At 38.8% G+C, this 144,179-nt stretch overlaps 3 protein-coding genes across 4 annotated transcripts; 1 reads left to right on the top strand and 2 right to left on the bottom strand.

Annotated features, from left to right (window-relative positions):
- Positions 1–34: 34 nt before the first annotated feature.
- Positions 35–12,582, bottom strand: LOC111577695 (melanin-concentrating hormone receptor 2). The gene is made up of 2 exons (XM_023284087.3): positions 11,962–12,582; positions 35–9,757 (listed from the first exon to the last, which is right to left on the bottom strand). The coding sequence occupies exons 1-2, from the start codon at positions 12,363–12,365 to the stop codon at positions 9,118–9,120; spliced, it is 1,044 nt and encodes a 347-aa protein (XP_023139855.1). The 5' UTR covers positions 12,366–12,582; the 3' UTR covers positions 35–9,117.
- A 43,145-nt stretch (positions 12,583–55,727) lies between these two features.
- Positions 55,728–141,917, top strand: ctnna1 (catenin (cadherin-associated protein), alpha 1). Of its 2 annotated transcripts, none has more exons than XM_023284092.3 (18): positions 55,728–55,908; positions 57,712–57,821; positions 58,191–58,386; positions 70,040–70,206; positions 70,682–70,801; positions 72,350–72,619; positions 79,651–79,854; positions 102,071–102,151; positions 102,453–102,605; positions 111,359–111,451; positions 112,145–112,301; positions 113,057–113,257; positions 115,672–115,823; positions 119,305–119,415; positions 122,685–122,866; positions 128,063–128,168; positions 138,636–138,770; positions 140,018–141,917. In XM_023284092.3, the coding sequence occupies exons 2-18, from the start codon at positions 57,717–57,719 to the stop codon at positions 140,306–140,308; spliced, it is 2,724 nt and encodes a 907-aa protein (XP_023139860.1). In that variant the 5' UTR covers positions 55,728–55,908; positions 57,712–57,716; the 3' UTR covers positions 140,309–141,917. The 2 variants fall into 2 exon arrangements, with proteins under 2 accessions (XP_023139860.1, XP_023139859.1); XM_023284091.3 differs by having other exon boundaries at positions 55,728–56,009.
- lrrtm2 (leucine rich repeat transmembrane neuronal 2) lies at positions 92,020–98,066 on the bottom strand. Its single transcript, XM_023284093.3, has 2 exons — positions 97,397–98,066; positions 92,020–96,762 (listed from the first exon to the last, which is right to left on the bottom strand). Exons 1-2 carry the CDS (start codon positions 97,398–97,400, stop codon positions 95,126–95,128), a joined length of 1,641 nt encoding a protein of 546 aa, XP_023139861.2. The 5' UTR covers positions 97,401–98,066; the 3' UTR covers positions 92,020–95,125.
- Positions 141,918–144,179: the final 2,262 nt, after the last annotated feature.

The raw sequence follows: 144,179 nt of genomic DNA, 5'->3' as shown, positions 1-144,179 counted from the left end.
GAGGAGAGAGGAAAGGAGCGACACAACACACCAGTTAACCACCTTTGCTATTTGTGTTCTTTTAATGTGAATGTTGGTGAACAAATGCCAGGTTGACCTGCATCTTATCTCGCCTCAAGCCTCCTGTTTTATCCAACTGTAAAACAGTCATCCTAACACTGGGGTGTGATGGGGAAGCAGTCTGAGTGAGGATTTACAGAACTGGAGGTAATAGCAGGGCTACAAGCAGAAAGAAACACACGAGGAAAAGAAACTGAACAGATAGCATGAGTGGATTTACAATAAACTGGTGGAGAGCGGAGGGAGAGATTGGTCTTTAAACTGCAGGTGTTGGGAGTGGCAGTTAGTGAGGATGAGCTGCAGGTGTGTCAGGAGCATGTTAGCAGGCACTGTCAGCTGAAGATCAGGCATTAGACAGGAGAACAGGCTTAGAAATAGACATCACTCATGTCAACTGATATAGGAACATGAGAGATGTTGGCCATAAACTGACATAAATAGCATTTTTGTGAGACAGTGTTCTGTTGTTGACCTTTAATCTTTCAGACATTTGTGTGTTTTGTCATCATTAACAAATTAATTTGACGTGATCTCATAAAACAAAGCCAAAAACATGTTTTGTTAGGTCACAGTGACCTTGACCTTTGACCATCAAAATCTACTCAGTTCATCCTTGAGTCTATGTCAACATTTATGCCAAATTTGAAAGAATTCTCTCAAGCCTTTCTTGAAATATCTGACTATTAGGAATGAGCCTGACCTTTGACCTTCAGTGTTATACCTTGGATACATGTCATCACTTAATAATTTTATCTCAGTTGGTTTTGTTTGACGCTTTGTCATAATTAATGTGAATTCTTGAGTCATAGACAAAAACATGTTTTGACATCATTTGACCTTTGACCTTCAAAATCGAATCAGTTAATGTCCAAGTCTAAGTGGATGTTTAAATTCTTGAGGTGTGGCATAAATGTGAAGAAATTCCCTCAGGACTTTCTTGAGGTATGACATTCACAGTTTGCCTTTAACTAGTACATTCATTATATTTGTAAAAAGGATTCATTGCAGTTCTTGTGAGCCAGGTTGCATCCTCTCTCCCATGTGAGTGACATGCTCACCCCTCATGTCACCTCAGCCAACAGCCAATAGGATGTTACGGCTATTGGTAGTGTATCTGACTGTAGTGGAGAGGAGACTGAAGCTGTGGGAGATACAGAGCTGCACAGAATATGCATGGAATGTGTTATATGTGAGGCAGTGCTCAATAAAGACGTCAAACTACAGTGGCATCTCCTCGTGTTTCTGACCGAACACATTGCAGTGGAACAGCACAACAACCATCCTAACATTGGATAGTGAGAAGATCCTAAAATCACTATGACAATATTTATATGAAAATATGTATTTATATTTACATATACATACTGCAAATAAAACAAATTGACTGCTTTGACAGGATGCTATAGTGATTAAATTGATTCCTGAATTGATTTTAGGCAAAGTAATTCAATAACATTCGAGTTTAATCACTTGAAAATGCATAAATCTGTATGAAATATGAATTTTTTTGTCACACACACTTACACACACTCTCCGTTAATGGACCCCACGGATGCAAATTTACACACTGCAGTACCCACCAATGACCACTGGGGACGCTGTCCGACACACACTTTGTGTGAAGTCAGACTCCATGGGGTCCATTTTTTTTTTTCAAGAAAATCGCACCAGGCATGTCAGGAGGCCATTTTCTATTGATTGCAATGCTTGTGCCTGTGGGGCCCCGGTTTTGGGCCCCACGGGAAAAATTGGACCCCACGGCGTGAGTGATTTGTCAGGTTGTGGACCCCATCGAGATATAAATACAAACGCACACACACACACACACACACACACACACACACACACACACACACACACACACACACACACACACATATACATACACACACACACAAATGTTTTTTCTGGTCTAATTTCCTCCCTGTAATTCAGCATGTATGTGTGTTGTTTTCCTCAAAGGGAAAGATATCATCACATATTTCTGTGCCATCCTCATTCAGTCTGTAAAGATTTACTCAAGGCAATTTCCTTTAATAGGGGGGAAAAAGAAATTTTGCAGAACTACTGTTTTGGCATCTGTGATGATTTTTGTTCAACCATCAAAGCCACCAAACCATAGGTGATTCCTAAAAAAAACAACAAAAAATTGTCCATAATAATTGCTGCAGTGAGTATAATTCAGCTTACCAAATCTTCTGCAGCTTGACTGTGCAATTAGTAATATAGGAATCAAACTAGAAACAAGACAAAGGTCTCATGCAAGATCACCTCAGTGGATTGTTTATGACTCTGAAACTGTTTTTCCTGTCAAACTCCTGCCTCCAAAAAGGTCACACAGACTGACATTTACCACAGTGTCACAAAACCAAGACATTCACAATACATGACTGTACTCCTTATTCTAAAGCAACCCACTTTGATGCCACACTTGGTGACAGCCTGCTGGAGTCCTAAAGCTTAAAGAAACACTGTAAAATCACAGTAAAAAAGCCAATTCATGTTTTTGTTTGATGTTATCTGAGTACATTATCTGCATCTGATATCTAACCACTGCACCTATAACTGATTAAAAGCCTAAATCTCCTCCAGATTTTCTTAATGGTTCTAAAAGTACGAAATAAGAGCACTGATGTGTTAAATGAAACTGGCAACAGTCTCTGGACAACAGTTTGTGTGGCACTGCTTACATTTATCCCCCGTCGACACTATCGCAATGGAGGGGTTTGAGTGTATCTATGATCCTGGGAGCTACGTTGTCCAGGGCAATCACCCCTGGTAGGGTCTCCCAAAGCAAATTGGTCTTGTGGAGGGAGAGACCAGACAAAGAGTGATTCAGAAAACTCTGATGACAGCACAAAAAGGAGAAGCCGCCACCTCGCCTGGGTTATGGGTTATGGCTGAGGGAGTTGTGGAAGCAAAAACTTAAGTGTGGAAGGAGTTGGGAGAGGCTATGGAGAAGGACTTTTGGTTGTCCTCGAGGAAGTTCTGGCAAACTGTTCGGCGCCTCAGGAAGGGGAGGCAGGGCACACACTGGAGCGGTTTGCAGCCGAGTGTGAAGCAGTGGGGATGCAGATCAGCACCTCCAAGTCTGAAACCATGGTTCTCTGCCGGAAACCATTGCATTGTTCCCTCCGGGATGGGGGGAGTTGCTTCCCCAAGTGAAGAAGTTGAAGTATCTCGGGATCTTGTTCAGGAGTGATATAAAAATGGAGTGAGAGATGGACAGGCGGCTTGATCATCAGAGCACTCTGGTCTGTCCTGTCGAAGGAGTGTAAATAATTGATGTTATAGAGACACTAATCCCACTGGAAGAGCAGGTCGGGGTAGATGAATGGGTCCACAAAGCATCAGACTTTAGAGGACAGCTCTCAAATTTCCTACAGTCAGTCAACACCGGTTTCTTTTACCCTTAAAAGCAGTTGTCAGGGGCGCCCGTATAGCTCAATGGGTTAAATGGGCGAACCATGTACAGGGGCTGGTCCCCAATGCAGTGGCCTGGGTTTGATTCCCGCTTGCGGTCCTTTGCTGCATGTCTTCCCCCCACTCCTCTTCCTACTTTCTTGTCTGTCTCTCCAACTGTACCTATAAATAAAGCCGAAAAAGGCCACGAAAAAAAGCAGTTGTTGATTTTGCTGTAATTATCACAATGAAAGTCCTCAATGAGGCAGCAATTTTGATCCAAACCATACTCTTCCCTACTCAAGTTGTTCTGTATCTCAAGTCAAGGTGCCAAATCATGAAAAAGATGTTTTGCAAGGTACAGAAAAACATGTCACTTTGCCAAAAGTGGTGTCAGATCAGAAAATTCTTCCTTCTGGAGAGCAATGACAAAAGACACACTTTGTTGTTCAAGGTGGAACATTACAGGCAAAAGCATCTTTTTTCAGGCTCTGTTCGATTTTGAGTCTCTTTGCTTCTTTCTTGTTTGTCCTCTGTTGACTGCTTGAAAGAAAATAGAAAAAAAATGCACATTTAGGTGTTTGCTTTTTACTAGACTTTGTCTGTTGTGCACACTGCACAGTACACACCAGTAAGTAATCAGCTGGGAGATGTCTCTTGGTTTCCAATAAGTATGCAGAGTTTTACAAAGAAAGTTTTCTGAGGAACTCTGAGGAAGAAGTCTCCTTTCTGAAGAACATACATTCACCAAACTTTCCAATTAAATTTCAATCAATGCTCTGAAGGTTTTTATTGAAGGGTTTCTTATATATCGTCCATAGCCTGCCTTTCATCTCTAAAAACATGGTGAAGATGGATTTTTTTCTGGCTTTGACAGTATTTTCATATTGATGGAATAATAAAAAAGAGGTATCCAAATCTCCTCTGTGAAAATATTTGACTCAAAGATGTAAAACAAAAAGTTACAGTCAGGCTTTATCCAATGTTCAAGTACCTGTTCTGGAAATTTATTGAAGTTTTTGCAGACTATACCCCATTTGCACATCTAAGCATAACATTTTAGAAATCATGTAATGCAAAAAAAATAACAAATGATTGTCTTAATGTCAGTAATTAACTGGGAAAGTTTCATGGTGATATCTATTAATTTAAAATGCTACCTTTTTCACCTGTAGTATTGAAAGTTGGTGAAAACTACAGTGTGATGTTCTATGTGACTCGGGAGGAGCTTGAAATTAGTTCACCATCATGCCTGTCAGGGCTTTTGTTGGATTAGGTTTTAAATTTAGATGAAAAAACCTGCAATGTAAAGTAAAGGTGTGGAGTCTGAATGATGTGAGAGTTTAACAGGCATGGAACATCTAACAAAAAGATATGAAAAGTTATAATACAAGAAATATACGATCCACAGGTTTTAAGCTTAGAGGACTAAAAGTCAGGATGTCTGGAGCCGTGTTTCCATAAAAGAATTTATGTGCATTTTCATCCAGAAATAAAATGTCTCCAACTGATTTAAAAAGTTTTTATATTTGCATGAGTTGGTTTTTGCCCTTTTCAAAAATAGAGTTAAGTACATTACGAGATGAAAGGCCCTTCTCCAAGTAAGTTCTGACGTAGCAAATATTTAACTCACATGACTGACCAGCTGTTTTTGCCTCTTTTGTCATCTTCGTGTCCAGTTGCATGAAACATCTCCAACACATGGAAACTGACATGGAAAAATAATTATAAGTTGCCAAATTGAAAACAAATCCTCAAGACTTCTTTGCATTTTTCTCCAATGGACAAAATTTGATTTATTTCTTCTTTTTCGTTAAGGTTTGTTTTTCAGTTGGTTTAAAACAGGATGCATTCCAATATCCATACTTCAAAACTATAATGTATGCAAAAATGATTTAGTATGTCTCAATACATGGCATGTTTAATGCAATGTGCCAAAAATACGCCTACTGGATCTGGTCATATTTGACAGCATGCAAGCCAGCTGGTTTCTCCTTGCAATTTTCTCACATACATCCCGGTTTCTTTCTCGAGTATAAACAAGCTGGACTGCACAGACAGATGACCTCTTTTTGCACTACAGTCTGTAACAGTCAAAGTTTTAGGTGCATTCATATGAGGAAGTAGTCTGTCCCCGTCGTTTGCATACTGAAGAAAAACTGTGTGATCTAAAACGCGCCGCTAGTTTTGCTTGCAGCTTCTACTACTCTGTTTGTTACAACCATGTAAAATGTAGCCTATAGCACCACCTTCTTACCTCAGTGCCCCGGCTAGTCAGCTTGCTCCAAAGCAGTTAATGCAAACAAGTGTACTTTGCTTACACGTTTTCAAATCTTTTGTGAAAATTTTCTTCAAATTCGCTACAGAGTTACGAAGATACTTCAAAACGTTCACTTGGACACAGGGGCCATAACACCCAATGTTGTCCTCTGCCCAAGTCTGTGAGTCCACAAGGACCCTGAATGGACCACTGGCCAAAACGTGTGTTAAAAATTTGTGCCAAAATTTGGAAGAAGTGTGTTTGCTCAGCCGTAGTGTAAATGTACATACATACAAGGGGATTTCAAAAAGTTCTTGATCTTACCCGGAAACAAGAGAAACACTTTTATTGTGTTGGGGTATAAATGAGTACTATAAAGGCTTATAACTCTGCCCACAACCACTTAAACACTTGTAAGCATTTCTTTGCAAGGAGAGGAAGGTTTTGCCCTGGCATGAATAGAGGTAGCCAAATGTGGCTTTTAACTGTTGCCTTTGGAACCTCACTCATCTAACTTCTACCTGTTTCCTGAACTGAAAATCTCGCTTGTGTGGTCGCCATTTTTAGAATGATGATGAGGTCATGAATGCAATTGAAGCATGTCTGGAAACTCAAGATGTGACTTTCTGTGAAGCTGCAACATTGGTGGACCAGGTGCAGTGAAGTGAAAGGAGACTGTTTTGAAAAATAATGCAAGAACAGTCTTTCTCCTGTGGTGTTTTCTTGTTAGACCATAGACTTTTTCAAAAACTCTCGTACATGGAAACATGGCCACAATCTGAGTCCTGTTGTGAGTCTGTGCAGGCCCATTAAAAGGTGACACATGCTCCCTTTTAGAATCTGGGACTTCAAATCTGAGTCAAACTGCTGAAACCACTGAAAAACCCTTTCCAGGTCAGCTTAAATGAGTTACCGATAAGTACCAAAGAAATGTTCACATTATCAAATTACCACAAACTAATTTCCACAGAACATACGGCCCCGGGGCCCAGCTAGTAATTGATCGAAGAAACACAACACTGAAGAACCGTACGTGACAAAGTGATGCAGTAGTGATCCGTGTCACATTTAGTGCTCTAGTGCCATTGAAAATACAAGACTTTACAATAGAGTGCACAAATATGTGATTAGCTGCTCAGGAATGAGTGAGGAGGAAACAGGGCCGACTTAATAATTAAAGAATGTACTCTGTCTGGCTTGTTCTTGTGGAATGAACTGTTCACTCAGTTGAACCATGTTCTTGTTATTTTTTATTTTTATTTTTTTTTACCACGAAGCTCTACGTTACTCCAGCTGCTACAAAAATGCCAATTGATGGTCAGATAATACAAAATAATGAGGAAACAGTTAATCAGGATGATATATTGCTATGTCATGAGTTGCTAATGATTTAAGTAGTTAGTAATGAATAACTAGTAATTTGTGCTGTTTAGCTGCTGGTTTAGAGTAACCAGAAGCATGAAGAAAGTGATGTTTCACCTAATCTTGACTCATTACTGCTGTATCTTCCAGTCTGATTTCTACTCATTCATTATTATCTACCATACAGACCTAAGTTCAATTCAGAAACTCCTCATTGACAGTTCATTAATTATCATGTCGATCCAGATCCGAACCTCTCTAACTCCTCTGTGTCACCACAGACATTCCAATAAGCCAATCATAATTTTTCTGTACATTTCCTCTCATTTTTTCATTTTGCACAATCAGACAAATAACACTGGTGCGAGAAAATTACCTTCATGCTGTGTTTGTCCCACAATATCACTGCATGTGACCTCTGAGTGCTTCAAAAACAAACTCATTATCACACAAATGCACTTTACAGCCACAATCTGACTGAGATAATACATATACATACAGAAGGACAGAAGAACATCTCAAATTACAACAATCATCACCTCATAAATCAATATATAGCATCAACATCATTAAGTAGTTTCACCAAGTTTCCTGCCAAGTAAAAAGTCTGTTAAATTTCTGAGTGTTTTCGTGCCTTTTCAAAGCTCTTTCAGTTGACCTCCAGCTGATAACAGGACGGTGGTGGTGAGGCGTGTAGCTCAATTATGGTTATAGCAGCTCAGCAGGCTTAAGGACGAGGATAAATAAGAGGAAATGAAGCAATGAATGCTGATGAGTAACATCCAGGAAAACACCCATAAAGACTGTAACCACAGCAGGCCTGCTTATGATGTATTGAAAGATTGTTTGTGGTGAGACATTTTGAGTTTTATCACTGTCATGTATGTTGCCTTTTCCAGCATTCTCATTGGCTGTTCATGCAGAGTCCAGGAACAGCAAAATATCATACCTGGAATCCATGACAAACAAATGGCATTCAAACACTACATCTACAACAAACATATCTTATCAAATTGTGTACTGTTCACTACCATTATTAGCTGCATGCTATAGTTCATTATGGAATACTCATGAGATACAGTACTTTGTACAGCAATCAGACATTTGCAATTATATTAACAGACTTTAAACAGGCCAACTGAGAACTACAAAGCCAAGAAAAACAAACAACTGTGCAGTTTCTTTTGTGATTAACAACCACTAAATTGCCGTAAAATATTACATTTACTGGTCACATTTCACAGTCATATAACACAATTGTTTATCATTTGTGACTAATGCTTCATAAAAGGTTAATAAACGATCTACTCGTGCTTTATACCACAACCAAAAATAACTATATTACTAATACTAATAATAATTTGGGTTGCCAGAGTGTGAAAACTACCACTGACTGGTGCAACCTCTAATTAACTTCAATAACTGCAACCTCAAAGTGGGAAATATAATGGACTACACACATTTATAACTGCTTTATAACTGCTTTACAAAACACAAAAGAAAAAATGCAATTAGTCATAACTGCTCTATGAAGAAAACTATGGATAAACCACTATTACAGCAATTGTTTTTAAATCACACACCTTTGTGAAATCTGACTTATCAGAAAGTGATACTTGTCTTGTTGCAGTTAATCTGTTCAGTCCATCAAGAAACTCACAAAACGCTGTAATGGAATCTAATTTCATCATGAGCCCTCTGGAAGCTGGCAAACGCTCCCTCTCCCACCTACAGTGAAGGGATCGCAACATTTCACGCACTCAACGTGCTAATGTTTGCCTGCGATAGATCTCACAAGTCGCGCCTCGGTGTAGTCGCAGAGCAGCATGACACTGGATGTAGCCGGCGCTTGATAAAGGTTAATGAAAGCAGTCACATCACCTGCATTTAATTGAGTTTTCTTCAGTAGTGCTGCTCATGTTTCAGGCTCTTTTTTTTTTGTGTGTGGTATCAACGTCGAAGCCACCATCATGAGCATCACCGTTCATTCAAGCTGCGTCAGTTTGCTTGTGCTGTGTACAAAAAGCTTCCAATTAGATGACAGTACAGCGATAGTTGGGGTCATTTGTCGTACTGGAACCGTCCGTTTTGACCACCGTGACCTTGGACGAGTGCTGGGAGCTGTGCAGGGCGTTTCTGTGGCAAAGACGCTCGCGGTAGTTCTGGGCGAAGATGAGCAACATGAGCGGGTTGATGCAGCTGTGGGAGTAGCTGAGGCAGATGCTGATGTTGTAGGCGTAGACGAAAGCGATGGTCGGCGTGTTGATGCTCAGGTTGATGACTTGGATGACGTGGTAGGGCGACCAGCAGATCAGGAACAAGGTGATGACCATCAGGACCATCTTGGTGGCTCTCCTGGCCCACACCGACTGCTTCCGTTTGACCCGGCGGATGGAGCTGAAGACATGGTAGAGGGTAAGCGAGTAGAAGGTGCTGATGATGATGAGGGGTATGATGAAACCCAGGATGGACTGGTAGAGGGTGTACCAGTACATGTCTCCAGGCCCGTCCAGGCACATCATGCAAACCTCCAAACGCTGCCTGCGGACAACTTTGGCGTACATCATGACCGGCACGGTGAGAATGAAGCTGCCCAGCCACACCAGCATGTTGATGATGATGGTCCACTGCACGGTCCTCTTCTCTGAGCTTGGATGGACAATGGCTATGTACCTAGAAGGAAGAGTTCACCTTTTTAAAGCTTCAGAGCACAAATAATCAAAGGAACTTTGCTAAAGAGGTCATTTTCATCCTTGACAAGCTCAGAATCCAATCAGGCAAGAAGGAGATGATGAACCCAAGAGCCATGTCAGAGATACGCTCTCAATATATTACGTGCTTGGTAAAGTGATGAATGCACTGACAAATTAGTATAATTTGGTCAGATTGGTTTAGCAGAAGAATGTAGACACATTTCCCTTTGGATTTTGTTTTTAATTGTGCTTCAGTTTGAGGAGCTGGAAAAAAAAAATCACTCTGCCATTGTTTACCTCTAAGTGCCCCTTAAGTGGAGCAAATTATATATTTTCAGTCTGTTTCATGTTACTCTGTTTGTCCCCGACCTGTCTGCTGACATTTAAGAGCCGTGAACGTACCAGCATGCTTGTAATTTTCTCCTGGACTTCCTGCAAAATTGTAACTATCTCTTCTATCAATAGTTGAGCATTCAGACTTCTGAGAACAAGACTGGCTGTTCTCAACTGAAGCAAGATAAATTTGTTATAAGTCTGTCTTCTATTAGTAATCAGTGTGTGGAGATCCAGAGTTGGCCTCCGACTTCAGTTAAATATTGATACGGTGAAAAACGTACAACTTCATCCGTCAAAACACTAAATGTTTCATACTCTGTTTTTATTACACCACAGTGAGTTGAGCTGTCTGATTCAAGGATGTAGACAAATACCATGTTACAACCACAGAATGCATTTGTTTCTAGCACTTAGATATTTCCTCTACTAGTCTGGACTTTATAAAATTCAGTATACCCTCCAGCATGTACTAATAGATGCTGATGTGTTTAAAGTTTCTCTTCAGCAAATGTTTTTTTCTCTTGTATTTAGCTCTGTTGTGACTTGGAAACAGGATCGCGTTGATCTCCAAAAAACTCCCATGAAATGAAATTCCACGGCACACTGAGATAAACTGGTGGAAGCACAAACTAGTTTTCCTTTATTTAAAAAAAAATATACAACTGTGTCTTTGTTGGCACAAACAAGCAAACACAGACAGAGAAAAACCCCTCTAACCTTAGAGTGGGATGTTCCTAATGACAGATTAGGGAAAAATAGAAATTTTTTAACAAGTGCAACTTGGCAACACTTGATGTTAGAAATTAACTCTATCACTATGACTTCATTCTGTGATCCTAAACAAATAATTAGAAAGAAATATGATTTAGATTTCACAGCATTCAGGGGTGAGAGATGTCACTGGAGCTATTAAATGGAAAACTCAAATCCCAATAATTTGATTTATTAAAGGTGATATATAATGTTGTATTAAAAATGTATTCAGCCCCGTGAAAGGCATTTACCACTCAAATTATCTAGCTTTTTGTGTTTGTTGAAACCTTTTATTGTGAGGTTTTTTTTCATTTGTTAGTCATTGCTTTGTTAGTTTTATCTTTTTTCAACGTCACATTGCAGTTTTTTATGGGGCTGCTCTGTATTCTTTTACTATTTGCCACAGAAAACCTTTGTAACTTATAAACAAAGAAAAAAGATTGAACTGAGATGATAGATGGTGAATTGTTACAGTGTCAAGGCCAGATACTCCAAATGACAAAATAAAAGTACCAAGGCCACTGCTGATTGTTATGGAGCCTATAAAGGATCATTTTCTGCACATGTAGCTCTGCAATTAGCAGGTCTAATGACCTTATAGAAATGTATGATGTGCTTTGTGGTACAGATATATGACATTATAGCCCTCCTATCCAGATATTACATTGAAATGGAGATGTTTGTCAGCTCAACCTGTGGCATAAAGACTCCATTAATTGTCTTGAATGCATTCAGATCATAAACAGGACACGAGTAACATTTACACCAGGGAACATTGTGTCTTCATGGATTGTTACACAAATGATTAGCACACTCAAGTGACACGTTTTCAGATGGATTGTAATTACCTCCTTTTGTAGGGTGGCAACTTTAGTACACATCTATAGAGGCTGGTAATTTATGAATTGTGCACATATGATAATGGATTTATTTTTTTAAACTCAAAAATCTCTGATTAACGTTCAAAGCTTGATTCAAATAATGTAAAGAATCTGTGAAACTGGGAAAACCAGCACTTGTACCTAACTTCTGGTACCCCTCCTGCACTAAAAAAGCATTAAATGTGTATGTGTAATAAATGGATTTAAGACTTACCTGTCAATGCACAACACAGTGACTATCCCCACAGTGGTGAACTGGTTGCTGACATCCACCACCACAACTGCCTTGCACATAAAGTTTCCGAAAGCCCACTGCCTGTCTCTGACCAGCTGGTGGATGTTGAAGGGCATCACGAGCAAGAACAGCATGTCTGCAATCGCCAAGTTGAGCACGTAGATGTCCGAGACCATCTTTTTCTTGCACGCTGCCACCGCGTAGATCACCAGCCCGTTGGCTATAACTCCAACCGAGCACAGGATGCCATAAATCGAAGGGAAAATGTGCATGAAAGTGGTGATGTCGATGTGACTGTAAGGCGGTGCAGTGGAGTTCTGGCATGACTGATCGGTAAAGTTGTATGTCTGGTTGTTTTTGCACAGCACGCCGGTGTGGTTCATCTTCAGATCCTCTTTAAAATCACCTCTGTGTGGTTGGAATCGAAGCGCGCAAACCGTGCGCTCTGCAGTCGGCGTCTCCTCTCCAAACTTCGGGCGGCCAAACTTGCGCTCTCTCCAAACACACGAATCTCGTTCCTTGACTTGGAGCAGACCTGGACTTCCCCCTTTTTTTATGTGATTTATCCACAATCCAATCAAGGCTGACTAGACGAGCAGTGACGCCCCTCCCCTGTTTATCTTTAGGAGCAAAACTATGATCTGACTCTTTAACGTGCGCATCTGCAGTGGCCCGAGCAGACACTGTTCCCTCCCTACAAAGAACATCTGAGGTGTTGTGTAAGAAGAAAAGCAAATGGATTCAGAGCTCTTTGACTGACAGCAGCAGGTCTTGGCATGGAATGGAAATCAGGGAGGAGAGTAAACAAACATTTGGTGATGCGTCCTGATGCCGTTTTCCTTATATTTACACTTTGCTTTCATTATGTCGTCTGAAAAATACAAAGATGACAAAGACTTCAATGTCCAAATTTGAAGACAGCAAATCTGTAGAATCAATAAGGCTTCTGATACATCTATCAGTTTAGTTCAAATGCTTTAAGGCACCAAGATGATGAAAAATAACAAATCTGAGGAAAAGAGAAACACACGCACCACTGAGCCACTTCTTGTTTCAGTTGCACACAAAAAAACCGTTATTCCTTTTCTCATTTCACTTAAAAAAGTAATTTCCAGAGGCTCTTTGAATAACCTCCTTTGTTGTTCTAGCTAAATTATGATTGGTTTCAGCTTTAATAAATGAATCAACAAGTCTTTACCAATGAATTTTTGTCATGTGCCTTAAAGGCTTCGGTCTAACCCTGGTATCAAAGATGTGATTTTCTTTGGAGCTTTGTTCTGACATCTCCGGGAGCAGCTTTAAAGGACAGCAGCTGATCTAGAGTTTGAAGCAGCTCAGCAGACAGAGCTCTGCAGGGATCTCACCACAGGTCAGCAGCAATACATTTAAGCTTTCCACATGCTGGCTACAAGTGCTGTTTGTTCATTCCCTGCACGCCTCCTTTCTCTTCCAACAAATGTTCAGAGTGCACCATGATATAATTATTTTTACACGCTGGCCTTGTTATAAAATATACATTCACACTGTTCTTTCTGGTCGACACCTGCCTCAATGAGCGCTGCTCTGAAAATGAAATCCACATGAATAATTTGTATTTTATTATCTTGATCCTCCCTCTCGCCCTTCCTTTTCTCCAGAGATTGGTCTCATCACGACTGATTCTATCTACAAGTCAAAAACATGTTGAGTGACTATTACTGGTGAGTCCAACGTGTTTTGACTTCGTACTTTCAGACACCGATAAGAGATCTGACCAGTTCTCAAAAGGAAGATTTAATTAAGTTGCTTATATCAAAAGTCATTTGCTTTGCTTTAATGTGCTTGCGCTCACTTTTTTTTTATGTGTATGTGTTTATTTATTTTATATTCTCCAGCTATTAGAAGGATTACAATGAAACTTTATACAGAAATTCATGTTTGCCTCAGGAGAAATTCACATTTTCCTCTCCTCTCTTTCCTTTTCTAGTTTACTCTGTGAAATATCTGCTTGATGGATCACCTCACATTTTGTAGAAATAATCATGTAGCCTGTGGGATGAATTCTAATAACTTTTGTGATCCCTGGAGTTTTTTTTTCCACCGCCGTCATCATGTCAGAATTTCAATTTGTCCAACACTTTGTTTTGTGGCAAAATACCTGCAAGATAAATGACACATCAATGAGCCAACTTCAACCTGTTCAAGAACAGCGTATTAGTGTTTTTATTGTGTATGTTCATATCAGTGCTGTGACTCAGTACAGAGCAACACTGTGATTACTGACATACGCCGATTGGCCACTAAAACTGACAGTGTCTGTAAATTACACTGATTATCTCATTGCAGTGGCACCTGTCAAGACAGGAGATGTATTTAGCAGCAGCTCAGCAGTCAGTTCTTGAAGTTGATGTGTTGGAAGCAGGGTGGATGGGGAGCAGAAGCATCTGAGTGACTTTGACAAGGACCAGATTGCGATCGCTGGGTCAGAGCATCTCCAAGACAACATATCTGGTGAGGTTCTCCCAATATGCTGTGGTTAGTATGCAGCAAAAGCGGTCAAAGGAAGGACAAACGGTGAACTGACGACTGGGTTGAGGGTAGCTAAGGGGCATTAATGTGTCCGGGGAGTGAAGGTTTCCAAAGAAGAGCAACAGTAGCACAAATTGCTAAAAAAGATAATGCTGCTATGATTGAAATGTACCTTTGTGTAGCCGCAGACCCGTCATAGTGAATGTGCTGACTCCTGTCCACCAACGATGGCTCCAACAATCAGCACGAGAGCAGCAGAAGTCGACCATGAAGCAATGAAAGAAAGTGGTCTGGTCTGATGAAACACATTCTCTTTAACATCATATGGACAGACAGCACCAATGGCAACAGTTAAAGAAGCAACTCTGAGGAGTCGCCCTGTCTTGGAAATTAAAAATGAATCTAGACTTCAGTCGCTTACTCGTTAGTGTGACTCACAGGATGTATAAGCCACCGCTCATTTCACTTTTCTTTGTGATGGTTTCAACAACAACCTTCAAGCAGCAACCTCCCATCTTGAAAATTGAAAAGCAACCCTGCTAGCTTTTTTTTTTTTAGATGGATTAGACTAATAATAACAGTGCTTGTCTCCCTGTGAGCAAATGTTCCACAATAATTCAACCCTTCACTATTTTGAAAGAAAACCAAGGCCACATCCTTTGTTTTCCCCCATTTGCAATGACTGCGATTGGTTTAAAGAAATACAAACAAGCCAGAGCGTTTTTTTTTCTTCTCCCTACACCAAAATATAGAGTGGTGCATGCAGACCATTGTGTTCCACAGAATGGGCTGGCAAAGCGAGGATACTTCTGTGTAGGCACTGGAGACCATGTTCATCTTTTATATACAGTCTATGGTAGTTACCAGTGAAAGATACACATGCCCACTTGTGCCACCTACAGGTAAAGAAAGCCAAATCTGTTGCGGCTTTTACTGTTGCCCCCCCTGCAGGCAAAAAGTGGTACAGCTGCTGTTTTTCTTCTTCTCTAGTCTCCATGGAACTGACAAAACCTTTTTTTAAAAATACATATTTTTATATTTATTGCTGTAAATCTACATTTTGAATAAAAACACACACTGATCAGTCACGGCATGATAACCACAGACCAGTAAAATGTATGATCATATTACAGTGCAGTTTTCTGCTGGTAAACTTTGGGTCCTGGCATTCATGTGGATGGAATTTTGATATGGATATTGTTGCAGGCTAAATGAACACATTTTTGTTAACAGTATTCCTTGTCCTAGTTGAAATAATATGGTAATAAAAAGTAGTTTAGATAAATATAATATGGAGGAAGTTCAATGCTTTTCCAAAGCAGCAGCTGTCTTTTCAGTTAGAAAAGAAGAACTAATGAGAGCTGAACAAGACATGATTTTGTTCAGTTACATCTGCGACAGGTTCATGCTGATTTCTCAGTGACAGAGAACAGAGATAATGAAGGAATAATGACTTGAAATTCTACTATGAAGGGACTCATCGGGTTGCCGAAGTGAAATGTTGAATTCTACTGTCGGCAGTCAGATTCACACTTAGTAAAAATGTTACATGCTTTGGAAAATGTTGGCTTATTGCAGTAGGTAAGTAACGTATCCTGTTAATGTCAAGTTTTAGATACTAAAATTAGTGAGGATGGTAATGATAATGACTAAAAGTTTCTGTTTATCACTGAAGTTTGAACAGCTGCAGTATAAATTATGCTTTCCTTTTAGAACAGCACTCATCTTCTGTGAACACATTTTCTCAGGGTGCTTGGTAGCTATGCTGTTTCAGGCACTTTGGAGAACTTGTCCCAGTTCTTCTGTGAATTTAGTCTCTCTTATTTTCTTCTGTGTCTAAATTTAAACCCAGACTGACTCCATGATGCTGAGATGAGTACTCCTTCTTCTTCTCTTTGCTAAAGAGAGTCCTTTATGACTTCAGCTCTATGTGCAGGCTCGTTGTCATGCTGCAGATTGAATGTGGAACCAATCAGGCACCCTGAAGGTGCTGCATGATGGATTGAGCATCTAACACATTTGCATAGAGCTGTATGCCTCATGTATTTTATTTCAACGGGTAGCCCTTCTTCAGAAAAATGTGGATATGCACAAGCATTATGTGAATGAGGTGTTTCTTAGAAACTAAGCTACAGTTGAAAAATGACACTAAAAAGATGCATGGTTGGCAGAAGCCAGCTCAGATGGACTCACAAACTTCCCCACATTATACTCCTGGGATCAATATGAACTCCTGTGGGCTGACGTTGCCCAAATCTTGAAGCTTTGGCCTTGTGGCTACTACAAATCTCCAAACCTGAGCTGTGCTCTTGTCTTTCCTTCAGCAGCTGCCACTGTGAGTGCTGATGCCAGACGGGGTTAGTAGGGTCTTACCTCCCATCTGCTCAGGGGCCGACAGCAGAGGACAGTGCTTGCCCCGGTCAGATCCTAAGTGTGAAGGTCTGTAGCTGTGTGAATGTGAAGAAACTCACTACTGAAAGAAGAGCAAAAGAGATCAATAAAACTCAGAGTTGGATGAAGAGAGGAATAAATGGCAGCTTGCTAACATGTACAGGCATTTATGGCAAACTCCAAGGTGTGAATGACACCAGGAGGGGGTCCTGATCAAGAAAACTGGATCCCAACATTTTAAATATAGTATAATTTATAGATTAACTCTTAATAATAGAGTTCTGGACTACTTCACTGTAACCACCTACAACACACTGTAATTTTTTTTAAAAGTAATTTTATTGAATCTTTCCTTTTTATTTCTGTATTTTTTAAATATCAAAAAATTCCAAAACACACTGCGACTTCTAATATTAAATAAAACTATTACTGTTAGTAACCATAACATTTTTAGACAACTAACACTTCATAACATCAAAAGACTGTTCAGCTGCATTTGCAAACACAGTATTATTACACAAATATTCCCTTTCTATTTAAGAGATTAAACTATTAAAAGTTAATAGAAATTTATTTCTAAGATTAGATTTGATATAATTGATGAAAATTAATAGTAAGATAACTATATAACCAAATAGTTTTACATAGATTTGTTTGTTGAATGAGAGATATTTTGTGTAGGAGTATAAATGCATTTAAGTCAATGTGTAACAGTTAAAGTGAGGTAAATTCAATTATGGGAAAAGTGGGTGTGGTTAAGTAGTGAGCTGTCAGACACAGAGAGGAGAGCCACACAGTTTTTGACCCCTCTATTGACCTCTGTTTTTCTTATTTTTTGGATTGCCTTGAAATATTGTCTGGATTTAAGAAATAGAAGAATTATTTTGTACACTGTATTTTTGTTGTTTGGAGATTTCTGTAAACGGTGCAACTTTTACGAGTGGTCCAGTGGATTTTTTCTGGAATGTGGTACGTGGAGAGAGGAATGTTCAGAGTGTCAAGCTGTCACCTTCTTTAACTGGAACCTACATTGTGCATAATTATAAAAAAATATACAACAAAAATTTTGAATAATTGTGTTTTCATCAGTGAATATTATATTATATTATATTATATTATATTATATTATATTATATTATATTATATTATATTATATTATATTATATTATATTATATTATATTATATTATATTATATTATATTATATTAATATAGATTAGGTCATTGTTTTGACACAAACACACATATATCCCTCACTAGAGTCCTTAAACCACTATAGGAAACAGCCATCATATGAATTGTTTTATCATTTAACGCAATAATTGAATCGTAATTTATTTTTTCTCAAAACATTATTAGTCAAAATAATAACATCAGGAAAGTTACAGTCAATTTGCATTTCATGTGGAATGAAAATAACCTACTTTTAACTTTTAAATTTGATCCCAGGTACAATCCACATTAGATTGTAAAAGCTTGTTTACTGTCCTTTGATTCTACTGTTATTTAATTTTCACTCATTTCAAATAAATCTTATTTAGATCATATTTTCTGTGTCTCAAAATTTCATCAACACCAAATCTAGCCATCATTGGCTGAAAAATCAACACCTATGTCATCTAAAACTAGATTTAACAGATACATTCTATGTCTTTTGTATTATATTATTCCATTGTTTGTGCTTTTCCCCACATTTACACCATCATACGAACATTTTATCATGATATTTTGTATTATGTCTCTGACCTTAAACATCTTTGTACTCTAAGAAGTCTAAGAAGAAGTCGTCTTTGGTGTCTTTAAGTGAACACATGAGGGAATCTGTATCTATCCCCCTCAAAATGAACGACACAATGACAATGTGTGATGCTTTGAAATAGTTCCCATGAACTACAAAAGCAGCTTCAGCCATTAACAAACAAATGACATGAGATGAGTTGAGCAAATTACTTGCCTGAAGAGGATTGTAAAGACTGGAACAGATCATATGAAGTGTGAAATATGGTTTGAGGAAGAGTAAACATCAGACATCCAGTCAGCAGTGATCAGAGTGTAAAGAGGCGATATCTGCGGTGCTTTCTGGTTGTTCCTGTCAGAAATAACTTGTCTTGTTGGGTTTCACTGACATTGAAGAGTTATTAGCATGCCATCCATGTAACAAACACTCTTTATCTAGTTAATTCAAGCCTGGAGAGAGCGTGTTTGAATGAATTTGCTCATACATTCTATTTATAACAGATTTAAAAGACATCACATCTGTCTTCTATTTGAAGACTGAACCACATTATATTTTCTTAAAAGATGCTTCCTTCCCACACTACTCTGAATTTTCAATGCAGGTCACAAGGCCTGGCTTCCTCTAAGGTCTCATAGCTCAACAACCTCCTCATCTCATATTCCTCTCATCAGTCTTGATGAGAAGTCATTATGGTGGAGGGCATAATTGCCTGTGACGTTAAATTATTTTACAGAAGCACTTAGGAGCAAGCTCTGATTTCTAGTGGGATCATCACTTTATCCTTTGCAAGAGAATTGATCTACTTGATGTTGCTCTGCGCAGGTAAAAAGGAAAAGGCAGTTTTTAATTGTGGTATTTAGCATTTGGGTACAAGTGTTTTCATGGTAGCAGGTGTTCAGTCAGGGAGGATGTAGAAAAATAACACAAAATGCCCCACGCCAGGGTATCTTCAGTTTGACAGATTTTTTTAAACTAGCGATTATTGATTAAGCTGACTGTGTAGAATCTGCTGTCAGAGGTAACAGTAGTTTTTGAGTTAAAAATTCCTGAAAAGATGAGGTGATGTTGATTTTTGCACCGTTTTCTCCTCGCTAATCTGTGGATCAAGTACCATAACTTGAGAAATTGTTTATAGCACCACTTTTCCGAGAATTACTTGAAGCACTATGAGTTGGAAAATTATGATTTTTCTTTAGTCCATAACAATATGATGTAACTCTTCCAGTTAGGATCACTATTGGAACAGTTTCATCTATCATACCTGCTAAATGCATGTTCAAATATTACGCATAAACACAAAAAACACACTTTTAATATTTTTTTCTCAAAAATTATGGCTATGATTGACACCATGGTCTGCATTTTTAAAGCTCCTATTGTTGCCAATCCCATAATAATAGTAAAAAATATATATATAATTTGCCTCTAAAGGTGAAAAATAAAGGTTCTATGGTTGGGGAAATATCAGAATAGACAGAAACATTGCCACTCATATCAATGAGTCTACCAAACTTCAGGACTCTAGCCACATTATTTCTCAATTTATGTACTTCAAATATTGCTCAGCAGATTGGCTGATTGAAGAACGCGATGCAAAAATCAACATGACAACCCCTTTTTAAGAATTCAAAAAGTAATGTTACCAGTAACCCCAGATTTGACACGTTTTGCTTAATAACATAAGTGTGCACAGAAAACAAATCTGACAGTTATTAAAATGGATGAAAAAAAAAGTAATGAACTGAGGTGGAATGACTCAACACTATATTTTGGATGCCAAAAATATGACTTCCAACTACAGTTCAATGTGCAGGATATACATTAAAAAACAGCATGGATGTGTATTCACGGAGCATCATGCTACATGAGAAATAAACACATGAATGAAACAGAAATGTATGTAAGTCAACGTGCAACACCGCTTTTCGACTCAGCAGACAGACACTTACATGATCTATAACTTGCCACAACAAGTCCTTTTCTATCACATCAAGAGATCTGTGAACATCCTGAACTTTGTGTCCACTCCACAGACATGGGACTGAACTCTGTGACTGGCAAGTGCTGCTTGCAGTAAGTGTTAAAACATTACAGAGTGCCTAAATACTTTTATGTTGGGTGTATTAGAGAAAAATTACACCCATAACACTAATATGTCAAGATTATATATCTGAGTTTCTGAAGATGCCGCATGCCATGTTGGTATTCATTGTGCAGAGGAAGCTAACTTGTAGGCCTTAGATCCACATAAGCTGTTCTGCATGTTCAGCTGAACCAGTCTGAAAGTGTCTGTTGTTGTCACAGCAGATCTCAAAACCAGTGAGAAACACCAAAAATGAAACAGTAGCCTGCACTATCTGGTTCAAAGTTAATAACATCACATGTCTCAGATGTCATATGATTTTCTGCAGTGATAAGATAAAGATCTCAATCTAAGCTCTGGGCCTTTGCTTATGCTTGTTTTTTTTTTGTATTATGACAAGATACATTCAAGCAGGTGAGACAAGGCTGAGCGTAACACAATGGGTGACTTGACAAGGTTGAAACAAAAGGGCAGATGAGGGTTTGATTATATACAGCGGCAACAAAAAATGTCTTGTTGATGGCTGTGTACTGAAGGAGTGGCTGTAAATGTGAGTGTGTAGAGGAAGAAGAAGAAAACACACTAGATGAATGGTGGGGCCAACCTATGCATTTATTTTTATTAACAGGAAGCTTTATGTTCAGTCTTTCATATAAATATAAATATGTAGTATTATACCTGAGGTTCTTGTATTTTTCTGAAAAGAACCAACCTATCAAAATGTGTTAAAATGACAAATTTCAACCATTCCTTTATATGACTCAAACATCAGGATAACATTTTCTATTGCTACATTATTACTACTGCTGATTGTCATACTCCCTGCAAAGCATGTAGATTAAAACACCTCCAGCTCCCGGTTTTCTCCTGAACTTTCTATGGCCATAAGTAATAAAAATAAGCTTTGGTCAATTGCCAGAACAATTGGTGCAATCTCTGACTGGCAGGACCAAGAAATGAGCCCTTCCCTCTGCTCCCACCACTAATTAAATGTGACATGGTTGAAGCTTAGAATAATTTCACTGCATCATGTGATATGTTTGACAGTGAATTCATACCTACTTTCTTTCTACTCCAGCAAAATAAAACTGTCCCCTCTCCAGGGCCTCCCGTCAGAGATAATTTTCATTCAGACCTGTCGCATATTTGGACATATATAATATACAGATAAAATGAAGCATCAGAAAGTCTCCTGGTGAGGATCATTTTGATGTGTGCAACCCTCACCGCAGGGCTCCTGTTATTACTGCATCACTTCAATGCATATTTCCTGACATCAATATCCCCTTAACATGGGAAATGTTTTCCATTACTTAGAGGTGGAGGATCATAATGTCCATGAGCCACAGAAGTCACGCTTTGGAAGAACTCCATGCACACTAACTGCATGTGCTGTTGTGGATGACACTGTTAAAGGGTGTTGAATCAGTTCTTCTGACTGTGACTACACCATGAAAGCAAATGAACATGCAACTTTGTGGAAAAAAGTTGTTAAAAACACATACATTAACAGTAGGACACAAGAAAATCTCCAAGTCACTGAATATCCATTGGAATACAATTAAATCCATCATTAAGAAATGGAAGGAATATGGTACATGCAGAAACTTGCCTAGAACAGATTGTCCTCAAAAACCGAATGATTGTGCAAGAAAGAGACCAATGAGGGGGGCACCAAGACAACTATGACTTCACTGAAGTAATTACAAGCTTCAGCAACTGAGATGGGAGAGACTACTATACAACAGCTGACAACTGAGTTCTTCAACATTCAAAGCTTTATGGGAGAGAGGCAAAGAGATAATCACTGTTGAAAAGCTGGAGTTCATAAGAAGGCATGTGAACGTTCTTTAGTCTGACAGCGCCAAACTTGAGTGTTTTGGCCATCAGACTAGATGTTTTGTTTGGCAGACATGAAACATCACAAAAACACCATCCTCACCACAAAGCATGCTGGGGGCAGCATCATAATGTGAAGCATGGTGGTGGCAGTATAATGTAAAGTATGGGGGCGGCAGCATCATAATGTGAAGCATGGTGGTGGCAGCATCATAATGTGAAGCATGGTGGTGGCAGTATAATGTAAAGTATGGTGGCAGCAGCATCATGGTGTGGGGATGCTTTTCGCCAGTAGGACCCGAAGCTTTGAAAAGGCAGAGGGTAAAATAAATACAGCAAACTCTATGGAAATCCTGGAGTCCTGATTGACACAGTGTGCAAGAGAACTGTACCTCTGGAGAAAGTCTGGTTTTCCAGCAAGGCAGATCTAAATCTAATTGAAAATATATGTGCAGACTTGAAAAGGGCTCTTTACTTGCAACTTCAATGAAACAGTTTTGTGAAGAAAATTAGGGTGAAGCTGCAGTATCTAGATGTGCATGGCTGACTGAGACCTATCCACACAGGCTGGATGCAGTAATTGTAATCAAAGGTGCATCTGCCAACTACTGACTTAAAGGGGGGTAAATACTTATGCAATCACTTTTTTTTTTTTAAATAAATGAATTACTTTGTAGAAATCTGTTTTCATTTTGACATGAAAGAGTCTTTTTTTTTTGTAAATTCATGTCAAAAAAGCATGACTGACCATGATTCAACGTTGAAAAGCTTCCAGGAGCTGGTTAATATTTTCCATCGGCACTGATATATATAGGGGTAAAAATCAAACACTACAACGGCAGTTCTTAGCAGTTGCGTCAGAGGCAGTGAAATCATGATGAGAAGAAGATGCACCTTTTACTAGAAAGCTCTCCAGCACAAAGTGACACAAAGATGTCATTTATGCTTTATCTAGAATAATGTGCTCATGTGGATAATGTTTTTTTCCTGTCCATATCCTGCATACACAGGAATGACCACTACAGCAGCAATGTTTCACAGGATGATGCCAGGCCACCAGTTAAAGGTTATGTTGTCATCTTTTTGAGTTTTTGTTCTGTTTTCAACACACATCCATACTTGTCAAGCTTAAAAAGAGAAATATTTGTCTTGAATTTGGGAGAAGGTTAGTGTGTAGTTCTTAGAGTATGACTTGTAGAAACACTGCTTTGAATTTGAGTATTCCACAAAATGCCTTCCTTGATGCCACAAAATGAACAGTTGGGGTTCATGGAACAGTATAATTGCATTTTAGAGGAGTGTCTGGGTTTAACCTTCAGGTAGCTTTTTTTTGCTGTTGTTGTTGTTTTTCTCTGTGTTAATGAAAATGCATTTGTTTGTGATGCAGTTTGCTTTAAATGAGATAGCAGACATGTAAATGAATCTCATGGGCTCCTGATGTTGTTTTACCCTTGATTTAGAATAACTCCCTCTAAGCTCTGGTCATGTATTCAAGACAATGTGAGTGGAGATATTGCAAGAAACAAAATGCATGTTTTTCCACAGCTTTATTTTATTTCTCCACTAAGGAATGAGTTATGTGACGATCGGCGTACGTTTGTCCTTCTGTAAATCCGTCTGTCTGTTAGCAACATTACTCAAAAACGGAATAATGGATTTGGATGAAATTTCCAGGGAAGGTCAGAAATGACACAAGGACCTCCTCAATAGATTTTAACAGTGATGCAGCTTATAATCTGGATCTATGGATTTGTTAAGGGCTTCTGTATCATTGTGATATAGCGGCACAGCATTACTGTAACTATGACAACAGCTGCCTGCTGACGATCACATCATTATGATCCTACTACAAATCCACCGCTGAGGACTTATCAGGACTTACTCGTCGGAAATCATACAAGGAACAACTGATTAAATTGTGGGGGTGTTTCTGAGTCCCATCAATTCTTGCCACCCGCTACACATTTAGGTCACATGATTCGGTATCCGTTCATAACGTACACAGGTATAACACACACCTGTGCTCAGTGTAAGGTCATTTTTCATGAAAGATTTCATCTGTCAGAAACGATACAAAGACTGAGCAGCATTGGTGGACTACTGCGTTCTCTGAGTACTTTTCTTGTACATTTTGTTTTCTCTGTAGTCCAACGCATTTAATCTGAACTGACTGATGACTTCAAGTAAACTCTGACTGTTGTACACAACCACTCAAAAGTTTGGACACACTTTCTCATTCAAATGAATGAGAAAATATGCCCAAATGTTTGACTGGTAGTGTATATTGAACATTATCTCCAGTTATTGAATGCTGCAAAATGATAGCAGAAACCAAAAGTTAAAAATCATTGATCGAGTTTAGCTTGCTAAAATGCAGAGCCAAACAATGAATGTCATTACTTCAGCATTTACATATTGTAATACCTTTTTCATGCTCTATGCTTGTTGTCAATTTATTTTATACCGTTTTACTACTGTTAGAGTACTAAAAGAGAGAACCAAAAATGCACGTTCTCAAGTACATTTTTGTTATTGTTACTGTATTTTTGAATCTTGTATAAACGTTCCTTTTGTATCTTGCAGGTTTTCATATTCAATTTAATATTTTTTGTTCTAAATATTAATAATAATGCGATGGAAGCACTGCACTCCAAAACTGTAGTTATTAAATTGTGACACTGTAAACCTATAAAGGCCTTGAAGTGTGAAAGACAGGACAGCATGTTCAGAAGTTTTAAACATGTGCCGAATACAATTAGAAAGCTGAAGATGAGCTGATCTGGTGGCGTACATTTCCGCAGTGTTGTTGATTTATTTTTATTTTTTTTATCTTTTTTTTTTTCTGGGAGATTCCAAGTCATGTACAACCTTATTAAAATGTCTCCTCTGGCTATTCACAGCGAGTGGAAGTTGTGTTTCTTTCTCATGGTCTGTTCATCAACAGAAGTTCTTCACTTACACAGTACAGCCATTATAGTAGCTGCGGAACACTACTGGCTCTTTATTCCGAGTCTTTTCAGGCTAAACCGGATAAAACATTCATTAAACTTTCACACAGAATGAAGAAACAATCACAATTTATCTATTAAAATAACAACTAATCTCAAAACCATTGCAAAACAAACATCCACAACAACACAGCAGCTTTGAGGTTGTTTTCTTCTGTCATAACGTACGGAAATAGCTTTTCCAGTATGAGTCGTCCCACGCAAGTTGTCATTATAATGTACAATTTATTCTGATAAAGCAGTCGATCAGATTATGACTCACTCCCAGCAGGACAGTGCTGTCAATACAAACGGCCAATAGGTCAACACTTGTCAGAAAAACTTTTCATCCAGCCATGCGTATTATCATACTGTTATGCAACTCGTGCTCGGCTCAAGATATTCTCCTCCATGTTTGTTTGGTTTGGAAAGCGAATGCACTTGACGGGCATTTTTCAGAAGTGAGTCTGACTTTAGCATTTTGTCCTGCCATGCTACTGTTGTTCTTCAATTCCTGCTGGATGACATAGATCTTGTGGAGGATCTCTGGACAATCATATGATCTCCATCTGCAGCTCCTTCAGGGCATCAGGCAGGATGACTTACACATATGTGGTGAACCTACTTCCTTAAAAAGGAACCACACAGACATTCTCCACATTCTTCACTTCACCAGAGGCATCTTTCTCTAAGAATTAGCAGTCGAAATAACATCATACTCTTCTACAAGCTGTTGACAAAGTATGGATTTGCTGATATTTTGCCTCGTGTTTCCATTTGTTTATTTCAAATAGTCTATCAGTTCAGAGAATCAATAGTCTTTGAAGACAAGAAGAAAACCAATATCGAACTACTTGAAAGAAAATTCGTTTTCATTATACTTTTGATGTAAAAATGTTCAAGAATATAGATATATAGTTTGTCTCTGCGTATCCTCAGAGTGCATGGATTTGACAGCAGCCTGATGAGGCTTGTGTTTGATGTGTAATGCTTTTAAAAACGTTGGCTTGGAAAGATGAAAGCGTTCTCTCTGTGAGACCTATCTTGTTATAGATTTTATATAAAAAACAAGAACCAATTATTTTTGTAAAGCTCTAATTAGTGACAAACTGGTGTCTTTTAGCAATTCTCAGAATGCCAATTTTCTTGTCTTTTTTAAGGAAAACGTGAACACATTTCACATCATTATATATTATAATAATTAATATTTATAATCTCTTCTTTCAGTAGTTGTGTATGTTGCCTGTTTTGTGACAATGAAACACCAATGGCAGTGTTTTCTTTGCATCGATGACACTTTAAATCAAGCAGAGAGGGAAGATGTGCACTTTCTTCTACAACATCCATCCATCCATTATCTATACACCGCTTAATCCTCACTAGGGTCGCGGGGGGGGGCTGGAGTCTGTCCCAGCTGACTCAGGTGAAGGCAGGGGACACCCTAGACAGGTCACCAGTCTGTCACAGGGCTACATACAGAGACAAACAAGCACTCTCACATTCACACCTACGGGCAATTTAGAATGATCAATTAACCTCAGCATATTTTTGGACTGTGGGAGGAAGCCGGAGTACCCGGAGAGAACCCACGCATGCACAGGGAGAACATGCAAACTCCATGCAGAAAGATCCTGGGAAAGCCGGGACGCGAACCAGGGACCTTCTTGCTGCAAGGCGAAAGTGCTAACCACTACGCCACTGTGCAGCCCTACTTTCTTCTACAACATATAATAAAAAAAACAAGAAAAATAATGACATATATGAAACTTTGCATATTAAACTTTGATGGAACTCAACTGTAGTAGGGGGTTTAATTTTACTTTCTTCATACAAGATTCAACATATGAGCCTGCATAAATGTAAATTAAGTGTGTCAAATCACAATAACTGAGTTGCATTGTCTAAAACATGGGTCTCAAACATGTGGCCCGCAGTCCACAACCGGCCCTCCAGAGGGTCCAATACGGCCCTCGGGACGACTTTGCAAAGTGTAAAAATTACAGAAACCTGCAAATTATAAATTTGTAAAACTCTAAATTTAAAATTATTTCAAGACCATGACAAGTTGTTTTGATCATGAAGTAAAATATTAGATTGTTCACTGTTATTTTGTTGTTTTGTGTCTATTTTTGTAATATTTTGTCTTGTGTTTTGCTCTATTTGTTGTTTTTTGTATCATTTGTGTCATTTTGTGTTTTTTTGTTTCGCTTATGTCATTTGCTACCTGTTTGTTGTTTTCTCACTTCTGTCATTTTTGGTCTTGTTTGTGTCATTTGTGTAACTATTTGTCTCTTCTTTTTGTTTTGTGTCATTTGTCTCATTTTTTGTCGTCTTGTGTCTCATTTTTGTAACATTTTGTCTTGTTTTTGTCATTTAAATAAGTAATATATTCACAACAGTAGTAAAAATACTATATTGCTCAGTTCCAGCTACCTGTGACTGAATGTTGTGTTCCTTTGTAGACACTCTATGATCTGGAAGTTGTAATGTGGAAATGATAAACTGAGGCTGAATGTTGCTGAAATTGAATTTATTTATTTTTTTTAATTTCAGGTTATTCATAATGTTTTGTAAAAAGATAACTCCTTAAATATGAACATTTTCAGAATGTACTTTTTTGCACTAAAACAAAGGGGAAAATATGGAGTTTTCATTATTTGTAGGTTATTATGCTGTGATTTTTCTGGTCCGACCCAGACAGATTTGAGCTGAATGTGGCTCCTGGACTAAAATCAGTTGGACACTGCCGGTCTAAAAGAATAAACAATGGTTAACAAATCTGTCTGGAACAAATCCCCAAACTAACCTTCCAAAGTTGAGCTGCTTTTTGACTTTGACCTCTATCTATGATGGTACTAATGAATTTCCCTTCGGGGATAAATAAAGTTATTGTATTGCACTATACTATACTGAATCTCAGGATAAAGGCAAAACAAGTATAGATTTGCTTTTGTGTGTCGCACCTGGTGTTGCATTTTCAAAAATGAGTGCGTCATTGTGTTATTCTTCTGTCGAGGCGAGGGGAAGGTGTGTGATTGAGGCCATTTATTTGTCTGTCTGTCTATGCGTCAGCCTGTCTGTTTGTCTGCTAGATTACATGAAAAGCGACGGAGCCGAGTTTGGTGAAACCTGATGAGGTGAAGCGTGGGCACAGGAAGAGAGTGATAAATTTTGGTGCGAATCGGGACCACTTTTGATAAAACTGCAAGACAGGACATTGGCTTTGGCAGGATGTTCTCTCCGAGCGTCCTTCTGGTTCTATTTGTGATGCTTTTAGTACAACTGCTGCAAACAAATTAGAGGAAATGATTGTGAACCTTTAAAGAACTGCTAAACGAAACACAAAAGACAACTGGCAGACATCAGTCTTCATTGCTTGTGTGTTTTTAATATTTCTTTTGTCTCTTTATTTGTTTATGGGGAAGCACTCCATATTGTGTGTTTCCTCATAAATCCTGATGTAGCATGTTGCTCACATCCTCATTCTCCCTGTTGTGACCTTTCATTTGAAAAAGAAGACAAAGAGTCCAAAAATTCTCAGTAATTTTTTTCATCGATCTTTCATTTCTTCCACAATTCCACATTAACAACGGCATTGAAAGTTTCCCATTTCTGCAGAAAGAACAGTTCATGGCATAATATAGTTCACTCATCTAATGGTTCCTAAAATGAAAAATGTACAACAATCCAAATTAATTATCCCTTTAGCATCCACCTCTTTTTATTCATTTTTTTCTTTTTTTTTTTTTAACACCAGACAGTTTTAAAAGCTTAAGTGTTTTGATTTTTGGAATGTGACAGTAATGACAGTGTGAAGCACTTAGTGATTTAAAATGCATGTGCCCTATAGTTGACAGATGACGTTAGAAACTACCATTTTGCCACTCAGCTTATATTTGTTAAGTAAAGGTTAAAGACCGCCTCAAATGAAAGTTTTTTTTTAAATGCCAGATAACACATCATGAGCAAAATAAACAGTCAGCACCATGGCTGAGCATTTAGTGAAACACAGTCTCTAAAATATGGATTCAGACTTCTAGGGTTTCATATGTAGGAAGCAAGTTTGTCAATTTGCAGGATGAGACATTTTCTATTACTATTTTTCTTACAAATCGGTTTCCAACTCAAATATACATGACTGAATCACTCCAGTGCTTCAGGAATACTGATTGAATTGACAATGTGTCAAATCTGGGGTCATAGTTAACATTCGTCTTTGAATTCTTAAAGAGGGGTAGGTCATGCCAGTTTTTGCATTGTTTTCTTTGTACCAATCTGTGGAACAATGTGCCATAACTTGAGAAATAATGCAGCTAGATTCCTGGGATTTGGTAGAATCATTGATATGTGTGTATGGTCTTCAGTTGTACAAACCTGCTTTGATGGAATAATAATAAACAGTTTTATGATGGCAAATATGATCAAAAAATGTCAATGTTGCTGTCTGTTCTGATAGTCCACCAACCATTTTTCACCTTAACAGGCTGAATAGTTTATTCTGTGACTGGCACTAATAGGAGTTTTGAAAATGTATGCATACTTTATGAGAGAGAAAATATTAATATTAAGGATTTTTTTTTTCATTTATGGCCAATATTAGGACAATCATTGAGCAGGTATGATAGGTGAAACCATGAGTTATATAATATTCTTACTGGGTTAAAAGAAAAATCATGGTTTTCCAATTGAAAAGTGGTACCATAAGCAATCATGTCAATGTTTATTATCTAAATATTTGAGTTGGAATGATCTCAGTGTTACTAGCTGCCACCGTGTTGTGTAGAGTAGTTTTACACAGTGGCAGAGGGATGGGTTAAATTTACATAAATTTACTAAAAACTCATTTCTGATTGGAGTACTTCAGACATTCGTGTTTGAGTAATGATACAAAAAGCCTCATCCCGCATGTTGACAGGTCTGGTTACTTTGATTTAAATTGTTGGAAGTCTGAATTCATGTTATTTAGACTGTCATAAATACACTACAGTTTCAGCATTTTGTTGACTGCTTATTTTTTTCATGTCTTCCAGTATATAAAACACACCATATGGACACACTGAGAAGGTAAGAAAAGCTTTAATTTTCACTAGAGAAGGTCACATAGAGCTCTAGGATCTGGCTTATTAATGACAGAAACATCATCCTGTTTAAGCATTCACATGTTCGCGACACATTTCCATAATGATGTTTTTAATTTTACACAAAATGTTGCCTTCGTTTGATTCAATTACTCACTGAATAAACTAGAAGACCATGAAGAAAACTGAGTCATAAGCCAACCTGTTTCATGTGCAGATGAGCATAAAATTTTGTGTGGTCTTATGCTGGATACTCAAGATTTAATGAAGGAGCCACAATGGATCGCAGCTGCATAATCATGCTTTGATAGTGTGAGTCACTGAGATCAGGGACTGCAGGGGGGACACAGATCCTCCAGCCCCACGTGGCTGTATTACTATACAGACGCTCACACAATCCAGGGTTAACCAGGTGCTTATTATTGTAGCCACGAAGGCCCCCTGAACTTAATGAAATATTCATTTTAAATCAAACCGTGATCTTCTCAAACTTGAACTTGTTGTTGTGCCCAGACCAAGCTTTACGCATTGCATTTTTAAATAATAGAACTGTTGCTCCTTTTAAATTCTCTACAGCCACTAGAGCACTGTTAAGATAGACGAACAAACAAGACAAAAAACCCTGTAATATTCTTTCAGAAAAAGGTACAATGCAATGATTTTCCATAATTAAAATTCACCTAGACATAATTTCACATCAGATCATGTGTACTTTTTGACTTTTAAATGTATAATGAAGAGTAATTTCATGAGTAAAAACAATAAAATGACTTATAGCATATAATATTCATATAGATAGACGTGACTTGTATATTAAAAAAATAAATATTGTGATTATACACTGTCTAAAACACATTCATTCAACATTATTGTTGTGAAAACGTTCACTTTAATTCAATTTTATTTATATAGCGCAGAGTCACAACATGTATCATCTCCCAATGCTTAACAAAGTAAGATACAGACCTGATGAATTATAAACACAGAACAGAAAACCCAACAATCCAGAGATGCCTTTGGATTCCCTATGAGCGACGGTGGGAAGGAGCACCTGTAATTATATGAGAAAACACTGAATTAACAAATAAATCCACATAAAATTATAAAACCAACACATTTTCATATGCTAATTGTCACCAATTGTATCTAATTATACAAATATATTTACAATATTAAACTTGGATTTAATAGTAAATAAAATATTTGTGAAATTAAAATGGAAATTTTAGGGTTTTTCACAGTTAATTTTTTCATAATATTTTACAATATGTGTTTAAATTCATCGATGATTTTTATAATTTTGTTGATATTTTTGTGTATTTCAGAAATATGTAAAAACTCAAATAAAAGGGGAAAATTTCACTAACTTGCAGACTTTTTTTACAGTGTTGTTTTGGGGAAACTTGTTGCAATGACTTAAACCCTCTTGTCTCTTGGGAGGACGTTTATTTTCAGATTCTTTTGCAGATTTACAAATGTGAGTGCACAAATAGAATTTAAGAGATCAGGTCATAACTGTACTTAGGCATTAATATTAGCTCTTCCCTTCTTCCCACAGTGCATAAAGCAAAAGAAGAGCAACCTCTGAAAGGAAAACAGTAAGTCTCTGTGAACAAGACATTTTGTTCTGTACTCTGACGCTGAATTCTTGGAACTGTTTAACATATTATGACCACTTATGACTGGCTGGCAACCAGTAGATGCCACAGTAAATATATTATCTCTAATTAGATTTTAAAAAACAAACAAATGAACTAAACCAGATTGATTTATTATAGAAAAACTAAAAGAACTGTTGTTTGTTTACACTGTGTGTCAAAATTGCTTTTGTAGACGGAGTTAATGTAGTAAAAGGGCAAATTCAGTGATTTTACAGGACAGCATTTATCATTTAAAAGCGCAGCCCATGAATATCACAGGTCTTTTAGGCCAATTTTTGTTAGAGAGGATACATTTTATTGTTGCTCTGTCATGACATTTATCCCATTAAGGTCACTGATGGAGAGTTTTGATTTTTTTTTTTTTTTAAACCTTTGAACAAACCCAGTCTCTGTCTGGAATCCCTTTAACATCCTGAAGACAAATGAACGCCTCAGATAAAAATATTTCCACAACTGTTTCTATTCATATGTTTGGTAAATTTGCTAACCCGATGTGTTAAGTTGCAGAGCAGTTTGCACAACCTTTAGTTAGGCATTTTTCTAGCGACAAATCAAAGTGTCTTCCTGCCATGCCCATTACTGTTCCTTCATGCTGAGTGCCAAACTGCACCCCTGCATTCAAAAAGTATCATCAAAGTGTTTTTTATTTGCGGGCGTATAACGCTTGCATGCGGTTGATATTTAGAGGGTCTTATGATGATCGCGTGAAGAGCCTAAATGTACATCAGTCAGCTTTCCAGAAATAAACACAATTCAAACAGCTTATTTTCACCTCTGAATTGTGAAATAAATAAAAATAAAATAAGATTAATCTTTATGCTGTATTGATCCTGCTGGGCCCAGTGGGCTTTTGGAATTAGTGCTCACCACATCCACAAGGAGAGCGCTCACCTCTCAGTGGCATCTGAGGATTCATACAGTGTCTTTGGGGTTTCAGCATTATCAGTATGCAGCACACATGCCTGCAGGTCTGCAAATAACTCTGTGGCATGAACCCCCCACCCACCCCGCCACCCCACCCCTTTGTTGATCTATACTTTATTGCTATATTTATGAGTAATACACAGGCTCCAGCGCAGTCGTTCCAATCAACCAGGGGTTGTGCAGATTTTTTCCCCACTAGCTGTAAAATTTAATGAATAATTTGAATACATGCTGATGCAGATGGAATGAGGGGGTCAAGTGGGTCCATTTGATTAGTTTTTAAGTATACTGTGCTAAAGTTCCATCCTAACATATTCTACACTTATTTCTATATATTTAAAACTGTATAAATCTGAAATTTTCAAACTCACCTGTTCAAACATGAACATATGTCCATCATCTATACACCGCTTAATCCTCATTAGGGTTACGGAGGGGGCTGGAGTCTATCCCAGCTGGCTTAGGGTGAAGGCAGGGGACACCCTGGACAGGTCACCAGTCTGTCAAAGGACTACATATAGAGACAAACAAGCACTCTCACATTCACACCTACGGACAATTTAGAACCACCAATTAACCTCAGCATGTCTTTGGACTGTGGGAGGAAGCCTTAATATCCGGGGAAAACCTACACATACACAGGGACAACATGCAGACTTCATGAAGAAAGATCCCAGGCCCAGGTTCTTCTAGCTGGCAGCTGGCGACAGTGCTAACCACCGACCACTGTGCAGCCCTCAAACATGAACATGTGGAACACAGTGATTCAAGATAGCGTCTTTCTCAGCCACCTTCAAACATAATCCTCTGTGGACTTAGTTGATTTCATCATGGAGATATGGGCAAGCCCTAAGCTCAAAGACAAAGAGAAATCAATAACAATTTTTGACATCACAGGGGAATAGTTTGTACCTGACACATAACTATCTTTATTCAATTATGTCATTCATCCACCTTAAAATGTCCCTAAAATGAATGTCTCTGATACCAAGTCCACCAGATAGGATATAAGCACAGTATGGATACATTTTTTTTTAAAAACACCCAATGTGTTTAAACAACTGCATATCTCACATCCAGGGTTACTATCTTAGTATTCTTGTTGCTATCTGAGCTGAAATAGGAAAGAACAATAGGCAAAATTGTCAGTCTTTAACATTTCTGCGCCAGAAATTTATATTCTCTCCAGAAATATGTTTTCCATTTCTATTTAATTTGATTAGATATATAAAAACCGAACAGTAAACACTGACATACAAAACATTTCCGTGGCAACTGCACAAAATGTTAGCGTTTATTTATACTTCTTGGAGACATGATATGATGACCTAAAACTGTGTGTAACAGAAATATTATTTTGTGCTTCAGGGCAGAGTGAATATATTTTGTGCAGTAATAGTACATCTATATAAACACCAACCAGGCGCAACATTAACATTAATGGAGTGTGTAACATTGACCTTCTCATTAAAATGCAACGTTTTTCTTTGAAAGTTGCATTGGCGTTCATGTGGATGTTGCTTTGATATACCACCCACCTAAACAGCGTTGCAAATCAAACACAAACCACCATGGCATCGGCTTTTCCCGACAGTTCTAGTCAAGAATGTGGCTCTGTAATTGCTCGAGAAACATGACAAGAGCTCAAGGTGGCGACCCAACTCCCAAACCCCAATCTGATTGAGGGTCATGCTGAACAAGCCTGATCCACCCTCAGGATACAATGGATTTGCTGCCAAAATCCTGTTGCCAGACACCACAGGACACCCCCAGAGCTGCTGTGTTCATACCCTGACAGGTCAGAGCTGTTTTGGTGGCACAAGAGAACCTTGACAACGTAAAACTGGTGGTTTTTGTTCATCTGTGGATATAAATATGTATATAAACACTATACATATAAGCGTGTGTCTGTATATTTGCAGAGTACCAGTTAAAATGTGCATGTTTTCCATAATTAACATTGTTTGTAGTAAAAAGGAATCCATTTGAACATAAAAGGCTCCTCTTGCTGTTGGCACTGCAGTAAAAGCTGGCACTGACTCAGTCACTTAATATGCATGTATTTCCACCTACTGGTCAAGTGATAACACTGCACACCATCATCGTCCTTTCATGTTTCAGCCTATGATACAAATCTAAATTACTGCTGCAAAATAGAGATTTGGGCCGATAGTAGACACGCATGTAAAATTTGAGCATATTTATATAATAGATTGCAGCCAGTGGAGCATATCACAGGCGGCCTCTGGGGTTTATGATGGTTATAAAATCAGGCTGGTTCAGGCCTGAGTTGATTTGTGTCTCTGTTCTCAGGTGTTCCAGCGTGTGATTTGTCCAGGACATCCCTTTCTTGATCCGTGCTGCAAATTTTCGTCTCAAACAGGATGACACAGCATACGAGCCATTCTTGCAGTGCATTTTAAATTGAGCCTGTCATCTAAACCTGCTCTGATGTGCAGTTACTGGGAATAAAACAGGTGGTGCCTCCCCCTCTTGTGGTTTGATGCAAAATTACATTGGTTAGTTAGAGCTTCTAACTGTGTTCAGTTATTAGAGATAACCATCCTGAAGCTGAAGCTGAGCTGTGTGTCAGAATCTGCATTTCATGAGGAGGGAGGGAGAGTAACTGCGTGAATAGCAGCGATGTTTCATCTCGGCAAAACATCGGCGACACTCTCCCCTGTGAGTATAATGTAGAGTTATGTGACTAGCTGTGATCATGAAGACAATGTTTGAGAGGAAAGAGAAAGAAATCAATGTCAGGATTGAAGTGGTTGCCTTATTTCCTTTGGAGTGCAGTGTATTGCTGATTGAGCGTTCAGACCCATTCAGAACCAAGATTGCTTCTCCTCTTTATAGGCAGCTCCAGCTTGGATTGACTCTCAGTCTCACGATGCTGGTAAAAATAGCTTTATTCTCAACAGGCTAGGTTTAATTTAGCAGGCCTGTGTCTCCACAGTGGCAGCTGATGGGTGGAAGTGCATTCATACAGGAGGAGCAGACAGATCATAGATTTAGAGAACTGCAGGTACTGTACAAGTTTCATAAAGAAAACAGCAGTTTGCAACCGCTGTGATCACTATAGCAGAACAAAAGCCAGCATACAACTTTGCATTGTTTGCATTTGTGCGCATGTGAACAGTTTCCTCTACCTTTATAGGTTATTGTGTATGTGTTTTTCCAGTGACGGTGAAGACAAGTGTTCAGAGTAGCAAATGTTTCCCCATGCGTTCAGAATTTTCTTCTTTAATCTCCTCCAAGGAAGCTCCGGGGCTTGGCTGCAAAGCATGGGTGCCTGTGTGAGTTATGGCATGCCAGCTCTTCAGGAGGGTTTAGAAGAATGGCTGAAAGAAGATTTCACCCAAGAACACGCTAATAGTGAAAACTTATCACATCACTGTGCAGAGCAGGAGAAGTCCTACCTGGTATTAAAAAGCCATAATATAGGACAGACAGTATCGTGCACGGGGGAGCGTGAGTTCCCAGGGGTGACGGTAAAAATGCCACACAAAAGTATATTTTTCTCTGGTAATGAAATGATGAGCAAGGACACCTGGATTCATTCAGTTTTTTAAATCTCCCTGAAGGCATCAAATTCATGCATTTCTTTTTCTTTTCCACGTGTGTGTTTACACGATCGTGCACCCTGGTGTGTTTATGTGTGAGCAGGGTGTGTGTGCTGGTGCATCAGCGGGTTGAAGCTATGTGGAATCAAATTTATCAAAGTCACTGGAGCATTGTGATGAAAGCTTTGTGAGGGAATTTCAACCATGACTATAGCCAGGCTCCATGCAAAGTCACGAGTTTTCTGTCGCTTTTTAATGAAAATTCTCCCCAGCTATTTTGCTTCACAGAGTCTCAATATAGCTTTAACCTTTGGTGTTTATACTGTCAGCTGAATTGGCCGGTGCCATCCGCTGGGTGGGCTGTGAGAATTAGAATCATCCAAAAGTTGTTTAGCCCTGCTGAGAATCCGTCCAGGCGTCTATCTATCGCCGGAGTCCCAGGAGACAGATTCTCCATATTCAATTTGTATTTGTTTCGTCCAGTTTCCATTTGGAAGCTGATTGACTCAGTGCTTCCCCATCCACCATAATCACCAAATAATTTACCTTGTTGTTATCAAGAGGCAAATAATGGAAAAGAAAATAAATCTAAATCTCAGCTTTGTTAGGCCAGAACATTACAATCAAATGCTCGGATTGTTTGTTAAGGGATGAAAAAAGCAAAAGGGAAAAGAGAATACTCTGCATGTGTTACTCATTTGTGTGATTGGTTTCATGGTCTCCTCTCTGTGTTCTGTGTTTTCATGTCCAAATGGCTTCCAGTACCGACAGCCAGACATTTATTTACAATAGCTGAGCACATTACTGTAAATGGCATGACTGAGACTAGCTATGATGTCCTCTGCTACTTGCAGAATGATCACAGCCCATTGCCTATGCATTTACAACCTCCAGGTAGACATGATATACAATTGACATTAACTCACTGTAAATGGACCGCAGTAAACACATTCAATAGCCTTGCACAATAGCCTTGTGTCAGTTCATGATGGATGATTCGCCATCAAAATTATTTTTGATGAGATATTTGCTCTACCAGTTTTTATGGTGCAGGTCTGACCACGTTGGGAGTCAGATTGCAGCTTTGAATATTCCAAAAAAGAGTCTGCATCAGTAGTGTACTATGACTGATCATGTGTCATCTCATTTTGATTCATTTTTCTTCTGTCTACCTCTGACACACTGATGTATCCTGTGTAAACTGATGTGGAACTTCATTTTCAGCTGTGAAAAGTTTCAAACAGCCTGTAATTATTTTCAGAATGGTTAATCAGTGCAGAGATAATGCAATTTGGTGTATAACTGCAGTTCCATCAGGTGTGCGAGTCACCAAGCGGAGACAGAAAAACAGCTTCATGTCATACATGGCAGACGCACAACTGAGCGCAAACAGAAAAAGCATCACTTTCTCTCACCTTTTTCCAGGTTTAATATAGCACATTCATATCATTCTCCCGACAGATTTCACAACACATCATATTGCACTGATTGAAAACCCAGTGATATATTTTCACATTTATATAAGTCTTGCGTAACATGACGGTTCTTGGGTTAAAAATACTTCACCTCATCATTATGTTCTGTACAATGTTAAAAGTGCTAATCACTCACTAATCATTTTCTCCTACATTCTTGGATGTACCAGACTCCTTACATCTACCTTCATGCACACATGTTTGCTGCACTGCTATAGCACAAGTCCTGACAAAAGCATTGCTTTCTCCCACTCATACCCCTGGCTATCATATCTGTATTTGAACTCTGGTCCTCTGCTGCTCAACATTCCTGTCCACTCTGCCTTCACCAAATTTGCATTTCAGTGCAGTGCAGCAAGGAAGGTCAGAGGAAGAACATACTGTAAGCCTAGCAATGAGCAAAGCAGTGTCAAAGATATTCCTTCAGCTCCTCGTGGTCATCTGGCTCTAATTCAATTGGCCCAGGATTGTTTTTTTTTTTTCTTTTTAAATAGAGGATCAATGTATAAAATGCAAAAGACTGATCCAAAATTGGCAAACTTAAGTGTGCAGGTAAAGTAAAATGTTTGCAGCTACTTTCCACTGTTACATATATACACACACACACACACGAGTGAGTTTTATTAAAAGCCTGACTCTCTATTGCCTCAGTTTAGTCAATCACTACATGTATTATTAACTATGCCTTGTTTCCAACAGCGTTGGCCGAGTTAATAGCACTGCAACATAATTAATGCATGATGAGTTTTGTAGACAACCACACACACTGAGAAGGTGCATCTAGCTGAATGCTCTGCTCTCATTTACACTATCAGAGTGTATAAATTCTAATCAACAGAAACACACAAAATGGGAAAATAGAAAAGGCAAAATCAATTCCAATCAGCAGGATCCTGACCTAATGCTAACTACGAGGCACTGAGACTCTGGCGCTAACTGTGCCATCCCTGATTTCGAACAAAGTAAACAACATTTTCAGCTCAGGCTGTGAAGTCAATCTGAACAGAAAGACCAAAGAAAGGCCACATCATAAGAGTAAAGTCTGCTACCTGGTGGCATTGATTGATAGCAATCACCCTCCATTGCAGAGTATGTAGTACAACAGGCTATGATTAATAGGATGATGTTAAAGTAACATGTCTAGCTTGTAGCTGCACTTTGGAATCACCTCCCAGCACAGATTGAACATGACAGGTCTTTGGACTGCGAGAGAAAATCAAAGTATATTGAGAAAACCAACACAAACACTGAGGCAAGATGCAAACTCTGCAGGAAAATGAATTAGGGCAGAAACTAAAAACCATTTAGAGGCTTTCTTGATATGAGATGCTGATTCTAACAGATGACTGGCTAAGAGAAAATTGCTATTGTCAATTTGGACCTGGAATATGGGATTAAATTTGTGTCATAACAATTTAGGAACTCTCCCATGAAACAAACAAAAATAAACAAATTGAAAGTGACCAGAAATAAATTGAAAGCAAGAAAAACATCTGAAACTTATAACTTTGTGTATGACATTCTGCATTTTTCCGTTTCAGTTCTGACAAAAAGCAGACACCAGCCATTTCAAGCCCTCCACATGTTGCCATTTTCAAAATCACCTTTGCTTCAGGAAACAACAACAACCTGCAAGAAGCAACCTACATGCTGAAAATATAAAGTTTTGCTGAATGGAAGTCAGGAAGGCCTGCTTTGTTGTTTCAGTGAATTAGCCATTTCCCTGTGTGAAAATCTTCTGCCAAAACAAGTCCCTCCATTTTGCAGAGGCACCACCACTGCATCCTGGGCTTAGCACCGCCCAAGATGAACGTTATTGGTTTAAAGAAATACAAACACACTAGATATTTTTTCATATTTTATCCCACTATAGTGGAAAGGTAATGGGTTGCATTCAGACCACTCTCCAGCACTGATACACTGCTGTGGAGATAGATCTGGCTATGCAAGACTAGGGCAGGTATTAGCCCGCAGCACTGTGTCGGTATTGAGAGACCAGCCAATGGACTGGAAGGACAACTAATGATTTTCCCCATCTACTTTTTCTATTTCTCAGAACAAGCAATCATACTACAAGGTAAGAGTCTTCTTAATTTCCTTAGGTTATTATTAGTAATTGTAATTAACCATGTCAATGCATTGGCAGCTGAATACATTATGATAATGTGATGCCATAACATCATGTTTATTGTTTGTTTGCGGCTTGATCGACTGCATGCTTACTGAAGTCTATTACTATTAATCTGAGAATATGAGCCACAGCTGCTGATGCATCTGCCTCCTCAGGAGGAGGTGCTGTACAACAATCCTCATCCCGTCCTGTCGTCATGTTGTTCTGGGAAAACCAAAGAGGCAGATGCTGCATCAGCAACTGAGATTCACATTCTCAGATTAATAGTACATTAGCTTTAGTTAGCCTGTGGCTGATTAATGTAACAATACTAATAATCAATCAATCAATCAATCAATCAATCAATCAATCAATCAATCAATCAATCAACCAATCAATCAATCAATCAATCAATCAATCAATCAATCAATCAATCAATCAATCAACCAATCAATCAACCAATCAATCAATCAATCAATCAATCAATCAATCAATCAATCAATCAATCAATCAATCAATCAATCAATCAATCAATCGGAGTTTATTTGTATAGCCCTTTATAACAGCCCAAAGGGTGACCAAAGTGCTTCACAGTAAAAAAACAAGAAAATAACTTAAAAATGATACAGTAACTTAAAACAGGACAAACAATCACACTCGTACTCGTGACTACGGGCAAATTTAGAATGATCAATTAACCTCAGCATATTTTTGGACTGTGGGAGGAAACCAGAGTACCCAGAGGAAACCCACGCATGCACAGGGAGAACATGCAAACTCCATGCAGAAAGATCCCGGGAAAGCCGGGACGTGAACCAGGGGTCTTCTAGCCGCTAACCAACATGCCACTGTACAGCCCGTAAAATATATAATAAAACAATAAAATAAACAGCAATAAAACAACACTAAAATATAACATCTAAAAGAAATAAAAGTAATAAAATGTCACCATGCTGCTAGATATTGAAAGCCATTTAAAACAGGAAGGTTTTGAGTCGTGATTTAAAAAGATCTAGGTCAGGCATGGTGCACATGTCAAAATAAAAACAAATATAGGAAAAAAATATACTGTCAAAAAGATTAGGAGTTGCAAAACGGTCATTCTGTCCATTGTTTCAATAAATTTGATTGTCATCAGTGTAACAGCGTTAAGGAAAAAATAAAAGTACATTTATGATTGATACCTTACAGCAACAGATCGAGAATACCAATGGGCCCAGAGCATGGATGTTTTTGCACTTTTTTTTTTAACCTTTTTAGACTTGCATACTATATTTAATATCTCTAGGCTGTGCCTTTCTGTCTGAAAAATATCCCTCCACTTTCACTGTTCAACTCCAACTGCTTGTTATGACCTGAAAATCTTTTAGAAATACATGATGTTGTGTTCACTTACATGTTTAAAGTAGAGTTTGCAATTCTGGAACAAGATTGTTAATATTAAGCTCCACCTAGTGTCCAGTCCCTCAGCAGTACACCTAAAACCAGTGCAGAAAATGGTAAAACTGGTTTATGAACAAAAATTAACCAGAAAAAAATTTGTTGTCATGCAGTTGTTACTGTGGACTCCTTTCCGGATGATAAAAAGAATTAATGTGAGTGTGCAGCATATATTTTATATAAACCCTACATTTTGAACAACAAAACTTGGATTTGCAGCAGTTGAGGCTGATTTTGGATCAGCATTCACTAGCAGCCCCTTCCTCTGTGAAGATGATAAAAAATGAATCCGTTTTGGCGCGATTCCAGTATTGTGTTATATGTTTAAAAGTTTAGACAGTGTGGAAGGACAAAATTACTGAAATAATTAAATAGCTTGAGAATCTTTTGTCATTAAGAGATTAAGAAGTGGCTCATCTTTCTATACAGAATGACATCTGCTGACAATTGAAGGGCATTCCCTATGAAAAATATGATGAGTCACACTGTCAGCTTGTAAGATACACACATACACACACGCACGCACGCACGCACGCACGCACACACACACACACACACAGCATATTACAGGTGTTGCCACTGAAGCCGGTAGTCTTTGTTAAACAATAATTTATAACGCATCAGTATTTTCTTTACATATGCCACTTAAAATATGACAGCGAAATTAAAAATTAAATTGGAGGTACTTATGTGGCAAAGTCATAAATCAGTTCAAAGTGGCGATCCCGAAGATTTTCATTTAAATAAATGTCTGTTAAGTCATTGACCCACTGATGAAATCATATTAAACTCCTTGCATTTATAGTATTATTAGCTGGGTGTCTGTATCAGCATTGCTGTGCAAAAATCACAAGCCATGCACAGTTAGAGACACGTGTTCCATCACTCCACAGTTGTCTTTATACCAGAGAGGGTTGGTGGAGTTAATGCGACAGACTGTGGAATGGCCTACCGTTTGTTCTTCTGCGGTTTTTTTCCTCATCTCAGAGGACACTGTTTCCTTTTGGCTTTCATACGCTGTGGCCTCGAATTGAGAGGACGACAACCAACTGACAGACGATGTCACACCGGTGACAATGGCTGCGTTAAAAACGACATGCTTTTTTCACTTCCAGTACGTGCTTCAGCTGCCCTCAAAAAGTATTTACTGATGCACGCAGTCTGCATGCAACTGGGACATACTACTTTGTCATAATAATGTGCCTTAAACTTTGACCGTTGCAGTCTGTAAACTGAAATGAGCTGCCATCTGTTTGGGCTCTGACACCACCACATATGTGACGTAACTGCACAGTAGACTGTGGGTCAGAATAGCTAGAAAAGCATGCAGGCTTGTATACTTAATAAACCGAAGGGGGTATCTGGGTATTTCTGGTAGACATAGTATGTACTGAGGTATACAATTTTGTTTCAGGCATACTATATAGTACGGTACAATAGATGTCAGAGTGCAGTTACTGTTTGGATCACTGGGAACTGAGGTTCGAAATCACAGCAACAATTACTGCTAATTACCACAGGTTTCATCAAACAGAACAAAATGGAGATCTTTGATTTTACCCCTTTTAGGAGACATTTTTGGTAGGCATGGGCTGCAGAAAGTCATTAAAACAAGTCGACAGACACAAAGTAAAGCTTTGATGATACATACATTCGGACACACGTGGACCGCTGTGCAAATCACAGATGCATTGATGTGATTATAGTACTTTCTTGTATGTTCGCAATCTGTTGGCAGGACGCTGTTCAATACGTGCAGAGTAAGTGGTATATATAAGTATGAGGGTACTTCAAAAAGTTCTTGTAAAGACTTGAAAACCAGAAAACATTACAGGAGAAAGATTGTTCTTGCATTATTTTTCATCATAGTCTCCTTTAATGCACTTTTAATGCACTTGGTTCTCTGATGTTCAAGGGATAGTGAAGCGATTCTCCTCAACAGCATCCATGACTTGATCATCACTCTGAAAATGGTGACCATGTAAGTGGGATTTCAGTGGTAAAACAGAAGTCAGATGCTGCAGGTCAGCTGAATTAGGTTCATGAAACAACAGTTCAAAGCTGCTTTCATGCCACTGTTTGGTCGAAGGCATTCTCCTGAAGCAACAGCACGCCAGCTTGAAGTTTGCTCTCTTTGCAAGGCAATGAAGACAAACATTTGAGTTTTTATGGACTGTGCTGCTTCTGCCACTGCCCTCTGTGCTGTTTTGTTTTTTGTTTTGTTCCACCGTCCAGCTACTGATTTCCGAAGGGTGTCACCAGAAAAATTACAATAAACATAGTTTGAGTTTTAGGGGACAGTGATATAAGCCTTTATGGTACACAGTTATGCCCCAACATGGGAGTTATGTCCTTCGTTTTACATTACTGCTGAGCACACCTACGTCAAATTTTGGCACAAATTTTTGGCTGAATGCAAGGTTCCTCGTGGCAGACTTGTGGAGATGACAAAATTTATGTTGCATGGAACCTTGTGTACGTAGAGATGTACACAGTGTAACGCTGGCTTTGCTACTAATATGCTAGTCAGTGGTAATAGCATATAAACACCTCTGAGACACAGGGCAACATCAGAATTAATTTGGATTTTTTTTTTCTGCATATGATGTATTAAATATTAACTTTTCCCTTTAGGTGTGTTTTGGACTCTATCATCTTCTCATAAAAATATCCTAATGTTTGGCTGCTAGCACTTCAGTTTTATTCATCAGTTTGAAATTTGACCAGAAATGTCTTCATTCACTTGCAGTTGAATATATGCATAATTCCAGTCCAATTTGTGATTTTGCAAAGTACTAAAGGCCCTGAATAATTTTAATATTAATAGCTTGCAATTGTGGCAGAAATCATATTGTCAGAGTCAGTGTTATATGGCTGAAATGCAGCCTGAAGCAAGGCAGCATTTGAAGAATTTAAGTAGCAATGCTTTGTAATCAATTCTGTGTTGCTTTAAATGAGCATTAGGTGGCAAGGGAGGCAGACCTAGACATCTGTCGAGATAAATTTTTCATAAGGAAGCCCTCCTTATGGGCACACCCCCTCCAAAAGTGTATGAAACATTTACCACAATCAGTGAAATGAACCTGAGAAATCACTAAGAGATTGGTTGAAGGAGCAGACTGTGAGAAAAAGAGCTAAGTAAAGCTCTCTGACATACACGCAGTGGAAGACCTGATGCTGCAATACTGAGAATGGCTGCAGATTTTCTTACATATTCGTGTGCTTTGAACATGGTCTCCTCCTAACTAGGTCTGCTCCTCATTTTTTGTTTTCCTCTTATTCTTCCCCTCCAAACCCGTTTCCCATCTCAGATTCTGTAAAGACACAGCTGGGCCATTTTTCTCATCCCACTTGTTATTCTCATCTCTTCATGCTTCATGCTTAATGGTTTCATTATACTTAAGAGATGACACATTTTTGGATAAGCTGCATTGTATTTGTCACAGGCTTGCTGTATTTTTTCGGGCTTGTCTCCTGTCACTAGATAACCTTGGTATGTTAAATGGAGCAACTATCCTTTCCCAGATGAAACCACATAGTGACAGTGTCTTTTATTATCACTTTGTCTTGTTTTTGTCTTCAAAGACTGTCAGCAACAGTCAACTGTAGTTTAACCCTGGGATTAGCTTTTCTCTGCCTCGTACTTTATCCTGCTGCCACTGTGCAGCTGCAGTGTGTATGTCGCTTTGTCACACCAAACTCAACTGACAGGGTGTGATCATTTTTTTCTGGACATAAGGCTGTCTTTCTGTCTAGGGTTGTTTGTACACAATAAATCAAACACCCCATCTAACCCAACAAACTATTAAAGTCTATCAGCGCTAGGATTAGGTGTTTAAATGTGCAAACTTTGCAGTTACAGTAGTATTGCTTTGATATGCAGTAACACAGATTGTAGAAAAGGGATGGATTGCCACTTTGAAACTTTTCTGCAGTGGGCTCACAAAGGTCAGAGGATACACAAAAGATGTATTTAAAAATGATTTTGCAAGTATTATTGCTATTTTTACACTGCAGTGTGGTCTACTGGGAGCCCACGCAATGAAGAAGTAAAAACAATATAAACAAAACACAGTATGTCCTGCACTGAATGGTACCCAGCCCATATGGCCTTATGAGACAGCAACACATAACAAATGATTACATACTGCTCCAGGATTTCAAAAAGAGAGCATCTTAAAAGATGCCATTCATTCAATAGGAATGTACTATTATAAGGTCCCAATGGCCAAGTGATTAGGGTGCTTGGGAGCAAATGAGTCCTCATTTTGATTCCTGGAACTGGGCCCTTGATACATTTCATTCTATGCTCTCTTTCCCCACATTTCTTGTCGCTCTCTTCTGTCCCTATCCAACAAAAGCAAACACGCCAACAAATTAAAAATAAATAAATAAAGGTCTTGGCCAACTTGCATTGTTTATCAGTTTTGCCAGGACAAATATCTCCAAATGAAAAAGCCAACTCAATATATTGCTTCCAGACAACCAAAACAACTCAGGATTCTTTGAATTCTTTTATCAAATAGGCAGCTTGATTGCTCACTGTTTGTAAAGGGCAATTAGGCAGAATATGAGATCTGTAACAACATCAAGGCCACAAAATACACCTAAACACTCTCCTCAGGAATAGCTTGCCACATATCTCATTATCAGTGGCAATCTCTAAAGAGTCATTGCTTAATCATGCTCACAAGGTCTCATACTTTCTCAGTAAAATACACTTAAAAGGGCAAAACTGCAAGATTTTTAGATACGTATTGCATTGATATAGCAGCAATCAACTATCTGCTGGACTGATGCTGTACTTAGCAGAGAATAAAGTCACATTTCCTATGTGTGTGTTGCGCTTCTCTGTTTTGGCAGCCAGTCCAACCTCCTACACATTAATGCATGTGAATCCCTCCCGTTGAAATTGTTGGCCTTTGAAATGCTTCAAAACAGACCAATAGTGACCCCCACACTGCATTAGAAAAGCCAAAGTGCAGCCTTGCTCTCAGTTAGTGCCCCCTAGAAACATTGAGTTTAAAACTATATATTGTGTTGGTGCTGTTTACCTACTTTCATGCGTTTGTTTCATTTTAGCTCAATGTGAGAATCGGCTGTTATTTTAAGGCTCTCCTCTTCAATCCTTCTACACTCATGCTTCTTCTTTGCTGCAGTCTGGACATCTCTCTTTCCACAAGTGAACCCAGTCTGTCCATTGATCTGCTCCAGTCCAACAGACCATGATAACATGCACCTGAATAGACCAGAGGAGAGAAAGGTGAAATGAAGATAATGCTATTTGAATTCAGGGTGTTTTACAATACTAGTGCGAGCTAATCGTGGCAACTAGATTATTTTATGTTGGCTTTTGTGTTCATAACCTTTCTAGATATGAATGAAAGTGAAAGGAGGGAGGTGTGACCGACATGTTGGTTTGTTTTGGTAAGAGATGCTGGTGCTTTAACAGCATGCAGTGTCTCTGAATGTTGCACATAAAACCTGTATCATCTAAATGGTTCTACAGGGTGAGCCATAAGTTTCCATACATAGGAAAAATAAACATTTTATGTTGGACAACCGTTTTTATTTATATAATGTGCTCTATATGATAACCATTGTTTCGAAAACGCATATTAATATGTGTTTTCCACTGTTGATGAACTTGCATTTGCACAGTTGAAGTTGTGCTTGTAATGGCGTTGGTTATATGTTCCTTGAGATGATTTATGTCTCGTATCTTCACCTGATGCACCATGGCCTTGAAGTGCCCCCAGAGATAGTGTCAAATGCATCTTCTAGGGTATCTGAAACATAAAAGAATATACATCATACATTTTCCTATGAATGGAAACTTATGGCCCACCCTGTATATCTGATCATATGTGAGAAGTGAATATTTGTTAAACAATATTTTACTGTCATAAATTTTCATCTTTGCCAAGTCAGTGTTGATGATTATAATCTCCAATGCTTTTCTGCAGTTGTTTGAAAGTTATTCAGTAGTTGATTTGTTTTTATTGCCCCAGAGTGCTGTTCCTGAACCCGTCCGACATCATCGTCTGACCCCTCCAGCTGTGTGCCAACTTTTAACACTCAGCAGTGTCTAAAAGAGAAATAAAAACTCCTATTTGCTTGCGTATTGGACACGGTGATCTGGTGTTCAAAATAAGTCAATTAAAAGTGTCATAGTAGAATTTATCTACTCCTATGAAATATTGTGAAACTTTGATAATAGACACATAGGATTCCCCTGTTATTGGCAACATTGATGTATCAAAATAGAAATCCATAAACCTCTCTTGACAGTGCATTAAAGTGGACACATCCTCATGATTGATTAGACATCGAGCTGACAGATACCCAGTGATTGTTTACTGTTGTGGACCCTGGCAACGACTGAGCGTTTATTGCTGTCTGGTCCAGCAGTATTTCAACATTGTGTCTCACTCCTTATAGCCATCAGCAAGCAGCTTCACAGCAACCACACACTTCCAAGTAAGCACTACTGGTTTACTGCTAAACTGCAGTACCCTTGGTGTGTTCTCAGCTCTTCAACCTGATGTTTTCACTTGCAGGTATATTGCATTTACAGAAAGAGTAAAAAATGTCACTGAATAATTTAAGGGTAATTATCCATTCGTGTTCTGACGATCAACATGTTGACTAAATTCCCCTCAGGTTTTAAAGTACTCTTTGAGAAATAAAAACTGCTGTTTACTGTGTTAGTATTGGGAAATGTTAGGCACGTAATTCAATGCATAATCATTTCATTCGCATTTGTAGATTGTGTATTTTTTATCTCGTACAAGATTTTTGCATATCAGTGGATCAGCTCTTCTTCAATCTTGTATTCATTATTCAAAACCCAGCTATTTTTGCGAAAAATGCTTCTTGAATTTTAAAGCCCTGAAGAGGTTGGTGAGATGCCTTTTTACTGCTCTCAGGTGCCACCAAAAACTTTTCACTCACTTCTGCACCTCATTATCCATTCAAATCACAGCGGCACATCAGGTGAAAGTGACTGACAACAGCTCAAGATGGAAACCACAAATAAACGATGATGCTGGTGACATTGCCCCCTCCAGGAGTCCTTCCATCGGAAAGAATCAATGTCAGACCGGCGGAGCATCGCTTTTCCTCACTGCATTTTCTGTGATGTGTGAGATTTTTTACGCTTTCAGTGACCCATACTTTGAAGTGTAGCAAACACAAGACACGGCCGAGTACACAGAAAGAACAACATTACTTTCTCCCCCTTTTTTCGCTCTTTTGTCACCTAAGAAAGACTTCTGTAGATCTGTGGAGGTGATTGTGTTTGTTATATTTAGAGAAAATTAGATTTTACAATTAATTGTGTGGAGTACTTGCAAAGGAACCCAGTAAACAAAAAAACTATTTGTGGGTATGAGGAAGAAACAAAACAAAAATTGCTGCCTTTCTGCATCACATCATCTGATTTATAATCAGCTGTGTGTAAAGTGGTAGGAAGTGGCGACTGAATTACTACACTCCTGCTGCTGCAGTCAGTTGAGAGTGACTCAAGCTTCGAGTACGGTAGCTGGTTTGATACTTTTTTATTAAAGCAAATATGCTTGAATGGGTCTGTTGGTGAGCTGGTGTTCTCATACAGGCACATCTATTCATTTCCTATGGATCACATGGACCCAATCAGGTCCTGATGATGTCATTGCGCTCTGCATCATTAATATTGAAAGGTCATTTCCCCTACTTGGAAGTTGTGTCTATTACATGCTGGATTCAATTTCCAGTTTGCCACAAGACTCCCCGGGTCACTCTTATTATTTATCTGGGAGAAGACAACCTCGCAGTGTTATAAAATTCCTCTGGAAATTACTTCCCTTATGGTTGCTTATAGAGCTCCTGACTTGGATGGGCTGCTCTTGTCAGACTCGTGGCACTTTGCCATTTTTCTTGGATAGAATATTTTTTTTAAACTTACCAAAAGACATCTTAATCCCCAAAATGCATGCATATATAATATATATGAAAAAACTCTTACATTTTCTTTATTATGTGTTAAAATCCTGCTTTGATTTAATGTGTAGCTATAAAAGGTGCAAAAAAACACCATACTAACTCCACATGTAGCCTCAATCTGAGTAAGTACAATTACACCATTTTATTGCTTGATTTGTTTTCATATTTCCTATGTAGGTGATAATGTCTGCTTCAGCTATTATTGCACATTAGAAGTCACAAGCAACAACACACTCTTTGTTTTTTCTTCTTTTTTTTAGGTTGCTTTGTAGCGTTCTAATAGGAACCCCAGGCTAGACTGCTACTTTTATGAGCATGATTAATTATGAAACCTCAAAGAAGTCTTACTTTCTGTCAGCCCAAATCCCTCCCTGCATTCTACTTTTCCCCCATTTTCATACCAGTTTCACCTAAAAATATGCCTGTTCATCTAACACTCGTATGAATTTAACTGACAGAAAAATGTTCAAAAAATGCATCTCTGTCTTTTCACATGCTGTGTATAAAGAGCACTATCAAATGTCACAGAATAAAATATAAACAGACTGTGATACAGAGATTTCCTTAGCATTCCTTATTAAAAATATTTAAAAAACCATCCTATTAGGTGCAATCTGAGGTTATATGAGCTTTCTTTAGTCATATCAGTGGCGATAAAGCACTAAACACATGCACAAAGCAAAGTGTGCACCACACGCTGTATTTCTGATGCTTACGGGTATGTTTGGTTCAAACACTTTGAAGGATATCTGAACCTGTGACTCATTACTGCTTTGAAATGCATTGTGTTTCATTACTTGGCTTCCTCCACATTCTTCACCTTCCTTTTAGCCTGAATCCCACTTGGAACGCTAAAAATTAGGGCAGCGTGTCCCGTGAGAATTTTGGAATAAAACAAGGTTTCTGAAATAGTACTGTGTACTGTGAATGACAAGAGTTTTTATGGTTGGTGGTCTCCTAGTAATTGCACTTCAGTCTGTAATTGTGAAAAGGATTATGAATATGCCATTGTATTCTAATCTGTGAAACCTATCTTGCAGTGGAAGTATTATCATAAAAAAGCCTGATGGGACAGCAGACAAAAAACTAATGGACACCTTTTTAATAGTATCAGCAGCATTGCTTTCCAGAAATATCAGCAGAACCTCCTCAAGTGGAACTCTTGTTCTGCAACAAACACTTGTATGGCTTTGAAGACTCCTCTAGGCTAAAAATAACACTTAAGATGGGCACTTACGGATAAGTTTTATACTCTACACTCTGCACACGTACAATCTGACACAAGCCGTACAATATTAAAGTTTAGCTCGTGGTCCAGCGGCAGGCGAAAGCATCATACAATTACTTTCTAAAGCCAAGGAGAGGTTCTACACAGACAGACTTGACCAGAGCAGAAGGTATCAGTCTGATACCACGGCCTAAACCAGCAGGTGGAGCTCAGCAGACTGCCAACAATGGTTTAGCAGCAGTTGACTCATAACAACTGTGACCTTCTGGATGGTCCAATCAGGTGCCTTCTGATACCATGACATCACTGTCCCAACACCTAGCTGCAAACATGTCTGATGTGTCCTCCCGAGGGACTTTTTGTTAATCCACCCTGACAATGTATGTTTCTTTTCACCTCTGCAGGGAAGTCACAGTGAATGGCTACTATCAAGGATTATCATTAGCGCTGCAAGCCTGCTGACTCTGCTCCCCACCCCTTGAGTATTGCTGTGGACGAGGGACGCCTACATCCCCACACATTCATTTCTGATCGTAGAGGTACAAGGTCTTACTGTAGGAAGGGGAGGGAAAGCCTGCAGATGACATCACGCAGCTCCATGGACAGCTGTCAGGATGAGTCAGGTGAATGTGGGCAGACTGAAAATTCGCTGTGTTCTTCATGTCAGGGAACAAAATCCTCCTGCAGTGAGGGAGGTTCCGATTCACTCAATGTCAAAGTATGAGTAACTACTCTGACAGGAGGCTGCAGTAACTTCCATGTCTGTCAGACAATAGACGATAACATAAAAGGTGCTCACCTGTGGCTGTAATCATAAGTGTTGCTCTTATCAGCATGGGGCTCTGTGAGGACTGTCATTCGGTAAGATGCTGCAGGTTTGAATAGAAATGTACGACTAATCTTTAACATCAGTGCAAGCTGAAACTATAACGGTACCACAAATGTAATGTTAATCTAGTTTTATCATAACACAGGCAAAAGCATAATATATATTCACCACCCTCTCTGTTTATCGAGTGCAACACACGACAGATTTGCATTTGCTCAATTATACATTCAGTGTGTGACTAACGTGCACTTCCTCATTATGAGAAGGAATTATTTATAGCATGCTGTGCTCTTATCATTTGTCGGGCCCAACAGGTACAAAAAGATGAAGTTCAAGGACACTCAAACTTGTCCTCCCAGCAAGCTGTTACTTGGACAAACATTCATCATTCAAGCACACAGTTACACCACATCTAATCCGTCTTCTCTGCAGAGTATTAATTGGATAAACAAATCTCTGTTGCACTATGTATGTGGCAGTCTCCTCTGTTCTTGACTGAATTAATATTGCACACAAAACAGTTCACTGATATATCTACGTCGGTGAGAATTTAATATGCAATTTAATGCACGGCCCTTAAGTTTCAGCATGAGCAAAACCCAATGGAGAAAACAATTACTCCGCAAATTATTATTGCAGAAAAAAAATATTCAGGAGTGTCTTTCAAGAAGATAATTATATTCTGAGGCCTTCATTAAGAGCTTCGTAAGTACATTTGTAAGCTTATTCTCGTCAGGACTGTAATTCATGCTGCACTGGTGGAGCTTCTTAATTAACACCTACTCAAGCCAACAAATAGAAGTGTGTTAGTTGTACTTGCCTGCAGAACAAAACACTATGGTCGTTTGTAATGTTCTCTGTGTCCACCGCTTTGAATAGCTGATGACCGTCTCCTCTTCTTTTCCCTTTGTCTGTGGTTTTTTTTTTTTTGTTTTTTTTTTTTTTTTTTAGCATTTTTCATATCTGCTTTCAGTGCTTTGTCATATTTGGTTATAATATTTCTTTTGTACATGGACACATCTTTGGCCAACAAGGCTGACCGAGCACACACAATAATAGCAGGATGCAGAGCGTTGAAACTTAATTACCAACTGGCACTACCTTTCCAGTTACTTTATAGAACCAAGAAGCAAAATCTGTAAGCGTGATGCCAACAGTGTGTGTGTGTGTGTGTGCATGCGGGCATGCATGCATGCGTGTGTGTGTGTGTGTGTGTGTGTGTGTGTGTGTGTGTGTGTGTGTGTGTGTGTGTGTGTGTGTGCCATTCGGAAAAGTGAGGCGGGAGGGGTGGCACCTGGCCTCTTTAGATAATCTATTTATGTATTTCACACTTCATTAAGCCCAAACCAAAATACTTGGCTCTTGAATATGTTTATCAAATGTCTCAGTGTTATCAGTCACAGCTGCAACAAACCATAAAAGTGCGACTGCAGCATACTGATCATGGCTATGCTTGTTTCTTGACCTTGGAATTGTAAAATTTGTAACATGTATAACCTATTTCTAGTTACCTGAATAAAAATCCTCATCCAAAATGTCAGTGCTGCTGTTGTAAGATGTTTATTACACATTAATAAAAAGTGAGAAACCGAGGCAGCATTGTGCTCATTGAGTATGTGCACCTGATGCTGCATCAGCTGGCTCTGGAGTGCTGTCTTTTTCCGGGGGGCGTCTGTGACTTGAATTTGTTAATATTTGAACCCGGTGACATTTAAAAATAAATAAATAAATAAACAAACAAACAAACGAGAACATAATCTTAATTTACAACAGGCATGAGATGAATGCAAAAAAATGTTTGAGAAACCTCTGACACTGAGCTGCTCTAAATTTAATTAAGACCGAAACTTAAAATAAACAAAAAGGCCACGTGTTAGCCAGGAAGTTAAGACAAACTGCTGAATAAATAATTGTACAATCTGGATGACTGAGATCATGTCTGACAACTTTGACAACGACAGAAAGATGGTTTCAGTTTGAACGTCCTGTGAGACAAAAATACAACAACTTCCAATTGACTAAAACTGCATGTCAGGAAAAAAAATATGTAGAATATTACACTCACATATGATTTAAGATAATTCAACAGATAAACAGTGGATACACAATGTTTTAGAATAAAATCCTTGACTCAAATCACTTTTTATTAAGAATGCTAGACTTAGAGTTAAGATCAGCATATTATGTATGTAACCAACGCAATTTTTCTCAATAATTTTGGCTGTGGATTATAAATAAAACTACACGGAATTCAAATTACATTAAAAACCCTGATCCTGCTGATTTATATTGTGGCGTTACGATGCTTTTTATTTCGTCTTTTCAGGCTATCTCAAGGTTTGTTTTTTGCTCAGATTAGCAAACAATGAATGGTTGGGGAAACGTTATGAGAAATGTCAAGAACACTTTCTAAAATAAAATGATGGTTGAGGAACATTTGCTGAGAAGGTGCAGCGAATGCTCACCAGATCCTGAGGAAAGGTTTGTGAAACTGTCCTGGAATGTTTGCTGGATTTTCATGGAACGTTGCTTAAATATTAAGAGTAGTAGTTTGGGTAACATTCATAGAACAATTACTGCCCACACTTCCCCAGGAACATACGGGACTTGATTACTGCCCAGCTAGATTTTTTTTTTTTTTGGTTCTAGAAACATTCTGAGAAATTTCTGCAAAGTTCTAGTCATGTAAAGGAAGCTTTTCTAACGTTCCCAGAATGTTCTCCTTAAATCTAGGATACCGTTCTCTAAATACATGTTAAAAATATTTGGTGATAACAATGTGAGACCATTAAGCCCTAATGTCTTACCTCAACAATATTCCCAAAACATTCTCAGCACATTGAAGGCAAAAATGATCTACTTTTGTTCATATATATGTCATCTACAGCCTTGACTTTGAAAACATTTTTCAAATGTTGGTTAGAGCATTTTTCCATTATGAGCATGTAACATAGTCTGTGGGCCTGACAACATCCTCTAAATGTTCTTTGAACCATTTTAAGGATATTTATTATTTAAAATAATGTTCCTATGAGGTTGAAAGTAAACTTGGACAGAACATTTTCACATTTAGAGAATTTGTGGAGGATGTTATGACATTATGTTCCATGATAACAAAAGAAGAAGATGTTCTTAAGGCCTGAAATGACAGAATGTTTTTATAAAACGTATAAAACGGGGATGTTGCTTTTGAGAGCATTCTTCTATAAAACGTTCCTGCAGTGTTGCAAGATAACAAAGGAGCAACGTTCTCAATGCAACATTTGGATTTAGAAAAAGAATATTACCATTAAGAAGAACATTGTGGGAACTAAAATAAAACTCACATCTGAAAACATATAGAACTTGCAGAATATTCTCAGAACATTTTTTAGAAAAAAAACAACAAAAAACATTCAATGGCAGCCTTCTCCAATCATCTTCTGAGCATTTATAGAATATCCCTGAAGGTTACAAGACAAAATAACCTTCTAGTAAGATTTGAAGGCTTGCTGAAGGTTAGTGTTTTCTCGGAACACACAGACTGCAGTAAATATGCTTTCAGGATAAACTATATATTCACATATGCTATGTTTGGCGTTTCTGTACATTGCACTGTATGAAGATATTCTGTTACTGCCACTATTTAACATCGGGATTCCAAACAACTGTGTCACTTTTTTCAGTTGTCCTGTCATTTGGATTGTAAAAACTTTCTACTTTAGACTCTGTGTTAAAACGGTTAAACTGTTATCCCACTGCTCGGTCTGGTCCTAAGCAATAATTAATCCATATATGGACACGTACCGTGAGCGCCACGCCCGAAACACCTCCTCGCTGCTCGGGCTTGCTGCGGCCTGTGGTCGGCCTGCCCCTTTGCCAGGAAGTTCAGGAACTCGGTCACCGCCCCGGCCCCCCTCCCCTCCCCTCCGCCTCATCCGTTGTTGGGCAATAGTCTGCTCCGTCGAAACGGTCTCGACCGAAACTTTTCAGGTCACTAAGAGCTCAAGACCTCTTTTCACCGCTCTCGTATTTACTTTTTTCGATACACTTTTCGAGTGGAAGTAACCTCGGACGCGGACGTGAGGAGCACAGCTGAGTCTGCGAGGTGAGGAAGAGGGAGGAAAACTTTCCAGGCGAGGAATTCCGTAATTCTCATTCCTCCATTTTGAACTTTTAAACTCCCGTTTGTCTAGCGGATTGTTGTCGGTAAGTTTAAAACGCGTCCTTATTACTTTCCCAACTGTACATTTTAAATCGTCTTGCCCTTAGGTAGTTACCCAGACAGGCTATTAACACGACATGTGAGGTTTTTTTTTTCCCACGGCTTTAAAAGCAGACGAACTCAGCTACCGTTGTTGTTGTTTGTCGATTAGCATTAGCATTAGCCATGTTAGGATCACTGTAGGTTAACTGGTTAGCAGGTAACATACGGGCGTTAGGCGGAGTTGGCTCAAATGTTACCTGCGAAAAGTTACGACGAAAATACCTGTTGGAAATCGACTAACTTTACACAAGCGTGTCCTTTTCTTTAACTCCCACGTTTCTCTAAGTGGGTCAACCCGACGCTTCGCTACAACAGGTGTAAGTAGCTACTTAACGCTGGTGTTAGCATCTAACATTAGCTGACCAGGTGTTTGACCCACCTTGCCGCAGCCTTCTCTCTAAGTTAGTGCTATGGCTATGGATATTCGTACTTTCTTTACTAAATAAATGGAGTAAATGCATTTTCTGATTTCTCTTCAAATTGCTTTCAGTTTCCCAGATTTTGAGGTATTTCTCGCTGGGAGTCTACCTGCCACACCCTTACAGTGGAAATGTGCGCAGTTTCCTCTACACTCCTCCACTTACTTAGATAAATCATCAGACCCCTTTAAAAGCAGCTTTTGTTCCGCTTTATCAGGTAGAACGTGATTTTAGTGGAAACAGTCCATGTTGATATTTGTGGATTAGCCCAAGCTAACTCCAGTGTTTGCGCAAAGAGCCCTTGATACCCGACTTTTTAATTACAATTTTTCAGTGTATTTCACATCACGAACTCTTCCGTTTGCTTGTATTGTATTCTGGCCTTGTTTTTTTTAAGCCGCTTGGAAATCTGACCAAAACTTTCTCCATGTTAAGATACTCAGTGGTCAGTGAGTAATTGAGAAGTACCAGACAATGAAATGAGCTACAACTGTGCCAGACAATTTGCATCCACCTATTTTAACAGGTATCTTTTGATTTAGTCACAGGAGATATCACTGATGGAAATGCAGACTTTGGTTAGGATTCTTGAAAGCAAAACACAAAGTGCATAATCCAATATACAACAGTTCGGTATTACCTTAGGAAGTCATCATTCACATGTTCATTCATTGCTTGTAATATTTTTGCCTCTTTGTTGACAATCTAGGCTAATAGCGAGCTCTGACATTGTTCTCATAACACAGCTGACCAACTTTTTGGTTGAAGCCCCCCAGCCCTCAGGGCTTGCTGATTATCCCTGCCCCTCCATGTTTGGTAGCTAATCAATTTAGTTGCAGCCAGTGAATGAAAAGAGAAATCGAAATTGGGCCACAGTGTGACTGTGTGCTGCCTTTGGCAATCATGTTGTGAGGGATGAAGCATTGCTGGCTCTAACAGGTATCTTAGTATTTAGATTTTTGTACAGACTTTTTGAGACTTGTCTGAAAATTGCTAACTAAGATGTTTTTTGTCATTTTTTTAATGGCCAAACAAAAGCTCATCCTCTTGATCATGCAGCCACAGTAATTTTATATGACAATGGGTATTCTGTGTTTTGAAAGAAGATGTTTTCTTTGATGTAATCTTTATTGTGTTGCATCTGAAGAAATATATATATTTTTTTAAACCTGGTTTCCTGGTTCAACTTTTTTACTTTAACATTGTTCATTATTTTTACTCCCAGACATCATGACAAGCATCAACACAGCTAACATCAACTTTAAATGGGACCCCAAGAGTCTAGAGATCCGTACTCTAGCAGTGGAGAGGCTACTGGAGCCCCTAGTCACCCAGGTAATGTACATCATGTGTATTTTTATGTGGTTGATAGGTCATGGGTAGAATGGGTGCAGAGACTTTGTTGCAAAAATGCCTCAAAATACAGTAACTTTAACGTTATGCTTAAAGCGTAGCAACTATTAATAGTATTCAAAAAGAAGCTCCTCACTTGCTACACTTTCCCAAACAACAGAAGATGGCATATTATGGTAATTATATTAACAGAGATGTTTTTCCTTCATTTTACCTATTTGAGCTAATGCATCAGTTTCATGGGGTTTGTGTGTGAAAAGGGCTGTTGAAATGTAGTCTTCCAAATACACTAAAGAGAGATTCTTAAGCAGCTGTTTCTGTTGATGAAACATTTTTTTATCACTGCTGTAGGTCACTACTTTGGTAAACTCCAGCAACAAAGGTCCATCTAACAAGAAGAAGGGACGCTCCAAGAAGGCTCATGTTTTGGCTGCGTCAGTGGAGACCGCAACTCAAAACTTTCTTGAGAAAGGAGAAAAAATTGCCAAGGAAAGTCAGTTCCTTAAGGATGAGCTGACTGCTGCTGTGGAGGATGTCCGCAAGCAAGGTATATTGGAAATACATATTGCAACAGTGTGTGATCTCTAGCTTGTACAGAGTGCTTCTTAAGATAGGATGTCTGATAAATAAATCATAAGCTATGTACATATGATCTGCCCCAGTAGAGGACCTTGAAATAAAAATATGCCTTGAACCTGATAGATTTCTTTCTGCTATGGGGTTTTCAGGGAGCCCATTAATAGACTTTTGATTTAAGCATGCAGACAGTTTACATTAATTTCAGGCTAGACACTGTCATTTCTTCATCTTCTGCCAAATCCAATTTAACCATGTTTCCCCTTAGAAATCTGCATCATGGTCATCTAGTGTAAAGTTGCTCAGGAGGTTTCTGGGCTTCCACAGCTTCAACCTTACTGTTTTTAGTCTTGAATCTTTTGTAGTACTTCATGCCCTGTTGCTGCTCTGCTGTGGTCTTCTGTGACAAAAAATAAGAAATGGTTAGTATAACGGAGAGAAAAATGTCATCAACTCAGTAGGGATTTAACATGTTTGTGGTTCTGTGTGCTCATTCAGTTAATATTTGTGCTGCGATTGGTGTGACTTGTAGAGAGCCATATTTAACTACCATAAACTACCATTAATGTAGGATTAAAGTATACCTGATACGGTACACATTATAATTTTAAGTCTTGGCCAGGAAAGAAAAATGCTCCCTAAGTTAGGGCTGCGCAGTAACTCAGAACTATTCTCTATCATCTAAGTCATTAAAATATGATTCACACAAAAATGGTTCTGTAATGAATTATTTCTAATCCATAAAGTTATGGATTAAATAGTTAAAATTTTAGTTTTATTGACACATTGGAGTTTCTGTCTGGCAATGATACTGTGAGGATAATTTCAGATGTATTTGCCCAACCCTATCCTATATCATTAATCTCTGTGATATACAGTGATTCCACAATAGCCAACCTTTTATTACAGAAACCTGAGTTGTGTCGTGTCTTTGATAGACTCTTGTCAGAAGCAGTAATATATGTCAGCTTGATGTGTCAGAGTTATGACCTGTTCTGGCTGCATGAGTCACAAAGAACAAGATGAATAATGCTAAATCGCTAGTTGCAAGAAACATACTCCCATTACATCACTTTTCGCTCCATGAAAAGCACATCAAGATGGAGACCGACTGGAGTAGGTAGGACAAGATCTAGCAGTTGGTCCACCATGCTGTGTGTGTTGATTAAGTGCAGAGTCACTGATGTCACACCACATTACACAAGTAGCTGATTTTGATTGGCTATCGCCATCAGTGGCTTTTCAGTCAAGCTTCAAAAGAGCTTGAACCCTAGATTTTGACATTCAGATGATATACACATTTAGTTGGAACAGTATCATTCTGCAGTAGTTTTAAATTTCCAAATGATTGCATGAGGAAAAAAAATATGCATTTGATGAGAATAGGCCTTCATCTTGGACATGTCTGCGGTTAAAAATAAATCGAAGTCTGTAAACTGGATTAGGTTGAAGCCAAAATTGTTTGTCTTTATCATCACATACCAGGAAGCTTGTCTTGTCTATGGAGATGACTTAAAGATTGCGGTTATGGTAGTGGAAATTGGTCTAGTATTCTATGTAAAAGATTATTTACTTGGCTACTTAGTGGAGAACCCACTCATTGTGTGGAAAAAGTGACACACAAGCTATCCACTGTTCCTGCTTTTTAATCAAAACACTTCCCTTTTTAGCTGTTGCCTCTGAGATCACAACAGGGTAGTGCAAGAAGTGATACAGGAAACAGTTTGCAGATGCCACCGATGATGTGAGATGTATTTAAATGGCTATATCCACCTGCCTGGTGGGAGTCCACCCACACACAGTCCATTTCCTATTCAATTTCATGACTCCCACAAGTCTTGAGACAGGAATCAACCATCAAACCACCAGCCAATGAAATTACCATTTGTCTTGCAATAGCAGGCTTCATCATCTAACAGCCATGTGAACAAGTCTAATTTACTTGTTTCTACTCCATATATCTGACTGTATTTTGACACACTAGCAGACCATCGAGACCAGGGAGCTATGACTCGAGGGTGGCTGTTATCACCTTTTGAAGTGACATCTGTGTCACTGTGTCTTTTTTTTTCCCCCCAGATGCCCAGCGAGTTAGACGTCTTCTGCTCGAGCTCTGCTCTGAGTAGTTGGGAGGTGGAAAACATGTCTCTAGATAGCCTGTGCAGTGCTCAGTGCCCAGGAATGTTACTGTAGTCGTGGTAAGCTGTCACTGGGCTGGAATTTAGTGACTGTTGTTAGCTGGTGCCTAGGCCTGGCTGTCAGCTATGCCATGCTGCTCAGTGGAGCGTGCCTAGACTGATAATACGGCCATTGAGTGGGGTAACACCCCCCCACCACCCTGGATTCAGAGAGCATTTTCCACCCAGCTGTGGCTTACCAGCTGTTTAAAATGGAAGAAAAAATTGACATGATGATAAAGGATGACTGTGCTTATAATGCTTGTTGAAGTGGCTAGTGGACCGAGTATTTTTTTCTTAAATTATTTTAATATTCGTGTTTTCTCCACTTAATATGATTTTGGAATATTTCATATATTCAGACATTATATTTTAGCCTTGCTAATAAGTCAGTTGTCTCACACATCAGTGGATATTTCTTGCGGTTTTTCTTTTCTCAGCTGTTTCTGTCTGCTCTTGTCCTTGTTCACCTCGTCTTGCCCTTCCCTCCCTGTCTGTGTCTTTGTTGTCATGCTGTTTGGGAGGCTTATTGTGTGATATACATTTTAATCATTTCATCATGCACTTGGAAGGCCGCAGGTGAGCATTAGATTGATGGAAGTTTATTAAAGGAGTGCTGATCACTATCTGCCCTCTGAAAATGGCCTTATTGATTTTGTTCACGGGGGGGGAATAACAGCCTGAGGGGTAGGGCTGTGTTTGAGGTCTTTGTTGTCCATCATTTGCACAAACTGCGTTAGCTCTTTGTCAAAACTGAAATCAGACAGATCAGTAACATTACAGAGTGTGATTGAGAGTTACAGCACTTTACTGAATTGGGAGGACATCTCCAAACGTGAATGTAAAAATTAATTTTCTTTCCTAGAATGGTAATATAACAAATTATTGATTTGTTCATGGACAAAAAAAGCGATCAACATTTTGGTATGAATGGTTTGAAGTAATTGCCCAGTAAATGCCCCAAGCAACATTTACAACTTTATGTATTAATCTGAAAATTTTGTAGTTTTCATTGTACTTAACTTAGTTATCTTCACCTTGGTTCTGTTTTAGACCTGAAATGAACAGTTGATCCGCTTGTTAGGTGGCTGAATAAAGATAATTGTCAATATTTATTAATAGATTTAACCATATTCAAATGTAAAATGCCAAACTTGTGCCTTTTCATATAATATTGGCCTCATTCTAGTTTCTAGACAAAATGATAGAGAGAATAGAATTTAGCACTGTTAAAGACAATAAATAGCTTCAGCCTTAGTCACAAGCCTTAGTAATGAAAAAAAATGTGTGGATATATCATTTTTAAATAATTTGAAGAATTTTAATTACATTGTAGCTAAAAATTTTCTAGCTCTTACTGTAATGAAATAGTTAAAGTTGAAGAAGGAGCTTCTGCAACTGGAGTGTTTTTTTTGTAAAGATTTATTTGATGATACGATGAAAGTTGCTGCTGATGTGGTGCTGCTAAAGCCACAATCGCTTGTATGTCACACCCAGTTTACAGCAGTGTTGTGTGCTAGACTGAAAAGGCATATTGAGTTTTGAAGGAATGAAAACTCTTTCTACTAATGGTGCAACAGTACGCTATTTGGTGTGCACTCTGGTTTTTAGTGTCATAGTTTGGTACAGTGGACGCTGTTGGTTCTGGTGATACTGTAAATTAACAACACGTGGAATGGCAATGGCAAGTAATGGTGCGGCAAACAAACAGATATTGCGTATGGACATTTAGTGTTTGAGTTTCATGATCAGGGAAGAGTTTTTCGTATAATAAAACTCTATTTCAAAATACATTAATTTGATTAATCTCTTATTTTGGTTTTGTGTCGTGTAAAGTCAGTGGTATTTCTGGTGTTGTGACATTGCTGTAGTGTGCAGGATTAGGATCTAGGAAAAGTAGATTGTTTCTTTGGTAAGTAAATGGATATTAAGCCACTGCAGGACATAAGTAGGGGATCAAAATGTCACCCTGATATATGTAAATACTATAATTAGACTGATACTTGATCTTGATTGCAATATCAGCATGTAAATATAAACATTCAGATGTCTGCAGTAAGTACTTTTATTGTGTACTTTGTCATTCTTTGGAAATAGTATTTGTACGCAGTTAAACCTCTAATTGTAACTGCCTATACAATTTCAGTAAGTAGTTGCTGAAGTGCACTTCTTTTGAACTGTAAGCGCAATCAGGCATGCATGATGCCAGCATGAGCAAAGATTGGGGAATATGTGCCCTACTAGCACAGCAATCAAGATTAGTTTCTCAAAGGTTGTCAGTTTACTAACCCCAAGAGGGGTCCATTGATGGTTTATTACTGATGTTTCATTTCCTATCCCTAGTAGCGGGTATTTTTAAGACATGGAAGTTTCTCAGTTCAGTCAAGGCTATGGAATTGCAATATTAGTGTACACTTAGACCAATCATAGAGGCTCCAGCTTGTTGCTGTAGTTTGTCATGTCACTCACTACTTTTAACCTAGATACCCAAAGGAATAGGTGTTTCCGGTTAATTTAATCTTTTGGATATGTTTTATATCAGGGCTGCATAGTGGCAGCTAGAAGATCCTCAGTTTGCATCTCCGCCTTCCCAGGATCTTTCTGCATGGAGTTTGCATGTTCTGCTTGTGCATGCGTGATTTTTCACTGGGTACTCCGGCTTCCTCTCACAGTCCAAAAACATGCTGTGGTTAATTGATAACTAAAGGTGTGAATGCGAGTGTAATTGTTTGTGTGTGTATGTAGCCCTCTGACAGACTGATGACCTGTCCAGGGCCTGCCTTGCCTTTGCCCTAAGTCCGCTGGGATAAACTCCAGCCTCCCCAGGATTTTAATGAGGATTACGTGGGGTATAGAGGATGGATGGAAGTTTTATATCATTTATGCAGCTTGGTTAAATGTTTTTGTGTAAGTTATGTTCTGCACAAATGACATTGTGGTTATGGAATATGCAGCCTGTTGATAAAGTTTTAGGTGTTTTTAATAGTTTTGGCCTCCTCTTGTCAAGGCTGCAGCGTGCTATCATTTTTGTCGCATTTGCAACAAAAATCTGTCAGATACACACAGATTTGTTGAAGGTGCATCTGGAATTTAGCAGTGCTGTCTTTGTGTGTGTATACGTGTCTAGGTGGTGTGCCCAAGTATACATCGATAAAGTCACACAAAATTTTACTGTGGTCAATTTTACACCTTATTTCACAGATCTATGGCTTGTTTCACTGTTGTCAAACTAGACAGTTTCTGCCCACACACCTGTCAGAGCATTCTGGCTGTTACTGAGTTGGGACTGGAAGCTTCTGTGCCCAGCTGCCTCGTAGCATCTACCGATGCATGTGGAGCATTTAGAGAACATTGGTAAATTGTTGCCTAATGATAGCATGCATGTGAGGCGTTCAGGGGGCATCTCTAAATTATAGCTTCAGAAAACAACCTGGATTACACTCTATCCCTCTAAGCTGCACGAGTCTCTGTGCACATCGGACATGCTGCACCACCTGCCGCTACCAATTCTCACCCTGTGGTGAAAAACTGTGATATGATAAAATGACCAACATTATGCATTGCCTTTATTACAAAGAAGAAACTTGACCTAGACTGTGCTGTGACGAGTGTGTGGCTGGGTGAGCAGTGTGCCTCTCCTCCTCAGTATATCAGTGCCAGGCAGTGAGGTGGCAGAAATGGTAAAAAATGTAGCACAGCTTATCAAATAGCCAAAGAACAGCTACATTTTTACTAACTATAAGTCCCAGATCATCCTTATTAAGAAGAATAGGTTAACTATCACCTATAAGTGGACACATTTAACTGGACCTTTTTTCTTGCCTGCAATAATATACATACTGTGTGTTGAGACATTGCCAGTGTGTATGGGAACTTAGAAACAGGTAATGCTTCAAATGCATTATTTGATGCTAAAGCTGTGTAGCTCACAGATTGCGAGGGGCATATAGGACTATTTTACCAGAAATTTGGACTGCCGTTGTATCCACTGATGAAATGCCTCCTGATAAATACACAATCACTTTAAAGTCAGATATATTGTCAGAGGTCAAAAATATATTTGCCAGGAAAGAAGTTCCTCTTGAAAAAGAGTGCTTTAGTGGATAAACTACTGGAACAGCTATTCAACAGGCAAGAGCAAAAAGTTGCCATTTTTATTAAGAAATGATGGATTCAACAAATACGAGAACATTTTAAAATTCTTGCAAACTGATGATTTTAAAATATCCAATGGACATATTACTCTCAAATTCAGCTACTGCCAAAGAGCCTGCCAGCAACTCTGAATGATTGGAGGAGCTGGAATACCTTGAAAATTAGACTAAAAGATCGTCAATGAATTACACTTATGTAGTACTTTGTCTCAAAGCAGTCAACAAAGTGCTTTACAGTGTTTTGCCTTGTTCATCCATTCACCCACACGCACACAAATTGCAACAGAGCTGCCATGCACTGAAATTGAAAGACCCACCAGATTGGGTGTGCTCATATCAGACGATAGAAAACCAAGGACAGTTGTTGTCAAACTGCTCCATTTTAAAGACGAGCAATTGATTTTATCCAAGGCACGATCTATCTTGAAAAATACAGCAATGAAGACCATTCTGAACAACTATGCAGGGTAAAAACTGAACTGGTTTCACCTATAAAAGCTGAAATTATTAGATGAAATTGTTGAGTGCAGTGATACATCTCTCTCACTTAAAGTCAGATCCAGTTTTCAGTTCAGTAAACACTGGTTAAGTCATGGCCACATGAAGACTGCTACTTCGGAAAAAAAGAGTCTTTATAAAGTATTGTTTACAGCCCACTCCATAGAAAGAAAAAAAAATCTATGATTTATTGGAATAAGCTGAACAGCTGGTTAGACGTGGTAAAAATAAAAAAAAAAAACTAAAAAATGTATGCACATTCCCGAGACAAAAGTTATGGTCTGGCTCTTTTGGAAACCTGAGCTGAAATTCTAAATAAGAGTCTAATGTTGTAATAAAAATTCTAATACATTTTTCTTTTTAGATTCAGTCACTGTGGGTAAAGCTTATACAAAACCTGAATGCGCTCTCTGAAAACTGTCTGCGCTGCATGATTCACTAAATGTCACACTGGTTAAAGAAATATCTTCTTTTATAACAATGCCTCCAACAGAATTATTAGTATTTGCTTTGAAGAGGGAGCTGTATTAAGAGAGCTTGAGATTGCAGGGATCGTCCAAGTTGAACTGATGATCTTCAAATTTCTAGGATTTACCGACCTATGTCTGTTTATCTGTAATTTAAAACATTTAGAAAGAACCACAAAATGGCAGACTGATAAAACATCTTACCAAAGAAAATGTATTCAGCATGGTTTACCAGCATATTCTTCGGCAGAAAGTACAGTGGTAAAGTGTGGCTCATTCTGCTGACGGTTATTCTGCAGCCAATTTATTTCATACTAAGGAGTTAACTCAGTTCCTTTTAATATTAAATCAGGTATATGCAAGTTTGTTTTTTTACTGCTGTTTTTTGTAATTCACTATAATTATATTATTTGTCTAATGCTTGTAAGCTGGCATCTGACATTTCTTTCAAAATGAGCAAAACCATTTAATATGGGATTTTGTTCTTGAATAATTAACAAAATTTCTTATGAGTATGACTTAAGTTGTATAAGTTTGAAAATGCATCATTCCCTTTGGGTCCCCCTTGGAAAGCAAATTCATTGGATTGCTACTTCATCATGATTCTTTGTAGTTTGGGTATACTCTGTAAATCCCCCAAAAGAAAGATCAAATACAAGAAAAGTGTTATTTTGTGCAGGTTACAGAGCATACAGATTCAGTTTTTGCAGTGTCTGCCATTTCCAGTGTTTTAAAGACATCATCTACTGTGTGAAATTATTATCTCAGTGTTTTTTTCACCATTCATAATTATGAAAGCAGGAACCGCCATGAACTTTGGCTTACATTATCAAGGACTTCAAATGCAACTGTTGTTTTGTCTTTGAGTCTGAACACAGTGCATGAAAGGCATGTGTATGACTCCAGTATGTAAAAGCTCAAGACTGTATCTCTACATCTACCTTACGCTGTACACAAACTGGCACATAACTATCCTCCAGGAAAGCAGATAACTTTCAGAGATTTTGGTTCTAGTACTGTTGAGAAAAGGTGCAAACCTTTCACTTCAGATTTTGTGACTGCAGGGTGACACTCATTCACCCATTCTTTGCTCATCATTTTCCCTTTCTGTGCAGAGAGCCTGAAAGGGTTTTGCTGACGTGGAGCTGTTGTTCGAGTTGAGCTGGCTGTAGCCTTAGCATCTAAAATGGATGAAATGAGATAGCATTTGTGCATCATTTGTTTCCGTTTGAGTTTCTTTAGTCATGGAAACAAATCTAAGCTTGCATGCATGGTGCTATTGTTGTTAACCACGATACTTACCCTCTTTAATGGACATGCTGCTCAGTTGGGAGTTACTGGCACTATAGAGTGTCAAATACTTGTATATGGCATTCCTGGACTTAAAAATCCTTCTCCTGGCAGTTATTAAACCCCAAATCACTTATTTCCATCCATCAAAATTACATTTGTGGAAATTTCTCAACTCTACAGCTTTTTCTGCTCTAGTATGCACAGACTTACGAATATAAAATCACGCTTTGGAGCAATTCTTCCTCTCCGACCACTCCTTGAAGATTTCCAGTAGCACTGATGCATCAGGTTGACATCATTGTTTTCTGGAGTGCAGCTGTCAGAAAAAAACATGCCAGCATTGATAAAAGGAACTGATAAACTTGGAGGCAGACAATTCTGATTGATCTGACAATTTGGAGCTGGTGCTCATTTCCTACCCCTAGTTCCTGATGAGTTTGGGCATCAGGCTGTTTGAGCTGTCACACATGCATTCACCTCTTGTTCAGTCAGTTGGGGAACTTATTGACTGCCTGTGGCCAGAAAATACTTGGAAAACATTCTCGAGGTCTAAGCCAAGAAGTTACTTCACTTTGTATCTAAATACAGCTTGCTCGTTATCTTGGAGTGAGAGAGGACTCTGACACTTTGACTTTGAAAAGAAACACTCCACAGCACTCTGTTCTTTCTCTGAACCACTCACATATACAGTTAATATGATATGTCAGTTTTGCCTTTTTAAAAGCACCCACTAGTATCTAAACTGTGAGTATCATGGTGGCTGGAGGTAGGCTTTGCTGCTATAATAGTATTAAGGAATACTGTAGTATTTTGAAAGCCTGATTATTATTTATTTTTTTACTTTTTTAAGAGATTAAGACTTTTGTATTAGGAGCTGCAGTATTAACATTATGCATTGCAGAGGCCAGGGATGCAAGGGCGGCTATATCAACAAATAAAAATGGCAATGGGTTTGGGAATTTGTTGGCTTCAGATCTCATAATAGAGGTCAGCCACCCAACACGGGCAACAATAGCTCAAGAAGCTTTTGGCTAAAGCAGGTAGCACATCAGACCGTTACTGCGCAGGGCACAAGGTGACCTGCACATACCTCTGCACGAGTGCTTCAAAGGTAGCGCCTGAATAAATATTCAGCACGGTGGGGAACACGGTTACCCCGCAGTGCACTCAACTAAAGCAAGATGGTGTAAATATGCTTGTTTCTTTGGTTAACAATATAAAAACAACCCAAACTGGCTGATCAGGTCAACTAGACATATATGTTTAACTAGTAGATGATCCATTTTTTTCTTGTGCGCTAGGGTTTTAATTCAGCACAATTATTCAACCTCGTTTTCTTTTCCATTAAACAAGTCTATTTTTGAATTACATTAAAATTTTGTCTGGTCATTTTGTACAGGTAACTGCAGTTAGCTTTCTGCATAGTACAGCAACTCAAAATAGAAATATTTGATTCCAGTAAACCCAAGTATTTGATACTAGATGTCACTGTAAATTACTACCATGTCACAGTTACACAATTATATGTGTATTTTTATTTCTTTATTTTTACAACAACAGTCATATGCCATACATCGTATACCACAGAATAGACTCTGTTCAAGTCTAGTTAGTTAATCCCAGCATGAATTGAGCATGCTGAGAGGAAGTACAGCCTCTGTCATATCATCATATCCTTTTTATGAGCAGTTTTGCACAAAGAATAATGGCACCTTCTATGTACACAGATTGTCATGGAAGAAATATTTAGCAAGATGGTACCAGCTAAGCATGAACATTAACTGCTAAATTAGTTTTGCGATGTCTCCTTACTCCAGCATACCTCACTGGGGTGAGAAATTTCATGCTGCTTGTCATCTCTTATTGTGTTTTTGTTTTTTATGCTTAGGAACGTAGACAAGATACGTACCTGTCTTTTTGTTGGCTTTAGATCTATACTGCAGCCCTGGTGGTTATAAGAACTTTTTTAGAGTTTGAGTGTGGCTGTGCCTCCACTGAAGTAAACTTTGGATTTACTGTCTTGTTCATGATGTGAGACTACAAAGTCTATTTGTGTGCCTAGTCAACTGTGCAGGCCCATCCAATGTAGGACAAAGCTTGTGCTGGACAAACCAGACAGAGAGCCTTTTGTTGTGGTTTTGACCTCTTTTCTTGTGTCTGCATCTCCGTGTGCAAGCAGAAACACTCTGTGTGACACATGCTGACCCTGGCCAGGCAGGAAAAATGCATCAGTCTGCTGTGTCTCCCACATGCTTCTCTAAATCTCAAATGGACATTTTTGACCATGGATCAATGAATATGTTTTTTTCATGACAGATTGTGATTATTAGTAAAGGGTAAAGTCAAGGACGCAGATAAGTTTCCAACCAATGTACATTTTTTGCCTTTGTTCATTTATGTTATACATATCTTTATTTCAAACATTTATTCTGTTTAGCATTGATTATGTATTACTCATGACATGTAACTACTCATATTGTGCTCCGGGTGGGACGTTGCTTGAGACCACACAGTTTTAACTATAGATGAGGAGAGGCGGCAGCGTCAGTCAAAGGAACACATTTTTCAATTAATATACATTATTAGGAGTCAGTTAGAAAAACAACTATACAGATAAATAGAAAACCACTAAAAATCCAATTCAGTAGTTAGCCAGGTTGATAGTCTAGCTAATATTATTTCAATTAATGATTAAAGGATGCTTTTGTACTATTTTGCCTCAATGAATAACAGAGGAAGGTTTTTTTTTTTTTTTTTAAATGCTTTGCAAAAAGTAATTTATGAAAATATGTCAAGGGAATTAAAATGTAACTGCTTCATAGTACGGCACTTTTCCTTTGTGTTCACCAAAGATTGGAAAGTGGTTTCAGGACTCTCATAAATATGATAAAAGAAAAAAAAATGTTCAAGCTACTTGTTTTTTAGCAATCCATGGAAACAGAGAGTGAAAGTCTGTTTTGAACTTTTTTTAAATTTCAAATTTCATTTTAAACCTTGGAGGTGCAACAGATGTTTATTTTGTCTCCTGTTCTCAGGTGAGTCAATGCGGCTGGCTTCTGGAGAATTTGCAGAAGACCCCTGCTCCTCTGTGAAGAGGGGCAATATGGTTCGAGCTGCCAGAGCCCTCCTTTCCGCAGTCACACATCTGTTGGTGCTGGCAGACATGTCTGATGTCTACAAACTGCTACTGCAGCTTAAACTGGTGAGATAGTTACTTTCTTTTGTAATTACATATTTTAAATTGGCTTAAATTCATTTTTTAGAAGACCAAATGATTTCTCTGACTAAAAATTTCTAAAACAAAACAAACCATTAAAAATATCAAAGATTTAGTTCACTCCATATCTCTGTGGCAGTGTTTTTTCATGGTCACATTGTAGATGGGCCATTGTACTTGCTAACATTTCCTTAGTCACTCACTCAGGGACACTTGAGTATAAATAAAGAAATAAAACCAAATGGACCTGATTTGAAATCTCAGTGTATTCAATCCTAGCCCACTTTTGAACATTACTGTGAACATTTTCCTAAAGAGCTATACTTTGTGTAGGCATCACACAATATTATGCAAACCTATTATTCATTTTGTTTGCATTTTCTAAAAGGCAGTAAAGGGCTGTATTTGTTACTGTTGCTGTTTTAAGCATTGTCTAACATTTATCTTCTACCTGACTCAGGTGGAGGACAGTCTTGTTAAAGTGCGCAATGCAGGAACAGAGCAGGACTTGGGAATCCAATACAAGGCCTTGAAACCAGAGGTGGACAAGCTGAACATCATGGCAGCCAAGAGACAGCAGGTAATGTACACTTAGCAAACAGAGAGTTGGAGATTGTTGGAGCACAGAAATCTGGTGGATTTAATTGGTTGGAGGTTATCAGGTGCATCAGTGAGTGTTACTGGTTGTGCAGCTTAAGACAAAATAAGCTCTCCAACTCCAATAGAAAACAGGAAGTAAAACAATGGAATGGAGTAAACAAGAAGAGTGCCTTATGCTTTCTCTGGGTGATTGGATGCAGTAAGCATGAACATTCTTCTTATTACCAGTTACAGTGAAGCAGACTAGGAGAAAAGACCATAAGGGCTTTACTCTAAATGTGACAACACATTTCCTCGAATGTGAAATTGTATTTTCTCCACTATGGTGGAAGAGGAAATTAGGTGCCTTTCTTGATCTATTTTTGGGAGCTTAGAACAGCTTTCTAAGATTTTTTTGTTTATATCAGAAAATTGCACACACCTTCTAATGACTGTAAATTATGGTGTTTTCATAAATGCTGTTTTTATTTAGAGATTTTGAAAACAGGTGACAAGCAGGTGGTTTGTTTGTAGCTTGACAAATGATAATTAAGTCATACAAAAGAAGTACTGTAATTTTTAGTAATGTGTCCCTCCATGCTGGCCTGTGCTCTACATCATGTAGGGATGTTTGAGTTTCTCCTGACCTAGCAAGTGGCAGGAGGCCTTAAATCTTTAATAACCAATACTTTAACACTGCAGTTTCACCGACATCAAGGACTCAGATTATACTGTAAGTTTTTAACATTTTGGTGTGCACATTTTCTAAATCATGAAAATAAAAGAGAAACCTTGAGTGAGCTTAAAGGTCAGAGAGAATATCACGATAATTTGTGAAGTATGCCACATCATCCTGTAAGATGCTTGAATTATGTGATTGAACTATGTCAGAAAGGTAAAGTAGTGATGAGTACCAGCTTCATGCTTCAAAAACCCTTAAGTAACTTCTCTGTCAGCAATATCTACCAAGACCAGGCAATTTTTGTTCTTAATATTGCCCCCTCTTTTAATGGACAAGTGATCGATGATCACGACAAAATGATCACTGATGATACTGAGAGAAATTTACTTGTAATTGCACTTTTTTATGGATGGTAAATGTGTGTAACCTAAGTGAATGCAGGAAGTAATGGGGCTTAACGGCAAGCAGTAGAAAGGGAAAAAAGTCTTGGGAGTATTCCATTTGGAGGCGAGGCTTTCGTTTTGTGTATGCAAGTTTTTTTTAAACGCCATAAATCTATCCCAAAGATCACTATCTCTTCTCCTCCCTCCTATGAAGATGTAATTGCAATACAATGCCGAGGTCTGAATAGCAACGCATTAAATTGCAAAGGCACATTATAATGGCCTGATTATGACTGTGTTGTGTTACCGCAGGGGACAGAAATAAATCTGGGTCATCCAGAACAAACTCTGTCACACTTAGTGTCTCCGTGAGGGCATGACAAGCCCATTTTGAATCTAAAGTACATTACCACCCCGCCCCCTGTAAGTATTCCATCTTCCAGTTTAACCCTTTTCTGCTTTCCTTTTCATCTCACCCTGCCAGGAGCTAAAGGACGTCCATCACAAGGACCAAATGGCTGCTGCTCGTGGAGTGCTTCAGAGGAACATCCCCATGCTGTACACAGCATCCCGTGCCTGCTTGCAGCATCCTGACGTGGCAGCCTACAAGGCTAACCGCGACCTGATCTATAAGCAGCTGCAGCACGCCGTCTCTGGCATCTCCAACGCTGCCCAGGCCACATCCACTGAAGACTCTGCCCTCAGTCAGCCAGCAGGGGGTGGAGAACTTGCCTATGCCCTCAACAATTTTGATGTAAGTCAAATGAGTGATTTACCAGTCACAAACTCCTTTCCTTCTTGTGTTTCTAGCCAGATATTCATGTATCATCCTAATCAAGAAAAACTAAATCTGAGATGATATTTCCCCAACAAAGTCTCGGTTCCAAGGCCATGGTAAAAACATATTTATTTATTACCAGAAATATATGAGAGCTTGTTCAGAAAGATTAGAGTTAGACCTGATTTTTTTTGGTTTTTAGCGGAAACACAGCGGAATCATAAAATGGCCAAAACCCCTTGAAGGAGCTTGGGGTCGACATGGAAATTAGGACGAGATGTGGACAAATTGGGATGTGGCTTTAGGGAATATTGAATATGTTCTTGAGTCACTACTACCTCATTCTTTGATTTGCTTCTATGTCAAATCGAGGAGATTTACACAACTGTAGCTTTCAGACAGAAGCATTCAGTGGGCAGTACTTAAAATCGCATTTTCCAAATTGATTGCATTTACATAAATAAACATTAAACCCCTCTACATGTAGCTGCTCTACTGTTGTTGGTTGGGAAGAATTCAGCTGAATTATATTTTAGATGCATTACTTTTCAGGAAACCTTGCTAATGGTAATGATACCTTGGAGACAAAAGTGTTCTTAAGGTTGGCATTTAGCACAAGGAGCAACACTAATCTGCTAATACACTATGCATATTGCTGTTTTGCTTAAAATCTTTACATCTCTTATATTCATTTAATGTTATCCAGTTGTTGTGCTACAGACTGGATCCAGGATATTCCCACAATCCACAGCAAACTCAGATGAGCTGGTTTTAAACTTTTTTTTATTAGTGTTGATTTTTTTTCTCTATTCTTTGTTCTCTAGACCTTTTTCATTTAACTTTAATTGAATTACAGTGCGCTCAAGTTTGACTTCAAACTGAATTTTTATGGTCTTATTCAATAATGGATTGCTACATATGTAAATAAAAAAAAGGTGTATGAAACATGTGACACACTACTCATAATATTGACATGAAACAACATCAAGATAACAGCTGGATAAAACGTAGAGCTAATCATACTAATGTTGCCTGGAGTGATAAATGCAAAGATGATTAGCCTGTTTTTTTTTTTCTATTGTCACTGACTTCTTTTAGACTTGCAAAGCACCTTATTATTTACAGAAGATTTGTTGATATTCACATTCCAAAGGCATTCAAAAGATCCACAGTGACAAATTAAGGGTTTATGGAGGTACAGATTTCCACTGTGTTTTCTATTTTGCTAGATGCGCTACTCTTCTTGTGTTGATTAGTTTATTTAGTAATTTAGTAACAGTGTCTAACTGGATGTGTTACTCCTGCTGTGTCACTGTTTATCCATGTGATTGATGCCATCTGCGTGCTCATGTTTTATGTTCCCCATGCCATATGATGCACTGTTTAATTAACACGTGGTTATTGCAAGCCATGTTTTTTTCTGCTAGTGGAACATGGGGTGTTGGGAACTTGTTTGTATTTGTTTGATACAGAGAAGAAGAAACTAATTTATCTGTCGGAAGTGTGTGACCCATTGACATCACAAGGCACTTGGTATCTTTCCTGATGATAGTTTGCCATGCCAGCACTGCAGCCAAATTCAACTCTTGCTTGTTTTGGGGCTTTTTGTGAAACACATGCTCACTTGGATTAAAGTCAAATGACTGACTTTGCCAGTCCAGAACAGGGAGCTGTTTGGCCCTAAAAAGCTCCCTGCTGCTTTGTCTGAGCACAACTGTGGTCAGACAGGTTTGTAAGGGCTGTATGTATTAGTGCCAGTGACTCAGGACTTTGAGATCACTGCTGCTGGCGCTGGGTCTGTCTGACATAAGATGACTTGAGTTTGCCTTGTGTAAAAATGAACAGGGGTAATATATGAAAAGTAGTAAAGATGCACAAAAATTTATGTGACTGAAAAACAGACCGAGGTTGTAGAGCTGACTGTCGACTAATTGTTGATTTGGCACTTCAATCCCTGGCTCTTTTTGGCAATGTGCTGAAGTGTCATTGGACAAGACATTGAGTTCCAAGTTGCTCTGTCGTCCTTGGCTAGTGTTTGTGAATAGATAAATGAGAGAAAAAAAATTGTCAAGGTGTGCAAGTGCGGCCTTTTTCCCATGTACTGTAAGTTTGAGATCCGATCTGATGACAGTCAAAAGTGATGCCTTGCACTTACTTGATAATGATTGCTCCAGCTCCATAGAAACCAGAATTACCCTTACTAATACTACTAAAGCTACTTAAACTGATGCAATTTGGCTACCAATTTTCCAGTGAGGTTCCATAGCAGTTTGTTGCTATTCAGTGAAATTCATGATTTTGGATGAAATATTGCACCCTCTGAGAATGACACATTGAACTCATGGCAGCACCCTGCTTGACCTCTCATTTGTAAGGAAGCTTTTTTTTTTTGGGTCGATGTTACTCGAAAGATTGCTTCATTGAAACAGTCAGCCTTGTCCAGAGTGGGTTTAAAGGGTAACTGCACAATCAGATTCTGCCAGAACACTCTCAGCATATTTGAAAAATACAACAGGAGTAAGTGAGCAACATCTGTGGTATGAATTATACAGCTCAGAGTTTTGCCTATTTTGTCATGGCTGATGAAGTGTCAGAGAATTTGGCTGATTCAAATGTCAAAATCTACGTAGACACTTAGACAAGCAAACTGTTGGCAGAAAATGCAGTTTTTACATACACTGAATTTTGCAGGAAACTTTGCCTGCATTAACGTAATATTCCCACTGGAATTCATGTGATTCTGTGTGCTGTGGGGAATAAAAGGTGCTGAGTTTCCTTGTAGTGTTTTTTTTTTAAAGTCCTTTTGCAGTGTGACTATGAAACCGGTGTTTCACAAAGGGATGCTCAAAATATCACATTTTGCATCCCAGTGTAATTTGCAGCCTCGTATTTTATTCTTATCGCTGATTTGAGAGCGTTGTAGCCTATGTGATTAGATCACATCCAATCATATCACATCATGGTGAAACCTTTTATATTGTGCATAACCTCTATTTGAGCAGAAGGTTTCTTGAAATCGGGCTGCACAGTGGTGTAGTGGTTAGCACTTTCGCCTTGCAGTGAGAAGATCCCTGGTTCACGTCCCGGCTTTCCCGGGATCTTTCTGCATGGAGTTTGCATGTTCTCCCTGTGCATGCGTGGGTTTTCTCCGGGTACTCCGGCTTCCTCCCACAGTCCAAAAATATGCTGAGGTTAATTGATCATTCTAAATTGCCCGTAGGTGTGAAAGTGAGAGTGATTGTTTGTCTCTGTATGTAGCCCTGTGACAGACTGGTGACCTGTCTAGGGTGTCCCCTGCCTTCACCTGAGTCAGCTGGGATAGACTCCAGCACCCCCGCGACCCTAGTGAGGATTAAGCGGTGTATAGATAATGGATGGATGGTTTCTTGAAATCCATTATGTTTTTTCCAAGAGAAACCTGGCCAACATTGCACTGTAAGATGGGTATCACATATTTGTTATACTTCAGCTGCAATATGCTTTGCCTTGTTTCTGCTTGGGCCTACCTTTAAGGTCTCCATTTGAGTCAGTAGCTTCCAGCAAGCCTAATAAAATATTTAGTTAAACTAAGCTTTTTAAGTAGCAAATGTGGTACTTTAGACATTCCTCTTACTGCATCCGTCATCAAGTGAGCATTGCTTACCAAAGTAGTCCCACTTGTGAGTATATAAAACCTCACCATTTATGCTTTCAGCAAATTTGTATTTTTATGGCAGTAGTAGGCTGATGGCTGGGGAAGAGAAACTTTGTACATGATATCACAGTTGGCTTCACTCACTAGATTTTCCTGCCTGTAGTGCTGAAATGCCAGTTTGCGCAGTTTTGTATTCGGGAATGAATTAATAGCTGGCCAATCAGTCTATGGAAATTTATGCTCAACTATTACAAACAGTGAATGCATTTCTTAATGACAAATAATGTGCTGAATCTATAAACATAAATCAAGTGGCAACAATGCCCTCTCTTAGATGAGTTGCATCAGTGATTATTGTACAGGTAATCACACAGAAAGTCACTCCCTGCAAAAATTAAAATGCAGGCCTTTTCCAGAATACCTACTTTCAAGTGCAAAGCAAAATTAGCAAAATGAGTCAACTCCCCCATTCTCTCTCCCTCTCTCTCTGTTTCCTCCTCCATGTCTCTCTCGTGTGCCTGTTGCCATGGTGATATGACACGCAAGCAGAGGAGGTCAGATGAGACCGAATGGAGGGGGCTGGAGGTGGCTGTGATCGAGGGCGGGCTGCCTAATAAACCACGATTCTAACAGCTGAATTGTGGAATATTTTGTAGCAGTAAGGCATCTGCCCAAGCACTGCAGAGTTCATCTGTCGTTGGGGAAGTTGGTTTGTTTCTTTAGCTGCCACAGACGTCATGGTGACACCTTAACCCTCCACAGTACCTCACCAGCATGACAACTAGTTGCCTTCCACAGCAGGCTTGCCCCTGTGAAATGAGACATTTAAGTGGTCTCGCTTGTCCTGCAGATATAAAAGAGTAGAGAAGGTTGTTATACCACCTTTGTGACTCGCATGAAAGGTAACAAAGCCTATGAAATCGAAGCCTCTCAGAAAAGTCATTTCACAGTTCTATGTAAAAGTTTGGCCACCAATTGGCAAATGCAAGTTTTGTTGATTTTAGCGAAAAGAAATAAATACCAATTTTTCATTTTCAAGTGCAACCTCTGTTGCACTTGAAAATGAAAAATTCTTCAAATACTAACGTACCGTTACTTAATATTTCAAGAACTTCAGTCTTTGGTAAGAAAGATCCCACACACTGCTCTTGCCCGGCATCACAATTTATTAATCTCCTTTGGACCTTTGTCAAGGGTGTTTTTCTGTGGAGTCCATCTATATATTCCCTGCTATAGTTTCATAAAGCACTCATAGTCAGATATGTTCAAATGGTGCATATTGACAATGCTACTCTCAGTATAATACCTATAGACTATAACCTTTGAATAATTTGCTATATTCATAAACCCGACAAAGAATATTGTATCATTTTCAAACAGCACTTTGGCTTAGATATAATTGCAATGTTCGGGTGTTTTTGTTTTAGATGAGTGCAGTCCCACAACAGGCGTGTGCTTCTCGGCAGGCAGGCAGAACTTGGCATAACATCGGACCAACTCTTCAGTGATTAGGAGAGGCAGAAATTCACTATCGTAATGTTGCATGAACCAGGCCTTTATTTCCTTTTCTGGGCCAGCAAACCTGGCACACAACATTTGGATAACTGTTACACTGAAATTTGGCCTATGTAGACACTTTATGACTGATTACAGTAACTTAAATGTCTCTGCCAGCATGTACTTCACAGTGACTACAGCTGCATGCTTGTAATGTTGCTGGTCAGACACTTGAAACAGATGAAAGAGTGACTTTAGTATTTATTTGTGACAAAGTACATAAAACATTTAGAGTGCAACAGCTAATATACAATTTTTATTTAGCATTTTTTTTTAATCAATTTCAAATTTTAAGAAAGTGTGGTTATACCTTCTCTGACATGCACATCTTGGTGGCGAAACAACAAACTATTCAGAATCCTAGCTTTAATCCCTGCCTCAACAGTAACAACAGGCTGTTTCAAAGTGACTGTTTACTGCCAATATCATGGAAAAGACACAACAACTTCTGGAAATTCTTAGATAGCTGTATTTTGGAAAAATTCCAGTAAAACTTTCAAAATGCCCCCAATTCACAAATGGCACTTTACTGAATAGAAACTATTCTCATTTTACATGACTTGTGCTTTATGGTATCTTCATAAACAGACTTTGGCATTGGGCAGATGTTTGACACTGCAGTACAGTGGTCTGCAGTGCATTTTTTGTTTTGGACAGGTTGTCTTGGGTGACAGTGTCTTGTCTTGGGGCTCCAGCAATCAATTTTAGGTCTAATCTAATTTTTGTTTTGTGTTCTTGCACTTGATCATCATATGCAGACATGGTGCTGCACAGATGATACCTAGATAATGTCTCCCTTAAAGCCTTCTGTGCTCTCCCATCTGGTTAGATATTTAGCAGATGTGAAGGACTGGATGCCTGAAAGATTTCAGCAATTAAATTCTGACAAAACTGAAATCCTTGGTATTGGTAAAGAAAGCCTGTACACACAGATCAAACAATGTCTCATCATCAAGCCTGTGGTAAACACTTGTATTTTTTGATTCTAGCCTCAGCCTTGGGTATTGGCAGCTAGGTCAATCTAGATTTAACCATCTACAAAAAATTCAAAGACAACAATTTTTTATGTCTTCAAGATACAAAAATTGATTTACATGATATTTCCTCCTCACAGCTGGCCTACTGCTATGTATTTTTAGTAGTTGTAAATCAGAAATCACTTGACAGGCTTCAGCTAGTACAGACTGTGGCTGCTAGACTTTAAAAAAAAAAAAAAATAGAAATCACATCTCACCACTTAAAGCATCGCTTCAGTGGCTGCTAGCTTGTTTTAGGTTTGATTTTAACATTTTATTGATTACTTTCAAAGCTCTGCAAGGCTCAGCTCCAGACTTTATTTCAGAGTTGATCTCCCCATACATAGCCTGGCACAGAGTGATGTCCTCAGACAAGAATCTGCAGGCTGTGTCTATATTTACAACTAGAGGGAACTTTGCTGTCTCTACTGAGGAGCTCAGACTCACCAAATCACTATCCTCTTTTAAATCTCTTCTTAAAACTCTTTTTGATCACGTGTCCCTATGTTTTCATGCACGTTATGTGTACTTTGTAACACTTATTTTGAAAGATGCTATGCAAATACACTCTTATCATTATTAAAATAACATTACTATGGCCTACAGACACAAAAAGACAGCTTAGCACATTCTACCCTTTTGGTTTTCCAGCTGACCTGTTAGTCTGTCAAATCAGCCATCCACTTTCCTGCTAGATTTCTCTCTTTGGGCTTGGAGAGGGAGAGACTAGTGTACCATGTTGACTTTTTGCATGTTTTTTTGCTCCCTGTGTAATTTCCCCTCTGACCCTTTCCTTACAGAAACAAATCATTGTGGACCCCCTGGCGTTCAGCGAGGAGCGCTTCCGTCCTTCCCTGGAGGAGCGCCTTGAGAGCATTATCAGTGGTGCTGCCCTCATGGCTGACTCTTCATGCACACGTGATGACCGCAGGGAGCGCATCGTGGCCGAATGCAATTCTGTGCGCCAGGCTCTTCAGGACCTTCTGTCTGAGTATATGGGCAATGTAAGTGTTTTACTTTTTCTATTTTCTTTCTCTTGTCTCATCACCACCTTTTACTTTGAGGACAGAAGAGGTCAAAAGACACAAAATAGTCTGCAAAATCAAATAATTTCAGCCAACTTAACTTCTGTGTTGAGCCTAATAAACTTACCTTTTAGTTAACATGCATTTCTGATACTGTCAGTCTTCCAAAGAAAGTTCTGAGTCCTAGCACTTACTTATGTGGAGGTACCTACCTTGCTTGATGTTCTAAAGACCAAAAAGACAAATAATCTAATTCTGAGCAAAATCTGTTCTCACACAATATTTTCTTGTGTGGTAAACAACAACTTAAAAATTAGGCCCTTGATTTTCCTAATCTCTGTTGAGTCAGTTAATGCTGTATTGAAGAAAAGTTTAACTCCAGAAAAAAGATATTGGTTTGGTACATGGGATAAAACAGTAGAAATTCTGACTGGGAGGCTCAACCCAGGGCCAAGACTTTCCCTGGGGAACCCCTAAGGGAAACAGGAGCCCAGACACGCTTCTTTTTTCCGTTTGTGACTGTCTAGCTCTGTGACTTGTGCTGAAGTAGGAGTTTGGTGGTTTTGATGTGGACTGGTACAGTATTTGATCTGGTGGGTTTTTAAGCTGCTGTGTGATGGTAGTTCTTGAACTGGATGGTGTCTACATGGCTAGCTGACTACAGCATTTTCAATGGAAAATCTGTGTCTCCATGTAGACTTGTGATTTCAAGTGTCTATATCCTGATAAAATACATCAACGACATGTACACTTGAAATGCCACACCTCTGTTGACCAGACTACAAATTTAACTACAATCTGAATATGTTATCACAGGCTTCACGCTAATCACGTTTTAACTAGCTAACAACTTTCCATAACCGACCATAAATGTGTCTGAGTATTAGTGAGGTAGGAGCGAGACAAGAGTTTTATCTTCTGGTCTCTCAATGACACACCTCCCTCACCCATACAGCTCAGTGCTCTCTAAGCCACACTGATCATTCAGTGGCTAAACTGCTCAGTGATCAGATAAACACTTTCTGTTCTCATGTGTATAGAAATTGCTGGAATGATTTTTCTGGTTGCTTGAATGAGACAGAGAACAATAGCTAACTTCATTGTATGTTTTGTATAAAATTAGCTGCCGTTATCACAAGGACAAAGGAGACGGTCCATAAAGCATGTACACAGAAAATATGACAGTGACTTCTTTTACTGATGGCTTTTTGACAGTTACACTAAAGGGAGATAAAAAATGATGTATATATCTTGAAGAACCTAGTGTGTATACACATTTTTCACATGTACTTAGAATATAACCAACCACCTATAGAGGTGGTTTGAGCACATAGGGTTCAGTCCATCTTGAAAACGTCTTTCTTTCATTTTCTCGTTGCTTTTTTGACATCTGATAGCCATTACTCCCACCCAAGATGCAGTTAGTAGCTAAACTTTAATGTAGTTGGTGTGATTCTGGGAAACACTGCCTAATCTATTGTTTATCTATTGTTTAAAAATAATGAGCCATTATGTCATTGAAATCAATTTTCCAGGCTGTGAGTAATAATTGGGCAGCCATTCAAATATAAAATGCTCTCTTTTTAGCACCGAAAATGGCAGCAGTCCTCTTTGTCACAGGTTTCACTTTCCATCCATTCGGCAAAAAAAATCTAAATGCTCGTGTCTCTAGCTGGCAGTAGATAACGAATATTACACTTGAAAAAACAAAACAACTAATCTAACTTTTTTTTTTTTTTTTTTAAAAGAACATAGATCATTGCCTTCACCAGTGAGAAGTTGTGTGACAGAAAAATATTTGATCCAATATTTCAAAATGATGCTGAGGCCGAATCCATCCTACACTTTTCAATTCATTGAGATTATATGTAGATTAGGTGTCATCTGTTGCATTTTTGTGAAGGCAGTGGGTCAGAAAATGCATAAATGTCATTATGAAATATTGGTCAGTGTTTATTGTGTAATCAAATGATCAGTAAAGTGTTTGAATGTACTGTAGTATTTCTTATAAACATTTCCATTTCCAATTTCCAACTTACAGTTTAGTTTCAGTAGCAGTAAAGCTGCTGTTTGTGTCTAACTGAGAATCCTGTCATATGGATATTGAGTTACAAACTTTAAACTGCCTCAGGTAACAAGACCAAGTAACTTTTTTTCCCGTTAGATCAGTATTAAATATTCTGTTTCTCATAGCCACAGTTGCCCATGTATTTAGTGTAAAAAAAGGTGACTAAATATGCATTAATTTAATAACTTGACATTCGAAGACTTTAAATGTGTTATTTTTAATTTTTGAGAAGTTAGCATGACTGAACTAGTACAAGAGGTCTTTTCAGTAGATACCACCCTGTTGCTTGGCCTTATCGTAAGGAAGGAACTATCATAATGGAAAAAACAAAAAACAACAGCCTTACTTTTATACTATTCTAATTTTCCTTTTATTTTATGCCCACCTAGCATCTTACTTATTCATATTTGTATATTCTCTGTTTAGAAATATCTCTTTTTTCCAAATACCCTCCCTGTAACAGCAGAATGTCAGTGTGAGGCAGCCTCTGGATCTGAAAATTGAAGCTAATGTGGAGGTGCCCAATGTATGGAAATCTATGAAAAAATTACCCAAGTTTTCACTTGATTTGACATAATACAAACATAATACAAATCATAGACTATATGCACACTGTCTTTGTACAAGGCTCTAAATGGGTTTATTTCTGCTGTAGAGTTGGGCATCTTTGCATGGGGGTCTATAGGGATTGACTCGCTTTTGGACCCATCCTCAACTAGCCATTTGAGGAGCTGCAGTTTTTGGCATTTCTGTGTTGGCTTCATTTTTTTTCAGCCCTGGAAGTTTCTGTGTCATCCAAATGCATTATTTTGGGAAACTATAGGTTATTATTGTAAAAGGTCAGTGTAGGACTTTCAGATGTGATGTTTAGCTGCTGAAAAAGAGTATTGACTATAGCAGAGAACTGGGCAATGGCCTAAGCCTGTCTGCATATCTAACGGGGAAATAGTGAAATTCTGCCTGTACCCACAAGTAATCTGTGTCTTCTTGGCCCTTGGCCTAACTCTCCACGTAATATCTGTGAAAGCTGTTAAGCAGCTTTTGATGAATTCTGCAAACAGACAAGCATACCGGGCCAAAAGCGCAACCTTTTTGTTGGAGATAATAACTACATATCAGCTTGGTACTTGAATATTTATTTAACAGTTGCAGTAACTTGACAGTTTGAGTAGAGTGGCTTTGTTCGGTTCAGTAACATAATAGATTGTTGTAGTACAATGGTGCTAGTAGTGGTGATGCAGTTCTGTTGACTCTGGGACAAGTATGTGATATTAAAAAATACACTTATAGCTAAATCCCTGGATTTTGATAGTGCTCCACATAGAAGTGTTTGGAATTTCTCTCTGTACTGATGTCCTTTTACTGGAATAAATCCATGTGATGCATTGGGCAGCAGAAATAGAATAATGTAGTTGTATACATGTCTGAATGCCAGTCCTCAGTAGCACGTTCCAAAAAAGGGTTGTGGACAAATTTCACACCGACCAGCTCTGAAGCTGGCGGATATTACAGTGGCAACATGTCAGTTGCTACAAAGCCAGTTACTGTTGACAAAATCATTTGATAGCAGCTCACTGACAAGTTACTCTTTTTTTGTGTTATAACAGATTTTCATTGGATGTGGACAGACAAATGTTAAGCAGTAATGTGTCAACTAAGGTTGCATGTTCTGTCTCAATAGTATTATGTTTAGCTCAGGCAGTAGAGCCATGATTTGCTGTCATTGCCAAACACAGCAAGTTTATTCAAAGCTTCAGGTCTTTCACACCACATCTCTGGTTTGCTTCAGAATAGGTTTTCTACTTTGCTGGACTTCTCGATGCCACTCATGTTAGTCCTGTATGACTTGAATACTTAAATTTACAGAGAGACACATCTCATCATCACTGTGGTGATTGTGAGTGGACACAACAGGGATATGATTATTCAATTGGCCAGATGAAGAAAACAGATGAGATATGATATGTCATTGTTCTTCGTTTGCATCTGTTGCCTCTTGTAGCCTTAGAAAACTGACATGCACTTGGCAGAGTGAGAGGGTCAGAGTATCGACCTGGTGCCTTAAACCAATGTTGGACAGTGTGACGGATGTCCTGACCATGTCTTTTATTAATCTTTGCAGACTAAACAAATGACACATTGGCTTGATGGTTATGCATGTTTACTGTCATTCTAAGGCAGAGCTATATAATGCAGTGAATTATGTGGTCCATGCTTTACACAGATTTGTCTGGAAATGTTTTGTGTCTGATGGTCATAATGTTGACTGCATATAATTCTGTAGATAGGGCAGTGCGAGTCAATAAACAGTATGTTTCCATTACAGCATATGGGCTTACACTCACAGCTGAGGCTGTTGGAGAGACTCCTAACTCATTCTCTTTCCCTCTCCCATCCCGTATGTTTCTTCATTCCCTCTAGCTACAAGTTGTGTTTACCCCCTTCTACATTTTTCTTCCTCTACTTCTGACAAAAATTTTCACCGTTTTTCAGTAAGGAATTATTAAGGATTTACACTGAGGCTTTGGTCAAAGCTATTCACTTGCTGTAATAGAATCTGTTGTTTGGTGTGTTTGCTGTAATTCAATCTTTTTTTTTTTTTTTAACAAATATTGAACAAGCCTTTTGACAGCTGTGATATGTAATCTAATTCTTGTTACGACACTACACTAAAGATACCCGCAGTATGTTGACTTTTAGCTCACAGCAGGCTTTCTCACATCTCTCCTTCACAATGGCATTTCTTCAAGTTCTTTGACCAGCTGTTTTATCACAATTTAATAGCAAACATTGAAAAATCAACTCTTTTCAACCAAGAAATTCCAAATATTTTTAATGTTTTACATTACAGAAGAATTGTGAGCTAGTATGACCACATTCTACACATTTGCTCTGGCACCCCAACATCTTTGTGTAGAATGAAAATTGTTCTAATTTTGGCTATATTTTGACAAGTGACACATGGACAGGAGGGCTATTAAATGCAAAAGAAGAGTTAGCAGTCTAGAATAAAAGCAGACACTTTGCAGTTATGTGGTATATGCCTTAACCCTGAGGCTAACAAATGGGAATGGTTTATCTTTTTCATTGAATTGTGTGAAGTTTTGTTTAATTAAGCATCATACAAGTGGTGAAACTCTAGTATTAGTGTATAAATTGTCTGTCTGCTGGCATGCCGAAACTGAATATTAAACTGATGATTAGAAGAAAGTTTATTTGAATCTGGTCTTAAATACACATCTGCATGATTTCACACACAAAACTAATGAGACTAATCAATTTAATTAGCATAATGGTTAAAAAATACAATTTCAATTTGATAGACTGAAGCCGTCTATTTTATTTCCAGACCAAGATGCCATATTTTCCCATTAATAAAACTTTTTTCTTTATGGTCAGTGGTTTTTCATGTGTTCTTTTGAGCTCTTATTATGAAGTTTTCAAGCTGAGTGTTATAGATTTCACAGCATGTGATTTATTGCACTTTTACTTCCATCGGTAAAGACATAACTGTTGGGGCAAAAGTGTAATATATGAGTTAATTTGCCTATTGTTGAGTTATCTTTATAGTATATACCCCTAATAGACAATAGGTACTGACACAAATCACAGCATCACTGAAAAAACAGTGAATATAGCTTTGGAAAATGTATACAACATATTCACGCCATTTTCATGAGAACGGATAAAACTTTGACATCGCACATTGATTGGAAAAGCTGTAATACACTATTTATCTACAATTGTCATGGAAAGGAAGGTTGACTTTTCAAATTTTGCTCCATGTACAGAATACATCATGTTACTGAATCACTGGGGTAAGCCCAAGTGTTTTTTTCTTTGTTTGTGGAACTAGTATACTGTGTTAATGATGATCATTTAACAAGACTAGAGCTTGTCTACTAAGCCAATGAAGTGGAAAGGCTGGTTGGGGTAATGTTGTCCCAGCACTGCCACACAGTGTGACCTCAATTATTCCATATTGTCATGGCAGTTTGGCATGGCACGTGCTGAGTGTAACTGTTTCTGCCACTTTTTATTAATAATGCGTCCCTTGTTCCCAGCATCTGTTGGGCTTTTGTTTCATGTCGTAGATTGATGCTCTGTTGTTTTGACATATACAGCGCCGATCATTTAAATTCCTTTGACTTAATATGATACATTATCATTTTCACCTGCATTAAAAAGACATACTTGGACACCGCAGTTGAGACTAGTGCATTTCCCTTCACATGACGTTTATTATTTATATCTCAATACAGTCTTCTCGCTTGGAACTTTTTAGCGTTTCTCTTACACTTTGCCTTCTTGCTGAATCCTGGTTCCTGCTTCCTCCTTCAGTCGCTGTCTTCTGTTTGTGTACCTTTTTCTCTCGACTGCTCACTCTCCACAACCCTTGCTTTCTTTTTGCCTTGGGCATCTAAAGTGAATGGCAGAATTCTGCTTTATTGCTTTTTCTCTGTGCCTGTGCAGTTGCCTCTCATTTTAGATAGATTTTTGGTTGGGACCTTTTTTTTGCATTTTCTATGGGCTCTTATTTGTGCTTGAGCAGGTTTTTAAAACATTAGATACAATGTTGTGCTTGGAGGGTGAGATTACAGTATGTGTCCAGGGAACGAACAGATAATGCAGTGGAATGGTCTGAAGTGTTTGTCGTTTCTATTTTTTTTAACCTATGCTGTTGAAAAATTGGAAGACGTTTCAGAGATGCAAGACCAGTGGAAAGGCAGTTCAATTTATCTATTTGTAATCTCATTTAAATGCATAATTAAAACAAATTACACGCCACAATGTAACAGGGAAAAGATTTAGTGTCCCCAAGGCTTTTCGTATATTTATAGCCTCCATAAAACACTGGTCTGTCAGGAACGGCCCGTCAGGAAACAGTTCCCAGACCTGGCCCTTGATCTTTTGCTGGTGAATTCTAGTCTTTCTGATTGGCTTTGCTGGCAGGTAGATGAGATGCACCCTTTGTCTGCAGCAATTAAGCAGAAGAAGAAAGCTGTCGCGTCACAAAGAGACATTTTGTGATACTACCATTGCAATCCAACTTTACCCTTTTGACACTTGTATGTATTAATGAATTTCATCCAATATCATACTTTTTGTTTTTACACACTTGTCTGCATCTCTTGGTACTGCATGATTTAATTGACAAGTATGACCGTCTTTTTCTCTATAGTTGAGTACATGTGCATTCAGTTTGATATTTAATTTTTCTGTCTGATCTTTTCACCTTCACTTATACCAGTTTTTAGACCCTGAAGGGCAGAGGAAATAACTTGTACAAGTGACTGATAGTCATCTTTTACGTTGAAAGGATAAATGTATTGGTGAGCAGTTTCCCGTTATGCCCAGTAGGTTTTTAGCTATTTTTTTATGCTAATGACACAGTAGTGAGAGGAAACCAAAACTTCTGAGCTATAAAACCTAAACAGTGAGTTAAAACATGCATTAAAATGCTGTCCTAATGCAATTCTGTGTAGGGAAATATTTTTCATAGCAGCACTGTAATCTATTTAATGTAGAAATTAATAAAGTCAACAAAAACATTTTTGTACCAAATATTGTTCCACCTTTTGAGTCTGTTTAGGGACAGTTGGATAAGCATTTGCCCCCCGGCCAATTTTGCAAACACTGTTAAAAATGACAAGAAAATCAGAATGTGTTTCTGCAGTTTGCATGTGTGTGTAGCCAGTGAATTACATAGGCTTGAAGGTGAAGTAGACTGAGTCAAAGGGAATTGAGCTGCGATGAATGTGTCTGCTGGAAGGCAGACTACATCTGTCCGTCTAACAGGTGCACACACATTCGCAAAAATTGTCAACTGCAGCAGGTTTTTTTTTTTTGTTTTCATTTGACATGCCACTGACCTTCATAACAGCAGTTACTGTGTTCACAGCTCTGATATTAAATGACAAATTAGAAATGGGACTGATTTTCTTCATTAAATTAAGCACCAAGTCACTTCTTATCTAATTTTTTTCTGACAATATACATTCAGCATATACTCACTTCTACTACTACTGTTATTTGTCATAACATTTAACAGGAGTCTAGAGTCTACCTAAAGATAAACAGCAAATGCTCTGTGAACAAGTCACCTCTCAATCACAGGTCTAACACACATATACACAACACTTTCACACCCGTGCAAGCACCTGCAGGCTGTGGTCATTTCCACCTCACCTGACCTGCATGTCTTAGAGTTATATTAGAACCAACGTACCTGGAGAAATGCTAACAGACATGGACAGAACATGCAGATTCCACACAGAAATGTCGCTTCCTGAATTCCAACAAAAGATCTTCTAGCTGTCAGAAAACAAAGCTAACCCCTGGTGTTTATCAGGTAGCTTTTGGTGGTATTCTAGGCTTCAGGTAGAGGTAATGATGGATTACTAGTGCTATTGTTCAAAGCAAATGCTCTTACCCATCTGACCTACCACAAAACTTCAAAGTTGCAGCTCACATATAAGGTTTTACCAAGGTGTAGCAAATTTGGTAGGTGCTTGCAGCATGTCAAGAGTAACAAAGAAGCCTCTTCAAGCCATGCTCTTAACCTATTTAGAATTTACTCCACAGTTCTATTCCATTTCCAGTGGTTGTACTTGAACAAATTTTTCCAAGTTTGGAAAACCATGACTTTTCTACCATGCTATTTACTACTACACTATCGATATTTAAAGTCATACTGCCACCTTTTAACAACAAGAAACCAGCTTTATGCGTATTATCTGAAATATATGAACATTACATGGTTGACAAATAGCAACATTGTGTGTACCGTGTAGTGGAGACATCAGGCCAAAGTAACAGACTATTATGTTGATTTCTTGATATGAAATCCGATTCTGATAATTAGAAATGAAACTGAATATTGGATCCAATAAATGGCTAGGCTGATAAGTGGTTGACCCCTGATCTACATGCCCACAATGAAGCCCCTTGACTGCCTGTAGCTTTCATTAATGTTGTATCACACCATAAACAGTTTGCCTCTCTGCCTAATGTAGCATCATTTCTTGCTGGGAAGGACACAGCAGTGGTAGACATGCTGTGTGGAATGCTAAGAGTTTTCTTATTGACTGCATTTTAACCTTACCACAAAGAACACACACAAAGAGGGATTCAAAAGCTCCAACAGTGATCTGTTACTCATATTGATAGTGATGTAACTCCTCATAGACAGGAGTGAGCCATGGAAGGATGGAATAACAATATTGTTTTGTAATTGCATTAGTACATTTTACCTTTAAAATATTAGCTTGTTAGCTTAATATCTACTCATTTGCACTTTGTAGCAGAAATCTTTAAAGTTGAATTATTTTGCTGGTGCTGCCAAATGTCATGTATGTTGATCCTGGATTTAGTAGTACTTGTAATAACATATTTTGAATCACTTATTGGCAAACACATTTATAGTCTGCTGTTAAGACTAATTTGATTGTGTCTCTAATAGCTTTAAATTTGGTGTGAATGAGAATAATGAGCCTACATAGTCATCTAAAAAATGTACTGTGATGTTGCCACTTTCTTCTAAAATGAACAACAATAATGTTTAGTGGTTCTTGTCCACAAACACTATAAGTATTTTTGGTTGGCAAATCTCTCTATTGTTTGCACTTGAACCCCTCCACAGCCCAAGGATATGCTTTGGGGAATGGCTTTAAATTTGTTGGGCAATAAATACATTAGGGGGGTATTTGCTGATGAGAGTCCAGATCAATATGTCCTTCCCTGTAAGCATTTTCTAGATTTATTGGAGGCCTCATAATGAATACCTGAAGCATACGTAGGCTCTGAGTCCTTGAACCCTGCAGACTACTGAGGCCATGCAGTCAGACTCATCAGTTTAGTGCCTCCCCCACTTGGGTACACTCTGCAGGTTAATTACTGACGCTTACTTTCTGTAGACCTCATCAGAAAAGAGCAAGTAAAATTTAAGTGGCTTTTAAAGTTGGATAGCCATGTCACACTATACTTCTTTTACAATGTTTGCATCTTTCAAAACTACTTGGCATAAACTAAGTTGCCTTGTGATGAAGTTTATGTCTCTGTAAAATTGTCCACCAGAAACTGGCTATCTGAACCATTTAAAGGAAACTTAGGCTTTTTATGGGAGCTTTTTGTCCATCTGGAAATGCTTGGATTAGAGATATCCTGACAAAGTTGACCAGAGTCATAAATTATTAGGCAACTGCCAAAGTAGAGACCTTTTTCCAACTGTAACCATGGTAACTAAACACAAAGATGGTGACTGCATTAGACCTGCATAATAGTTTATTAATTATTATTATTAATAATTAAAGATGCATGATAAAAATGAGACAAAGATATCACTGATGGAAACTCGAGTAAACTGTTTTCAGTGTGCAAGAAACTTGAAAGAACTAAAACTTGAATAGAACTTGTATTCATTTTCATAAAAAGACTGAATATAACAAAATTGAAATCAGGTCCCACAATTATCAGTGGTGAATCCTGTATGCTTTAGTACATTCCATCTTGTACATGTAGCTCTGTTCCTGTTGAGTAGAAACTCTCATAGTGCAGCAAATCGTAACGCAAAAGGGTATTTAATAAACGGAAACATCAGACCTTTTTAACAAGGTTTGCCAATCAGTTCCGTACACAGTTTACTTAGTTTTCGAAATCCATGGAATGGTAAACTAGCTAAACTAGCTTCCATTCTAGCAAGCATTCCAACTGTTAGATGTCATATGCTGTATCTAAATTTCTTGTTATCAAAGTCAGGATAGTTGAAGAGTGACTTTCACTTACCAGGTAACGTAGGTTTTTCTCTTGTCGCAATGCATTTATGTAAACATAAGTCTCCCTTATTGGAATATGAAGAGATGACTTTGAACTTTGTGTTCTTGCAAACAATATCAGGTCTGGGTTACATAAAATGTATGCATTTGTCTACACATTTATTGCAGTATACCAAGACACTGTGGCATTCTCCATTTCATTTCAACCACCTTCACTTCTTGAAAGTCTTTCTAGTATGTATACAATTGAATGAGTTTGAAAACTCCAGGTTGTAACTGTAGATGGTTTCTGTTGTGCCCACATCAGTGCAAAGCTTGTTTTGTACTTATTCTTTTAATGCTCCCTGTTCCAAAATCCAGTGGGCAATGTGCTCCGAGTCATTTTTGATCTTACTCAGTTCCTGAGATCATCTGCTAATCTGTAGGTATTATTGCACTTGCCCTACAATACTCAAATCTAATAAATCCCATACTAATTTGTTGAAAATATGTAATCATTGCAATGGACTAAATTAACCAAATGGTCAGTTTGTCTAAGGTGCTACAGTTCTTAGTTGTCTTTAATACTATTAGTCCCAAATCTTATTCAATGTAGGAAATACAGGTTTAAGATGGACAAATGATTATTCAATCTAGTGGGGTTCAAAAAAAAAAAAAAAACTCAATAATTTACTGTTTCCAAATGTGAACATTTAACACTTTTCTCAATAAATATTACAAATTCAAAACCTTCCAGTTTTTGGCTGGACAAAACCAGCAATTTCAAAACATGGCCCTGGGTTCTTAGAACTTGTGATAGGTATTTTTCATTATTTTGTGGCATTTAGTAAGAAAAAAAAAATACTAACCAGTGGATTGAAAGTCATTTGCTTTCAAAATCTAAAAGTAAACAGCATGTACCTTTTTTAATTACCTGTTCCTCTACTTAAAGGACCTCATGGACCACATTCTGATCTTTAAAAATACAGCATCACTGTGGCTTAAAGCAAGGGTTTTCATACTTCTCCTCCTTGTATAACCCAGAAACATGACTTTTGCATAACATTAGAATTAAAATTTATTTCTCACTGGCTTGTGAACTCCATTAGTTTATGTTTTTGATCACATTTTGGTTGAAAGGTGTTGGAATCACATTAGTCCCTCATCCTTTAGGGCTTTAAACAGTGTATGGGCAAAAATATATGCTATGGTAGTTTAACAAGGGTTGCATTTAATTTTGTTTGATTAAGGATTCTTGTGAGCTAAAGATTTATCCATTGAACCAAAATGTAAAGAAAGACCAAACCAAGTTGTGAGCATCCATCAGTTAGCAAACACTTTGTAAATTATAACCATTTTATTTAAAAAATATATGTTTTGAGGGGACAATGTTTTTTTTTTTCAGTTTGGCACATCTTATCCACTATACAGATATGAAATTGTACATATTACAATACAAAAGGAAAATGGGAAGAGAAAAGCATTCATTTTGCACAAAGAGGTTGGGTAAGAGAGAGGGGATTGGTTCACTTGTTTTTTTTCTTTTCTTTTTTTTAATTATTTTTAGGCAGGGTGGGGACAAGGGCTAGAGGATGACAAGAGGAAACAAAAACAGTTAACAAAGAGCCAGAGTGCAAAGGGATGCATATTTCTACAAATTTTGTGGATTTTCAGTCTCTTAGTACAACCGTAGTCTTAAACAGTGAAATGTCAAATGATCGACAGAGCTTTATAAGAATTCCCTATATATCTCCATTCTTGGAGTTACCAAAAATGAGGTCTCTCCATAATGTTTGCTGAATGACATTCAGAAATACTCAACTCAATTTGACTTTTGAACATGCAAAACAGTTTAGAAGGGCAATAGTAAAAGCAGTGCGAAGCTGGAAGAAAACTAAATTAGAAAGTGGAGGTGCTTTGGAATTATGATCAGTGTATGCAATGGTTTTCATTGAATTCAAACATGAAGTGCAACAATTTTTGGTTTACGTAAGCACTTTTTTTTAAGTTGTTTTAGGCATCCTATGAGCATGTGCTGGAACACATTGACAAACAAGCATTCATTTAGAAGTCTGAAGCCAAATTTTGACAAGCTCAATAGAGACAAAGCCACAAATGGTACCTTCTGCCTACCTCTAGGGGGCATCAGCCAATAAACTGCATCCTAATTGTTCAAAACCAAACATCTCACATACAGGTGATACACTCTCAGAAGCATCCTGCCAATCATAATTGCCGACTTTGATAAGCACGTCTAAAAGTTGGGGAAAAAAAGAGTGTTAGCAGTCAAGAATATGATTACATGTCATATTCTTATTTCCAGTGTTAAGAATTTGACTTGAATTTTTTTGATGTTCAAACACTGGATGGCTCATTAGTTGACAAGGAGTGAAATTGTTACTGCTGTGTGGTCAGTGTGCATTTCAAGCCCAAGGTGCTATTATTCAGTTATTCCTTTCTCTACTACCTTTACTTGCCCAGAAGGGTGCTCATTGGTTTTAATAAACTAAGATATTACCCCATAGTTATACCCCTTCTCCGCCGTCCCATCAATTCCTCTCAATCCCTCTCTCTCTCCCTGCCCCCACTACCAAATTGAACACAAAGAAGTGCGAAGCTGCGGCAGCAGCTTTAGTCTGATGCTAATGCACATCCTCTCCCTGCTGCATACAAATGTGTCCTGACCCAGGCTTGCTGTTTGCTTATCAGTGGATCTCCATTTGCTCTAAGGGTATTGACCGCAGTTTAACTTGACACTTGCGAAGGCTAACCTAGGAACTGCTATACTATTTATTATTCTCTGTAAAAACATTTTCAAGACTGAAATGATAATTCCCCAACAAGAACAATGTCTTAAAAAAAAAGGGTCAGTGATGTTTTTGTTTGGTGTCAAGGATGACTATACTAGAACTATTTTTGAGTGGTTGAACAGCTAAATGTTGCTGGATCACTGGTGTGGGTGACAGAATATTAGATTCTTTTTGCCTTGCCTTAATTGGTTCAATCTTGAGGCTGTCAGTCCTGATTAGTGTGGAAGTGGTAAAGAGCGTGGGCTACTGGGAAAGGTTTTATTTTCAGAGTGAAATGCATTTGCACTGTTCATTGCCCTTTCACTTGCCACCTGCACACGAGTTCCTCTGTATATCGATCCTGGTATATAATAGCAAATCAGGAAATTGTACTTTACTAGGTTAAGAAATATTGTGGTCACATTTTGTATGGCATTTGGGAAATTGAGAATCCATGTACGGATCATTGTACATTTAAGGTCTAATAATTTGTCCTGCAAGTCTAATGTGAAGTTGATAACCATGAGTTTTTGCTAAGCTAAGCAGTGTAGTATATTGAAGATTAACCACAGTTGAACAATGCTTAGTGTGTCCCATAGGTTGAAAATGTATTTGTGGCGGTTGGCCCTCGTGGGCGGGAGCTCAAACATCCAACAACTTGAGTCAGCTGCATAACAGCATTGCATTTACGAGCTACCGTCTGATTAAAGAGGTAATTTTTTCAATTTATATAATTGAACATAAATTCTCCATTCTCGGTACACACTTTGAGTTGCATTTCCACACAGAAGAACTTTTGGAAGGAATCCAAATTTCTAAAAACAAAACAATAATCTCTTTTTGGCTAAGGACAGCTGTTTTTTTTTAAGTGGCCACCCAAATATATTCTTTTAGAAGGGAACACTAAGAGCCTTTTGATCTGATGGAACGATATTGATTTATCTAACTGAATCATGTCTGATCTGGTAAAAGTAATATCATTAGTGTTTACTGAATAGAACTTCAGGATTTCTCTCTTCCCAATAGAGAATTTATCTTTATTTGTAACATAACAATAATGACATTTATTTTACAGTCAGAGTTTGTGTTTGGTTTTCGTGGCCTTTAATGTATCATAGGTCTCCCAAAACAATGAAACTATCAAACAAAACATCCTAAAGATTGATCCAATTCATTTCCCCAGTGACTGAGTGATTGGCTGACAGTGCCTGTGGTGCAGTTAGAAACATGATTTCAAATATTTACCTTTTAAAAGAAATACGACATAAATCACATTTCTTCACTTAATGTATTCTGTTAGCAGAGGGCCATTTGGCGAAGTAGTTTCTCTGTGCTGCAGAATATAGAGACAATGTGGAGACAAATCTCACAGTTTACAATTTTTCTTCTTTAAAATGATTGCCCCTGCCTGATATGAACAACCTTGCATTCATAGAAAAATAAATTTGTGACTATCTCTACATCTTCCCTTAACTGTCCAGCCTCTGTCATTGTAGCATTCAACATTTCTCACATATTCTCAAATCTCACTTGTAGAAATTATGCTTTTTACATAAACTGGAAAAAAATCAAAAAAGCAAACCCTGTATCATCTGAAATGGTCAAATGACAAACCATATGCTCTAGGAATAAATAAGAGTTCATACTTCACACTCTTTGTAAGGCAGTTGCTGACACTTGCACTGCCCATAGCCGTTGATGATCACGAGTGCCCCTTCCTCATGGCTGGGCTCATACTCATTATAGGGTACCTGTGTGGCCAGGTCTGCCATAGGCTGCCGCTGCTGGGTCCTCATCTGTCTGCGGTTCTGAATCGCCGAACAGTGGCGTATCCGGCGCAGGGTGGGAGGGCAGCACTTCCGTGAAATATACACAACGAAAATGATGAAAAAGAATGAAAATAGAAGGGCCATAGTTCCAATGATAACCCTATGAGTCATAACAGTGTTGTCCATAGCTGAGAAATCATCCGTTACAGCTGCCTCTTCCAATGGAGCAGTGGTTGCTTGAGTAGTGCGTGGTGTTTGTGTCGTGGTTGTTGTGGTAATGACTGTGGTAAAGCTCCCAAAATCCTCTGCATAGTCCTGTGTGGGGGTCGGCTGCATAATTCCAAACAAGGAGCTTGTCATCTCTGCAGCTGTAGTAGCGTCTGTGGTTGTACTAACGGTCTGAACAACCGGCGCGGAAAAATTCTGGCAAAGCTGGAATCCATAAACGGCATCAAGTATTTCCTCACCTTGGGCATATTCAGGACTATGGCAGAGAATGGAATGTTCCCACCTTCCCTTAAAGGTGCTCAGCCAAGTGGCCAGAGAGCAAATCCTTTTGGTACATTCCCAAAGGTTGCTAGACAGCCCAATGGTACCCAGAGACTGCCACATATCCATGACTTGAGGATCTAGACTGCTTAGTTTATTGTTATCCAGAAGCAAAATTTTTAAATTTGGCAGCGTTTGAAATACATCAGGTGTCAGGACACGAATTTCATTTCCTGTCAGGTCCAGCTTCTCTAAAGTGGTCCAGGTCCATTCCATGCCACATGTTAGGTTGCTGATCTTATTCCATTGCAGATACAGAAACTGGAGGGCAACAAGACGAGGGAAATGGGCCAAGTTAATCTTGGTCAGCTGATTATGTTCCAAGTGGAGCTCTTTAAGCTTGATGAGCCCAGCAAATCCATTCCGGGCCAGGCTCCGTAGCCGGTTGCTGCTTAGGCCCAGATATTCCAGGCTGCGGCAGTCCCAGAATGCTCGAACAGGTGTGGTGCGAAGTAAGTTAGAGCGGAGGTGGAGTATCTGGAGCTTCCTCAATCCGTGAAACAGTTCAGGTTCCAATGCAGTCATCTGATTGAAAGACAGGTCCAGTATCTGGAGGTTGATGAGGTGGATGAAGGTTGTGTTGGGCAACTTGGTGATACGGTTGGAGCTCAGATTGAGGTCCTTCAGTTTATAGAGCCCTTGAAAGGCATCCTCTTGTACTGTGGTAATCTGGTTGTGGTCGAGATGCAGCCAGGTGAGCTGGCTGAAGCCATAGAATTGATCAGGGCTGAGCTCAGTGATGCTATTGTGGCGTAGTGACAACCCCAGGGCTCCCTTGTCCACACCATCTGGGGGTGCCGTAAGCCCCTGGGTGTCGCAGTAGAACTGCAGGTCCTCACAGCGGCATTTTTGAGGGCAGGTTGTGCACGATGCAGGAGACAGCAGGCACGCTAGGAGCATGCTGATCACACATACAGCCGCTGGTGCAAGTCCCACCAATGGCCACCTTGAATGGAAACCTGGGTGGGTTCAAAGACAAGAAAATGAACTGTGGGGCGGGAAAGCTAATCTCTGCAGAGCACTTATTACTAATTCATGATGGCGATTGTGCTTTCTGTGTATGCTCTCAGTCTTTACCATACGTATAGCAGTTGAATATTTTGCATTGGCAACTTTCACAATTTATGTAAACATAACACTTGGATGGAGATGCCATTTACCTATTCATCTAATGATCAGTTACATGCATGAGCTGGACTTTGCTTGCACTGTTTATATTTAGCCTATTTGGTTCACATTTTGTGCTCTGCAATTGGGCTTGAATACAAATTTCCTTGTCATTATTGTCATTTATTTGTCAGTTTTTGCTGCATGTCGTTTAAATGACTTGCATCTGCTGTCGTCTTTGGAATAAAAAAATGATTTAGAGTTTTCTTTTAAATAGCTTTTTTTAATCACTTGAGAGGTCATCTGTAAAATACAAACGGTTTTTAAATCGTATATCTTTCCAAGCCGTGTGTCGGTGACTCAGAAAATGAAGGACCATTGCAGTAAATAGACTTGGCAGAGGAGCTTTTAGTCCTCAGCCTTGCTCACTCTTACTTGTATTCTCTATTCATGCCCAGATCTGCCATATAAAAGGAGCTAACTTACCCATTCTTTTGTGCACATCGGAGGCTGCATTCAACTGTCCTTTTCCGCAGACTCTTGGAGCAACCAGATGGAAGAAAAATCCAAAGGGAAAAAGCCCTTTTGAGTAAGCACAAAAGGAATCAGCCTCTTTGGAAATACAGCAATTCTGAACCCACCCAATTGAAACAAAATATGAAATTCCATGTCCCAAGATGATGTTTATTCCTGTTAGTTGCTTTAGTCCTTTAAAATCCAAGCTCAAAGAAAAGGTTGAATCTTTTTCCTTCAACTCACGAATCCTTGAAATAAATAATTATATAATTTTTTTTAAGTTGATCAGTTGCATCCAGAGCGACTCCAGCGAACAGACCCCCCCTCTCCCTTTTTCTTCTTTTTCTTTTTTTTACCCTTTTGTTTCCCTTCCACCGCAATGATGTCAGCTCAGATGGTTAATTGAAGATCAAGTGTTTCTCTTTCATGGCTATGGTCTTCCAACCCTAACTTGTTGATGGCAGCCAGAGATCCTGCTTCCGACGCCGGCTCAGTCTCAGCATAGCCTCTGCAGAGCTGTGAGCGGAGCCCTCGTCTGCTAGCTGAGACGCAGGGAGAGAGAAAAAAGCAGAGCAGGGAGTCAGGGATGTTATTCTGTGCTTTTTGTTGCAGCCACTCACTGCTACAGAGTGGTGGCAGCCTGGCGTCGATCATCACTACTGTTTCTCTCTCTCTCTTTTTCTCTCCCACACACACAAACACCCTCTCACTCGCTTGCTCAGTCACTTGCTCTCTGCCTCATACACAGTGCTTGTGCACCTTAGTCTTCCTCCACCTCCCTCTTGCATCCCCCTTCCCTCCCACTGGCTCGTCACCATCAGAATATTGATATCTTGAACGTGTTGCGGCAGCTTGCTGTTGAAATTAACCACAGCTGTAAATCTCAGCCTCGCCTTGCTGTTGTTCTGCAGGCACTATGTATGAATGTATGCAAGAGACATAAACACAATAACATAACAAAGCCAAGTGTAGTTGGTAACTTGTGGCTCTAGACAACAAAAACACGAGCCAGGTGTTCTGCATAGCCTTATCTCTGCACAAGAGTGGGTCTGCTATGTTAATGCTAACATACTAAGTCTGGCTTTTATTCATAATTTACATACCTTTAGTGCAGTGCCTTTTTTGAGCACTGGCATGCAATGTATGGCCAGCTGCTCTGAAGCTTAATTAGACTAGCTTTTAAAATGTAGTAGACAAGACTGAATACTTTGGTGCTGATGTGAAGCACAAGGTGAGATCAAAGTAACAAACCATTATTTTCTTTTTGACTTTGAACAAATACATTAGATTTGTGGATTTGTTAAAAGAAGACAATATTTCTGAACCATTTAGAGTGCTAAAGAGAATGGGATGTCCGTAGTTAATTTTTAGCCCTTACAGTCTTCAGTTATTTAATCTGCTGTGTGAACTGAGGGCATTTGCAGTAAGTTAGATTTGAAGCACTGAAAGACTACACAGAAGAAAAAAACATGAGGTACAGTTAGTATTGGCATTAACTTTGGCTCTCTGTCAAATTTTGCTTTCTATTTTACTCTTACATCTTCAACAAAAACCCAACCTTAGGTTCCCCTACGTGATTCATATGTGTTAATTTAATTTCCCTACAGTGAAATTATTTTTTAAAAATCTTGTTGGGCCTGTTACAATCAGTTGTATTTAATGAAATCCAATATTAGAATGTCCATTGTTTAAATGATAGTGAAACAGCTGAAACCAATTTTCTGTTTTTCAGAATGTCAAATTCGAGTTTCACAAAGTCTCTGAACTGCATGCAGAACTTAAAAAAATATAGTGACATTTTTAGAAAAACAAATTAACCCCAATTAACTTCATTACAGAAGTTTCTAGCTCTTGAAACAAAACACACGTCTGGCTTTGACTTTCCAAGCCATTTGACCTGCAAGCTGCTGTCATTCTGCACATGTATTGTGGTAGACTACATCTCCCATGTGAACCATTCTGCAGAATGCGTGAAAGGAATACATGGGAAAAACACTTAAACCTTAGGGAGATATTCCCTGTATTTGTGTGCTGGCTTTTCATTGACAGTGCAGGATGTCTGAAAAGCAAATGTGAAAGAAAAAAAGGTGAAATTATAAATGGACACCCAATTAACTGAGCTTGCTGAAATATTGAAGAGCAATGTTGTGGAGCTCTGTGATCATTTGACACTTGGAACATACTTTATTTCCATTGAATTTTTGAAATAATCCAGCGGACTAGTGGTTTCGTAGAAAGGGATGTTCCTAAAACTGTCCTAAAGGAGATGGATAGAGACTCACCTGAGTATCATAAAAGATGCCGCAGAGAAACTGCCTCCATAACGAGCACCTGAAGAAGTGCTTTAGAACCCTCTGGCATGGAAATGAAATATAGGCTTGGCATGAATGAAATAGGATTGAAAGAGTTGGGGCAGAGCAGGCTAAAGCCCTACACAGCACTGCATCCAGCCGGCACAAAATCACAGGGGATTAGTGCTGTTGGAGCTCCCTGGCCCCTAACTATGTGCACAACCCCCCAATGGGCAAAGGGCGGTGGGGGATGGGGTAGGTCAATGCCACCACATCCGTGGTGTTCTGTTGCACTTGATTTAAGTATTATAAAGGGGATGAACGGCCCATAGTCCGACTGGTTCTTTGCCTTTTCTCTGTTGCCCTTTGCTGTTCATCTAATTTTGCTCTAATTTTATGATTCTCCAGTATTGCTGCATCTGTCACTCTCTGTTTTTCCTTCTCACTCAATCTTTCCATCTTTCCTACAAGTTTTATATTTTCTACTAATGCCTAAGCAGTTTGCAGAATGTAACTGAGCATTTCTTCACTCATTTGGGCATTGACTACTGCGTGACACTTGGCTGTGTAACTACTGGCTAAACTGTTGCAATGTATGTAATTTACGCATTTATTCATGTGTAAGAAATTGCAACCTTCCACGTATTCTCTTTGAAGATGAGAATCTACACTATGTGGAGAAGAGATTAAAATATTAATTTTAGTGTTGCTCTACATTAGTGCTTAGTTGTCACAGCCTTTTTACAGCTACTATTAATTTATGAGCAAACAATACACTGTCTCCACTCTGATGAAGATGCAATTGAATGTGCTATTTTTTTTTTTTTTTTTTTTTACTTTAGTTGTACATTTTCAATTAGAAATGACATCCAAGCTGCTGTTTGCACCCCAGAAATGGGGAATTGTGAAAATACTTGCCTTTACAGGGAGAGCAAATGTTTTGACTGAATGATTGTGAGGTTGTCTGACTTTCCAAACATGGTTTTGCATAGCAGTAATGTTGCAAGCTATCTCTATCACAGTAGCCAGTCCAGTCCAAACAGTGTTTATACAGTTTCTACTATTGGGAACTGGTGTTGGTACAGATGAAAACTGGTGGAAATCACCAAAAACCCCTTTTTTTCAAATTAGGAGCCTTGAATGACATTTTGTCTTTATTGAATGTTTAGAATTGTAAACATAACAGAATGTAAAATATAATGACTTCAACTCTGTAGTTCTGTAAATAAGAAACTTTTGCCAGTATCACAGTTCACTCTTAATGGTTTACTGTAATGTATTAACCAACGTTGTATACAGCATCCACGAAGAGAGCTGTGGTGGCAGGAGTTCTTGGATAGAATTAGCCTTTCTCGGTTTATGCATGAATATCATTTTGGATTTAAATGCAGTTTGCAACCAACGGTAGCACTTAAGAGGATGTAGAGCACATGAATTATAGCACTGATATACTGCAAATCAGCTGTTTTTTTAACCCAACTCCTTTTTACCAGTGCATGCTTTCAGTGTGTGTGTATTATTAATTGTAACTGTTTGCTGCTGCTTTGTGCTCCATGGATCGCTCACTGTGCTGTGGGTTGGGAAATGATTCCAGTGTTTATTGGAGGTCAGAGGGGCACTTTTGACAGCTGGTCTATGTAGAGTACAGAAATTATACGTGGATCAAACTGACTGACTGCAGAACAGTAACTGCACTTACATTCACAGATCAGTTTTAGTCTCACCGGAACCTAGTTCATACAGATGAATGAATGATTTGTTGATTTGCATGATGCAACCCTCATGGGATTATTCACACACTCAGCAACAAAGTAAAAATATTGTGTCCACCAGCATCTCACAGCATAATAAATTGCCCACATGAAGAAGCTCTTGAAACGATCTTGACTTTCTATCTTTTTTGAACAACAGACTTGCATTTTTGTCTTTTTATTTTCATTTTAGAAAGCAGAGACACATAAAGTAAAATCCAAAATGGATTGGTTAATAACACTAAAACATTTTGATTTATCTGACAAGCTTATTAATGAATTAAAAATTAACTAAAAAGACACCAAGCAAGAGGGAGCGATTATACTATAACGGAAGCATGTGAGAGAGATATGATTTAAAGCTATGAACGATGCTATTAATTATGAGGCCGGATGCAATGGTGTGTCTGCAGATTTGGTCCATTTTGCCAAGTCTAGACTATTTAATCTTTTCAGGTTGGGACACGGATTGATTAAATTCAATCTGATCCGTAGGCTTATCAGGATATATGTTATATGAGCATCCGCAGCAAATTTGTTTGTAGACGTAGCTGCCACTGCACCGCACTCCTCACTAATTCCTCCCATTGTTTATGTTTCAGGCGGGAAGGAAGGACAGGAGTGATGCTCTGAACACAGCCATCGACAGGATGACAAAGAAGACCAGAGACCTTCGCAGACAGGTTTGTTTTGCTCAAGCTTGATTTTTTTCCCTCACTATTTTTTCAACTTGCCTCTAAACCTCCATGTTTGTTCTCACTGAACCTTTGATATCAGAAGAGATTGCTACAAAAACAAATATTTTATCTGTTCAGTGGATATAGTTGTCCAGCTGTCCTTTCAACGCTGGTGTCTGTTTTGTATAAAAAATATAGTGCAGTATGTAGTCACGTCAACAAGCGGTACAACAAGACATCAGACCATATGCACAGGTTATGCACAGGGTATATATTAACAGTGTCCTTTCTTTTCTTAATTTCTCAGCTGCGTAAAGCTGTGATGGACCATGTTTCTGACTCTTTCCTGGAGACCAATGTTCCCCTTCTGGTCCTGATTGAAGCTGCCAAGAATGGCAATGAAAAAGAAGTAAAGGAATATGCACAGGTGTTCCGTGAGCATGCCAACAAGTTGATCGAGGTAATGTAATATTTTACGCTCTCACAGTCAAAACAGGCTCTGACCCAAATACAGAACAGTGACATTTTTTCTTTCCATCTCCTCAGTTCTGGACATTTTAGTTTAGGTTTCAGGAAGCTTCAGTCTTCATTCTACTTCCTTGTTCTCTCTCCGTTGCTCTGTTTGAAGAGATACTCTTGTGATACAACTTTAGGATTACAGTGCCTTGAAAAAAAAACACAATTTTGGGTCTTTTTTTTCTATAGTTAAAACAAAACCATGCACGTTTAAGTTATTTGAGTTCATCTGTCTGTCTGACACAGACTAAACACTTCAGGACTCTGCTGGATCTAATCAGATGCTGTGATACAGTACTGAGCTGACAAACAGAACACTGCTGTAGGATTATAGAGAAATTCATCAAATTTTTAAGCAGATCCAAAGGAGTGAAACAACCACAACTCAAGGAAAAGTTTCATATGTAATAAATCTAAGGAATAGGGCTGCAACTAACGATGAATCGCCTGAGCACGATACGTCATCAGAAGCGGAAGTGAGCGCACAATGCAACAGAAATCACCGTCTGAGCAGAGCGCAGAACACGCACGGACGTCTGCGTTGTATCGTACATATATAGTATATGCACGATACAGTGCGGATGTCCGTGCTGGATGTCTGCGCTGTATCGTGCATATATAGTATATGCATATATAATATATGCATATACTATATATGCATGATACAACGCGGATGTCCATGCGTGTTCCGCGCTCTGCTCGGAAGGTGATTGCTGTTGCATTGCGCGCTCATCTCCGCTTTTGATGACGTATCATGCTCAGGCGATTCATCGATTCATCGTTAGTTGCAGCCCTACTAAGGAACCAGTCCTGTCTGTTTGCAGAGTGGGTTTTTGCATATCATTATACTTTTTCTGAACTGTTTTCCAGCTCAGACATGTATGCTTAATATAATTATTGCTTAATTACTCCAGTATTACAGCTTGCAACTGTGCATTGTACGGTAGTTTCACAGTGTTACTACAGAGTCATAAGTGAGCTGGTTGTGCTTGCACTGCTGTAAGTAGGGATAGGTGTTTAGAGAGAAGCAAATACTTCATAGATCTGCATATCCTAGAGGCGTAAACGGTATAAAGTTAGCCATTTTATGGCATGGACTTAGTGTCATGGAAATGAAACTTCTAATATGGAATTATGAAACACAGAGATTAATTTTTAGGGGTTAAATCAGTGACTGGAGAAGTAATTTAAGAATTGCTTCTGGGTTACCATACCTGTGGCTTTTGCACAGAGGAGCAAGTTTTGGGAATCTTTTTTTTTCTTCTTTTTTTAAAAAAAATTCTGTATTAACGTATGCAGGGCAACAAGAAAGCAGATAAAGAAAGCAAAGCAGTAGTAGACTTGAATGGGCAACAAGCATACAGAAACATTTCTTGCGCTCATTAGTGGTCCTTCCTTCAATTTTTTTACAGCCTGTGTCACAGCGTCATATGCTGACATTTCAAAGTGACTCCTCACCATGGGCAGATGGCTATGAGTGTAGCTGGATCAGTTATTCCAGCCAGAGCAGGGCAACATGTGCATTCACCAGGGGAACAGCTGAAGCATCAGTGGGAAAAGGGGGCCACGCTGGGGAGTAGACCCTTAAGTAGCTCCTGAAGGCATTAGTGTCAGATGTGGCATTAGAGCATGACATCGGTGGACTTTGCTAATGCTTGGGTGCTACTTCTGCTCCCAACACTTAAAGTACACGAAGAACAGAATGCACAGCTTTGGTTAAAATTACTCATGTTATAGAGGATTTTTATTTACTGACAAAAACCAGTAATGCATCTTTAAGTGCAGCTTAATGTACTGGAGTTCCTCTCTCAATGAGCTTGAAGGTATTTGCATTTAAATATGCATTTTGTGTGACATCTGTGCAAGCATAGAGGACACAGGCCTTGAAATTGCTTTTCAGCAGCATATGTGACAAAAGAACTGGACTCAGTAAATTAAATAAAAGAAGAAAAAATTAACCGCAAGAAATATGCTGTCATGTAGTTAAGGTAGTGGCTGATTGTAAAAGTTTTCACTCTTGTGACAGTGTTTCCTCGAGGATTTTTTTGCACCCAGGCTCTGTTTTTTTTTTTTTTTTTTTTTTTATAGAAGAGCTCTAAGGCTCTGTTGTCCAATAGGGACAGTGTAAAGTGGCATTATTTTCTTACAATGAAAATACACTAAATTTACTTATTGTTTTATTGTTTATTTATTTAACAGAAATATTGACGTGTATATTATGAAAAAAAAAAAGTAAGGAAAGAAAAGGTTCGACACTCACCATTATCAGTGTGATAAAGCCATGAGTGGAACCAGCTATTTTTTTCAACCCATGTAGAGTCCCAGCCTGATAGCCTGGGCTTCACTTTAGGTTTTTCCTCCTCTACTCTCATCTCTCTCCTCCTCCTTCACTCAACTCTCCCCCTGCTGTACTCTGCTCTCCTTTGCTCTCCTTCACTTTGTTCCACTGCTCCTCCCTGTCTGATGATACTTGTCTTATATGATTATATAAAACATTAATGTTAGATAGTTTACACTCACATCACATCTGATTACAAGTGTGAACATAATTTTTTACCTACCCATCTTCATTTATGAGTCAGTAAAAGGCTAAATATACCTGACTAGTGTCATCTTCATCAGGTTTCTTTCTCTTAGAGAAATGTTTGAAGAAGCTCATCTGAAAATGCAGTCAGCAGTTACATCATGACGTGTAAATATTAGCTTAATGCAATCAATTAGTTTACTCACGTTATCAACACTGAGCTGGCCCCGGGCCCAATTAACTGAAGCTACTGATATGTTACGAAACGTTAGCTGGCCATGAATAATTTGCAAATGTCTATTTAACTTATAAAATCTATTATGAGTTATCTTAAGCTATTAAGTCTACCTTTTCTCCGGTAAGTCGCTGCCCTATTTTCCAAGTCGACACTCCTCTGACTCTCTGACCTGTTGCCTGAGTGTTTGACGTGACGTCAATTTCAAGGCTGCGCTCTCACGAGTAATTAACGTCGTATTAACCCGACGTATAAAAGAGTAGATACTGAGCAAGATAGTTATCTGTAGTTTACGTCAGTACTCGTGAGTACCTGACCCAGTGCAGGACTCTGCTGCGAAGGTGGAGACATGCAGCAATGGTGTATTTGCGACTACAAAAAAAAAGAAATTTTAAGGAGCGGCGGCAAGGATCTAGGAATGGCAGCCTGCCACTCCTAAATGAATATAGAGGAAACACTGCGTGACTTAAACCTAAATATTTTACTTTCACAGTCTGCATGTCTGCAAAATGGAACTAAGCTGCTACTTGGTCTAATTCTTACTAGAATATTCATCAGCAAAAGAATATTTGGTCGCATAAATTAGAAATGCCTGTTACATATCCAAAGAGAATCACTGGAATAACATGCGAGCATTGGATTTGTTGTTAGAAATGATGAAACTGGAATTCCACAAACTTAATGTGATGCATCATCAATTTTGCCTGTTCATTTCAGTTTTAACTAAACTTAGGACAACAAATAGTCATTTTTCACTCATTAAGAAAAACAGACTGCTGCCGATACTGGTAGAGTGGACATGAGTTAATTAAAAACAAGACAGCCCTGTGTCATGCTGGTAGTTCAGTTTTAAGCATTGAACTTATCTAAATCTGCCTGGTAGCTTAGTTCAGTTGTTACTGCAAAGTTCTAATGAATTAAACTCAGATCTTTCATTATTCCTTGAAAGTGCAGTAGCACACATTGTAATGCAAACTGTGTACTGTGGACAGTTTAAAAACCTCAAGGAATCTTAATTTTTCAAAAATTTGACAGCATGTGTTCCCTTTGATAAAAAATCATGGTGGCACAGTAAGTTCTCATTTCTGTGTTTTATTAAAGCACCACTAAACTGTATAAAAGTCATTAACACATTCTAATGGAATTTCAAGATAATGGCAGTACAGAAAAGACATGCAAATAAATTTTATGTTTAAATGTAATTTGTAGCGGAGAAAAGATTTCATCCAAAGGCAAAGTAGAGACAAGAGCAGATGCACAATTGAGTTAATCTTAGTTGAAGGCATACTTGTTACCCTAAACTGAAGCAAATATATGTGTTTGTGAGTTGAGTGTACTGAAAAGGTCATTGTTAAAGCTAAGATCTCATTTATAAAGCGGTTCAACCACAAATTTCAAACTCACCACCTGTTCAGTAACTGATGTAGTTATGCTAGTTACTTGTTAACTGTACTTTATCTGCCCTGACATGTGGAAGCTGCATGTCGTACCGCATTTTGGAAGAAACTGTCAGCTTTTTCAGAGCAGCCAATGTTGTTTTTTTGTCATTTTAGATTCTCTCTTTTTTAGCCCAAGCTAATATGAATGGCAAAGCACACAGTGAAGCATTCTATCATTTTGCAGGAAAAACAGTCCTGTACTGCAAGCCAACATCAATGCAGTCAACTGAGCAATAGGTAATTCACAGTAAAACTCCTTGCTTTCACCTCTGACTGAAATTGGTTGACATTTCCCTGCTAATGCATCCTGCAAAGTACACACTGAACTGTGCTATAAACTGCTCTGGAAGAGAGCCTTTGCCAAGCACTATAGATGTAAATAAATGGAGTTGCAATGACTGAAGTGAAAGGTAACAGCATATTTGGTTCTTTATCACATGAGGAATGAATATGCTGTATGTGCAGTATGTCCTCTGTTCAATGGTAGGAACAGCAAAGAGCTGTCAGTCTGAGGCTCTGTTTGTATGACATCATGAGTTGTGCAAGTGTAGGCTGCCCTTCGGCAAGTGGCCCATTAGTTCACACACATTTGTTTGAAAGCCACAGTATGACTGACCCATATTCTGAGAATAAAAGGAATAAAGAAATGGATTCAATCTGACATGCATCAAGCTCTCAACCAGACAAAGGGATAGCAGTGACATTAGATAGGGGGTTAGTTTATGTTATTTCGATAAGTTGATGTTTGTTTTGAGTGCACATTGTGTTGTGATTATGAGCTTTGGAATAAAAAAAGCCACTATAAGTCAGAGATGGGCAAGATGATAAGTCAAGGTGGAGAGACGCCTCTATGGGGCACTGATCCAATGGAGTAGTATAATCAGCATTGCCAGAATTTACTGGGGGAATCCTACTCAGTATTTCAGTCAGAACACTGCCCTAAAATTGTTCTCCGTGCATTTTCACAAACATATGTCCTAATATATTAGGACAGAAAATTTAACTTGTTAGGAACTAATGAATGTTCAAATGTAATGTCTTCCCTGCAGTAATAAAATAATGGAAGATATTTTTTTCTATTAAAAATATAACAAGAATGTAGAATAAGCTGATTTCTTGTCAGTTTTTAATCACAGGGCACAGTTTTATCAAGTTTCCAACCTTTTTTTATTAGGAGAGAAACCATAAAAGGAATACAACTTCACAATTTTACCACTGATTTATTTAATGTGATGATGATATTGCATTTTTAGCTACCAAAACACATTATATCCCTCCCCGTCCTGTCCCCTCTCTGCTCCTGGCAACCAAGAGAAATATTTATGATCTGGTATCTGCCCCTGTTTAGCTTTGCTTCCATGATTTTTTTTTCCTCTGGATCTTCTAAGCATTTAAAGTGGTTGTTAACATGTTTCTACAGAAGAATATGATTTGTGTGGCATAATATGAGAGACACTGTGATTTATTGAACCTACATACTGTTGGAATGTTGAGGCAGTAGTAGTACATGTTTCTGATTTTGCGCTCTTTGTCTTTTCACATGTGTAAAATCTACATAAGGTCCATCATCTGATTCATAGAGTCACATTGATAGCATTTCCACTAAGCCAGTGAACTGATTGATAGTTAGCCCCCTGCCACCTTGAAGGTCTCTATACTGAGACAGTTGTGGAACATGTTTTGATCAAACTAGCTTTGTCATTTCCTCCATTTAAAATCTACACAAGGTCCGTTATGTTATTCATAGACTCACAAAGATGGTATTTCCGCTACAGCAGTGCACTGATTACTAGTTAAACCTTTCCACCTTGGACCTTTCTATACTGCGACAAGGCCATATCTGTTATAAAAATGCAACTGGCAACATTTTTCAAAGGTTACCATGTGTGACGCATTCACCTGAAATGGGTGTAGCTTTCTCTGTGCTTCATTTCTGTTGGATCACATTTGGCAGAGTTTCAGTTGAGAATTTTAAGAACGGGTTCAATAACATCAGTGTTTACTGATTCATTATTTGTAAGGCTGTTACTTACTCTCTAATTTATGGTTTTGATTAGGCAAAGAAAAAAAAAACAGAAGTCTAGTTTTGCTGCAGTTTTTCAAATCTTGCTCTGGCCTGATGATAAGAATGTAGAGACTTTTTGTTTAGCAAATTTCTCCCAAGTGTCTCTTATCAGTTGAGCCTAAAGTGTTCAATTTGGCTTTATAGTTTTGCAGCTTTACAGACTAAATTTATGTGTTTTTTTGGTTGGCAATTTAAGAAAATAGCCAAGGTTTCAAGGAGTTACAGAGGTGGCATGGTAAGAATAGTACAGAATGACAAGACCATGAAATTATAGTTTGTAGGATTCTCTTTCTTTTGTGTATCTGCATAAATAGAATATCAGAATTACTCATCCTTTCTCATTTTAAATGATGAGGCATGTCTGTTGTTGTCAATAAAATGCATGCAATTGATGGTCTTTTATGTTTGAAGGGTTGTGTTGTAGGATCTTTAGTGTTGAAGTGAAGACATGCAAGGATTATAATATGTTGGTATGTCTTTGTAGCTTGACAAAGCTGCTGTTGTATTTTTCTGTGGAAAGAAAGTGAGAGTTTAAATAGGTGTGCTTTGGGAATTGTTTGCATAGACTCTGTAAAGTCTGCCTCCCCTGACTCTTTAAATGGTTTTGTACTGCAAGTAGAATGTCATTTGTTGACTTGAGGGTAGGATTTCATTGTTCAGCTTCCTCCATTGTCCCTTCATGCTGAAATGGCTGCTTTCCCAGTGGTTCACAGTGAGAGTCAGTTAAAGCCGATGAAAGATCATGAAAGCAAAAACAGGTCTTTCCATAAAGTGCCAGTTTTTCTTGATGTAACCACTCTGTCACACCTCCTCATGGATTACTGAATGTTCTCCCTGTGGTCCTTGCATGTGTTTGCATAGTAATGTGTTTATATCAATGTTTCAGTGCTTCACTAGTGCAGTGGAGTAAGTGCTTCTCATCAGCAAAATTGCTCAGGAAATTTGTGGTGGGGGCTGGTATCTTGTTGTGGAATTGAAGAGACTGAGAAGGAGAGGATCTTTCACACTCTCAGTCACTCTTCCACTCTTATAGGCAGTGAGGCATTCCGCCACCAGTTCTTTAATGGAAAATCATTTTTCCTTTTTTAAAAATGCCTTATTTTATGGACATGTCCCACATTTCTGTGCTTTTTAGTAATATTTTATCTACCAGCTCAGACCATCCCATTCCAGAACCCAGTATACCTGAGTAGGACACAGGCAATGCAAATATTACTCAGATTACAAATAAACCTGTTTTCCTGTCTTATTTTGAGTAGAAAGTTATTAAATAAGTAAGAAAAGTGTATTAAAATTAATGTCCAAGCTGGCCATCATGGACACTGGCTTGATTTCTAAATGCAGCTGTCTGCTTTGGTTTTGTTTAAATCTGACATATGGCTGTGAATGTATGTGTTTAAGTGCAGTGTATGATCATAACTGACAGTTCTGTCACTCTCAATTTTAGATATTATGGTAAAAGTAGTATTTTATTTACATTGTGGGAGATGTCTTACTGCTTATGTTGTTTTGTGACCCAGATCTCTGTAAAAATTGCAAGCAAAATATAACAGATTGATGACTGAAAATAAGACCCAAGCTGTTGAAAAAAAACTTGCAGTCCCCGTTCCTGATATAGTGCCGTCATGAGTTGGTTTTGCCTTTGTAATTGATAATGTTTCAGCACATTTTCTGTCCATTGGATAATCCCATTTTGGCACAGTTCTTTATATCCCAGGCATTCTGTTTCAGCATTGTTGCCAGCACATCCCAACCAACAAATGGGAATCTTCAAAGTCTCTGACCTAAATTATTGTGAATATGAGTGCATGCATAATGTTACTCTGGGAGATGCAAGAATATGAAGAAATAATTGTAGCAGAGCTTGATTTGTTGGTCAATACATGAAAATATACTCTCAAACCATAAATGTTGACAGCTGCAAGCAAGACTTGCTTAGCTCAGCGCTCCAGTTCTCATTCTGCTGTTCTGTTTTTGAAAGTGTCAGGAATATTTTCTTCTCCAGGAGCGTAAAGGCAATCTAGAAGAACCACATCTTGAGTAAACAGTTACAACATATATTTATATGCAGTGAAATTTACTTTTTTTTTGGGGGGGGGGGGGGGGGGGGTACAGAACTTTTATTTTATCTATTCATTCAATAGCTTTGCTTTTGTTTTTCCTCCTTCTTTTCTGGTTCCTCCCTCTGTGCCATCATATTGTATCATTTTAGCAGCTTTATAAATTAATCCTCAGCAGTGGGCTTGTATTCCACAGGGATTAGTTGTATTGCAGAGCTGCTCCATTTCTGATAGAGAAGAATCCCTATACCAGGCTACCGTAATGAACTTATCCAAGTTTAATTATGTTTCTATGTTTTGCTTTTTTTGTTTTCCTCAGAATAAATCTGTGTGAGAGTCTAAACAATAGATTTGCCTGTGCGTTTTCTGTTTAGGTGGCCAACCTGGCATGCTCCATTTCCAACAATGAGGAGGGAGTGAAGCTGGTCCGCATGGCAGCATCTCAACTGGAAACTCTGTGCCCCCAGGTACATAGCTGTTTTGCCCCAGCTTTTTCCCAGCTCACTGATTGTGAACATCTTTGAGAGCTTGCACCACTGTCGTTAAATACTAGCACAAGGAGTTTCTAAATATAAAAACATGTCTTTCTACACCTACAGGCATCAGCGGACTATGATTAAAATCACATGTCTAGCATTTTTCTTATTGTGCAGGCGTTTAGTTCTATAACCACATTTTTAAATTGCCATTTAGCAAGTACCACACCTTAATTAGGTCTTAAATTAAGGTTAAATTCAGATAAATCATAATGCAAATAAAAGATCTGAATTGCTTGTCAATCTTTTGATCACTGAGCTTGGCTTTTCACACACCTTACCATGCTAATTACCAGCCCCTCATCTGTACTTCTAGGCCATGCCAGCTCTCTTCACTATGCTGCTACTGCTCCTTTTAATCTCATCTAATGACTTCCATTCATCCTGAGCTTTGATATCCACAGATGTTTCTTCCCCCAAAACAAGCAGCTCTTAGTTTTGCTCCTTTCAGTCCTTCAGAGCACTCAGTGTCTATGATCACTCCAAGGAATGAATTTGCCTGCTGATGCAATCCTAACGTTGAGGTGGGGGAATAGGGGGTTTCGTGCAATCAACCTATGCTAATGTTGTGGCTGAGGGCTATGCTGTAATTGAGCTTTAATGGTTGTAATTGGGTGATTACAGGTGATTAATGCAGCATTGGCCCTTGCTGCCAAGCCCAACAGTAAGGTGGCCCAGGACAATATGGATTTGTTCAAGGAGCAGTGGGAGAAGCAGGTCCGCGTCCTCACTGATGCCGTTGATGACATAACGTCGATTGATGACTTCCTTTGTGTGTCTGGTAAGTGGTATTTATTTTGCATGTCATAGTCGTGCTGGTGCAAAAGAAATGTTTCATTCTGTTGATCTGGATCTTTTAAATTGTAAAAACAGACAGTGGATGCTTTATTGGTAGACAACCCTTTGGTCAGTATTAAGATTGCTCAGACAATTTAGGACCATTCTTATTAGGGGATAAAACACCTTCAAACAGTCTGCAGTTTTAGTCTTTTTCTGAAGAGAGTCATATGTACCAAGGCTGATTGGGCTCTACGGAGCAAAGCACAGAAGCATCAGCAGAACTACATGGGAAATTGACCTCCTGTCACGTGTTTAAGCACACAAATGGTTTGTCGGGCATACCCTTAAAGAGTTCTCATTAAGCATTAAGCAGAGTGACTTCTCTCACCTCGAGCCAAGGATGGACTGTAATTTACACAGTGGACATTTGCATTTTACAGGCACCCCATTAATAAGCAGTGTGAGAATTTGTCTTCAGCCCTCCATACTATTTACTAGAGCTCCACAATGACCCTTCTAGTTTCAGGACTATGCAAACACCGAATGAAGACTGAGAATTTCATGACTATGTGGGGGGTTTTTTGCTTGTTTTGTTTTTTGTTAGTTATAGACATGTTTCATCTTTGGCTGAAGCATGCTGTGGATGGAAGAAAATAAAATGTCATTTTAGTTACATTTCTTGCTATTCAGGGTTGTTTTCAACGTGTTTAACTACGAAGTATGCACTACTAGCCACACATTGTTTCATGTCCCCAGAGAACCACATCCTGGAAGATGTGAATAAGTGTGTCATCGCTCTGCAAGAAAAGGATGTCGATGGTTTGGATCGTACTGCTGGGGCAATTCGAGGCCGTGCTGCCAGAGTTGTCCACGTTGTCACTTCTGAAATGGACAATTACGAACCTGGAGTCTACACAGAGAAGGTCTTGGAGGCTACCAAGCTTCTTACTGACACAGGTACCGCAGAAACATAATTATCTAATGGACCAAAGAAAACTTATGTTAAATCCTGCTAGTAGTTGGCATCTAAACCTAAATACTACGAAGCAGCTGTTAGGTGTTCAGATAAGAACGACTGTTGGAGGTTAGACACCATCTTGAGCATAAAGGCAGATGCATAAATACAGTTTCCTGTAGACATGTGTAGGATGAAATATCCATAAGATAAGAGAAGAGAAAACTCCCATACACTGTCATTTACTTGCAATGAACTTTATTGGAAATAGAACATTTCGGTAAAAGGCCTCCATCGGTTATTTCTAGTAATATTAATTGCATTAGAGGGCAGTGTATGAAAGCTCTTTCTTCTCTTGATTAGATACACTTGCTTTACTTTCTCAACTTTTGAATTTGTGTAGCATATTGTATATTAATTCTGCACATGTGCAATGAAATTCATGGATGCCTTAAAATGGAAGAACCTGTGCTTTATATTCATTAACTAGTGTCAATTATTGAATGCTAATGCTGCATAAAAGTAGAAGGTGGTGGGATCTCCAGGGATCTTGAGTGGTGGCACAATGTGATGAGACAAGATGCCAAACATCCCTGTCAATGAGGCGGGCATTGCACTCGTGTGAATGCATCCTCTGAATTACCTGACCCATCTATCTTGATGGGTAGCTCACTTCATACCTGCTTCGTTGTCTTGTACCAAAGCCATGCTGAAATGTGCCTACTTGTTTCTGAGGTCTGCCCTTAATCTGACTGTTGTTACCTTGCAAGTTGTTGTAAGTTTGAGTTTTAGTGGCATTTCAAAAAGCAAACTTTAGTACAGCTAGAATTCAAGCTGAGAGTATTTTCCGCCTTTGCACTGTTTAATATGCCACGCTGTTATCCAATCTCTGACTCGACTGACATTACTAGACTGCACAGCAGTAGCTGTTCACTTTTCAGACAGAATTAAATATACTAACCCAAGTTATTACATCCACATAATGTAATATTATTGGCTTGTTCGCTTCCATCACCAGAAAGCTAACAAAATGGCAGAATTAATTGTTGTCAGATTTGGAAATGGTTTGGGTTTCTTGTGGGTGGGCATATTAACAATCAGGAAATGCAGGCTGCAGTTCAAGCATCATTTCATTCTAGGCTGAGAGAGCTAGTAAGTGCTGGTCACACAGATTGTTGTTATCACTTCAGTCAGACAATAAGGTGATCAAGGTTATCCAGATTAAGAATTTTGAATTCTTGAGTTTGTCATTTCATTATTTGGAATGTTTTCTGAATTAAAGTCCAAATATCTTCCCCTTTCATTTGTAATTCATTTAAAAGCAAAATATTGACCACAGTGAAAACAAATATTGAGGTCACTGCATCAGCAGCTATTTGCAAGATGTGTGACAGCCATAAAGTTCGTAAGCTTTACTTTTAACATGGATAGCAATGCAACGTTACTGCTTTGTGAATTGATTTTCAGGAGTCGTTTGTGAAAGACTAAAGACAATAGTCTCCGACTGTAAAAATCCCAATATGACCAGACACTCACAATTCTTCATAACATAATTTATATATTGAAGCCTGCAGGTTTAAAGAGTCTGTAAGCACACAATCAAATCCTCTTTCTTTCTTGATCAAGCTGCTTCCTCCCTCCACATCTACATTGTTATATCCAGTGCAGGCTAAATCCTACATACTGAATCTGAAATAATAATGCAGATGTGTCAGAGAACCGTCCAGAGCAGTTATATATATTATAACTGTCAGCGGGGAAGAATACATACCCACTGGGACAGCTTTGTGAAGCCTTCTCTTATGTCAAATCAAAGATCTGTTCTCTTAAGCTTGGTTTAATATTTTCAGCAAACTACTGAAGGCAGAAAGTAGAGTAGCAGAGCAAATTCCCATCCGTCAGTTTAATTTAATCACTACACCTTTTAATTATTCATTCAAAGATGAGTATCTTCAGTTCAGCTTAAGGTTTTTTTTTCAAGAAGCACAATTAGTTCTTATTAATATCTTTGAGGTCATAGATATTATTCACAAAACAATATTTTTCCTGTAGACTTACTGTTGATGGTTTTTGTCAAAGTATTCTTTGATTACTTGCAATTTCAAGAGGAATGTCATAAAATACAAAGCTGAACCAAGGTGAACTGCTATGGTGAATTCTCACACCTTAGTACCAATGATTTCATAAACCCACAGGCTCTGTTTTGGTTATGTGTTGGAGGTGGTAGCTACAGAGAGTGGGTTTATGCAACATGTTGTTCTGTCTTTTTCAAATATTGATGAGGTATAGCACTGTTCACCTTGTGCTGTCTGTAATCATATTATTTTCCTCTCTGTATTTTAGGGCTGATTTTTTTTATCTGCCTCTTTTCCCTTTTCCCATGCTTCCTTCCGCCCTTCACCTCTCTTTGCTTCAGTCATGCCACGGTTCACGGAACAAGTGGAGTCTGCAGTGGAGGCCCTGAGTGCAAATCCCTCACAACCTGTGGATGAGAATGAGTTCATTGATGCATCCCGCCTGGTATATGATGGCATTCGGGACATTCGTAAGGCTGTCCTTATGATCAGAGTAAGTTACACATATTTTTCTGTAAATGTGTTGATGTTCACCCTACTAGTAGCTTGAAGTAGCAGCAGCAGTATACATATTTTTTAGATTTAATGATTGTCTCCCGTCTGTATTACATCCTAGCAGTGGAAGTTCCAGGATGTCAGGTGTAAATAATGCTACTTAGCTTCAAGATTTGTTTTTAAGTATATGTAAAGTTTTGCCTTTCATCAAATTAAGAAGCCGTAACCCCCTGACAGCTACACAAATCCTGCGTAAAGGCTCAGATTTCATTGACCATTAACAGACATTAACAGATGTAGCTTAATGTAAAGCATTTGAACTGTAGCCATATACTTCACAACATTGTGGGAGTCCTTGGTTACTGTAGTGTAACGTATGTGAGTGGTCTCTGCACCAGATGCTCCTTTTAATTGTATGTGAGAAACTGTATACGTGCGGTCCTTGAAGCCAGAGATTAACTTGTCTCAGGCATGAGCCGACCTAATTGACCAGACTTGCAATCTAGTGTAACAACCGCCTTAGTTGTCTGTGCGTTAATGGCTTTTGCTTGAGTAGAACCATAACTGCGACAGATGGTAGTTGGGTACCATTGAAGCGTTACCTAATTGACTGACAATGAGCTGACAACAAAACCCATTGCTTCTGTAAAGAGGAAGAAAAGTATAGTTCTTAAGGCCTTACAGTGTAACGAGCTTAACAACTTGAAGCTGCCAAATTTAATTTCTCATATAGGAAGTAAGCTGATTTGCTCAAACCACTTTTCATATACAGCAGTGCCTAATTATATACTTGCTGTGTTGAGTTACAATGTGCTGGTTGGTTGTGTTATGCCATCTTCCATTATTTTCAACACTTTAATCTTTTGAATTGGAATCATTAGTCCTGACATCACATTTTGTGTTGACGGCAGTGCTGTTCCTGGGCTCCCATTAATAATGCTGCTCAGACATAGACAAGAAAACAAATGAGAGATGGACCATTATGCAGCATTTGCATTATAATCAGCAACTGATTTAAGATTGAGAGTTTAATTGGCATTCTTTAGTTGGACTGCAAGCCTGAGAACTACATTCAATTTCCATCTGCCCCAGCTCCACTCCTGTTATCCAGATTGATTAAGCTGTTAACACCAGGCCTATGGGGTTGCCCGAACACTACCAGGTGGATGAATGGATGTGCGTAGGTGTGCATGTGTGCTTAAACTAACAGGGGTTTTATGAAAGACCTTGCTTGCGTATAATTTATCTGTCAGATTCATTCTGCCATTAACTGACAGCTGGAGAGAGTGATAAGACTTAACTGAAACTTTATTCATTATCTGGAAAAAAAAATTATCCTGTTCCCATGGGTTTCTTGATCAGGTGTGAAAGGTAGTCATCACAGGATTTGTGGTTATTATTCAGCAGGAAATGGCTTAGCTTTTTAGCCCTGTAGTTATCTTATTTCCAGCAGCATCTACACAGCTGTTACTAATTGCTGTTGTTTGTAATGAGATTATTAGAATTGCTTAGAAAACATTCATGCCTATCAAGAAGTGCCCTGCGCTGACAGACCTATATTTTAAGTCCACAATTTATATGAGAAGCAAGGCATTTTCATCTCTGAATCCAAAGAAATATGAAACATCCCAAATCAGGGGAGTTGAGATGGTTATGAGACGACTTCTCTAGAGGGCATGTCCACTCAAATGCACAAGTACACTCTCTGGCTATCTTTTTATAAACCCTCACATGCATGCGCAACACAGTGACCTCGTCTTAAATCAAAACAGACACGTGTGTGGCCGGGTCTCCTTAAGATAGACACGTCTTTAACCTCTATAAGTGGTGCATAGACAGTCAATGCTGGACGTCCCTCAGATATTTGACAAGCGGATAGAACCCTTTTCCTACCTGCAGTGACATCAGAGAATATGCCTCCCAGACACGAAACTGTCTCAAAGTCAGGGAGCTGCTGACAGTTAGATACAGGGGGCAGCTGTCGTTACCTTATGATTTGTGCAGTGCATCACAGCCCAAGGTGATTTTGCTGGCTCTGTTCTAAAAGAAGAAGAAAAAAAATCTGCTCAATCCACAGAGGCTTTGAGCAAAATGTCACAAAAAGAATGACAGTGTAGGATTCTACTACTGAGCTGGCCTGTCTGTATTTATAAGGGCAGACAAAAATAGTAGATAAGGATAGACCTGCTTTCTAGCTTTGTTATGATACTGGTATTTCAGCTCTCTCCCTGTCTTCTCTTAATTATTGCACTTGAGATACCATCTGGTCGTAAACGCCTCATACAGGTGACACAGGTGAAATGGGATATTTCACCTTTCTCACACGCAGTGGAGACGCTGGACATTACTAGATTAAATATTGATTATTATGTTTTACCACAGCATGAAAAATAAAATTTCATTTACTGTGAGAGCAATAAATTGACTGTGCTTCTTTTTTTGTTATTAAACTGCAAGCTATTGTTGTCACTTCTCTACAGTAATTTCCCATTGGGTGCCCACCATGAGCTTTCATTTCTAAGCCTCCCACATTTGCAGGTTATCTGTTGCACAGGCCACAGCAGGTGATATCTCTGCCCCACTGAACAGCATTGTCTGGGTTGAAAGAGATACCTGTGAGTCACTACAGCTTTGTATCTGAAACCATACCCACATTCCCCTGAGAACAAGAGCATCTCTACATTCCATAAAGCAGGGTAAGGTTGTTCAGAGACCTTCGGCTATTTTTAGATGTGAGGGCTCCAAATCCATTACAGAAGGGAGGTATTGAGACAGCTGGATAAGCACAAGTAGGGGCACAGGCGTGATAATGCACTTTTATCTGTCCACGTAATCTTCCCTGTGCCTATATCACCAGCAAATACATTTTCCTGTCTGTCAGTGTTGTATTTTGCCCTAAGCACGACCTGTTGAGACAGAAATTCTTTTGAATATTAATAGTTATGGTAAATTGTTGCTCGTGGCTTGTTTTGTATTCGGTGCAGGGGAAGAGCTAAAGGATCAGAGATGAAGTAACAAAATTCCAGAAGAACACAATTCATGCCTCACCCGCCTTTCTACAGATAGCAGCGACAGATGGGCCTCTGAAGCGTTTTGCTCCCAATATGTTTCATACCAGCTCATACCTTCATTTTCCTTCTCAAAACGCACAGGCAGCACATTACGCTTGATTTACAAATTCATTTGGTGTTTACACTTTCTGTACCAAGCTATAGGGAAGGATACATTTATCTGATGCTGCCTTGGCTGGCAGCATCAAGGCATTTCTCATAGATAGTAAGCAGGTTTGTTATTTAATAGTGCTCACAATGTTGTAGCGTGCCAATATTATTTTATGTTCTCCACTTACTTACAAACTGCTTTTTCCTACCTTATTCTGCTTTGTCTACCATTTCTCTCTTTCCCCTGCCTAGTATTTTGTCTCTTCTTGATTTGTCTCTTCCTTTGCCACTCACTTCTTCTCGGTTGTCCCATTACAGACTCCAGAGGAATTGGATGACTCTGACTTTGAGACTGAAGACTTTGATGTTCGCAGCAGGACCAGCGTGCAGACAGAGGATGACCAACTTATTGCCGGCCAAAGTGCACGCGTAAGTTGTACTCTGTTTCTGATACTATTTGCCAGCATTCCTGAGTCTCATCTAGTGCCTCTAAAATCTTTAGTTGTTAGCTGGCATTAATAATAGCTAGTGAGAAATGAGAATTTTCCATCTTGGAAATTGCTTTCACTGGTTCCACACAGAACAAACACACACTTGATGGTGGTTAAATATTGACTTACTAACTTGTATTATATGCCTCAGTTACTGAGTTGAATATTGCAGTCCAACTTGAGTAAATCAAAGTGGTTTGTTTGACAAAGCATTGGAGAAAAAAATGTTCTAACTTGCCTGGTATAATGAAATGTGTCCTGCAGTACTATTTAATCCAAAGACAGAGGTTGATGTCTCCTTCACAAAGATTTAGTTTTAGAGAAAAGGGTATAAGCTCGCGCATTTTGCATGCAATTTTGTATTTGTAGAAATGCATATTTATTTACAGTCAATTCAATAATAACGTTGTTGTGTTAATGCGGCCATTGTTAGCTGTTGTTGTTTTTCAAACACTCCACCCCCATACTTACTGTTGCTGCACAGTTGACTTGGCACTAGGGCTGCAGCTAACGATTATTTTAATCATCGATTAATCAGCCGATTATTTTTTTTCGATTAATCGATGAAACGGATTAAAAAAAACAACACATTTTTAATTTCCGCCGCTTTATTCAGAAAGAGAAGATTTGGACTGACAGAGCAAATAAGATCATTGTAGCGAAGCCTTCGTCTTCAACCATCGACAGAAGCCTCGTGTCAGTGACCATCATGTTGAGGATGCTCTCAGTCAGGACAGCTGCTTGCTGTTGTGGACATGATGTCTTTCTCATCATGAAGCCTGTTATTGTTTGCTGTTCATGAAATAAGAAAGATAGTATGAGTATGTATTACAGCACAATTTACAACAACTCAGTAGTTATCTGGTTTTATTTGCAGTATTAGGTTAAGGCAAGTAAGTAGTCCAAAGAGCAAAACACAAAGTGCATGTGCACGCACGCACGCACGCACACACACACACACACACACACACACACACACAAGCACCATAAAAAATGCTTCATTACATAAACTGAGATGTAAGAAGTTACTTTAACCTCTGTTTGGTCTAAATGCAGTTCATCCTGCTTCACTCCAACACAGACCGGTGTCTTCACTCAGACTTTGTGAGAAAATTAAAACTTGAGGCTTAATCTTTAAATTATTATCACCATTGTGGGCAAGTTATGTTTATTTATAAAGCATATTCAAACCCTGCTTAAGCTGATTAAAGTGAAATAAAAAGTATCACACACACACACACGTGCCCTATCACTGTCATTAATCAGCTAACAAACAAACGCTAGCATCAGGAGAGCTACCAGAGAGACTAACGTTACATTTCCTGACTGTAAAACGGAACAAACATAGGATAATGTAGTGACTTACCTGTTGTTGAGCTCCTTCATTCTCATCGGAGACTCCAACGTGTTTCCATTTCAGGTGCTGCATCATCACCGTGGTGCTCCTGTTCCATCTCATATCACTTTTGTAAAGCTTACATGTTATGCATGTTTTTTGTTTTGTGAAGCGTGAAATGCTGCCACACTTTTGAGGATTTCGGTCAAACTGTTTTCTCCGTGTCGGTCATGTTTCATTTGTTGAATTTACTTTTCCTTTGAAAATACTGCCTCCGCTCTGCATCCACCTCGCTCTGTTCAACTCGCTCTGCAGGTGGAGTTTTTGTTTTTTTTTAAACAAAACTTTATTTCAGTCAGCCAGCATTGACAAAGCTCTGCAGGTGGAGTAGACAGCTCCCTGACATGACGAGTGACGCATGAATCGCGTGACACAACGAATCAATAATGAAATTCGTTGCCAACGTTTTTAATAATCGATTTTTATTGATTTTATCGATTCATTGTTGCAGCCCTACTTGGCACCACAATAATTAATGGGACCCAAGTATTTGACTAAAATACTACTCCTCATGCTGTTTTTGTGAGTCTTAATTTGTTGGAATTGAAATGGTTGTTGCACATAATTTAAACAATTACTGCTATCACTTCATTCTTGTAAACTTTTTCACAATTTCATTTAGCTCTGACATCTGGTATACATGTGTAATGTCTAAGTCCAAACTGCTGAATTTATGTTGGTGTTTGATATGTTAAATGTTCAGACTAGACTTCACTCCTACCTGAAAATAACTCAACAGGTAATAAGTGTAGTATTTCATGCCCTGATTAATATGAGAGGAGAAATCAAACGTGAATTCAAGCTCCCGTGCTCCTAGATAGCTGCTTTGAATGTTCTTTGTCATTATGCTACGCAAGGATCAACTGGATATGCCAGTATTGCCATTGTGTCTGTGGTTGTACTGCACACCACTTTAGTGTATCTTAAGGTCAAACTCAATTGTAACTTTAGAGACTAACTGCATTAATTATTTAAAGAATAGAGAGTAATAACTTAATCTTAGAACTCCCTCATGGCAGAGCGATCCATCAGTACATTTCCAGGTGATTTGTTTTGCTCGCCAAAGATTATCTGACTGTTTTGTTAGGTGGCGTCTTTTCATCTTTGCACTGCTTAAACGGCTTTATTCAAGCTTAGGTGACTCTAGAGAGAGAGTCCTATTTACCAGTAATGGAATGAACACTCGTGTGATGATATTCGATTTCCTGCTCTTAAGTGTCTGCCTACTTCGGCCTGACAAGCTCATTCACTTGAATGTCTGACTGCCTGTTTGGAAGCTGCCCTCTAACTGTCTAGCCCAAAAGGATGTATAGAAATAATGTTTGCGTATGTTATCAAGTACTGCAAATTAAATGCCCTTATATTGCTCTTCTTCAGCAGAGTTCAGTTAATATATGTTTTTCAGTAACATGTCATGTACTACTCTGTAGCACTTAGCCCTGTTTTAACAGCTTTTGTATCAAAAGAACTCATCCAATCGGTAATGCATATGTCTTAAAGCAATTACAATTATTTATGATAATGTTGCAGTTCATTAGTTTTTTACCTGTCTTAAAACTTTAGACATGCCTTTCTGAATTTTGACAACAAAAACTCATAATAGATATATATTTACTATTTAAGGATATATACAGTACAGTAATGTATGAAAAAAGTCATGTACTACTGTAATACAACATAGTTCACTCTGCTGTGGTTTCATACAGCACCGTACTCTTGCCTGCCAAGAAATGTTGTGTGCATGGCCTCAGCAACAGTGTGTTGAGGTCTAGCTTGCTAACCCTTTACACTTTCCATAATTCCTCCTTCAGGCTATCATGGCCCAGTTGCCTCAGGAGCAGAAGGCAAAGATTGCAGAACAGGTGGCTAGCTTCCAGGAAGAGAAGAGCAAGCTGGATGCAGAGGTATCCAAGTGGGATGACAGCGGCAATGACATCATTGTGTTGGCTAAGCAGATGTGCATGATCATGATGGAGATGACAGACTTCACCAGGTGAGTGTGGACTAACAGCTTGGCTCACACCCAGAGTCATTTTTCTTTCTTAACAAATGATGGCCCATTTTCTAATTGTATATGTTTTCTGGCCTCAGTAGGCAGCTGAATAAATGGGCTGAAGTATGGCAGCATATTTTATATAATCCATTTGATCAGTGATTAATGTCAGTCAAAGTTTGCTGTTTATTTGTCTTTGGTCTTTGTAGTGCTTTTTTCATTCACAGGGCCGGTATACATATGTCATCTTACCCTTTCCTCACATTAATATTCCAGTAGCTGTGCACTTCAAGCAGAATACTCCAAGATAGAAGGCATGCTTAAGTTGAGCCTGTGTCAAATACAATCACCCAGTAAGCATACATTTGTTTCCCCAACATTCGCCCATATCTGCACAATACTGCGCAGCCAGTTTAACACTACTGTTCATGCATCAACGCTCTTCATTTTCCTTAAGCAGCACTGTAGGTAGGATTTGCTTCTTGATTATTTTTCCAACCTCCCCTAATCTTAATATGCACAGCCATAAGCAGTGCGTCAAATCTCCCTCTCTCCTGGTAAATGAATAAAGCTGTGTGTGCACCTGAAAATCTTAAACGGACAGTCTCCCTCAGCAGAGCCTCTGTGGGTTAGCCATATTCACCCTCATCAGTGGGTTGGTGAGGCAATAAAGATAGTTGACGGTTGAAACAAACAAACAAAATGAATCTCAGGCACCATGATATACCCTGGAATGCACAAAACATCTTTGAAGTAAATATCACTTCAAAATACACCTCTACTGAAAACAGTGATTGTGTCTGAAAGTTTGTGTGGTTGTGGATATTTGCTGAACTCAGAAACTCGGTTCCTACCTCACAAGTATTGATTTCTACAGAAAAGCTGCTGTATTCAACTACTCACAAAAGGGACTGAAAAAATATTGGAAGTGAGACAGGTTTTGGAAGAATTGTAATAGAAAATCAGTAATCCACATTTGAACAGAAAGGTAGCACCATCACCAAAATAAAAACAAGATTAGAACTGATTCATTAGTCCCAAAGTAATTGATGCTCTTGCTCAGGCAACATTTATGTAATGATTTGTTAATACTGTGAATGTTAAAAGTGTTATTTGTAAATGCCAGCAACGTGCCAGCATAGAACTGACATAACTATTTTTCTTAAAAAAATTTTATTTGGAAAAAAAAAATACTGGTAGTATAATACTCCTGTGCTGAGAGAAAATTATCAGCTGAGACACTTGCAGAATACACAAACAGCAGGAGTTTGTCCACCAGGCAGTATACTGGCTACACAAGCATGAACCATCTGATATCATCTCAGCCTTTTCTGTCATGTTTTGTGTGTAATGTTGTGCATGCATGTGTGTACCTCATATTGAAAACTTGGCTGGATGTGGTAATATTGACATTTTCAGATTACGTCTGGACAGCTCTTTTATCTCTACATCACCATCCAGCTCTTGTGGTGCGAGTGCATTTGTGTGTCGGTGTATGCGAAGGGACATCTTGACTGGCTGCCTGTGTTTGCGCCTGACTGTATTTGTATGACTGTATCTTTTTAAATCTTCAAGTGTATTACTCAGAGGACATTTTGTGCCTAACTCTGAGTCATATCCGTAATGACGATGAAATGCTGTGTCTTAGTCTTCATCTTCTGAATGGGTCAAAGATCACGTCTCCTTGGCTAAAGAAGTAAAATACTGGAAAGCTGTAGCAGAGTTTCAAATTTGAACACAGCCAGTGAACTGACTGAGGTTACACAGAACCCAGCAGATACTTATTTGCTTCTTTTTCATCCAAAGGACTAAGGAAAGAAATAATTGCTACCTTTTATATTACATTCACTGTAGATGCACATGCAAATGATATGCAAATGACACTGCTTTCATCTAAGACTACAGTCATGTTTCTTTATTTTTTATGTGTGTGTGTGTATATATATATATATACACACACACACACACATAAAGAGGTTACTGATTTCAGTGATGTATTTAAATTAATATAAAGGCTGCTTCTTTCCCTTGTTTACAACATAAAGCAGATGCAAGGAACTAAAATTGGGGAAAAATACAAAAGAAGATTTTTCAATACTGCATTTATTGGACTACATTTTCTCCTTTTAAGATAAGATAAAATGCCTTTATTATCAATGTGTATGAAAATACAGCAAAATTCTGTTGGCAATCTCTGGAAATCACAAAAATATATATGTATGTAAATAAAATCAGATATGCAAGTATGTACACAGGTAGCAGCGAGGATGTAGTGAACAGTAAGGTGCATATATAAAGTGTCAATTGAGCAATTATTGCACGTTTTTTAGTGCATTATTAGGGATTGTGAGTTCAAACTTTCCACAGCTCTGGGGAAGAAGCTGTTCTTTAGTCCGAGTACAGATGGTTCTGAGTCTGCCTGAGGGGAGGAAGGTGAATAGGGGGTGACCGGGGTGAGAGACATCTCTCCTGATGTTGACGGCTCATCTGTGGAGTCGGCTTGAGTAGATATCACTTAGTTTTTGGAGTGGCGAACCGACAGTTCATTGAGCCGTCTTGACGACGCGCTGTAGGTCTTCAGGTTCTTCTTTTCTGCCACTGTGCAATTTGAGTACCAGACTACACCCGTAAGTCAGGATACTCTCTGTTGTACAGCGGTATAAGTTCTTCAGCAGCTGTCGTGCGAGTCTGGTGCATCTCAGACAATTAAATTTCACACAGTTACATGCCTGCCATTACTAGTTAAGAGTCTCTGTATCAAGTACATGTGTCCAGTTTATAGAATTCCAAATGCATTTTAAATTTATCTTTGTCAGATGTTTCCAATCAACCACAACAGAGCTAGACATGCAGAAAGACAGACATGAGAGATCCTTGTGCAGAATTAACTGAATTCAGGTTTGATCAGATTTGGCCATTTTTTAAAGCTAGTTTTTATTGCTACATTTGCTAAAATGTGGGGTTTTTTTTCCTCTTACACCACAAGAAAAATTAATTTAGTGAAGTTAATTTATTAGTCTGTTAGACTTAAGTGAATGGCAAACAAAGATTTCTTTACTGTGGCTTTTATGCAAGAGGAGAAATACTGTGTTCTATTGCCAAATGAGGCGCTCGGAGAGTTTGTTAATTTAGTGGCTTATTGCACAACTTAGTATTATGACTTTTCTTATTTGGCCCTCTAAGTTTGGATTGCACTCTGTGCACACTTGGGTGTGTGTGCCTAAGGGAACACACATGGACACTTGTGGGGCAGAATATATATCTTCACATTATGCCTTCACTCTCGCATGCGGTGGTAGCACATAGAAGGTCAGTAGCTGGCTAATTCAGCTTGCACCCAAATTATTGCCCCCTCAACCTTGAGCTGGCACAAAGCCCTGCCAAGGTTAATGCTGTATGAGGTAATTGATCTGGACCTCTCTCCTGACAAATATTCCTAGAGTGAGAGAGATTCTTGTTGACTGCTGCATCGCTTATGGCAGTATGGCAGCTCTCATGAATAAGGCATGTGTGGCTTGGAATCATGCAACATATTTGGGAGCCACCTGTCACAGTTCTATGCTGGTGAGGGCTTGGTTTACACACATCTGGAGGGCTGCAGTTCTCACAGGTCTCTGTATATAAATCCACTTTATCTTACTAGGGTGTCCTCTTGCTGTGTCTTATCTTTGTAATTGTCCCACTTGTTACTCAACCACTGAGAAAGAGCTAAAAATTAAAGTTTATTTCTTTAACTTGAAGCAGTAAATATTTTTAGGAAGGACATCATCAGTTCGTTATAAATCAGTGGTTGACCTCTGTTTGTTTTGATCTTTTTACTGGGGCAAGCTACAACATTTACAATTAACACTCTTTATCTTGTATAATGCTCTTTTTCTATAACGTATCACAATGTCTGCAGCTCTGTCTCCAGGGGTTGACCTGTCCCTAGGGAGCTTCCAGTTTGTGCTCTGATGCGTGGCCTTTTCCACTAGGACCCTGGTTTGCTTTACATCAGAGCAGCAGAGGGAGAGCAGGAGAAGGGAGGATGGGAGGGGAGGGAAGAAGAAGTGAGAGAACAGAACACAAAATTCCATCTGTTCTGGGTTGGATGGCTCATTTTTTAGCCTGGAGAGAGCAGCTTTGAATCCAATTTGTGCCTCTTGCCAACTGTGTCCCAGAGTCCCTTGAGGGGGCAGAAAAATAACAAATGGCTGACAAGCTTTACAGTGGGTCAGGTCAGGGCTGGACTGACCTGTGTTGGGATGGGCTCCGTTTGGCTCAGGAAGGGTCAAGGATGGATGTGTTATGTCGGGGCAATGAACAGAGCCTCTGAATTGAATTGGACTTTAATCTCTCTACTCTCAATTCTCTCCCTTTTTCTTTGACTCTCTTTTGTTCCAAACTTGGACGAAAATGACCATCCAAAAGTGTGTGTGTGTGGGTGTGTGGTGATTTTGAGAACATCCAATATTTCTCCACTAACAGACATTATACCCGCTCAACTTGCGTCTTAGTCCTCTAATAAACCTTTCAAAGCTGCTTGAGTGAAAAGACCCAAATAGACTGTACTGAGAATTTCTGTTGTGGTAGAAGGCATATGGCACTAGTGACTGCTATAATATGATGGCCTCTTGAATCTGTTTTTCCCTAGAATGCCTGAATAAAAGTGCTGCCAATTTCAGTTGCAAGCACATTGCCAATATACTGTGTTTTGTCGTTGGGTGTATAATGAATAAATGTGTAATAAAGTTATTGTATTATTGTATTGTATATTTATTTTATGTATTTATTTAACTCAAACAGGTTTTATTATGCTAAAATAAGAGGAAGAAAATGGTGTAACACCCTGTTTTATAAGAGGCTTGATGATGCTACATAAGAGTGTGATGGTACATCGTCATGGTCTTCAAGGACAGACTTGAGAGTGAAGTCTGCCCATTTGTATTAACTAGATTACAAAACCTTCTCCGCTCCGACTGAACAATATTGTGCCTGAGTGTGTTAATGTTTGGTGTGTGTGGGAGGCATCTGTTCACCAACAAACGCTTTTATATCTGTAGCATTTCCCTGGTTCGCTATACGTTCATGCCTCTGACCGAAAAACAACCTTCCAAAACCAACAGCTGCTCCATGACTACAATACTGCTCCTGCATATTGAATGAGTCTGCTTTAGATCAAAAACAGCGACTGATCTTGCCACGTTTTCTACCCAGGGGGAAAGGTCCACTGAAGAATACGTCTGATGTCATCAGCGCTGCCAAGAAAATTGCAGAGGCAGGATCAAGAATGGACAAGCTGGGCCGCACCATCGCTGACAATGTAAGTCATAATGAACCTCCATCCCCAAGGAGTGCTACACCTTTGTGCTACCAAGTCCAATATATAATTAGCTTTGTAGCGATGTAGCACTGACACTGTCAGGGTCTGATAAATTAGTAACAAGGGCAGTCGCACGAAGAATAAATAAAGGGAAATTTCTTCACTTTCTTGTGTAGGAAATTGCAGCATAAACATGCTCAATAGCACTATATGTACTGCAAATTTACAGATCTCAAGCTGGGTGCTGCATGAAAACTGTTGTTAAACAAGTGAAGGCACAAATTGAAGCATTTCCTTTATAGAACTCACTATGGTATTATATAAACTCATCATATTAAACCACACTTTTGTTTGACACTGTTTTGAGACAGAAGCACATATCGACACATATTACATCACTAATGCTACTCCTGCCAGCTCAAAGTATCAATAAGGAGTGTGTTTCATTATTGCAATGATAATTTACCTCAGAAGTTGGTCCTTATCCATTGAGTCACGAATGGTTTGACTGTGGGTTACAAGTGCTCTTGACTGTTTTTCATTACCTAAATGCCAATTAATCACTCCGCCAAGGATCGACGTTTGTGAGTCTGTCTGACCATGTGCAACATTACTCAAAGACAGACCAACAGATTTGGATGAAATTTTCAGGGAAGGTCGGAAATGACACAAGGACCACCTCATTAGATGTTGGCAATGATGTGGCTTATAGTCTGGATCTAAGGATTTGTTAAAGATTTCTGTATCATTGTGAGATACCGGCATGGTGTCACTGTAACTATAACAACAAGTGAACACTACGTCAGCTCCCTACTGACGATCACATGATTGCGATCCTACTACAAAATGACTGTGACTTATCAGTTGGAAATCGTACAAGGAACAACTGATTAAACTGTGGGGTGTTTCTGAGTCCCATCAATTCCTGCCGGCCACTACATATTTAGGTCACGTATGTAGCAAACCCCAGCTAGAAAATGGTGAAGCTACTGATGTTTCACAAAGCCTTTATTTGTGTTCGGAGGTCAGCCTTATTTTGAACATTTGTTTTTGAGTCTCACTCAATGTAAACACAGACTTTACCTCCTTCAGATGACATATTTTCCCAACTGTATCAGCTCTTACCATATGGAGGGCAGAACTTTTTTCTTCTCCTGGTTTTGTTTTTTTTTCTTCCAGCTGATTTTGTTTGGAGGTGAAAAGCCATCTCCAGAATGGCACTGTTTACCAAAGCTGCAGATTCATTAGTTGTAGCTACATAGGTGGGATCATCTTTAGACATATATAGATTTTCCCAAGTCTGGCATCAACAGGTCTCATTGTAAATAAAATAAATTAATAATTCAAAAAAAAAAAAAAACTTCTCTGCCTGCCAAGTGCAGTGAGTCCGCGAACATAGCTAGTATCCTGAGGTGCATCCCTCCATCATCTAATTCTCGCCTTCCATTTGATTTTCCCTCCCCATCTCTGAGCTCCTGTTTCAATAAACACAACTGATCATCAAACTTAACTGACCTACTGTCATCTACATAATTGTCCATGGAGTAATTCGGCATTGCATGTAAGTGCTGATTGTCCATAAGACAGTATGACCACAGTGGAAGTCTGTCTCACACATGCAAACAAACCGGTGTCCACTGTTGAATATGATTAGTTCAGTAGTCAAATATCCCTGAAAGAAGATACCCGCTATTGTTTGCAAAACAGCCATTCCAGACAGCCATTTCCTGTTTTTGGACTTCATCCATAATTAAAACAAATGTTTAAAATGATTTAACCACTTTGTTTAGAAAACTGCAGGAAGCCCATGCTAAATTACCCTGCTAAACAGAGTTCCCAAGCAGTTTTGTGCGACCCTTATTTCCTTGAATCTCTAAAATGCAGCTGAATTGTGTGAAGTAATCATGACCCGCATAGCCACAGTAGCCACGTTAAGGAAAAATGCACCAGATTGAAATAAACTGGAATTCTCCTTTACCATCTCACTGTGTAAGCAGGGTTGCAGAGTTAGAGTAGGAGACAAACATTTCTTTTGGATTATTCTCGAATCCACATCTACCATACCAAAACAGCATTTGGTGCAGTGAATTTCTTTCTGCACACATGCTCTTTCTTTTGTTTCATTTTGTTTGTACTCATTTACCCATTTTGGAGCAAATTCAAGGAAGAGACTCACACTGTAAAGCCCTTCAGATGTTAACAACCACGGTGATTTGTGTTATCCATGAAACAGCCCTTGGTCTTTACCAATTTCTTTCAGGATCAAACATTTTCATTCTTCCATCATCTCTCCACATCTATTCCTTACCCCAGAGACTTTGGTCTTTGACATAGGGAAACACACATTCAATTATCCATGGCCTCATATTTCACTTAGATACTTGCAGTGTACCGCTCCTCAGGGAGACACTGTACATGATTTATCCCCCAACTTATTCATGTGCCATCTCTTAGGCAGAGACTTACTGCTTCTGTGTCTGCAATATGTATACATTTTGTTGTTAAATCATGGAAGACTTTAGTTGTGATGTTTGCAACAAGACATGTCTGTCAGATTGAGGTCCTCTACCGTAAAGACATTGCTTGATTCTGTGGCTGAGATGTGCCAGCTGTGGATTTCTGCCACTTATGTCCAAGAACACACAGTTGGCCAGTAAGGCACGCACTGACTTTAGATGTTTGCTGTAGGATTTCAGTTTGGAGAAGATTGGTTTGCTGTGTTAAGTCTCTCTGCTACTCTGGTTTGTTGACAAGTGGTATCATGTTTGCAAAGTGTTCTCACAGCATAAAGCCTGTTTAAGTAATGACTTCATTCAAATTGAATGTTTCAGGGATGACTACAAAACATGGATTTGAATGCTTTCCACTTGTCATTATTACATTTGTTATCAGGTTTGCGACCAGAGTTACATATAAAAAGTCATATATTAGTCTCTAAACAGTTGAGATGTTCTTGGACAAGGCAGTTGGGGTTTTTTGACATTTATTGATGTTGGTTAAAAAAATAAAAAATAAAAAATCTTATCATTGCTGCACACGCTATATAAAAGATTTCAGTATTTTTTTAAACTGATGCTGACTGAAGGGGCAGAGGTATGTCTGTTTTCCCTGTTCCAGTTTGCTACACAAGCAGAGGTTTCAGTTACTCCATTACATACTGGAAACATCTGCATTTAGCTTTCAGCAGAGTTCTCTCCCCCGTAGTTTGACATAATGAGCTACTGGCCTCCCAGAGCCCTGCACATCTGATATTTTATTTAAGGTGCCCTCACAGATCCTTAATATTACAGACCCATGTCTATCACAAAGTAGCAGTCTTACCTGTACTGACCTAATTGCATTTGAATCATCTGAATAGGGAATAAGCCGCTCTGGAAAGCGACTTTTATATGCCTCACTGCTGCTTCTGAAGATGCTTATTCACTTTAATGAAAACAGTGTTATCCCCCAAAGAAAACAGATGGGCAACTGTGCAGGTGTGTGAGTTTGCGTATCTGTGCGTGCAGGCCTGCATACAAACTCGTCTGTTGACTGGCATGCATTTCTGCAGGCACATATGTACGGATGTATTAAACTTAGGTGACTATTTTACCTTTCCATCCTCAGCTATTTGTAGGTACTTGTCTTTGTATCTGTTTTGTATGTGTCATTTGTGTGTGTACACACTATTAGAGGATTTGGGTTTTGAAGCACTCAAAGTATGAATAAATGAAGAGCTTTGGCTGTTGGAACAGAAGTCTTTGCCAGTAGTGAGGACCCCTTCAGCCTCTGAACCCATCCAGCTGTCCCTCTTAGCCTTTCTCTCTCAACAGAGACCAAAACACCAGCAGACCAGGCAACACTCACCCACAACACATCAGCCAGGGCTCCCAGGGATGGACATGGGGTAGAGGGGAGGAGAATGATGGAGGGATGGGAGAGGCAGAAAGAAGGGGCAGTGCATTTATGTGGAGAGAGGTACATCCCTCCTGAGAGATGAATCCATTAAGAGTGCTTCGCCTTTTAATTAGCAGCATAATTGCCAGGTGGCAGTTTTTTTTCAATTTATTTACGCAGGTGGTTTATATTTAGGGCCATTTCTCTAACAAAGCAGGAGATGCCACAGGCCCACTTACAGCAAAGGCATAGCACATTGGGATGGTCCACATTCTCCAACAGCAATAGTTAAGTAAATCACTACGAGGCTGCAAACATACTGACAGAGTCAGAGGAGCAAACGCAATGCTAGGGCTGCTCATTAACCTAGGCATATTAATCACTTTCGCTCTGTGCCTCTGGCCTGCAGGGCCTATGAGGGTTTGCTCCTCATATAAAACACATTGGCAGATGGTCCCAGACTGATAACACAGCATCTCACCCCACATTTTCCTCAGCAAGACTATGTCATGGTGTGTTTTGGTACGTGAAGATTGTGTTCAGCAGGAATGTGCAGGTGGACTCAGTCTAGTGTGGGGTTTCTGAAAAACGGTTAAATATGTGTAATGGAGCCCCATTAAAATTTAAAGAAATGAGTGTTGTGCAGAGATGAGCTGCAGGATTTAGGTCATTGCTGTACAAAGGTCTGCACTGCAGTTTATTAAGAATTTATGACCTTCCTCTGCAGGGCACCTTATGAGAATTCCATCTGAGTGGGCTGGTAAACAAATAATGCTATGTAATTGAGATTTATAATGCAAATGTGTTAGCCACTGTGTAGGCCATAAATTTCTCCTGCTTGCCTCCTCACCACATAAACACTTGCATGTACACATACAAACACATGCACATAAAATAAGGCTTGCATATTTAGAGAATGGGCACACACTTGCTGTGTGTGTGTTTGTTGTGCAAGCTTTATTCTCATGATGTATACTGACATACATAGTGTACTTTTCCAATTTGCATTCAATCAGTAGAGATTTATGGTGATCCATGGACTCTGTTGCTGGTCACAGTCTAATCCCGGCTCTGGCCCAAGACGCTTTACAGCAGACAGGGTTGTAAATTACCTACTGCAGCGGAGAAGTAAAATCACCCAGAGAGCCCACAAATTCTCAGCTCAGCAGTTCAAGGGTCAGAAAACCAACCAAGCGAAGCCCTCTTTTTTTGCTTTGCTAATTGAGTTTAATCAACTCCCAGCTAATTGTTTTGAAAGCATTTATCCATGCTGATTTAATTCTTGTGTGTTTTTTGTTAATCCTGAATCCTGAAGAGCAAAACAGCTCAATAATAAGATGTTGTTGCATGAAGTTGTTGGTTCCTTGCCTGTGGATAGAGGCTTGAAACTTCAGGAGCAGATATGCCTGCGATCTGCACTGCCTAAGTAGTATAGTGTTTGTTATAGAATACATAGAAAGCTTTAAAGAACAGAGGTCTAAATGCCAAAGTCAAAAGTGTAAATGTTTTAACATGACTCTTTGTGCTTTCCCATTCAGTAGCAGCCTGTTAAGTTATCAGTTTTGCCAGCACGACAGTAAAATGCCTGACTGACAGGTGCAGCATGAACATTAAAAATTGATGAGGGCCATTTAATTGGTCCCTGTGGTTACCTCTACAGTGTTGCTTGCTCCCAGCTTGATTTTCTCCTGTCATACCCAGACTCTCTGTCTGCTTCAATGTCACATTAACATTCCCAAGTGCCAGTGTGATTGAATTGGCCCGATCCAAATATGGAGCATCTTTTTAGCAGACGCTGTGAGGAGATCTAACCATCATCACTTAGTTTGAAATTAATCGTGATTGGTATTGATATGGGAGATTTATTTTTAGCTCTCAACAGTAACAGAATCTTCACCACACCAACAAAATTAAAAGAATGAGCCCTAAAGGTAATGTGAATTGCAAAGCCCGTTTAGCAGCAATACTAACTTTGTCAGAGGTCTTGCAAGTCGGAAATCTGCTTTATCCTAGGTTTTATCCAGCAGTGAAGCTTGATCAAATTTCTTCTTACGTGAATCTTGCCCAGGGGTGAACAAACCTTTGTATACAACTGTATACATAAGAGCAATACAGCTGAATGGGGAACCATGCCTGCTGGTCTAAGGTTTTGGATTTCTTTATTTTCCCTATAAGCTATAAAAATCCACTTATAACATCACACAGCCAAACTCACAGAATGAAGGTTTTTGTTTGTTTGAGCTTGTCTTTTAACTGCAACAGGAGAACAAATTGGGCTGTCATTTTGTTATGATATCGGGTTATTCATAGAGTTGAGGTATAGGTATAAGTACTTTGTTCTGTTTTTTTCTGCCCTGATGTGTTTCTCGCTGTTCTTTATCATAATTAATATGTAGTATAAGTAGATCCTACAGGATAAACAAGATGACTGCAATCACGTGGCTCAAATTTAGGTTGTTACTACTTTTTGCATTCCTTTAGTGACTAGCTCAAAGTCACAGAATAAAGATGCAGGTAAGCTAAAACCTTGAGAATTGCCTCGCTCTGACTCTGTGGACAGGGGGAGTGTAAATTTTGTCATGAGGGGAAGAGACTGACAAACAAACATATCAGAAAACACTTCACTGCCCCATGGCTCTTCCCAACAGGTTGCTGGCAGCAGCACATTAGAAGGCTGCCCTGTCAGTAAATATTGGAAATAGGCATTTCCTCTGGGTGATGCGTCCTAAAAGGTCAGTGCTGGATGGCGGCAGCAGTGTCTCTGCTCTGTATAATGGAATTCAGTGGAACTGCATGGCATTTGCAATGATGGGACCTGACCATCCTGATCATCACTTGTATCATTTAGATTGTTACTCAGCAGATAAAGTAGGGATGTAGTTTTGTTCAGCATCCTGCACTGTCATCCACAGTCTTATGTCCTTTTCTCTTTTGTGGGCTAAGGGTTGTTGAGGAGAAGACGAAAAAATGCTTTGCATTTCCCTGTTCTCTGAACTCCTCTAGAACAACAGCTTCTATGCTAAAGAACACAAAACAAAGGAAGAGCTACCCACTTACTTACAAAGTGAAACCCTTGTAAAAATGGAATATACTACATGACATTGAAAGATTCAATGAGCAAATTAGAATGATAGTCTCTTCCCCTTTGACAAAACTTCGCCCTTTGGTTCATCTTTCTTTTTCTTTAAAGCAGGTACTTAAAGCAAACCGTGAAGGGTCGAGAACAACTGCACAAGAAAATCTCACATTTCTGTCTATACTGCTGGCTCCTTTTGAAAGATGGTGACTCACCTTTTCTATTAGTTTGCCTTGAAAAGACATCTGGAGTTGTGTTATGAAACCTCTAGTGCACCTCTTCCTGTTTTGCCATCTCTCAACAGTAGCTGACCAAGCAAGGTTAACTGTCCCAGTCTGTAACTGGCCACATAGCATGTGGAAAAATGAAGAGGATTGGTGGACATTTTACAACACTCGGTGCAAACACAAAAAATGTAATGATGTGTTATAGTAGTTGGAGTACTGAGTCTTTTTCATGCAAGAGCAGATTCTGTTTTGTGAAATGGAAATGAATTGTTTAAATAGTGAGGCAAGATTTCAGACTAGACTGCCAAGTAATGGGGTTTGCACATCCTGCAGATCCAGCGACATACAGGCTGAACAAACACGCTTAAATTACATGCCCTATTTGTTGTTTGCACTATTAATTATTCATACCATTAAGTACAAAAGCAGAGACTTAAAGGATGTCTCGGTACAATGCGAGTTACTATTGATACATGTGGTTTCTGGTAAAATTTATGCTGCAGAGTGAATGCAGTAGGTGAAGTAGCTTAGCCTCTGAAACAACCTCATACTGTGACTACCACCCGCACTAATCACGCACAGTCTTCTATTTGCATTACCAAAACAATCCAAAGTGTTCTTGTCTCTTCCCTGTGCAACTTATGTATTCACATGTCACAGTCAGAGCAGCCTTGCAGAGTTTCCTGAGTGCCGAGTGAAGCCAGCAGCTGAGCTGAGTATGAGCACAAGTGATGCTTTCACAGTGCTCTGCGCTCAGCCGTCTGAATACTTCCCCAAGCCTTCATTAGCATGGCTGCTACATTCAGCCTCATCTCAGGTCTTTGCTATTGCATGTGTGCATCTGTACACACACACCCACAGACACACACTCTCTCTGGCTTTCTCTGCCTCTGACTTAAATGCCCCTCCCAACTACAGTTGAATCCTCTTGTCTACGTTCCTTTTCCCCAATTGGATTCCTCCCCCTTATTTACTCCTCCACACTGTTCCCCCTCTGGCTCACTCTTCATCCCTGTCTTTTCTCCGACTTATTTTTCTCTGGTTCTTTCCTCTTCTTTTTAACCTTCCTCCCTCTCCCATTTTCTCCGGTCTAACAGCCATGTATTAGTCCTCTCCTGTATGATGATCATCCCCTCCAGCCCTCTTTCCCCTCATATCCTCTTGCATACCTTCCTTTAATAGAATGTCAACTCTTACATCTCAGTTCTCCCTACTTAGCCTGTCCTTCTATTAATCTAGAGTGGATGGTAGATAGATAGAGGGGAATTATACAGTTTTATGAAAATGGTCATGATATATATAGAACCCTCAATAAGTACATTTATAATCTTAATGGGTTTAGTTGTATTCATTTTTGTAACCTATAATTTGGGTTTATGTATGTAGATAGAATCCTTGAGTAAGGTGAAAGGATGTGTTGGTTATAATATTTGTCTGCTGTAATGTTCCATCACTCCGATGTGCACTGTGTATGAATGAGCAGTCGTGCTGGCTGAGATGGTGTGTAAATGCATGCATGCATGGCTGTATGTCTGGGAGTGAGTGCACTATATTCAGTGAAACGTTCTGTACTCCCACCAGGGATACTGATGTGCTCAGCAGGATTAGATGCATCATAAGTCCTAGTCTGTTTGAAGTGTCCAAAAATCCTGATCCCTGAGATGTTTTCTCTTCCTTCCTTTGCATAGAGAAAAGAAAACAGGAATTTTCTCACTTTATGTTAGGTTAGTGCACTTAAGTAGAGATAAGAGCCATGATTGACAAGTGGAAAGTACTATGAAGCCCTCTCACGGTGTCATTTTGCTCACTTATAATAAGACAAAACACCTATTCATTTTATATGGAGACACACAATCACTCTTTCATATTCAGGTTCTATAGCACGAACCTCGCCAGCTCTGTCCTGCAGAGACTTCATCAATTAAAAGTTTGGCTGCTATTACCTCCCTTTCACCTTTTACCTGCACTCAGAATTAACAGCTACCAAAGGACTCCTCCTTCAGACAGCCATGCACCTGCAAATACTGGTGTTTTAGTCAGTATTTTCTCCTGGCTCACCCACTTACACAGCCATCCCAGTTCTTTATGAAGTTATATAGACAGTTTAGTGGTAATGTAAACAGTTGCCAGTCTCAGATTATTCATAATAGTCAGTCTGCTGATCATTGCTGACATACCTTTTGTGACTCAGGTCACTCTGATGTGATGTAAACCGTCAGAGCCCCATCAGAGTGTTTACATCCTTCACTTGATGAGCAGCTAAGAAGAGTACTGTGGCCTAATTACTATCCTGGCAGGGGGCTTGTTTAGCAAACCAGAAAAGGGATTGGAAATGGCGTTCTAAGGTGGAACCCAAGTCTAATTATGATGAGATGAAATAATTCAAAAAGATTACCATTTCTAAATGAGCTGCATTTGTGAAGCTCTTCACATATTGCCACTTTGAAGTGGGTTTTATGATAATTTATTTGGTTTCTTGAAGTTGATGGACTTTTTTTAGGGCTCCAGTGTATTGTGTTTTACGTTCTTAGCTGACTTTTGACAGTGCTGTTATGTCTCGTTGTAAACAAAGGTAAGAGGCTTTTTCAACTTGGAACTAAACCTCAAAATTGTTTTGCCACTCTTTTTAAGCTTTGTCTCGTCCATTGCATGCTTTCTCTCAAAATTAATTGTATTTACTGAGGCCTGTTTGAGTGCTTTTCCAGCCCTGAGCAGTTTATTTCCACATTCACCACTAAGGTCATTGTTTAAGTTGTTGGAATGGAGGATTTTGAAACTTTTCTGTCTTAAAAACATAGATTACAGACAACTGGGGCGATAATATTGAAAACATTGGCTATCGATGATTAGCGCTTCTGTTCAGGTAGTTTTGTTTCCAAGACTTCATACAAGATTATTACCACCATCAATTGATTGACAGCGTTGTTTGCCTCCCTAGTACAATTTGCATTCTGTGTGACTTGATCATGCTTAACCTTGTGAAGATGAGTTAGCGATCTACCAGGTTGTGGGCGTGTGTTTGTCATTTTGGCTCTGAGCACGTTCCTAATGTGGGTGTCTACCTTACCTGTCACACTGCTACTATCTTATCTTGATAAAGTGTGGGATCATTGCCTCTGTAGAAGTACATAAATATTCAGAAGCAACTGTGCCAGCAAGTGACTGAAGTGCTAAAAATTGATTCATAATACCTCCTGCGAACAGGTACCCTTATTACCACAAACCGTAGTTACATACCAGCTGATGCCGACATGTTACATTTATACATTCTGTTTTTCTCTCTTGCAGTGCCCAGACTCTACCTGTAAAAATGACCTGCTCGCCTACCTGCAGCGTATCGCCTTGTATTGCCACCAGCTGAACATCTGCAGCAAAGTCAAGGCTGAGGTTCAGAACCTGGGGGGAGAGCTGGTTGTGTCTGGGGTAAGTTCAGCTTCATTTTAGCCACAGGGCATATATTTCCTGCAAATTACAGCCTTCACAATGTTAAAGCCCCACGGGCAAGCCCCGTCCACAGATAAAACAATCCACTCCTCGCCTATTTGTAGCTGGTAGTTGATAAATAGTGGATATTTCAGGCTGTGGTTACCAAGGTAATATGGTTGACATTCAGCAATGGTCTCTGTTGGTCTCTTTCTGTGTGTACACCATTAGCTAAGGAGTAGTGGAGCAGTTGACAAGAGGGATTGAATTATATTTAAAATAAGCCTAACTGTTGTTGGCAGGTAAGACTAGTTGACCAAAGTGCCAGGAAAGGGGCAAGAAATAAGAGTGAAAAGTGATGCAAAAAGGGCATGTATCAGAAAATGTAGTGAGGCAGGATATTCAGTCTTTTTTCTGAAGCTTCATGGGTACACACATTACATTTTGGAGAGAAAAAAACAGTGTGAACAGAACTGTTTATAGTAAAATCTCCACAGGATGCCCTTAATATTTTGCTTGAAAGATTATGAAATCAATAGAATACATTTGCTACTTTCAGAAGTTCTTAAGTTTTATTAGCTCTTGTTGGCCAAATATATTAAAAATGCGACAACTTAATGACATTGGCTGTTGGTTGTTGTTAATGATTTATTCTCCTCTCTGTAATTTGTAAGTTATATTTTAAATTGAGTAAACAGATAACAGAATTAATGACTTTGCTAGAAAGGACTAATGTTGCCCAAGTGTCTCCTAACCTTTTTCCCACCTAAGTTAACACTGTACACAGCCAATGTTTAGAGACCCTTTTAAGCATGAATTAACCACTTACTTGCCATTTAAATTAATAAATGTTGGCTCTTTGTGCACGAAATAATGAATTCCTCCTTCCTCTCTGTGGGGCTGAAATGAGAATATGCTTCCAACACTTCCAGCGAAGTGTCACCAGTGTCTCTGGGGCTATTAAAGTGTGGAGATTAAATTAGTGTGACCTTTTTACATATTCTAAAATTTGCCACATATGTTTGTATACCAGAGAAGGGAATGGTTGTTAACTCTGCAGTACAAACACTTGTCTCGGTTTCTCCCCATCAAATTCTCCCTACAATACCAGAGGACACGAGAGGGATGGATACCGTTTACTTTTAACTCGATGTGAATTCAGCGATGAGCTCATTAAAAGTAACTTCACCATCTTACAAGGCTAAGATTTTCTCTTTTCTTTTCTCGTTTCTATTCGCTGTAATCAGCTGGACAGCGCCATGTCCCTCATTCAAGCTGCGAAGAACCTGATGAACACCGTGGTGTCTACGGTCAAGGCCTCCTACGTTGCATCTACTAAATACCAAAAGAACAAAGGCATGGAGTCCCTGAATATGCCAGCGATCTCTTGGAGGATGAAAGCTCCTGAGAAGAAGCCTCTGGTGAAGAGAGAGAAGCAGGATGACGGGCAGACCAACAGAGTCAAGAGATCCTCCCACAAGAAGCACATCAACCCTGTTCAGGCTCTGAGTGAATTTAAAGCCATGGATAGTATCTAAAGCCCAGGCCTCTCCTTATTTGATTCAAGAGATCACATAAATATGACCAATGAGTTTATATATAGATGGAGCTTATCGTTCTTTCAAAGAGAAAATGTTTCGACATATTTCTTCTATCTTTCCATAGACATCTTGTCTGTTTGACCCATTATATTCCTACATTGACTCATTTTTATTCCATAAGTTGTAAATTGCTCTAGTCTGTAGCATTAACTCTATTCTCTGGAAACTGCAGTTACGAGGGAAATCAACTGGACAAAGGTGTTTTTTTTAAAATGCATTTCTCATTTTCTTTCATGTAAATGGGAGAAAATAGAGGAGGTTTGATAGGTGTAGGAACTAATTCCAAGAAGCTTTTTGAGTATTTTGTATTCTAACCAGTTTTACAGTAAAACTACGGGGTCTGGTGTTTTCCATTCTAACATGCAGTTATGGCAAACATACCTTCTGTACTGAAAATATCAACTATGCAAAATTTCAACTGCCTTATTTTAACTTGAGGAATAACTAGTTAATACGGATGCTGGGCTGAACGGTCAGATTTAAACATGATGTTTCCATGTGTGCCTGCATTTTTGTAATACTTTATGCCACGATAAACACTGCAAACAAGTTCAAACTGACTTTAAAGGGTACATTCACTGCTCTATGACTAATGATTCACACCCCTTAAAGATCTGGACTGTTAATTACATTTTTTTCTGAACACTAGCCATCTCAGTTCATACTTCATGTTTTTCATGTTCACAAAACCAAAGGGGATAAATTATTCTTGTCACCCCTTGTATTTTCTTACATAACTAGTGCTAAGACACACACATCCACCCAGTTCAGTCAAACTTTGTAAATTAGCGCCAACCCCTCTGTGTCTGTGGAGAACCCAGCGGACTGAAGAATGAGTAGAACGTGTGTCGGTACAGTCCAAAGCCGACGAGCTTCATTAACTGTCAATGAGACCAAACACCTCCACATTCTGAATGTGTCCATATTGAGGGATCAATATGTTTTCTCTTTACAGCTCAGAGTTTGGCAAGGAAGGGAGGCGATTTCACTGCCTTTAAACTCTGTTTATTGTTTGTATCCTTTCTCCTGAAGCTTGAACACTAATCAAGTGTTTTTTTTTATGTCATGCACAATCTTTTTAAAAACCTAGAAACAACCTGCCAGATGTTGGAGCTTTAAAATGAAAAGAAAATATGTTGTTTTGTTATTTTTTCACATCAAGTATAAAGCATCTGGGATGGAGTTGCTCTGTGCAGCGTGCTTTCCAGTCTTGCATAGTGTTGTGCTGCATTGGTCTACAACAAGGCTTTGAAATCCCGCTGCTTTAGTCTTGGGGATCATACTTTTGCTTTTTTGAACTCTAGCAGGACGGGCATGTACGGTTATTTGACAGGTGAATATTTTTACGATAGAATCATGTGTTTTTCAGTAGATTTATTTCCTCACTGTTCGTCTTTTGCCGTGTTGTTTGGATTTGAATCTCGAGTGATCTCAAACTACTTTGCTGTGGATTTTTTTTGTTATTGAGAGCTGACCTATTAGTGCACACATTTCTTACATTAATGTGCCTGCTTTATATCTTAATAAATGATTAAAACAATTCCAATCCATTGTCAGTTTTTTTTATCTTTACCAATGGCGGGATTTAACTAACAACATTTGTATTTGAATTCAGTTTGTTTTCTTTTCGTAACACTTTTGAGTTGTAGCTTGTAAAATGTGAAAAAAATAGTTGATGCAAGTGCAGCTGAAACTATTTAGATTATCATTTCGAGCACTTGTGATGGCATTTCTAGGATCAAATTAAAACAATTAAGTTAAAAACACACACACACACCCCTACATCCCTAAGACATTGAAGTTTACAAAATTGGCATAATTGTCAGTTGAATGAAGTATCCATAGCAGCAGCCTGTGATGTAAAGTGCACGACAGTGACCGTGTGGAATGATAAATGATTTAAAAATACTAAAATTAGAAGTCTCAGATTGAATCTAACTTCTGCTAAGAAGAAGCCAGATATTTCTCACTTTTAATTTTCTTTCTCTACTTGCATACTTCTCCTTTGGTGGTTTAGATGAAATGTAAATCATTTTGAAGCGAAACTCGCTCACCTGATGCAATACGAAGGACAGTAATACAACACTAATTATATAAACACCCAAACACTGCAGTGACGGGTCATTTTTTCTCATTTGTGTATTTTGCATTTACCTTACGGTTCCAAGAACAGACATTCCTGCCATACGTACAAACTAGACGTGTGTTTGCACTGACTTAACCTGACTACACTGTTTCCATTATTAGACTGATTGTTGAAGAGTTCATGCTTGTGATGATACCGCAAATATTACATTTAACTGACAACAACTACCTAATAATTCACATTATCCACCTAATAAAATAGTCCCGAGATAAGAATTGCATGGACAGCTGTGATGGTGCTGTATTCCACCCAATAACTCCTCAGTAGAAGCGTTGATTCCATGTAGCAGCTCAACCGTTTGCTCGTAGAAAGACAACCTGAGATGGCAATGACATGTCAGAAGATTAAACAACGTGGCCACCTGTACGTGCAGAACTTTTCTCTCACTTCCAAGAGAATGAGGACTGTGCTGCTGTATGATGCCGTTTAATAAATGCCACGAAGAGAAGGCGACATTCTCCATTTGTTTGCTCAGTGCGACACAGCCTCTGAAATTGGATTTCTAGAGTTATATGCGGGTTGGTGATGCTGTGACAGAGACAGAGCTGAGCGCTGGTGGGTCCAAATTAACAATCCCTGCAAAAAAGAATCTATCGATGCAGTTAAGGATACAGAATAGTTCAAAATTAGCTCCACTTCAACCAACTATAATGATCTAATGATAGAATATTTAACAGTATAAGTCATAGAAGAACTGTAACTTGAAATACTTATTTTTCAATACAGGACTTAAGTAAAGAGTCCATCCTCCCCTATCTTTCTGTACTACAGAATGAAGTAATGTTCTCCCCTCACTGGAACCTGTGCTTTTCCTTACATGTAGAGTTTTGCCATTATACCTATACATACATATTTTAGTCTTTACAAAGTAAAAGCCCCCAGAGAGTCATTTTCACCCACAAAAGCAAAGTGAGTTTTAGCGCAGCAGCAAATATGCTGCAGTGCATAATGATTTTATGTTCTTTATTATATATACATACCTCTATATTGTCTTCATTACCGGCTCGAGGGCTGATACAATATGCTGTTGTAACATGTATAATTGGATTGCTCTACTGTTGTGGGTTATTTTCTCTTTAAAAAAATAAAATAAGTGCAGCTTTTAACATCAAACACATTCTTTAGCCTCATGGTGGTGCATCTTTAACGGTATCCTGTGGAGAAAATGCAGGGAGGGACCCGCGGAAGCGCACAGCGAGAAGCAACAAAGAGTTTGGACTAAGTTGTGCAGCGATCACAGTTAAGAGTCTGAGTCATCACAGAGGAACAAATCCACCTTTTCATATTCACACACATGCAGGTCAGTTTGAGTTTCAGGGGCTTTGCAGTGTTGTGATGATTATTTTTGCTGCTTCATTTGCATCCAATTAAAACTTAATATGGAAAAACCCACCTGACATGGATGAGAATATTCCCATACCACCAGGTTATTTATTAAATCAGATGTAAATATATTTGCTCTAAAAAGTAAGGACAGATATTAAGGAGGAAAAGCTAAAGAAACCCCCCCAGACTGAGTATATATATGCAATTTGAGAAAGTTGGAAAACACTTGTCAAACTACTACTCAAAGACTGAACTGAAAATGAAAACTGGAATCACACTTGGGAGCCATATAACTTTTTAAATAGAGTCTAAGTCAGCAAAAGTCCTGTTACATTT

The sequence above is a fragment of the Amphiprion ocellaris genome, chromosome 13, assembly GCF_022539595.1.
Source record: "Amphiprion ocellaris isolate individual 3 ecotype Okinawa chromosome 13, ASM2253959v1, whole genome shotgun sequence".
NCBI classification, from domain to species: domain Eukaryota; kingdom Metazoa; phylum Chordata; class Actinopteri; family Pomacentridae; genus Amphiprion; species Amphiprion ocellaris.
This window is presented reverse-complemented; position numbering and strand designations above follow the sequence as displayed.

Excerpts from the sequence above, each read along its gene's own strand:
- LOC111577695 (XM_023284087.3), bottom strand. The coding sequence starts at position 12,365 with ATGAACCACACCGGCGTGCTGTGCAAAAACAACCAGACATACAACTTT. Across the intron at positions 9,758-11,961 it reads ACTGTGTTGTGCATTGACAG|GTACATAGCCATTGTCCATC; the intron begins GTAAGTCTTAAA and ends TCTTCCTTCTAG.
- ctnna1 (XM_023284092.3), top strand. The coding sequence starts at position 57,717 with ATGACAAGCATCAACACAGCTAACATCAACTTTAAATGGGACCCCAAG. Across the intron at positions 102,152-102,452 it reads CCAGAGACCTTCGCAGACAG|CTGCGTAAAGCTGTGATGGA; the intron begins GTTTGTTTTGCT and ends TTAATTTCTCAG. Across the intron at positions 119,416-122,684 it reads TTGCCGGCCAAAGTGCACGC|GCTATCATGGCCCAGTTGCC; the intron begins GTAAGTTGTACT and ends TTCCTCCTTCAG.